At 42.2% G+C, this 129,030-nt stretch overlaps 2 protein-coding genes and 3 pseudogenes across 3 annotated transcripts; all 5 read left to right on the forward strand.

The window, feature by feature from the left end:
- Positions 1-35,976: 35,976 nt before the first annotated feature.
- yju2 (YJU2 splicing factor homolog) lies at positions 35,977-51,817 on the forward strand. The gene is made up of 8 exons (XM_047018308.1): positions 35,977-36,117; positions 36,497-36,597; positions 36,700-36,844; positions 40,735-40,869; positions 40,951-41,132; positions 41,225-41,369; positions 50,160-50,331; positions 51,194-51,817. The coding sequence occupies exons 1-8, from the start codon at positions 36,094-36,096 to the stop codon at positions 51,298-51,300; spliced, it is 1,011 nt and encodes a 336-aa protein (XP_046874264.1). The 5' UTR covers positions 35,977-36,093; the 3' UTR covers positions 51,301-51,817.
- A 25,098-nt stretch (positions 51,818-76,915) lies between these two features.
- On the forward strand, positions 76,916-88,804 carry LOC124463242 (SH2 domain-containing adapter protein F-like). Of its 2 annotated transcripts, none has more exons than XM_047015066.1 (8): positions 76,916-77,636; positions 78,152-78,392; positions 78,483-78,584; positions 78,889-79,051; positions 86,058-86,306; positions 86,412-86,577; positions 86,681-86,800; positions 87,073-88,804. In XM_047015066.1, exons 2-8 carry the CDS (start codon positions 78,156-78,158, stop codon positions 87,257-87,259), a joined length of 1,224 nt encoding a protein of 407 aa, XP_046871022.1. In that variant the 5' UTR covers positions 76,916-77,636; positions 78,152-78,155; the 3' UTR covers positions 87,260-88,804. The 2 variants fall into 2 exon arrangements, with proteins under 2 accessions (XP_046871022.1, XP_046871030.1); XM_047015074.1 differs by having other exon boundaries at positions 86,097-86,306.
- Positions 88,805-111,850: 23,046 nt separating this feature from the next.
- LOC124466570 lies at positions 111,851-111,969 on the forward strand (annotated as a pseudogene).
- A 6,311-nt stretch (positions 111,970-118,280) lies between these two features.
- LOC124466563 lies at positions 118,281-118,399 on the forward strand (annotated as a pseudogene).
- Positions 118,400-121,026: 2,627 nt separating this feature from the next.
- On the forward strand, positions 121,027-121,145 carry LOC124466552 (annotated as a pseudogene).
- The last annotated feature ends 7,885 nt before the right edge of the window (positions 121,146-129,030 follow it).

Below are 129,030 nucleotides of genomic sequence, written 5' to 3' on the forward strand. Positions count from 1 at the left end.
TCGTTTGACTGTTTTAATCGTCTGCGAGCAAAAAAAAGGTTACTTCCCAGGGTACTCAGGGCTCTGGAAGTCCGTTTGGCAATCCTATGTACATGGGAAATTGTAATTAAGGGTAGCTCCTTTAAACACCGGCTATTTAAGGTGGCCTTTACTACGCTGTGTTTACCTCAAAAGCGGCCGGCCGGAAGTAGTTACATCTGTTTTGTAGAACCCGGAAGAATGTTGCGCATAACCCCTATTGGCAGAGCGCTGAAACGTGCTAGATTTCTCTGGCTCATTAACATATTCAACAGCAGTGGAAACCACAACATAGAACTTTAGTTCCGAGAGGAACAAAAAACACAATAAATAAATCTAACTGTTACATCACATTCATTTTAACCAATACGTTTCCTATGTATTTACTGTATGAGATTTGAACATAAATTTAGCATTAATTATGCATCATAACACAGCACATATTTAAAAAGCACTTACAACTAGGTCACTCTGACCACACCATGGTCCACTTGATTCCTGCATACAGGCAGAAGCTTAAGCGCTGTAAGCAGGGCCGTTGCTAGGAATTCTGGGACTTTTCATTGTCAAAGATCAATTTTACACCACTTTTTTTCTTAGACTATATGTATTATCATTTTTTCTTTATTTTTCTGTTTCTATATGTTCTTGACAGTGCCTGACGCAATGCACCCAATTTGTTTATTTTTTTCAATTAACCACTCAAAGAGTCACTGGGTACTATTATGTAATGGAATTTTTTGACAGCGTATTATAACGTTTGGCGAATTATAACCTTACTGATCTTTTCTGTGGATGATATTTAGTGGATAATTTTGTAATGTCAGCCTTGTCAGGCAATTATTTTACACTACTGACCACACGTAACGTTAAACGTTAGTTTCAGTTAACGCAGAAATGTTAGTAGCTGGCTACGCGCTAGCTCCTAACATTAGTCACTCCAACATTGTGACGTTGGACGAGGCGAGCTATACTATTTCTCGTGAACCACAGGGTGCCTGTGCAGCTAGCTTAACACTCTCACCTTCCTTCGAAAAAAAATTGCTGATATTCTGGGCTCCTGATGTGCTCCTGGCCTCTCTTTTCTTCCTCTCCTCTCTTTTTTGGTGTCACGATTTATGTTTCTGTTTTGGCATTGTCAGTTCTCTATTGATAACCAACTGGCTGTTGCTGCAGTTCGTGACCAATAACGTTAGGGGAGTCAGATGGCTGAGCGGTGAGGGAGTCGGGCTAGTAATCAGAAGGTTGCTGGATCGATTCTCCGCCGTGCCACATGATGTTGTGTCCTTGGGCAAGGCACTTCACCCTACTTGCCTCGGGAGGAATGTCCCTGTACTTACTGTAAGTCGCTCTGGATAAGAGCATCTGCTAAATGACTAAATGTAAATGTTACGCGCACGTTTTCAAAAGAGGAGCGAACCATGGACCAAACCATTTTTTAAGAAGGGTGTTATTGCTCGCAAAATATAAAAAATGTTTGTTCAATTTTGCTTGATTTTGTGGCTTTGCTTTAACTCTGATGCATTAGTATGAGAATTAGTTAGGCCTAGGCATAATAATTTAGTCAGAGAAAGGGAAGCCTACATAATAGGCTACTGGGGTTTTTTGTGGGCCCCCCCTGAGCTGTGGGCCCCTAGAATTGTCATCATCTTTCACCCCTAAATGACGGCCCTGGCTGTAAGCCTGCTGTGAGGACATCGAAACAATGGACCAGTGAGGCTATGGAGGAAATGCAGGCGTGCTTGGACTGTACTGACTGGGACATGTTCATGACTGCTACCAAAAATCTGGATGAGCTCACAAAGGCTGTGACATCATACATCAGCTTCTGTGAGGACTGCTGTATACCAACACGCACCGGGGTGAGCTACAACAACGACAAACCCTGGTTTACAGCTAAACTCAGAAGGCTGAGGCTGGACAAAGAGGCCGCGTTTAGGAGTGGGGACAAGGACAGATTCAAGGAGTCGAAGAACAGGTTTAGCAAGGCGGTGGGAGAGACTAAAAGATCAATTCTCTGCTAACGACTCTGCTTCTGTCTGGAGAGGGCTTAAGGCCGTTATATGGTACTCCGTACTTCACGATTACGGACACATGGGAAGGGCCTACACATAGATGGAATGCCCTGGAACGCCCTCTCCGTCGTCTCCGGGGCCCTCGGAGAGCTCTCCCGTGCACCGTTGAAATTCCTGTCGATCCGTCATGCCGTGCTGTACAGCGACGGATACCCCTTGGCCGTGATTGGTCCGCTACGACATCATTTCCAAACGACATCATTTACGGAATCTCACATTAATGTACCTCGCGTTTCCTGTTTCATTAACTATATCACAATACCGCCATGTTTAAAATCCACAAAAAAACCTAAGAAGATGGAGATCACCAACACCGAAGAGCGCATTGCTGAAGAGGTACGCAAATATCCTCACTTCTTCAACACATCGATAAAAGACTATAAAGATGCGCGAATGACGGCCAATTCGTGGCGATCAATATCTGCAGCGGTAGAACTGGACCCTAAAGACTGCGCAACGCGATGGAGGAGGTTACGGGACAAGTTTGTGAGGGCCAAGAGGACTTTTAAAAGCACAAGTGGCGATGCAGGAGAGAAGATGCCTGCCTCCTAACATCACAAAAATACCAAAGAAAATAAGAACTTATTCATTTCATGGAATCGTTTTTTAATAGTTTCTATAGTGTATATAAGATAAGCATATCATTTTGTTATAGAGTGCTACTATTTTCCCCACAAATAATACCTACCATGATAGAGATAAGTTTGCTCTTTCAGGTGGTTATATAGCATTAGACACAGTCTTTAATATAATATTATGTGACTGCACCTGCTGCACTCATCGTCTGACTAGTGACAGCTGGTAGGAGGGTCACACGTGTGATGAGAGGTGGGAGATAAACAACGACGATTTCTAACTTACAAAGACGCAACAAAGCAACATGTTTTCGACAAAAAAACGCTTCTCCACCTACTGTTCTGGCGGTGAATTGTTTTCAGCACCCCCAGCCTTCGGAGAACCATAGAGGCAACAGAAATGCTAATTAATCCGTCCTATCAGGCGGCCCACCCATCCGTAACGGAGTCTGAGTACCATACTGGCACCTTTAGGCTGATCACCAACTTCAAGCCCAGAGCCCCCCACTGCACTAACGACTCCTGCCTGGCCAATGACCTGACTGAGTTCTACTGTAGATTTGAAAGACAGTTGGACAGTCCTGAACAACCCCTTTCCACCCGTGAGGCCTCCCCCCCCCTCTACAGTGACGACCTTCTCCATTCAAGAGAGAGAAGTGAACAAACTGTTCACATTTACATTTATTCATTTAGCAGACGCTTTTATCCAAAGCGTCTTCCAAGAGAAAGCTTTACAAAGTGCATAGGTCACTGATAATAACAACAAGATAGCCCCAAAGCATTGCGGGTAGCCAAAACAAGCACACATTGTGAACAACCAAAAAATAAGTGCCAAAGGCAAAAACCATAAGAGCATGTAGTTAAGCAAGTTACAATTTAAACAACATGAATCTGTAAGTGCAAGTGTACCTGTAGAAAAACAAGCAACAGTAAAATAAAAATATAAGATTAACTAAAATAGAATACAACAGTTTAAATCAGCTACCACTAACCAACAAGAGCAACAAGTCTCTAAGCAAGAGTCATTGTGATCCTTGAGGAAACTAGCATTGGGTTCAGCAAACCATTCCTAAGTACCGTTGTACTCCCTGAACAAGTGCGTCTTGAGCCTTTTCTTGAAGGTGTGGAGACAGTCTGTGTCTCTGATGGAGGTGGGGAGTCGATTCCACCACTGGGGGGCCAGGCAGGAGAAGAGCTTGTGTTGTTCAAGAGACAGAACCCCCGCAAAGCAGCTGGGCCGGACTCTGTCTCTCCAGCCACCCTCAAGAACTGCGCTGACCAGCTGTCTCCGGTGTTTACCTATATCTTCAACACCTCCCTGGAGACATGCCATGTGCCAGCCTGTCTCAAGTCCTCCACCATCATCCCTGTGCCCTAAAAGCCCAGGCCAACTGGACATAATGACTACAGACCCGTCGCCCTGACCTCTGTGGTAATGAAGTCTTTTGAGCGCCTGGTGCTGACACACCTTAAATCCATCACAGACCCTCTACTGGACCCCCTGCAGTTTGCCTACAGAGCCAACAGGTCTGTGGACGATGCAGTTAATATGGCCCTCCACTTCACCCTACAGCACCTTGACTCCCCAGCATCCTTCCAAGAAAGCACAACAGAGGATGTACTTCCTGCGGCAGCTGAAGAAATTCCATCCACCATACCTCACCAGACAACTAAATTTTCAACCACTTTAATTACAAGATGGAAAAATACTTTGAGTAGGTGGAATAACATTGTGGGCAATGTAGAACAGAAGACAGATTAGAAATATCATATTTTGATTAAAAGTTATGACCATTCTAGTGACTAGTGGAAACATGGGGGAAACCGGAAGTCCGCTCCCCAAAAATGTAGCGCTATGGCTGGATACTCCTCTCGATAATTAAAAAGCTTTCGAATTTCTTCCACAATCGACCGAATTGGCCAAACGAGGCATGTACATTTAGCTTACAGTGTACATAATCTAGCTAGTTAATGTTGTTTTTCCAAGTTTAACAGAAATCTGCTAAAATCGAGTAGCCTGACGTTGTCATTAGGGCTGCAACTAACGATTATTTTAATAATCGATTAATTTGTCGATTTTTTTTCCAATAAATCGATGAATCGGATCAAAAAACTAAAAAGCATTCATTTCCAAACCTTTATGCAAAAACAAAACTGACTGAAATTCACAGTGCAAAAAATCTTCAGAATGTGCACAAACTTGCGGCAGAAAAGAGAAGGAAAACGCAAAAGTACTGGCAGTTGGAAGATACTGCTGTGAAAGGTATTTGAAAGGACCTGGAGCAAGATGAAGGCAGAAAACGGAAGAAAAGAAGAAGAAAAATGCAAAACAAAAAGGGGAAAAATTCAGAAAGATGAGCTGCAGGACAATATGAAAATTAAGCAGAAAACCAGTTGCTGAAGTCAGGGTTGAACGAATTTGAAGGTAAAAGGACAACACTGGAGTGACTTGAACTTGCTGGAAAAAAGGCAGAATTGATTGAATGGCTGAAAAAAAGTTATAAGTCCTAGCAGAAGAAGTTGAAGGTTTAAGGTTTAAAGGAGGAGATGGGAGATAAATTCTGTTCATATTTTGAATTCTTTTTCAAACCTTATAAAATGAAGTCACCTAAAGATGCTAAATAAGTTGAATTATTTTGTGAGCTGGAAAGTACTTGTGGAAGGACAGTGAAACAGTGAAGAGCGTTGGCCAATCGGATTGGTTCCTTTTTTCTTGTAACGTAGCAACCGTTGATCAATGGCAACATTTCTAACCTAGAATCTAGGTTTCAGGTTCAAGGTGGAGGATAAACTAATCATGTGTGCCTGCACACTCAGTCCTGTTCAGACACTGAATTTAAAGATTACATAAAATAATAATCCATGCTGCAAGGTTGCCGATGTTGCCGTTGTCCATGGTGAGTTTGTTATACTTTTAAATTCAATCTCGTCACATTACGTGACTTTGTTGTGCAACTGCAAAAGCTACTCAAACTCCAATTAAAATATTGCTGAAAAAAAGCTGAACTACAGTATCGTGGGTATTAAATAAGATCATGCTACATCTAACCATCGGATCATTTCTTGCAATTGTGTCAAAGTGGTATGTATTAACACCGTAGGCTTGAATAATAACCGAAGGCATGAAACTAGAGGGAGGATGCAATGGAAGATTTCCTACATAAGCTAGATCTACTACTTCAAATTGAAAACGGAGACGATCTTTTGATTTAAAGACAACTTACTTAACATCTGTGTTGAATATCGTCAATTAAAAGTAAAAACTTTCCAGTTACGAAGCGTTTGTTCGTAGGATTAACGTAGCTGCAGCAAACACTTACGTGACCCCGGTTTGGCTGTTCGTGACGGTCAGCTATGACAAGAGTCTTGAGCCTCGATTTTTGCAGATTTCTGTGAAACTTGCTAAAATAAAAACGATCTAGCTCGATTGTGTACACTTTAAACTCCATGTATATACCTTGTTTGGCCAATTTGGTCGATTGTGGAAAAAAGTCAAACCGTTTTTAGTTATGGAGAGCCATCGCGCTAGCTCAATTATAAGAGAGAACTAGACAGGGTACAATTTCTGGGGAAATTGTAGGGTGTGCTTGCTTGCGTTGGTAGTACCATCTGCTAACTGAAAAATATGCCCTCATAAACGTAAATAAGCTTGACATTTATTTAGGGGAAAATCCCTCATTCATAAAAAGCTCAGTGGTAGCGATCATTGTCAGTAACACCGCAAAAAAGCCCTGTGTAGAGAAGCTGCCCTGGTAAATTGTATTACTACAGTACAGTACTAGACTATGTTCGTCTTGGTAGCGATTGCATCGGTTGAATTCGATGTAACGTTCCGTTGTACAGTTTTGGCTGAAATGCATAATTTTCATGAACAGATTGACAAGTTTAGACTCTGGCAATGGAGTTTAGGTTAGAAGTCAGTAGTCAGATAGTTTCACCTATTGAAAGACTTTTGATTTAAGTAAGTGTAGTGTCGATTATGTTCCGCTGTTTGACTTCCTGTAAACAGCTGTGCCTGTACTGTAGCTAGAGATGGTTTTTTTAGCTACTAGACTAGGCTACAACTTTGCAGTGAGCTACACTGATTTGAAACCCCAGGTAATGATAATTTCACCCACACATCATTTACTTGTAATCTAATGTCATAATAAATCCGACAACGAAAATGTATTTGTGAGTAATGTTTATTTTAACGATTGAAAACAGATGCATCATAGACCGCTATAGCATGTGTTGCCCGGGCAACAGGGGCTAATGTCATGATGATAATCAGTGACTTCAGTGAAATAGTAGACTACTGTTTCCGAAAGTAGATTTACTTCCTTAATAATATCAGCTTCTATTGTACATTACACATCACAATTGTGTGTCATATCACAAAGTAAAATGAGCAAATAGTTATCACCCAGGCCTCTTTGCTTGTGGCGCTTCTGCAGCTGCCTTGCAGTAAAGCAGTTAGCCTAGCTATCTCCCAGAAGTTAACGACCTGCTAAACACTAATGTTCTGCAACAGGTAGTCACGCGGGTTTTCGTGACGTTAGTGACGTTAGGACCGTCAGTGACTGTGGCTAGCAAGTTAGCCACCGTTAGCTTCACTTTTGCCACAAAAACTCAATTAAAACCTAAACCGTGCAACGGAACATAAATCCCAATAGAACCAACGCAATCGTGACCAAGACGAACCTTTTGACATCGACGTTGTCTATGTAGTCCAAATATTGACTGAGCATTAGGGGCGCAAAAATAAACAATAATAAAAATAATAATAATAAATATATATGTGAGAGAACAAAGGTTGTGCTCTCGCCGAAGGCAAGCACACCCAATAACTAGCCTGATGTTGTCATTCTCATAATTTTCTAGTCAGAATATGAGTCTGAGACCTCTCCGTTGGGCTGTGAGTATGGGGCATGTTTCACTCGAACTCGTAAAACAAATGCCTCTTCGCTCAATTGGATAGACCTACAACCAATCAGAGCAACGTAATATGTTGTTTGTTGAAAACGAATTGAGCTCAAGAGCTCTTTGGTAACGTGGTTGATTACTTTACTGTTGATCATCAGTCCATCATCGTATAAAGCCTGCCCTGACAATTTCATTGGGCCAAACAGCTCCTGTTTGGACATAGCTTTTCTCCAACCGAGCTTCCCCAGACCCAACTTCCCGACCGAATTGTTGTGTGGGCGGGGCTAAATTGGGCTGGTAGCCAGGCTAAAAATCAAGGCTAATCAGTGCTACTACCGTCATAGCTGCCTGTCACAAACGGCCAAGCCAGACACGTAATACTTTCCTCAAAAAACTCACGTCACTCCCACAAACAAATTCTTCGTAAGCAAAAAGTTTAGACTTTTCATTGACAATATTGACAACACATATTAAGAAACTTGCCTTTATTTATGATATTGTCTGCGATTGTAATTTTAAGCTGTAAATCTAACACTGTGGGCAATCTCCCATGGTATCCGCTCTGGCTCCGCCTCGGAAAACAATGGCTGCCGTTGCTGACGATACATTTATTTTCCCCTCCCAGTAACCCCTTAACCAATGGTATGTGCTTTGAGCTTAACTTGTCATGAGTATTCAGCAGTTTTCAGAAATAAAATTGGTGATTGGACGGCAAAGATACTAAGGCGGGGCTTATGGGTCTTTTTAGACCCATATTTGAATGGTTCAGCAGGAAAGGGTTAAATCACACCAATATTTCAGTGTTTCCTCCATATCTTTGTCAAAAATTACAACAGAAACGTGAGACCTGTTTCATATTCTTCTACTACTATCTGAACAAGTTGTCCAACCTTTGGCTTGATGATGAAGTTGTTTATTGATCAACCCATAGCCCAAAAATAAATAACAATACTAATAATTCAGTTTCCTCAATATCTTTGTCATAAATTAACATAGAAACTTCAAACTTGTTGCACATTATTCTAATACTATCTGAACAAGTTGTCCAACCTTAGGTTTGGTGATAAAGTTGATTATTGATTAACCCATTGTCATCGAAAAAATAGTCTACGTTTTTAACCAATATAAAAATGTAAAACAGCATGGAAAAGGCAGCAAAGTATGATGCAAAGTGTTTATTCGAATCCAACACAAAGGATTGATTCCAACAAACGTGAGTAGACCCCGTGGTCCGACTGAAACTTTCCTCCGGACATTTGCTTATATATTTTTCCTCCATTATTTTATGCTATTTTATCATTGGTACATTGCATGTAGTCACAGATTCATGTATGCATTTCACACTTGGTTGGTCCATTGTCACAGACTTTGCATAACCTGGACTTTCCCTAACTTTCCCCCATCCAGTGCCCACATGGGGCCTTGCAGCCCAGCTGCACAGGTTATACAGAGTTTAAGGACATAAATCTGTCCCCTGATGTCTGGCGCTTGTAGTTCTCAATATCTGGGCCTTGTAGTCTTTCATGGGAGAGGCCTACACACACACTTCTCTCTGTTGCTCTCAAACTCTATCTATCTGCACTTCCACATTTTGGCCTTTATATCTTCTACGTTTTAGTGGTAATACTAATCAGTCAACAGCTTTGCATCTGGTTTTCAGTAATATAGCATATAACAGTAATAAAGGTGATTAAGAGGTTCATTCTCAATCATATACTCCATAATCATTTCAACTTCATAATTACAGCAGTGTGATGTTTTTTTCCACTACAACATAGCCCAAAAAAAAAAAAAAACATTCTTCTACTACTATCTGAACAAGTTGTCCAACCTTTGGTTTGGTGATAAAGATGATTGTTTATTAACCCATAGCCAATAAATCAATAAAACACCAATATTTCTGTGTTTCCTCAATATCTTTGTCAAAAATGAATAAAGAAACTTATTTTACTACTATCTGAACAAGTTGTCCAACCTTTGGTTTGGTGATAACGTTGATTAGTGATTGACCCATGGCCAATAAATCAATGAAAAAATAATATAGAGACGAATAACTCTATTGTTTTGTAATTAGGTAAACCAGTTCAGTTCGTCTTTTATTGTCAGATCCACAGAACAACACAAGGTCAAACTGGGCACTTAAATTCTTAGGACAAGAAAACGCAAAGCAACCTGGCATAACATAACATTAAGTACTTGAGCGGTGGGGATCTCATTCTATTATGACTGTAACTGTTAGCTGCTCCTGGCTTTCTCTAATCCCTGCTCTCCTTTCTCTGTCCCCCCCACACATTCTTTGTGGTGTGGGGGGTTTGAGCTGTCAGGACCTGCTTGGTCGTCGGTCTGCCAACGCTGGACCAGGTCGTCACCCGGAATCCAGTCTCCATGACGGCCAACAGCGAGTTTCCCGGTCCCATCCAACGTCTATAAAGGCGAACAATGGGTTTTGGTGTTTCAAAACCCATTGACACTGTATGACTATGTTTAGCTTGTGTTCTGCTCCTCTCTCCTACCAACCGTCTCTGGAGGAGGGGATCCCTCTCTGAATTGCTCCTCCGAAGGTTTCTTCCATTTTTTCTCCCGTTGGGAGTTTTTCTGGGAGTTTTTCCTTGTCTTCCTTGAGGGTTTAGGTTGGTTGAGGGGCAGTTCTATGGGCGCATGTGAAGCCGTCTGTGACATGCTTGCGTGTAAAAAGGGCTATACAAATAAATTTGATTTGATTTACACGGAACATAGATTGCATCTATGCTAAGCTAAATTAAGTAAACTCCAAAATATTCAAGTAATATATTCATATTAAATACAATATACTAAATCCCTAATACACATAATAACCTATACTAACCTATAGACCTATTCTAACCTAAGTGAAGTACAGTTAAGTACAATAGTGCAACAATACTGATTGTGCAACCAGTAGCTGAAAGTGACAGTAAGGGTTTTTTTTTATTTTATTTTTAACGCACAAACATTTTCGCGATCTGACTCAATGGCTGCTGGACATTGCAGATTCAGCCGCTAATAGCCTACTAATAAAAAGACTTGTATCACCAGTCCTGTTGTAACCAAATGCCGATTTAGTATCTCTTACAATGTACTGCAAATTAAAAACATTGAAATGAAATGAAAAAAGGGGAGTCAGGTGGCTGAGCGGTGAGGGAGTCGGGTTCGTAATCCGAAGGTTGCCGGATCGATTCCTGGCCGTGCCAAAATGACGTTGTGTCCTCGGGCAAGGCACTTCACCCTACTTGCCTTGGGGGGAATGTCCCTGTATTTCATGTAAGTCGCTCTGGAAAAGGGCGCCTGCTAAATTACTAAATGTAAATGTGATTTGAACATGCAAATCATTCGAGTGCACTTATCACTGCCTGAACACTTGCAGCATGCAAACTTATGTAGAAGCTGAGTGGTTATGTACAAGCCTTTCACCCGTATGGGGACTTTGTCCGTAACCCCAGGGGGAGAGGAGAGGCTGATGACCATTCTGAGGGATACTGGTGCGGCCCAGTCTCTCTTGCTTGAAGGGGTGGTGGAGCTATCCGGTGCCGCCTCCACCCCGACTGCCCTAATTAAAGGTTTAAGGGGGCAGTATGACCATGTGCCACTGCACAGAGTGCCTTTACGTTCTGATATTGTGACTCGGGAAGTGACTGTTGGTGTGGTGCCCACGCTTTCCATTCCAGGCATTAGCCTTGTACAAGGGAATGACCTGGCGGGTTCCCAGGTGGTGTGACACCTGTTGTTGTTTCTGCTCCACTGGAGGTCCCAGAAATACAGGCAGTGGTGCGAGAACGTCCCAACGAAGTGACTCGTGTTCAGACCAGGAAAGCCGAAGCCCAGGCTGGTCCAGTACCGCCTCTGGTTGAGGTGAGGCCGGGGTTTCGCCCTCTGCTGGGGAGGAGGAACTGATTGGGTTGGCGGACACAGTGTTTGCTCAGGCTGTGGGTTGTGAGCACCTGTGTTCCATGAAGGAAGACCCTAGTTCCCCTTTGGCTTCAGTGCGGGATGCTACTTTCTCCCGGGAGTCTTTACGGGAAGAACCACGCGAGGATCCCTTGCTGCATCCCTTATGGAAGCGAGCGGTGACCGCAGAGGAGAGTACAGACATGGCAGTTGATGAGTTGGAAGGTCTTGTGATCGCAGAGGGGGTTGGTCCTCTGCCTCGAACCAAGAAAGGGCATGAGTATGTGTTGACCATTATGGATGTGGCCACGCAGTTTCCAGAGGTGGTGCCTTTGCACGACATCTGGGCGTCGACTAGCGGTGAGACACTGCTGCAGTTCGGTTCACTTGTGGGGCTGCCTAAAGAGGTTCAGTCAGATCGGGGGACCCATTGTAAATCTGGAGTTTTCCCAAAGGACATGTGTGAGCTTGGGGTCACACTGGTACGGTCCTCTAACTATCACCCCGAGTCACAGGGGGCTCTTGAGAGGGGCCATCTGACCTTGAGTTCCATGGTGCGCACTTTTGATGCGGAGTGCCCCAAGGACTGGGATGTGGCAAGGCCTTTTCTTTTGTGGGCGAGATATGATATCGTGGACTTGGGAGGTGCCTATGTTGTGAAGTTGGTAGGGGCATACCCTGCATTGTTCAGAGATCCTGTGTTGATGCACATTGATGACGGTGATTGAGGTGGAGATAGGACTCTCTTGGCCATGGTTTCTGAGATACCCAAATTCTCCTGATATGACTTTTACCCGGACTGTGACAACTGTGACACAGTTTCTAATCTCAAGTGGTTAGAGAAGAGAGGTAGACCTACTGATGATGATGATGATGATGATGATAATATTGGAAGAAAGATTTAAGTGGATTCCACTAGAGGTAGGGGAGTGGAAATGCGAAAAGTGTTATGGTATTAGTTTTGTTGTCCTTTTTTCTTGAAGGGGGGAGGACTGTTACGCACACGCTTAGTGGCAGGGTGAGAGGGAGGTTTAGATTCCTTTCTCGGGAGTAACTTTTAAATATAACACTTTAGTGGCACGGCGGCCTTGCAGATGGTGGTGATTGGAAAGGGGAGTGGAACGGGGTCCTGATTGGGGCATAGGCAATTAAGGGGAGGAGTTTGTTATTTTTGAACTCCCGGATGGCAGAAAGATGGGGGGAACATCAGAGATGTTGTGAGAGAACGTTACTATCGATGCTGACCGGTTGTCCCCATGGGTTTCTGTTTCCCCCCCTCCTGCCGATCCATATTTCTGTTGCACACGCCGTGCTTAATGTACCGAACATTTATAAACTATGAACTGTCCGCCGAACCGAACGGCGGCTTGGGCTGTCCTGGAGACCGGGGTGGGAGTCTTCATGAATGGGGTGAGTGTTCCAAGCTTTTCTTTCACTCTTCACCTGTCTGGGCCCGCCGCGGTTAGCTTTATCCTCAGTTTCAATCGACTAGCATACCCCCTAGACAACGACGACCGTAACATCACACATTTTTTGTGTTGGCAAACAGACAGCATTCCACGAACTTGTGAATGGTGAATCAACCATCCATTCCTGTGCGTGCAAATGTGTTTCTGCTCACACATCAAGCAAGGAATGTCATAGAGGACCATGGGACCAAGGCAATGGCAGTGTTGTTTGGCGGAAAGAGTACTGATTCACTTCTTTGCGCTACACCCTTTTTAGCAAGAAATCATTACCGCCAAATCGTTTGTTACCCCGGAACGTCTGCCTCCAACTGAGTCCTCAACCAAATACCACTGCCAAAAGGTTTACTTCCAGATCATGGTGTGGATTGGAAAGGTGGCAGCCCTGTTTTGACACATTTTACAGTACCACACAGTTCTAATTAATGTATTCTTTATTGGAATCAAAAGAATGGTTATAAACCACAGAAACCACCAACAATAGGCAAAACAATATGAGAAAGGAGAAATATGCAATTACTTAAAGGTCACATGACATGAAAACTTCACTTTAGGAGGTTATTTAACATTAATATGAGTTCCCCTAACCTGCATTTGGTCCCCCAGTGGCTAGAAATGTTGATAGGTGTAAACCAAGCCCTGGGTATTCTCCGCCTTTGAGAAAATGAAAGCTCAAACGTCACAAGGAGGACGGTTACCTCCTTTTCTCTGCTTTGCCCGCCCCTATAAACTGGCCGGCCTATAAGAAACTGAGCTATGACCGTGCAAGTGTTTTTATCCTCGAGAGACATCATGGCTTGCAAACGAACGAAGCATTACATTTGCACAAAGGAAAACAAGTCTTTTTACAGTTCCTTCATCCGAGCCTCTGAAGACCCAGTGTTTTAATTTTATTTTCTCTGGAAATGCGCCGACACGACATTCCACAGTTTTGTATGTCTGCACCAAACATGTTTTCAGACTGTTTCCAGACTGTTTCCTCAATTGAGCTAAAACAAAGCTTGCCTTGCTGAAATGAAATTCTGGATCAGTACTAACTCTCCTTGGTCCAGCTACAAACCTCGGACAAGTAAGTTAAAGGTCACATGAAATGCTGTTTTTGGATGCTTTTATATAGGCCTTAGTGGTCCCCTGATACTGTATCTGAAGTCTCTTTCCCGAAATTCAGCCTTGGTGCAGAATTATAGCCACTACGAGTAGTCCCACAATGATCTTTCCTCAAAACCCGCTGTTTCTGTGTCTATAGCTTTAAATGCTGAGGAGGAGAGAGGCGGCTCCATGTGCTAATGTTTACAGTGGATGTATCGCAATGGCTCGTAGACCCGTTGCTGTAAGATGCCTCGAATTTGCCCATTCTCATCTGATAACCCTGGTTTGCAGAGCTGCACACTCAGTCATTTCAATGTGGGGAAAGGCGGATATCGCGCGCGCCACAACAACAGCTGAACATTATCCACATAACAACGAAGCGTACAACACTGCGTTACAGAATGTGTATTCACACACATACTTGATGCTATCTACCTTTACATTAGCGACAGTACCTCAGCTGATAGCTGCAGAGCTAATGTTACAGCCAGATTCTAAGGGTCGCAAGCAAGGTAACCATATAGTAAGCAACAAAATGATATAGCGTTAGTTGACTTAGTTCAAGTTCAAGTCTTTTATTGTCAGCACCTGGCATAACATAACATATAAGTACACGGAACACAATTTACATCAATGCTGAGCTTAAATAAGTGAAACTTCCTACATATACAGATAGCAATAAATATCGACTATACTAACCCTAATACTAAAACTTCCTAAATTACAGATAACAATAGATAGTACACTATACTAACCCTAAATGCACGGACTTACTTGTCCGAGGTTTGAAGCTGGACCAAGGAGTACTGATCCAGAATTTAATTTGAGACGGTCAGCAAGGCCAACTTCGTATTGGCTCAAGTTAAGGAAACGGTGGCTGAAATGTTTGGCGCAGACATGCAAAACTTTGAGAGGTTGTGTCGGCGCATTTCCAGTGAAAATAAAATTAAGATAGGCTACTGGTTGTGCAGAGGCTCCTTGTGACGTCACAAGGAGCAGATTTTCAAACAGAGCGTTTGAGCTTTCATTTTCTCAAAGGCGGAGAAGAACACCCAGGGCTTGGTTTACACCTATCGAAAATTCTAGCCACTGGGGGACCAAAGGCAGGCTAGGGGAACTCATATTAATGTTAAATAACCTCCTAAAGTGAAGTTTTCATGTCATGTGACCTTTAACTAACGCTATAATATTTTGTTGCTTTACTGTATACGGTTACCGAGCTTGCTACCCTTAGAATGTGGCTGTCCAATTAGCTCTGCAGCTAACAGCTGAGTTACTGTCGCTAATGTAAAGGTAGATTACATTTAGTAATTTAGATAGCATCAGGTATGTATGTGAATACACATGCTGTAACGCGAGTGTTGCACACTTCTTTGTTATTTGGATAACCATTCTGCTGTTGTTATGGCGCGCGCGATATCCGCCTTTCCTCTCATTGAAATGACTGAGTGTGCACCTCTGCAAACCAGTGTGATCAGATAAGAATTGGGAAAATTCGAGGCATCTTACAGCAACGGGGCTACGAGCCATTGCGATACATCCATTGTAAACATTAGCGCATGATGCCGCCTCTCTCCTCCTCATTTATTCGTCTTGAGGAAAGCTCTTTGTGGGACTGCTCGTAGTGGCTGTAATTATGCACCAAGGCTGAATTTCGGGAAATACACTTCAGATACAGTATTAGGGGACCACTAAGACCTATATAAAAGCATCCAAAAACAGCATATAGAATAGAATAGAAAAGCCTTTATTGTCATTGTATTTATACAATGACATTTTGAGTGCTTCTCCTGTTGGTGTGACGAGGGACATTTACATTTACATTTATGCATTTAGCAGACGCTTTTATCCAAAGCAACTTCCAAGAGAGAGCTTTACAAAAGAGCGTAGGTCACTGATCATAACAACGAGGTAGTCCCAAACATTGCAAGCAGCCAAAACATGAAGCATACATTGTGAAAAAACTAAACAAGTGCCAAAAGGGAAGACCCATAAGAGCATGCAGTTATACAAGTTTACAAATTAAAACAACATGAACCACAAAAAGTGCAGGACTGTACCTGTGGAAGAACAATCAATAGTAAAATATTTCACAGCGAGTACAAGACTTAACTTCGTTATAACTAACCTACAAGAGCAACAAGTCACTCAATAAGAGTCATTGTGATCCTGGAGGAAACTAGCAACAGGTCTAGCCAAGCATTCCTAAGTGCCGTTGTACTCCCGGAACAAGTGTGTCTTGAGCCTTTTCTTGAAGGTGGGGAGAGGGACACCGACTGTGGGGACAGTCGGTGTCCCTGATGGAGGTGGGGAGCTGGTTCCACCATTGGGGGGCCAGGCAGGAGACAACATATAACACAACAACAACATATAACATAACAATACTACAACTATCCAAAAACAGTAGGAACAGCCCCCAGAAATATATATACATTAAGAGTAGAACAAAGTGCGGTGGCATAGACTAAAGTACTTCAATAAATACATCAGTTAATACAGCTTTATTTATGCACATGTGTAAGGTGACTGAGATGGTATGTGACTTGTAGTCAATAAAGTGCTTGGTGTTTAGTGCATGTCGGTATTTAGAGTTCTGATGGCTGTCGGGAAAAAACTGTTCTTAAGACACGTGGTCCTTGCTTTAAAGGATCTGTACCGTCGGCCTGAGGGCAGAGGAGTAAACAGGTGGTGGCCTGGGTGAGTGGAGTCTTTTAAGATGTTATTGGCCCTGCTAAGGTAGCGGGAGCGGGCAATGGATTCCAGGGAGGGCAGTGAGCAGCCAGTGATTTTTGTGCTATGTTGATGACCCTTTGGAGGGCTCTCTTGTCTGCTGCAGTGCAACCGGAATACCACACCGAGATGCAGTAGGTTAGTACACTTTCGATAGTGGTGCGGTAGAAGGCCACCATCAGTTTACACTCCAGGTTGTTTTTCCTGAGTACTCTCAGGAAGTGTAGTCGCTGCTGTGCCTTTTTTACTGTCTATGAGGTGTTGACAGACCATGAGAGGTCATCTGATAAATTGGCTACTAGGAATTTGAAGGTGTGGACCTTCTACACACAGTCCCGGTTGATGTAGAGTGGGGCCGGAACTGCCCTTCTGTAGTCCAGAATTAATTCTTTTGTTTTTGTGGTTTTCAGTAACAGATTGTTGTCTGAGCACCACACTGTCAGTTTTTGTACTTCATCCCTGTACGCTGATTTAGGGCTGGGCGATAAATCGATAAAAATAACTATCGAAGTAATGACTTCCCTCGATAAAGATATCGTAACATTAATTCATTTTCAATAATATCGATAATGTCGATAGAGAATAATTAGGAACAGCAGTCCATTTAATTTCTTTGATGCAGCAGTAAGTTGCGGAGAAATGGTAGCCTACGCTGACAAAAATATACGGAGCACGTTGAGTGGAGTAGCTAATGTTAACCGCAGAAAATTAGTCTTATTGCCGAAAACAGTGGCAGCGATAGCCATGGCGAGGGACCAACTTCCAATGAAGAAATTGTTGATAAAAAGGGTTAGTCTTGTTCAGTTATTTGGAAGTTGTTGGCTTGTTGGCTTTTTGAAATCCGACAAAGAGCAGAGCAATGTTCGGTGCAAATTGGTGTAGTAAACAAACAGGTGGTTACCAAGTCTGGTAATACGACAAACTGCAAATGTGGACTTCTTGTTGACCTCGACCTACGGTCTCGGTTAACATCTGGAGAGGTCCGCAAACAGTTTTGCGGATTTCTTATAACGTGTCTGGACATATAAGAACAGCGTTTTGGTCCAATTATAATACTAATATATATATGAAACCTTTTTTACCACCTGAAGCAAAATCACTCATTGGAACATGCAGAAAGTGTGAGTTTGCGCCTAGGTATTGATAAGTAGGCTATTGATAAAAAGCAAGGTTTTAAAAAGCTTAAGTTACTTGACCCCGTGTACGTGCTCCCTGGCCGCAAACATTTCTCTCACACTGCTCTGCCTAAACCTTATGCCAAGTGTAGGGAAAAAGTTGAGGAGGAGACTTATTTAGCTACTACAGATCTGCGGTCTATCGTTTATTATCGTTATCGAATGTAAATATAAATATTTATATTGATTATTTTTTACCCATATCGCCCAGCCCTACGCTGATTCGTCATCTTCTGATATGAGCCTGATCACGGTGGTGTCGTCAGCAAATTTAATGATGGTGTTGGTGGGATGGGTTGGAGTACAGTCATGCGTGTACAAGGAGTACAGTAGTGGGCTCAGCACACAGCCTTGTGGAGAGCCAGTGCTTAGAGTGATGGTGGAGGAAAGGTGGGGGCCGAGTTTTACAGTTTGTGGGCGGTTTGAGAGGACGTCCTTTATCCAGGTGCAGATGGAGGGGGAGAGGCCTAGTGCAGTTAGTTTGCTGACTAGTATGTCAGGGATGATAGTGTTAAAAGCTGAGCTGTAGTCAATGAAGAGCATTCTTATATAGGTTCCACGGAGTTCCAGGTGGCTCAGTGCGGTGTGGAAGGCTACGTCGATGGCATCTTCCGTGGACTTGTTTGCTCTGTAAGCAAACTGATGCGAGTCAAATGTGGGGGGAAGGGTTGATTTGATGTGCCGTAAAACCAGTTTCTCAAAGCACTTCATGATTACAGGTGTAAGTGCAATCGGTCTATAGTCATTCAAGCTGTTGATGGCTGATTTCTTAGGGACGGGGATGATGATAGCTGATTTTAGGCAGGGTGGGATGGTGGCTAGAGTGAGAGAAAGGTTAAAGATCTTAGTGAAGACCCCAGCGAGTTGGTTGGCACAGGAATTGAGTACCTTTCCAGATACTCCGTCGGGGCCAGCAGTTTTTCTTGTACTCACTGATTTGAGCACACATCTCACCTCGTGTTCTTGTAGGGTGAGAGTGTGGCTGCTGGGGGTTGGTGGAGTCAGTGCAAATGTGGTGGGCCTGTTGACCTCAAAACGGGCAAAGAAATGATTAAGTTCCTCTGCCAGTGAGGCATCAGCATGGACAGTGCTGGTGTTGCTGTTCTTGTAGTTGGTGATGTTTTGAATTCCCTGCCACACTCTCCTTGGATTATTATTAGTGAGATGGTCTTCGATTTTTTCCTTATAAGCCTTCTTGGCATCTTTGATGCCTCTCTTCATGTTGGCTCTAGCAGTACTGTAAAGGGCCTTGTCACCTGACCTGAAGGCGGAATTCCGCTCCTGGAGTAGGGTCTTGACCTTGCTTGTCATCCAGGGTTTCTGGTTAGGATACACCTGAATCCTTTTGGCTGCAGTCACAGTGTCTGTACAATGATTGATGTAAGACAGTACAGTTCCTGTATATTCCTCCAGGTCCTGTTGTTCGAATAAGTTCCACACTGTATGTTCAAAGCAGTCCTGCAGTTGAAAGAGAGCTCCCTCGGGCCAGATTTTTATGGTCTTAATGTAAGGTTTTGTCTTCCTCCTGAGCGGTGTGTATGCCGGGATGAGGAGCAGTAAAAGGTGATCTGACTGTCCTAAATGGGGGAGGGGTGTGGCTCTGTAGGCATGCTTTAAGTTGGAGTATACGTGGTCGAGTGTATTGTTCCCTCTGGTAGCACACTTGACATATTGGGTGAACTTAGGTAGCACTGTCTTCAAGCACGCTTGATTAAAGTCACCCGCTATGATGTGCACTCCGTCTGGATGAGCCTGTTGATGTTTACTAACGGTAGCGTACAGCTGAGAGAGTGCTGCGCTAACGTTTGCATCCGGTGGTATGTAAACAGCTGTTACTATGACAACCGTTAGCTCCCGTGGCAAGTAGAAGGGTCTAAACATCGTTGATAGCATTTCTAAGTCCGGTGAGCAGTGACTGTCTATTGTGTTGCTATTGTTACACCAATCATTGTGTACATAAATGCAAAGTCTATGGAAGCAAATCAATGCCTTAATGTTTTGAATTTTAAAAGGCATCGAATACTTAATATAGAAATTTAAACAACACTGAATTCTCATCTGAATATATTTCAATGTAAAATAAAATTCAGGTTGCTCAAATTCAAGCAAAAAAAATAGATCTTATGAGTTCAACCATAAAAAACTCGACCCTATCAAATTCGATCCGAAAATTTTCGAGCTGAAAAAATTTGAGCCAAAAAACTTTGACCTTAAAAAATTCTGATTTTTAACATCCGGGATATCAGAATCAGAAAGGGATTTATTCGCCATGAAAGTTTGCACAGACAAGGAATTTGCTTTGGCAGGAAGGTGCATACAATAAACATATAGGAATCTTAAATTTAGATATATGGTCTAACTATACTAAGGATACATAAACTAGCAATACTAAGTGGAATACTATTTAAAATAAAATATACAATAAAGTAGAATATAAGTTGCCATAAAATAAAATGTAAGTTGCCAATTTACAGTATAAAATACAATATAAAATACAAATATTACACAAATTGTGAGTAGTGCAAATGCAATTGTTTTAAGACATGAAGTCATTAAAGTCAGTGTGAACTCTTGGCCTTGTTGAGGAGGCCAACAGCGGAAGGGAAGAAACTGTTTGTGTGGCGTGAGGTTTTGGTCCTGATGGACCGCAGCCTTCTGCCGGAGGGGAGTGACTGAAACAGGGAGTGTCCAGGGTGGGAGGAGTCGGCCACAATCTTCTTCGCTCGCCTCAGGGTCCTCGAGGTGTGCAGGTCCTCGAGGGAAGACAGATTGCATCCAATCACTTTCTCTGCAGAGCGGATGATACACTGCAACCTGCTCTTGTCCTTGGCAGTGGCAGCAGCGTACCAGATGGTGATGGAGGAGGTGAGGATGGACTCAATGATGGCTGTGTAGAAGTGCACCATCATCGACTTTGGCAGGTTGAATTTCTTCAGCTGCCGCAGGAAGTACATCCTCTGTTGTGCTTTCTTGGTGAGGGAGCTGATGTTCAGTTCCCACTTGAGGTCCTGGGAGAGGATAGTGCCAAGGAAGCGGAAGGACTCCACAGTGTTGACTGGGGAGTCACACAGGGTGATGGGGGTGAGTGGGGCTGTGTTCTTCCTGAAGTCCACAACCATCTCCACTGTCTTGAGAGCATTGAGCTCTAGGTTGTTCTGGCTGCACCAGGTCACCGGGTTGTCCGCCTCCCACCTATAACGAGACTCGTCTCCACCAGAGATAAGCCCAATGAGGATGGTGTCGTCCGCAAACTTCAGGAGTTTGACGGACGGATGAATGGAGGTGCAGCTGTTGGTGTACAGGGAGAAGAGCAGAGGAGAAAGGACGCAGCCCTGGGGAGATCCAGTGCTGATGGACCGGGAATCAGACTTGTGTTCCCAGCTTAACGCACTGCTTCCTATCAGACAGGAAGTCTGTGATCCACCTGCAGGTGGAGTCAGGCACGTTCAGCTGGGAGAGCTTGTCCTGAAGCAGAGCGGGGATGATGGTATTAAAGGCAGAGCTGAAGTCCACAAACAGGATCCTGGCATAGGATGCTGGGGAGTCCAGGTGCTGTAGGGTGAAGTGGAGGGCCATATTAACTGCATCGTCCACAGACCTGTTGGCTCTGTAGGCAAACTGCAGGGGGTCCAGTAGAGGGTCTGTGATGGATTTTAGGTGTGCCAGCACCAGGCGCTCAAAAGACTTCATTACCACAGAGGTCAGCGCGACGGGTCTGTAGTCATTATGTCCAGTTGGCCTGGGCTTTTTGGGCACAGGGATGATGGTGGAGGACTTGAGACAGGCTGGCACATGGCATGTCTCCAGGGAGGTGTTGAAGATGTAGGTAAACACCGGAGACAGCTGGTCAGCGCAGTACTTGAGGGTGGCTGGAGAGACAGAGTCCGGCCCAGCTGCTTTGCGGGGGTTCTGTCTCTTGAACAGTTTGTTCACTTCTCTCTCCTGAATGGAGATTGTCGTCACTGTAGATGGGGGAAGGGGGGGGGGGGCCTCACAGGTGGAAAGGGGTTGTTCAGGACTGTCCAATTGTCTTTCAAATCTACAGTAGAACTCATTCAGGTCGTTGGCCAGGCGGGAGTCGTTATTGGAGTGGGGGGCTCTGGGCTTGAAGTTGGTGATCTGCCTGAGGCCTCTCCAGACAGAAGCAGAGTCGTTAGCAGAGAATTGGTGTTCCAGCCTCTGTGAGTACAGTCGTTTAGCCTCTCTCACCGCCTTGCTAAAGCTGTTCTTCGACTCCTTGAATCTGTCCTTGTCCCCACTCCTAAATGCTGCCTCTTTGTCCAGCCTCAGCCTTCTGAGTTTAGCTGTTAACCAGGGTTTGTCGTTGTTGTAACTCACCCTGGTGCGTGTTGGTATACAGCAGTCCTCACAGAAGCTGATGTATGATGTCACAGCCTCCGTGAGCTCATCCAGACTATATCGAGGACAGGTAGAGCAATCGAGCCTCAATGCAATCGAACCAACTTCTGACCTATCAGAGCACAGACCTTCAGTCAAGCACTCCGAGGAAGCGGAAACCTTCAAGCTCAAGAAGAAGGGGAAAAGAACGATGGCTACCCGTGACTAGAGCCCCACACCTCGGCTTGAAGCAACGGCCCCGGTGGAAAAAATGTATTGCAATTACGGTTTTGTTCCCGACTCGTCCGGTCGTTTTTATTCTATTCGAACTCCAGTCAACATTTACAAAACTATCTCCCCAATGTTTTTTGTTTGATTCTCGAACCAGGCTCATACTACTAGCTTTTTCATAGAATAATTTTTCCTGATTTTGGCTAAGTTTGAAACCAATCCGAAATGGGTAAACTAGCACCCCATTTATTTGCCTAAGTCAATAAAAGTTGCCTGCAAATGTGCTCGCGGATACTAACAGGGCACGAGCACAAAAGTTCACATTGGCCGATAGCCGATTTACATTGAGCTGAATGAGCCACAGACTTATATTGAACGAACACAGGGAGAAATGGCTTGAGTTGCCTGCCTTGTTGTAGCAAGTTTAGCAAATCGGTGTGACACATACATGAAATGTTGTTAATATAGTTTATTCCCGTTATTTTAAAACAGATTTGATTTTTCGTAAAAACGTTCATGATATGATGGCAAATATATTATGTTAAGCACGAGCATAGATTGTTGACATGTCTATCTGGAGCAAAGACAAAGATTAATACTTTAACTGTTAACCACAATGGAACCACAAGGAAATTATATATAGCCTATTTAAATAATAATAGTCTTGCCTTCAGAAGCTTTTGTTAAACACACCCATTTTTCTTTTTTTGATCGTGTCATCAAGCCAGACTGCTTTTTTGGGACAATAGAGGTCCTCAGTGGCTATGTTTCATCCCCACTTACATCTGCTGGAAACGTCTTTTAGCCTATATGGTTCTGTGAATATGCCCCTTTCAAAGGCAAATGTTCAATAAAGTATATTTTAGACACAGTTCTCAAGCTTTTATTTATTACATTATTACCAAGTCTTGTTAGATCACGTTATATCCATTAATAGGCGTTTGGTTTTGTAAGATGAACATATAAAACACAGGCCACATTTCTACACTGATGATAAATTGAAGGCAGTGTGAATTTCATGGCATTTCATTTGAATTTAAAGTTGACAGTAAGCTATGGTAAGTCTGCATTATGGAAGATTTTGGTTACCAAAATAACTATTAAGCTTTCTTTGCCTGGCAAGAACAACGACGGAGCTGTTCATGTTAACAGTTTATTTCATCCGATACAATGCGTTGGAAAAGTAGCTTACTCTAGTTATATTAACTCTATGGCTTGAAGGTTTCCCACTTCCTCGGAGTGCTTGACTGAAGGTCTGTGCTCTGATAGGTCAGAAGTTGGTTCGATTGCATTGAGGCTCCATTGCTCTACCTGTCCTCGGTATCCCGGATGTTAAAAATCAGAATTTTTTAAGCTAGAAATTTTTCGGATCAAATTTGATAGGCTCGAATTTTTTTTTATCAAATCTTTTCAGCTCGAACATTTTCGGATCTAATTTGATAGGGTCGAGTTTTTTATGGTTGAATTCTTAAGATGGAATGTATTAGGCTCGAATTTGAGCAACCTGAATTTTATTTTACATTGAAATGTATTCAGATGAGAATTCAGTGTTGTTTAAATTTCAATATTCCGCTGCGTCCATACGCGCCGCCATCACCAAATATCATGTGACCTTTAAGGGAAATTGTACTTACTTTCGCATGAATATGCTTGTAACCAATTGCTTTAATATATAATTGTACTCATAATCACTTATCTATCATGGAAATATGCTCATTAGAATATTACATGGCCAAAACATGTATCAGGCACCAGTATTCCTGGTCAAGGAGGAATACAAAGGAGTAATGGTCATTTTAAGGACCTGACGGCCGCCATTTTGAAAATGGTGCCTTTCTTGGAGTCAAACTTGAAATTTTAGGATGTTTTTTAAGTACATCTGATACTACTGTAAACCACTGAGAAACTTTTTGTTAGAATTTTTGTGGTTATCTTCAGACCGAAGAACACCTAGATTGGAGAGATGATGGGAGACACTAGTCATCAGCATGGCTTGTCAGGGGATATCATCTCGGCACACATTGAAGATTTTGTAGAGGAACTTGGCCGGATAAGTGCTCTACAAAACATAGACATCGATCACAACGTCTTAAATAGTTTAAGACTGATCGAGCACCGTGTTCGTGTGCAAGATGTAGCTACAGGTAGTATGCGGGTAATTAGTGCCAGGTAATGTTAGCTAACAAAGCTAGAAACCGTCGCTACGCCTAAAGAAGACAATCACTGCCACCGCTACGTCGCTACTTCTCCAAAGCAGACAATCACTGCCACCGCTACATCGCTACTTCTCCAAAGCAGACAATCACTGCCACCGCTACTATGTCGCTAGTTTGCCATTATGTTGATAGCTAGGTCGATAAGAAGCCAGTGAGACAGTCAGGGCCTTATTTACTATCATTGCGACCGCACTGCGCCTTTGCCCAACCGCAAATAGCGCAGAGTGTATTTCCGCATTTTGCGTGGTATTTATCAAACCAGATCCTCGTCGGACAATCAGCGCCTCACTCCGCCCTTTAATGTTAATTAGCGTGCCATTAAAAGACGGCACACATCTCCTCAATTCGAAATGAAATTATTGATATCCACAATTCGAATTGTTGATATCCAAAATGCAATTGTTGATATCAAAAAATGTAATTGTTGATATCAACAATCAGTGGCGACGCCAGGAATTTTGGGCCCCATGGCAAAAAAAATCTAATTGGGCCCCCTCTGCGCAGCTGTTGTCACCACAAATCTAGGACCTAACTGTCCCATCAAAAGCTTTACATAACTCTAATTAAAGGCTTGCAACTGTATTACTTCTTGTAGTTCAATACTAGTACTAGCACAATATTTACTGCTGGTGATTTGTACATGCAAGTCTGCATGTGTACATCATCATCATCTCTGCTGGCCAGTGCCCTCGCAAAAGCCTCCCTGTCAGTCAAATCTGCTGGCCACAAACCTGGGTCAACATACTTTTTATAACTTCTTCCACCATGCATCTCTCATCCTCATTATAACTGTAACTTTCTTTTCCTTCTTCCTGTGCTTCCACACTTCTTCCTCCTTCTAACTACCTGAGAGGGGCCCTGGCTCTGTAGGATGTACACAATGCACGTGATATATACAGTATATATAAAAATATGCCATATACCAATAAATGACTAACACAGAACATTGACCCAAATTACGTACAGTTCCAATTAGGGCTGGGCGGTATGACGGTATATACCGTGCGACGGTAGAAATTAGAGCTGCAACGAATAGTCGACAAAATCGACTACGTCGATTGTGAAAAATTGTCGACGTGGATTTTTATCGTTGACGTGTCATATATTATATATATATTATAAAAAGATTCAGAGCTGCCGGTAATTTTCATTCAGCATTGCACTGCCCTACCGGAAGTGCAGGGGGCAGTATCGCTTACGCTGTCGTACCAAGGCATAGACGTTCATACACCAAGGCAAAGAAGAATAACTTTTTTGAATCATGGCGGAACAAAGTGTGGGAGAGCCGAAACAAGTTAAACCGAGAGCTTCAAAAGTCTGGGAATATTTTACCAGCAAACCAAAAAAAAATTTACAATGTAACATCTGTTAAATGGAATTAGCATTTCATTCCAGCACCACGGCAATGCATGAACATTTGAAGCCTTGTTAACTTATCGTAAGATTTACGCTTACATGTTGGAAAACAGAACGTCTCATGGAGGATGCTTCCTAACGCTATTTCAGTTATTTTACGTGCAATGTAGTTAATCAGTGAATTATAAGAACGTCTCATGGAGGATGCTTGTTAACGCTATTTCAGTTATTTTACATGCAATGTAGTTAATCAGTGAATTATCAGAACGTCTCATGGAGGATGCTTGCTAACGCAAATTCAGTTATGTTACGTGCAATGTAGTTAATCAGTGAATTATCAGAGTAGCCTGTCTTTTCGTTTGTTCTGAATAGTTAACCTCTTCCACTTAGCATTCGTCAAACTAAATATTGTGGAAAAATAATAATTTCATATTAACACAATTACGAGAGATCTACTCTAGCATTATACAAAAATATGATAAGCCAACATTAATTAAAACTTTGTTTGCACTTCACTTTTAAAAGCATTTTTGCACTTTAATTTGTATTACTATTTTGAATATTTATAATGATGTTTACATGTTTACACAACTCAAATACATTTGAATTCAAATTTCAACATTTTGTCATTCTTTTAATCATTAGATTAGTCGATTAATCGAAAAAATAGTCAATAGATTAGTCGATTACCAAAATAATCGTTAGTTGCAGCCCTAGTAGAAATGTGTCTTCCGGGAGAGATTTGGCAATACCGTTTCAATCGCGGTATACTATATTTTTGTATTACACGTGTCAATTAAATGTCTGGTTGTCGTATTGTATATAAGCCATCATATAAATTGCATTCTTGCGATATTTAGAATTGTAGTTTAACTTCTATTTGATTTGCTATTTTTGTTTGACCTGAAGCACATTTGCGTTGGTCTGACGGAATTTTCGATGTGGAGTGTATTTTGTCTAAGCGGACCACATTCATGCCGATGCTAATTACTTATATATTTGATGTCCCATTCTGCAGGTAACCAATTAGACTTGTTGTTCAAGTTTTATGTCTCGCGCTGTAATTTTTTTTGTAAAATTACACTGGTGGCATTGCTAGCATTCTTGATCTAGGACAGGGGTCGGCAACCCAAAATGTTGAAAGAGCCATATTGGACCAAAAAAACTAAAACAAATTCTGTCTGGAGCCGCAAACAAATTAAAAGCCTGATATAAGCCTTATAATGAAGGCAACACATGCTCTAAGTGTCTATATTAGCTATATTAGCCTATTATCAAAATTATAAGTAGGCTACAAATACATAATGAGCATTCATTAAAAAAACTAGCTAGCTTCCGTTACCTAGCAACCTAGCATAACACTCGTAGCCTACTTCCTGCTAGTGTTACTTGTTAGCCTCCTCATTGTAAAATTTGAAGCCATATGATAAAGTTTCCATAGTCGATAAGATAGATAGGTTCTTTATTAACCCCCGAACGCAAATTATTGTGTCCAGGTAGACAGATAGCTAGACAGCTCACGCAGTCCAGAAAATCTTTAATCGATAAGTTGGATATTGTAGCTACAGTACAGTTTGAGTCTTTTGTTTTTAACTCAAGTGTTGTCTCATGTGAGGCTGTTGTTTTTGTTTGTAATAAATAAATAATAGAGTGTGATTATGTACGGTATGGTTATTTTGTACCATTTCTTAATTGAATTTACAGAACAATTACTATACCGTGATATATACCGTAACCGTGATATAAAATTACTCATACCGTGATAGAAGATTTTGGCCATATCGCCCACCCCTAGTTCCAATAGATCCAATAGATTTTTTGGTGTGTGTGCAAGCTTCTTAAATAAATTGCCCTTCATGATGGAAATAATAAAGTCTGTATCTATAGATGTCATTTAACGTCCATAATTCAATCTAAATGAATGTATCAAACTGGATTATTTTAATTTAGTCTGTAATTTACATGCAGGCTGAGGTAAGATACTCACTGTTTCCAACTGTCCATCATCCAGTACAGACAGTAGTTTATTTTGTATTTTTTCATAAAGATCATTATGTGAGAAAATAATTATTTTGAATTTCTGTCATTAATAAATATTTCTTTTTCTTTACTTTTATGGTAAAAAGAGCAAGAGAGACAGAGAAATCCCCACAGACTCCCTGGAATGATGCTAACTGGCATGTCGTTAACACAATAACGCTCACCTTCTTTACTGGGACAGGGAGGGGTACAGTTATGGGGAGACTGGGTTGCTGCTGACTCATCTGTTGTTAAGTCTCCTAAAAGGGGCAGGGAGTCGGGACAGTGATTTCATATGAATTTCTTTCTAAACGTTTCCGTGTACTGATTAAATGTGGATTAAATGTAGGCTGACAATAGTCTGTAGCTAGCTATCTTATTTCACTATGGACATTAAGCTTACAGGTTAATACCACAGACTACTATGGCATGAAAGTAGTGCCAGGAGAGCGAGCTCTGTAAAAACGATTTGTAACTCGCAAAAAAGATTTGTGTACTTGCAAAAAATATTTGTGTACTTGCAAAAACGATTTGTAACTTGCAAAAAAGATTTGTGTCTCCGTAGAAGAAGGCGGGAACACTGCTCCCAAAACCATCTGAGCCAATCAAATATAGCCATTTCGGTGTCTAGTATCATTGGACATTTTCGTCTGTTTATCGCACATGGCCTAGGTCGTGGTAAGTTTAATAGTTTTTTAATGTAAATATGTATGAGGATATTTAATTAGACAACCAGTCATTAAACCTACCATTAGTTGGACAATGTGCAGCTAAATGGCAGGGAACTGGCGCAAAATATAATGGTTTTCATTCGAAATGTATTATTTACTGCCAGTGTAACATAGTTATCTCGGTTCAGATTAAATTCCACTAAATTGGCAGAACTACGCCACCTGCTGTTCAAATGTGTACCTGCTCAGTAGCTGTAGCGCAGCATTTAATTCCTTATAGCAACGGAGGATTTTCAGTAGTGTACTACACAACATGTAGTGAATGCTTGTGGAGGACAATATAATGTAAATAACGTGAAAAGTATTTAAAGGTTGACCCAGTTGTTAGGTCAAAAATTGTGAAATTGTTCATTGGACACACAATTCTGCCTGCTGAATTTGTGAATAAAACCTTGTACAATAACAAAACGTTAAATGAAATGGAACATTTGTCTAGACAATATATAATGCAAATTGAACAAGCCTGGTGTATTCCTGGCCTTAGGGTCTGTGTACTTTGCGGCCAATGGATTTTCGTTTTAAAATGAGAAAACCAAAATCGGGAAACAAGCTGTTCCCCGATTACCATTTAGAAATAGGAAAACAAAAAACGAAAAGCGACCCATTTTCCGTTTTTTGTTTTGATAGTAGAAAATGGAAAACGAAAAAACGACCCGTTATCTGATTTTCTTTGATGTGCTTAAACATGGAAATTGGGAAGTAAAATAGTGTGTGGAAATATTCTTTCTCAATTTTGCATAGATTTTTGTGTAGTGACCCGGAAGTTGCTCCCACGAGCTTGACAGTCACTCTGGTCCACATATTCAGGATGTCAGCAGAGGGCGCGCTGCCATTTGTGTCATGCCCTCTGCCCCCTAGTGGCGGGTTGTTGTTTGTGTTTCCCGGTTGTGGGTGTGGCCATGGTCTCCAGTCCCAATTACCCACTCACTCTGCCTCAGTCTCCACACCTGTCTCCCATCAACTCATCAGCCCTGCAGTTTATCAACCCTGGTTTTCACATCATTCATCGCCGGATAATAGTTTTGTCTACCCTCGGTAGTATACTCCCGGTTCCAGTAAGACCAGTATTTTTTTGTGTGACATTCCTGTACTGACTTTTTTGCCTGTGCCTCCAGGATCACCAACCTTGCCTCCCAGCCAGACCCCGTGCAGCCTACCCAGCCGTCCGGTCTGTTTTTCATCACCATCAGTCCCCTCTGCACTTACCCCAACATTAAACCCTTCTGGACCATCCCTCCGTTTTTGCGTGTCTGTGTTGTGCACTTGGGTCCACCACCACCACCCCGTAACAGTTTGTACGAAAGCAAATCAGTGACATAATGTTTTGAATTTTAAAAGGCATTGAATACTTAATATTGAAATTTAAACAACACCAAATTCACATCTGAATATACATTTCAATGGAAAAAAAACATCTGACCCAAAAATTCAAGACTCGGAAATTCAGGTTGCTCAAATTTGAGCCCCCTAAAAATTGGACCTAAAGAATTTCAGAGCCTATCAACTTTGAGCCTAAAAATGTATATCTTAAAAAATGTGAGTCTTATGGAACAATAGGTTCATTGTAATCAATAGGAAATCATTGTTTAAATAGGCTATGATTGGTATGAATTGTGTTTAGTTATGCATTGTGTTTGTGAATGATGTTATAATTTAGATGTCTGGTAACCTTTTTGAATATAAAGCTTTCTTCAAAAAATATAATTTAAACTGTACTTATAGAGAATACAACAAGATCTGTAAAGCAATACCGATACCATTTTTACAGTTAGTTCAAAGCACATTGTTATATGTAAGAATAAGACCTTTACCAAATGTTTTTATTAATGATTGTACTTTATTTGACAGTAAATGTAATAATACATATATAAGTGATGCTTTGGAATCTAAATCTTTTTTTATAACAGAGGATTGTGTGTACAGGTTCTGAATATGGTTATATTGTCCATAAAAAAAACAATTTCAAATTCGTTAAATGGCCCATTTCCCCAAAAGTCAAAGAAACTCACTTTAAAATAATTTATAAAATATATCTGGTCGCTGACTTTCTTAGAAAAATATTCAAATTTGGTGTAGAACCACAGAATGTCTAATATAATATGTCTAATATAATATATAAATCCTTAAACAGGCTTTGGTAGAACCTTCTTTATTTTGTGAGGTGGCTGATGAGACTCTGGAAACATGCTTCAGTCCGATGTAATCAAATTTTGCATTGAGGCTCTATAGACCAATTATCACCCTACGTCACACAACTGTCAAGCAATTTCAAGTGCGCATATCGGTTGCAAAAGACGAACTTCTCCCCGGTCTATTACACTTGGAGTGTCGATCAGGTCATCATATATCTCTGGCCACTGGATTGCAGGGCTTGATATAAACCTTTTGAGGCTCTTGGCCTTTGGACAAATACATTTACGTTTCACTTGTCTATGCTAAAAAGGTCACTTGACCCCGATACCCTTAAGTAGCCGACACCAAGTGATCGGACAAAACTAGCCTGGCTAACGGAGGTCACTTTTCTCAGGCAAATGACGAATTAAACAGGCTCGGTTAAAGAAATCAGAGAGTCTGGCTATCTTCATCAGGCTCGTATCTACATTAGGCAGTCCTCCCTGACGTTTCTGGTGTAGAATGGAGTGAAATACAACAATGTGCACACTGCCAGTGAGCAAGTCTGACTGAGGCTAACGTCAAAACAGCAGTCTCACTCAGATTGCCAGTTTAAACAAATCAGAAAAACAATTGGACCAGCTGGCTAAAAGCAGAAGTCCCATATCTCTTGAAAGCTGCCCTGCTCGACTTTTTAAATGTAAAATTGACTGTAAAACTGTAAAAAAACGTTGTGACATGACAGACATGGTTGCCGCTCGACTATGCGGTCTGTACCGGGTGACATTCTCACTCAAATTTCAAGACCTTCGTGACCCAAATAAAAATTCTGATGCGACAGATTAATGGGTAATCGCTTTCTCTTTTAAAGGCTGTCCTCCTCGACCTTTTTGGTCTTTTTAAATCTAACTTTTTTTATTATCCGTGTGGTCCTTTTGCCATAAAAAATGCTATCCTTTCCCGGTTTTCTGCAGCCACATTGCGCGCGCATCCCGAATGTTTACAAACAAATAATTGGTCTATTGCTCTGCGAGCAATTTTATCGTTCATCTGCTCTCCTATGCGCCCTCTGCTGACATCCTGAATATGTGACTGTCAAGCTTGTGGGAGCAACTTCCGGGTCACAACACAAAAATCTACGCAAAATTGAGAAAGAAGATTTCCACACACTATATTACTTCCCGATTTCCATGTTTAAGAAAGTCAATTCAGATAACGGGTCGTTTTTTCGTTTTCCATTTTTGTTTTCCTATTTCTAAATGGTAATCGGGGAACAGCTCGTTTCCCAATTTTGGTTTTAAAATTTTTAAACGAAAATCAATGGGCCGCAAAATACACGGACCCCTTAGACGAGACCAAAACCTGTGTCACAAGTTTATATGCAGGACTCCAGTGACAAGCTGAACATGGCATAATTGTCATAGTTTCCAGACATCTTCAGGGACTGACACAACACGGTCTGGTTGTCTAATTAAATATCCGTATACATATTTCATAAAAAAACTATTCAACTTACTACGACCCTTATCCATTAGTTTATACAATTAAGAGTGTGTTAACTGAATCATCTTTAAATGTTGCTTTAAAGATACATGCCCATGGATATTTTGAACTACTAACTACTTGTTACCAAATGACTCGCCATTGAAATCATCAGCATTCTAGTTTTGTTCTTATTCGCTGACGTTCTTTGTGTGATAGACAGACGAAAATGTCCAATGATACTAGACACAGAAATGGCTATGGCTATATTGGTTTAGATGGTTTTGGGAGCAGTGTTCCCGCCTTCTTCTACGGAGATACAAAACTTTTTTTTACAAGTACACAAATCTTTTTTGCAAGTTACAAATCGTTTTTGCGAGTACACAAAACATTTTTGTACAAGTACACAAATCTTTTTTGTACAAGTACACAAATCTTTTTTGCAAGTTACAAATCGTTTTTGCAAGTACACAAAACTTTTTTTCACAAGTACACAAATCGTTTTTGCAAGTACACAAATCTTTTTTGCAAGTTACAAATCGTTTTTACAGAGCTCGCTCTCCTGGCACTAATTTCACGCCATAGACTCTGGCTACCCACCTTTTTTGGTGAAAAACTGGGTTATAGATTGAAAACCTCACATGTCTTTTCTCTCTGTTTTTTTCTCTGACCTTTTCAGACATCCCAAGTTTTGGGAGACTCCCGCATTTCAATAGGTGCGTTCGACATGACCCGACTTCATGCGGCGCTGCAGCGGCGTATGGCGTGAAATTAGTGCCAGGAGAGCGAGCTCTGTAAAAACGATTTGTAACTTGCAAAAAAGTTTTGTGTCTCCGTAGAAGAAAAAGATTTGTATACTTGTAAAAAAAAGTTTACGTATTTACATTAAAAAACTATTCAACTTACTACGACCCTTATCCATTAGTTTATACTATTAAGAGTGTGTTAACTGAATAATCTTTAAATGTTGCATTAAAGATATATGCCCATGGATATTTTGAACTATTAAACGTTACCAAATGACTCGCCATTGAAATCATCAGCATTCTAGTTTTGTTCTTATTCGCTGACGTTCTTTGTGTGATAGACAGACGAAAATGTCCAATGATACTACACACAGAAATGGCTATATTTGATTGGCTTAGATGGTTTTGGGAGCAGTGTTCCCGCCTTCTTCTACGGAGACACAAAACTTTTTTTACAAGTACACAAATCTTTTTCTTCTACGGAGACACAAAACATTTTTTTACAAGTACACAAATCTTTTTCTTCTACGGAGACACAACTTTTTTTTTTAAAGTAAACTAATCTTTTTTGCAAGTACACAAATCTTGCCTTCTTCTACGGAGACACCAAACTTTTTTTTGCAAGTACACGAATCATTTTCTACAGAGACACAAATCTTTTTTGCAAGTTACAAATCGTTTTTACAGAGCTCGCACTCCTGGCACTAATTTCACGCCATAGCGGCGCTGCAGGCGGCTGACTTGAAACAGTGAATTCTGGTTAGACTTCTTGTCCGACTTGAGACGGCGCCAAGGACGTCACTGGCTGTTTATCAATCCATGTTTTTTTCCGTTCTTGTGTTCTTGCAAACTCGTTTGACGTCATCTTTTATTGCCCAAGTACGGTTCCAATCCAAAGAACACAAGTCACCAAGAACGCCAAAAATACCCGGAAATGTTCCTGATCCGCTCCTTTTAACGAGAATGCATCGGATGGTGACTTGACCAGCGAGAACGCTTCTGATTTCCCAGAAGTCATTGCAAGATGTCAAGCGAGGCGGACAAACCTCAAAACTGTAATTTTTAACTTTTCATATTTCAGCTAGGTACGTGTGAATCAGCATCTGAATTAAAATGTGGCGAGAAATACGCAGTTCAGTCGCTGAAAATGTTCTCATTTTATTGATGAAACGGCTAATTTGTAAATTTGCTCCGACTTGTCGATAACCTAGATAGCATCTCAGTGCAGTGCAGACACTAGTTAACATAAGGTACTGTAAGTTAGCAAGGGCTACAGAAAATGTAAAATTACAGGTAGACGGACCATGTTTTAGCTATGTTATCTAGTTTTTGTAGTTAGTCAGTGTTATCATAATGCTGCGAGTCCAGGAAAACCCTAACCATCTCAATTCATTTTTCCGTCCTTGCAAGCCCATTCTTGCAAGGAGGCTTGCCAGAACGTTCTTCAAAAGAATGTACTTGCGTTCTTCGGATTGATAAACAGCCACTGTGATGTCGCCATCAAAGTACCGTGAGATCGATTCGAGAACTGCTGGCTGTGTAGCCGAGCGCATTTTCTCAAGAGCAACTGCACGGGTTCAAGTGACGACACAGCTATTTCATGATTGGCCAGACTCACACACTACAACTTTGACACGTGTTTTGGAATATTCGGACACCTTCAGTTTCGCCAACGCTTAAAAAAAGTTGTAATTGAATTAAAAATGTGTTGAAGAAAAGGTTTTAGTCAGCCTCTTCTCTAACGTAAAGACCAAGTTAAATTTTAAATAAAGTAAAGTAAGCAAACAGCGCTTGATCGGCCATGACTGACATCAACGCAGCAAACCACAAAGAGCTGGAATGTCCGACTTCAAAGAGCCGTTTTTAACTCCTCCCCGACTGCAAGCGGCTACTCTCGCCGGTCGTTTCATGCAGCCGCAGTCAATGTCGAACGCACCTATTGTTTACGTTTCAAAAAAGGTCTTATGCCGACCGTGGCAGCCAATTGCCAGCTGCAGAAGGCTCTGGCATTACAGGCTGGCACAGGCCTTTCTGGACATTATTTTCTTGAGCTAACAAAAAGGCAATTGTTACAAAATTATGCAATCACACAAACATCATGGACTGTAATTCATTTGAGAGTGGTTAGTGGTTACAACATCAAAATAATTGGAAAGCGCTGGATGCAGAGCCAGGGTTAGTCTGGTCATAATAAACAACGTGCAACAACCCACTAACTAACAACGTTAGCTAGCATCAAGGAGAACTCAGACGGCCTTATATATAAAGTATCTGTTTTGTTTGATGACTGCTCATGCATTTCAGACAAGGCCGTAGCCATGGAGTCAACATGGGGGGGGGGGCGAATATTTTTTTTAAATGATAATTTCGGACTGCGTGCATGGTTGCCTGTCGTAGCATAGCACATTTATATTTTTATATCAAAATACTGGGGGAGACATTTTGACCAGATTTGAATATCGGGGGGGATGTGTCCTTAAACAGGCTCTGGGAGCACTGCATTTGGACCCTTCTCCATTTGCAGGCAACTTTCATTGCCCAAGCAAATAAATGGGTTGCTAGTTTACCCATTTCAGATTGGTTTCAAATTTAGCAAAAATCGGGAAAAATTATTCTATGAAAAAGCTAGTAGTATGAGCCAGGTTCGAGAATCAAACAAAAATTATTGGGGGAAATAGTTTTGTAAATGTTGAATGGAGTTAATAGAATAAAAACGACCGGAAGAGTCGGAAACCTAACCGTACATGCAATACCACCTACATCCACCGGGGCCGTTGCTTCAAGCCGAGGGGCGAGGGGTGGGGGCTTGATCCGGTGGTGTCCCAAGAACCGGAATCACGTTATTCCTCGCAACATCAGCAAGCGAAACATAGCTACAGTAGCTAGCGATAGGTGTTACAGATCTAGTTAAGATTTTCCTTGAAGCATGTCTGAAAGAAAAGTTTTAAACGTAAGTAATGCCATAATTTACTGTTATTTTTACCTGTCTCATTTGAACTCTTAGCTTTCACTACTAATTTGTGTAAACATGGGTAACTAGCTTGCTACAGTACTGTAGTAGGTAGGCTAGCACTAGTGCTAACTAGAAAAGCAAACGCGTTAGCCAGCTAGACTAGCTTCAGCTAGATTGAAGTAGAATGAGTGAATTGCATGCAACATTTTATTTTGACGAGCTACTATATGTATACACTAGCGATTATTAGCTGTTTGTGGGCTTACCTCAACTGGCTAGATTGTACCCTATCATGTACATATGATGGCCTAATGCCATGGACTCCTTATACAGGAATATTAACATGAAACGGTTGTCTGCATTTTCCGCTTCACAGAAATACTATCCCCCAGACTTCGACCCTTCAAAAATCCCAAAGCTCAAACTTCCCAAAGATCGTCAGTATGTTGTAAGATTGATGGCTCCATTCAACATGAGGTAAGACGACACTCATTGCATATTTCTACCCATTCATGTTCGTCATATTCACTGAAGATTCGCATAGTTCTCTCCAGACAATGGTATGTTGCTTTCCTCCAGGTGTAAGACGTGCGGAGAGTACATTTACAAGGGGAAGAAGTTTAATGCTCGCAAAGAGACTGTTCAGAATGAGCTGTACATGGGACTTCCCATCTTCCGGTTCTACATTAAGTGTACTCGTTGCTTGGCAGAGATTACCTTCAAGGTGAGGCAGAATACTGTGTTAAAGTGCTTTTCCACTGCATAGTATCAACTTACTCGCCTTTTTTGGTTTCCATTGCATAAATCTGGCACCTAGTCCCTGGTGCCATGGAAACATGAACATGTCCCTTCCAAAAATTGCAGAGTGAAACTGTAGGTTTATATTACAATTCACAACAGAGCAGGGTAGGAAATTTACATATTTTTTAGTAGGCAATTTTTTCCCCCACTGACTGAATGTTGACTGACTACTATTTTGCTGTACTCAGTTGTATAAATGATAATAGTTTGCATTGGCTTTACGTGTTACCTGTAGCTGGTGCTTTTGTCAGAGCTACTAGTTTGCTAGTGAGCTGTTGCAAAGGTGGCTTGGTTGGAGCCATGACAAGACTCACTCGCCCACTGAATTGCAGAGTAAACAAACCAGTAACAAATGTATACATTGATGTTTGACGCAATTGATGCAAAAATACATTAAAACACTGCAGGCAATTGACTGGTCAGAGAGAATTGTGACACAGAATAAGGGGTGGTGCGTCCCATTGGGCAAGTCGGGTAGTTGCCCAGGGCCTCGGCCACCAGGGGGGCCTCGTTGTATTTACAATGTATTTTTTATAATTGAAACGAATCACTTGTCATTGCAAACAAATGACAATTCAAATTAAGCATGAAAACACAATTCTTTAATTCTATTCTTTACAGCTAAATTTTTATCTTAAATCCATCATGGAACATATGATTCAGGTCATGATGTTTCTGTCAGGAGTGTGGTGTAGTGTGTATGATCGCGGAAACATGAAACGATTTCAAAGTGGCAGTGAAAAAAGAAATGAGAAAAGGGAGGAGAAGTTAAGGGAGAAATTACCTAAGATAACACAGTTTTTCCAATCAAAGAATGCGTCCGTGGAAGATGAAGACATTTCTGATAAGATTTCAAGTGCTGCTGGGCCAAGTTTAGCTATTGCTAGCCGCAGCAGACAAACAGCCACTTCAACACCAACTACCATATTTTACGGAAAATAAGCTGCGGCTTGTACTGTGGCTTTTTCTTGTGCTTGTGCGGTTTATATTTCGAAGCGGCTTATAGTCCTGTTTTAGAACAAAAAAGTGGCTTCATCACCATCTCAAGATCTCTACAGACCGTACAGCTAATTTCATGCTCGACACTTGAATTGGGGCTTATTATTTGAAAGAGGAATTATTTACTGTGTCGTCTCAGTTACATTATCAGGGCTTGGAAATACAGTGACTTGCTAAATTAGGCAAATGGCTAGTAGAACGTAACATTAGGGCTGCAACTAACGATCATTTTAATAATCGATTAATTTGTCGATTCTTTTTTCGATTAATCGATGAAAAATATTCAATTAGGGAGTCTGTGTGTAAGGTGCTGGTATCACACTCCAGAGCCGAGAAACACAAGCTACACACACTCACTCGCACACTTTCTCTATTTGAGGGCAAGTTTGTTTTAGCCTATTTTCATTTTGGGGGTAAGGTTTTGGGCATTTGGTATGTTGTTGGGTGTGGAAGGTTACTAATGTGATTGCTTTGTCTGTAAATTTAATAAATGTTTTTTCAATTATTGAATTCATTGAAGTAAAAGGATTTCTTTAGAATTTCTTTGATTAGAATATTTTTTTGGCAATGTGTCGTATAGGTCTTGAATTTCAATCTTTACGGTTTTAAAAAGGTCTTAATTTGACGTACTGAAACCTGCAGAAACCCTGTATATAGAGACACAATAATTGCAACTGTTGTCTGTTATAGCAGCTGCTATTGATTTTTTTTACTCACTACTTATTTAATGTCAACCCACGAAACGCCATTGGCCGGGTTTCCCAGATTCGTTAAGAAGCTTTTAAAGGGGCAATTGACTGGGTTTTTTGGGTATTTCACACTGTTCCTTAAGGTCTCCAAATAGGGTATGTAACATTGGTTGGGTTGAAAATGGCCCGGGTGCTGTTCTATGCCCTCTGACAGATCCTCTGAAATGTTCCTGGGAAAAAACACTAGCTTTTCTCCTTTTATGGTATGCTCATTAATATTTAGATAAGCTGCGCGCTGATTGGTTGGTTATCAACGAGTGAAGCTGGGAGCAAAAACGCAACACGGCCAACAGCAGCACTCGCTGAAACACCGAAGTTGGAGACTTGAAATAAAAACGAGCAAAAAAATCTATTGTGTCTACACAACACTGTTTTCAACAGATTGACTATATATCATTTGAAATGATAACATTACTTGTTTCCACTTCTGTTGTTGAAGCAAACTGGATTGGTGGGTAGAACGTTAGGCTACAGCTTAGCAACCAAACCATATCGTGATTCTACTCGGCTTCATTTAGCTAGCTAGGCTAGCTCTAGATATCTTGCTGTAAAATAACATGACAAAGATCTGGACAAACATGCATCGTGAATTCTAGATTTTCATTACACAGGTTATTTATTTGAATGAAACACAGTCAGGAACATGAATCAACGTTAGCCCCGCCATTGCCAATAAACTAGGCTAAATTATCACACATTCTACCTATGCTCTTGCGTTAACTAGCAAGCTAAACTTGTTTACATGCCTACAGTCTAGGTGTTACTAGTAACAGTTACTAGCAATGCTAACGTATCCTGTATCTAGAACCTGCCTTTCTCCAGTTCTTTCAAATAGATTATCTAGACAGGCGTTAGCAATAAGCCAGACTGCTGTTCGTTTTGGCTATTCTGGCTATTTTTCGGAAGCTTCCCTTCTAATGCCGACTACAGCTAGTCTAGCTAGAGTCATTGGATGTGTGTAGAAACGTATTTAGCATTCTACCTGGTATGCTATATAAAGGAAACGTTAGCATTGCTAATAACTGTTAGCACAACATCATACTGTCCTTATAGCTTGCGGTTGCAATGAGCATACAGTCGGAACAGCACCTCTTTCCAGGTTCAGCTTCCTAGCAAATCCTGCTTGAAATTGTCCAAGGTTGTCAAAACTGTCTTTGGTGAAATGTTCAGAGCAAATGAATGATTGAGTGTCGAACTTCGCCGGAATCTTATAGACAACAGCAGCCACGCCTGTTGAATGTTTGGCTCCTTGGGAAGACTGTGAGTGTTAGCCTTCCCTGTACAGCCTGAAACACAGCATTAACGACCGTAGTCCATTTTCAATATCCTTGTTATAATTCAAAACGTTCTTCTTTGTAATTCCTTGTAAGTAGCCTACACAGAGCAGCGCGCAGCTAAACTAGTATTGGAGATAGATGCTACCTCGGGCTGGTCTGGATGTAAATTTTGGGGCGTGACAAAGATACAGACCAGAGCCAATAAGAGGGTGATCACCGGTCCTACGTAGGACCGGTAGCTTTGTTGAAAATCTAGCGTTTTACAGCCACATTTTTTCTTTTTGAGATTTGAATAGGAAAGAGGTGTCAATGGACTTTGATATTCACGGTATGTTCAGTTTACCCACCGAACTGTCGTTATTCAACTATGACAAGGTAAAATCGGTTTTGCAGTCAATTGCCCCTTTAACGCTAAGATCTTCTTAGGAACGTTTTAAGAGCGCTCTAGAACGCTCTTTGAATGTTCCTAAGAAGCTCTTAGCGTTAAGAGCTTCTTAACAAATCTGGGAAACCCGGCCATTGTCAATTGAGGAGGTGTTGAAGAAGGATCCAACGAGAGGTGTGTTGCGTTAAAGACATCATGGCAGTTTCATGAGGCATTGCTATATGACGACCAGCTACATTAATGGGATACTATCTGCAATGGAAAACAAACTTACTTGAGTCAAGTTGAGCCGATACCATGCAGTCGAATAGCGCCTAGAACATTCTACTGGAAGAAACTGTGCCTTTGTCATTTTTTCACAGTCCTTACTGTAAGTATCACCATTAACTTTTTCTTTCTGTAGACTGATCCTGAGAACACTGACTATGCCATGGAACACGGTGCCACAAGGAACTTCCAGGCAGAGAAACTGATTGAGGAAGAGGAGAAGAAGATACAGAGGGAGAGAGAAGAGGAGGAACTGAATAACCCCATGAAGGTACGAAGAAACAGGATCGGTGCTGATGCTCAGCCAACAGGAACCAGAACACATGGCTGATTACGTTCTGTTTTCCTTTAGGTTCTGGAGAACCGAACACGGGACTCTAAAATGGAAATGGAGGTTCTGGAAAATCTTCAGGAGCTGAAGGAACTGAACCAGAGACAGGCCCAGGTGGACTTTGAGGGAATGATTGGCCTGTACCGAGACCTGGAGCAGAGAGAAAAAGAGCGTGAGAAAGAGGAGGATGAGAGAGATACCAGGTAAATAGAAGTGAAGTGAGCATGAGAGATAAGGGACTGAATGACTAAGCTGTTTTCTCTAATATTCTACCTCATTTTTGCCTCATGTTTAGAGATATGTTGGAGCGAGCCCTGGTTAAGAGACTGAGAGACTCAGATTCTGACCCAGATGAGGAGAACAGCAGAACTAAACCAAAGAGACCCAGCACAGACAAGCCTACTGACATCCTGACCACAGACAAACCCACAGATACACAGGTACTTGGTCCAGTAGCTATGCTAATTAAGTTGTTTCATGTCCGACCGGGGGGGAGGGGTCAAAATTATTCCTTTGTTAATAATTCGCTACACAGAACTTTATTATATAAAATATTAATCCAAAATGATTCACATCTTCACAAAATCAACAACAACAATCAAATGTATTTCTTCTCACCAAAACAACGAAGGGGAACCTTTGATTAAGACATGTTCGTAGGTACCTAGGCAAAGTAGTCTATAGCCTGTTCTTCCCTGGCTGTCTCTTTGACTTCTATCTCAACAACCTGGCGTGACTAGACAGACAGAGAAAAAGGGGTGATTGTCTGGGAAATACCCCAACCAATTGCAAGATATATACCTACAATTCACAATTAAAACAAAACCGTAATAGTAAATATAGCTGCAAGCAGCGATGCGGGTTCCTCCGCAAAATGGCAAAATATTATAAACATGTACACTGTAGAAGATCGAGACTTGGACAACAAGAGAGCAAAACTACTTCATGTTTGGTCAACAACAATAGGCTGAACGGGGATTTGAACTCATGAGCATAAGGTAACAAGTCAGTGTCTCTAGCCCAGTGGTTCCCAACCCTGGTCCTCGGGACCCCCTGTCCTGCATGTTTTAGATGTTTCCCTGATTCCAACACACCTGATTCAAATCATAGGTCGTTAACAGGCTTCTGCAGAGCTGGATAACGACCCATTCATTTGAAACAAGTGTATTGGAGCAGGGAAACATCTAAAACAGGCAGGACAGGGGGTCCCGAGGACCAGGGTTGGGAACCACTGCTCTAGCCTCTCTGCTACACACCAACCGCTCATTATTGACTTTCCATAGAATATTAAAACTCTTCTTAAGTTGATTTCTTTCCAGACTCTCAGTCAATGCACAACTAATAATAGTCATGTGGGCCACTGGGCTGGGGCAGCGCTCATATTCAGCTCCTTGCAAGAATAGTCTACCTTTGTAGCAGCCGATTCTCTGCTCCGATTAAACTACACAACATACTCAATCAGGGTGACCAACAAGATTATCATAACTAACCAACAATAACATTACAAACATCCAACTGAACGAACACAACAACTGAAATCCCTCGCACGGCTTTTGTAACCAAACTAAGTCTTTGCGTTTTTTGACATGCCGCACTGCATGCTGGGTACCCAAGGGTGCCGACTGCATGATATGAGTATTAGTGTTTGGTCAGCTTTGAGACAAAGGTTAAGAAACGGTTGACATTTCAAGGTGAAATTGCATGAAATTGCGCATGGTATTTCAGAAGGATGTCTGCCTGTTTAACTAAACAATTAATCAAAATTGACAGGCCAAAAGACTGTGCCTGGATGCGAACCTGTGACCTTGCGCTTTGCAGGACAACGTTTCAACCCATTGAGCTAGCCGCAGGACTGGGAAATTCTGGTCAATTTCTTTAGAAAAAAAGAAAGCCGTTTCTCCTGTAATGTGGTTTGTTCGATTTGGCCAAAGTTTAAACAGCTGTAATTCAATAATGTTTTGACATATCAAGGTGAAATTGCGCATGGTACTTCAGAACGATGTCATCCTGTTTAACTAAACATATTTTCAAATTTAAGACAGACTCAGAGTGGCTGGATTCGAACCTACGACCTTATATTTTGCAGATCACCGTTCCAGCTCGTTGAGCTATTCTCAGTGTTAAATATTGTCACGTTCAGTTACTGTACAAAAAAGTAAGCTGTTTCTCCTGTGGTAAGCGTTGTTAGATTCAGCCAAGGTTGAAACAGCTCTAATTCAATCATATTTTTACATACCAAGGTGAAATTGTTTATGGTACTTCAGAGAGATGTCTGATGATCAATATACTTCATTTGAGCTAATTCGGTTGTAAATCTGACACTACCATACGTAGACTCCAAGTAGCTAGCTACTGTTGTAAACCTGGCTTATTTTGCAGTGGTTTACACAGTCTCGCTTAATAGATGATTGGAGTGTTGTTATGGGCTCAAATAAACACCCATTGCTATGTTTTTACAACCGGAGGATTGACCGGAACACTAGAAACCGTTCTGTCCAAAAAAAAATTAAATGTCCTCTGACTGGTTTCAAACCTACAACCTTTTGTTTATCAGCACAACATCTCAGCCAATTGAGCCATTGCCGGATCTGGAATCTGCAATGTTCAGTCATCAACTGGATAATACAATGAGATGTTTCTCCAATGGCAAGCATTGTCAGATTTGGTCCAAGCTCAAACAGCTGTAATTCAGTCATATTTTTACATATGAAGGTGAAACCTTGCAGGGTACTTCAGGATGGTGTCATCTTAAAGCCTACTGGGTTTGAAAAACCATCATTCAAAATTACATTTGATTTAGTGACACAAACTTATTGAGGCAATGTGGTCATTTACATAAATACACCCCTTTCAGACATTTTGTATTTTATTCAACTGTCTTAAGTAACATTTTTTAATATGTCAATGATACATATCTCATGTACATACAATTTCAAGTCAATTAGACCTTTTCTGTAGGAGGAGATCTATTTTGAAGATTTTCCCAAATTATCACTGTACAGGAAAATCCATCATGGCAGACCTTATGGGTCCTTGAGGCTTTTTTGTTCCTCATGAAAAATGAGGCATGCACAACAAGTTTCAGAAGAATAGGAGCAATGGGGTGGAAATGCAATCACTCTGAAAAGTGGACATTTGGGCGTGGCCTGTGGCGCCCCCTATGGTCTGATATGGGTCAGTCTGTGTTTGGGCCGTAGTTGTGGCATGTTGTATCAGTATGCCAAATTTCAAAACTTTTTACCAATGTGTTCATGAGATAAATTACAATAATAATAATAAAATAGCTGCAAGCAGCAATAAAAGGGGCCAAGCAGCATTCGATATGGAAATTCAGTAGCTAAAGCAGCAAAGCAAAACTTTTCATAAACAACATTCATGTCATTTTGAGACAAAATGCGCTGGCTACATGTAGCAGCGTTATATTTACAAAGCACAATAAATTTGCTGCTTCTTGACTATAAATCCCCTGACAATGAAACGTTATCCTTACTATTATGACTATACTGCTAGACAGCTACTGTGGCATACCTGGCTTTGCTAAACAGATAATGCAATGTCACGACATGCTTGACGACTGTGGCTGGATTCGATCCTAAGACCTTGCGTTCCAAAGCAGCCCGTCTTATCCCAGTGAGCTATTCTCGCTGCTGGAAAATGCTGTGTTCAGTTACTTTATAAAAAAAGGAAGCCGTTTCTCCGGTGGCGAGCTTTGTCAGATTTGACCCAAGTATAAACAGCTGTAATTCTGTCATATTTTGACATATCAAGGTTATTGTGGTAAGAACATGATTAGATTACATGCTCATGATGACATTTCCAAAGTTTTGACTCCATACGGTAAACCGTCACAGTCAGGCTCACGTCCGCTTTGGCTTTTTGATTTTGATAACTTTTTGTCGGCATGGTCTGAAGATGATCTGTTGCCATTTCCATGAAAATCGGAGCAACGGCCTAGGAGGAGTTCGAAAAAGTTGGCATTTCTTAAAATGCAAATGACGGAAAAACCATCAATTCAACCTTCAATTGAATCGTTTGCATCCATGGAATCCAATGATACCTCAATTAAGAAAATTGGTCTCACGGTTCAAAAGTTGTGGGCGTAAACGCACCTCCAACTTTGACGCCTTGGTAGCGCTATAGAGCTTCAGGGATCGACATGAAACTTTGCTGACGATAATCAGGAGACCGTTCCAAATCAGTGTGCCAAATTTCAAAACTTCGCACCAATCGGTTCTATGGGCTGCCATAGACTCCTAGTCCTAAGTATAATAATAATAATACAACTAACAAAAACAATAGGTGCCACAGCAGCTTCGCTGCTGCTTGGCCCCTAATAATAATAATAATAATAAAACTAACAAAAACAATAGGTGCCACAGCAGCTTCGCTGCTGCTTGGCCCCAAAAATACCAATAATTACAATAGGGTCCTCCTGACAGAGGAACCCTTAATAAGCAGCAATGGGGTGGCCAAGCAGGTCACATGACCCAGAAGAAACTTTCGACATCCTCAGAAGAGGGTTCCGAGTACACGCATCAAGTTTGGTGGTTTCAAAAATCTGAAATCATTTTTATAGTTTGTGTGAGGATTGCAATGACTATATACAGCTTGACTACAGGTAGCTAGCGTCTGCGGTGTACCTGGCTTCCTTTGCAGTGGCTTACAGTCTTGCTAAACAGAGAATCCGTGTCATGACAAGCTCGTATTGGCGAATTTGATATTCACCAAAAATGTTTTATTAATTTATTCAAAATTCAGTCCTATTTTGAAATTTCAAGGTGATAAGGTCTGAAGATAAACGTGACGTCGTTTGTGAGGCTTGGTCTGAAGATGATCTCTGCCAAATTTGGTGAAGATTGGACAACTTTATAGGAGAGGTAGCGAAAAAACGTTATTTTCATTCAAAATGGCGGCCACATAAATTCAGCTGGAATCACAAGTTAACATGTGTCAGACACGGGATCTACTAAGATATCACGAGACAAAGGATCACTTAAATAAGACAAACAAATCAACAGTTATTGGTCAACACACAATCCTGCTTATTGTAGTGCCCTCTTGAGGTCAAATGACACTACCTGTCTCAGACCTCTTAAGAGGGTCCTGAGTCCATACACCAAGTTTGGAGTCAATGCATCATCAAGAGTATCTAAGATATGACCTCACTTCCCCTTTTCCGGATCAGTGGCTTAATGGGGGGGGGGGGGGGGGGGGGGGCGGGGTACAATTTCCCATAAACGGGAGTTTCAAAAACCTACTGCGGTCGTCTTCACAATAAAGCATCTTTGGTGATACGTCAGGCGAGTCAACTACAGCGTCTTCTTTGAAAAGGCTACAGTAGTCAGCTTGTCGACTAGTCAGCTTGTCAGCTAACGTAAGATCAGCGAAATATGTTGCATTAGCCTACCTACAATGTTGGAGCTAAATACGTTCGTAATTTCATTACAAACATGTAATGAAACAAGACCAATTGGTGTCTGGTTTAATGAGTGATCGAATCACCTGCTCTGGCGGATCATTTAACGTTGATTTAATGCAGTCGGAGTTAGCCTTAACAAACGTTTATGATCATGAAAAAGTAGCCCTGGTCCAGCACATAAAATGTTGACAATTGTTTTCCAGAATGAGCGAGCTTAAAGAGAAGGATTAAATGTATATAGCACAACTGGATTCAGGGCTAAGGTGTAAATGGAGCTGGGCCTGGCTAAAGTTCGAGGTCAAGACCCATGTGACAGGGATTTTGGCAACAAAAAAATGGGCTGCTACCCACACGGTAAGCTGTGTTGCTCATTCCACAAATGCACAATCCTTAGAAGTTGTTGTTGTAAAGGTGACAAATCAGGCTTTCCAACGATATAAAACACAATACCAATTGGTATTATTGAAGTGGAGGAATAATCGTCCAAAATAACGTTTCCGAACTTTTTTGGGGGGGGGGCTGGGCTGTATAAAATGTGTCACCTTTTTCAGCCCTTCAGAGTTTGCAGGTATGTTTTATGATGTGAATAAATATATGATTATTTAAGGCAAATCATATTTTATCAAGGTGATTTCAGGCAGCCATTTTTTACAAAAACTTCTCCATCCACCATACCTCATCAGACAACTTAGTTTTTAACCACTTTAATTACAAGATGGAGGAAAACTTTGAGTGGGTGGAATATCCACAAATCTGTGGGCAATGTAGAACAGAAAACAGATTAGAAATATCTTATTTTGATTAAAAGTTATGACCATTCTAGTGACTAGTGGAAACATTGGGGAAACCGGAATTCTCCTCCCCCAAAAGCAGCTAGCGCTATGGCTGGATACTCCTCTCAACAACTAAAAAAAAGTTTGACTTTCTTCCACAAGCGACCAAATTGGCCAAACAAGGCATTTACATTTAGCTTAAAGTGTACATAATCTAGCCAGTTCAGTGTTTCCCACACATAGACTAATTTGTGGCGGTGCGCCACAGAATCAACACCGGCCGCCACACATTGAGTTTCGTAAAACATTTTTTTTATCGCTATTTAGGTTAAAACACGCAGCGTATTCGTTCAGCTGCATTTCCTTTCCCCTGCTCTCTGTCACTCATGCGTCTTTCTCACATATGCACAGTCACAACGTCAGCACACGTTAGCAACAATGCATACATATGCCGTTCTAGTAAGACCGACAGCTATATCAGCGAGCCTTCAGCATTAGTGCCGTAGCTAAAAGTCGAGGAAAGTTGAGGCTACTTTTCGCTAGGTACCTTACTCACATTAACATTTAGTCATTTAGCAGACGCTCTTATCCAGAGCGACTTACAGTACTCGAAGTTTCCCCTTCGTTCTTTTGGTGAGAAGTGTCAAGAGCTAGCTACTTACCCGGCGTCATGGAGCCAACCAGTTAAATAGTTGTTTAGCAGTAGCGTTGCTACCTCCTTAACGAAGGAATTATTACGACCCCCCCCCCCCCCCCCCCCCCCCCCCCCCCCCCCGGTCTGACAACCCCCACCCCAATTAGATTTCTAATCTGTGGGAAACACTGCAGTTAATGTTGTTTTTCCAAGTTTCACAAAAATCTGCTAAAATCGAAGCTGAACAGTGCTACTACCGTCATAGCTGCCTGTGTCACAAACGGCCAAACCGGTCACGTAATTCTTTCCTGAAAAACTCACGTCACTCCCATAAACCAATTCTTTGTAAGTAAAAGGTTTAGACTTTTAATTGACAATATTGACAACACATATTAAGAAACTTGTCTTTAATCATAATATCGTCTCCGATTTCAATTCAAAGCTGTAAATCTAACTCTCTAGGCAATCTCCCATGGTCTTCGCTCTGGCTCCGCCTCGGAAAAAAATGGCTGCCATAGCTGACGAAACATTTATTTTTGACTGGCAACCCCTTAACCAATTAGATGTGCTTTGAGCTTAAGTTGTCATGAGTATCTGGCAGTTTTCAGAAATAAAATCGGTGATGGGATGGCAAAGTTAAGGCGGGATCCATGGGTCTTTTTCGACCCATATTTGAATGGTCCGGCAGGAAAGGGTTAAGGTATAACTTGTTTCTGTAAGTTAAACTATATGAATGTAGAGGAATTTGTTTGACAATTTAGTTAAATATCAGAAAAATAGCAGCCAGCAGTGTGACACTCTGCCCGGCTGCTCATTCATAAAAATCAAGAAGGAGCAAACATTTTCATGTATTTAAAACAGTCATAATTTAAAATTGGCTGAATATGTGTTTCAAAGTATGCTGAAGTAGTTAAGTTTGAAAGAGGAGGAAGCTTTTTTAATGATTTGAACGGATTTACCATTACTTTTAATGGGAGAATAATTTGCACAAACCTTTTAAATATAAAAGTGAGAAATTAGAAAAGTAATTGCACACATCTCCTGAAGGAGAACGTTTTGATACCAAAAATGTAGGAACCGGTTAAAGTATGCAGGATTAGTTAAAGGGCAAAAAAACGACGGAAGAACAATAGTGAGAATGCCTAACCGCATTCTCACAAATATATATCTGAAATAGCAATGGTTGGGCCCTTGCCGAAGGCAAAGCACACCCAACAAGAAAAGGTAGAAACACTTGCAAACAGTTGTTTACTTCATAGAGTTTTTTCATGGTATATTATGTTAATACTAACTTCTTATATTCAATACCATACAGTAAAAGGCTCTAGAGTGCGACCAATTTGGTTGCATATGCGACCAAAATGTGTACGGGTGCGATAAAAAAAATTCCTAGGTCGCACCGGTGCACCTAACCTCCTCGCATCTGCTGCCTCTCCACGAACGAAGCGTTTGTTCTCCTCACACTCATGGTTGAATCATATTGTGGTCTAAAACAATCGTAGACAGAAATGGGGCGGGGCTTTGCCTCTGATTGGCTGTGGTCCAGATATGCGATTGAAATTACGACCTGAGCACCAGAGAATCAGTTACGGCAGACCTGGGCATTGTACGGCCCGCGGTCCCCAATCCGGCCCGCGTGAAGTACATTTCTTTTAGGACCTGTACCACATTGGTACAGGTCCTATCCCCTGACCAATTGGCTTTGTAAATTCAGGGCCGGGAGTAAGGAAGGGGGTTCCTGGATTTGATTGGGCAAGGCCAGTGCCAATAAAGAAAATTAACTAATGGGCCGCTGTCAATTCTTTATGGGCCAGTGCAGCAAAAAACTCAAAAAGGCCTATAAATTATATCGGCGATTCGGCCAAAAAGTGTGTCAGCCTACTGGGAAAATGCCCTATAGGCCAGATGGCCAGTCCAGCCCTGTTTCCAATGTATGGCTCAAGTGACTCCAGTGTTTCCCATACATTGATTTATTTGTGGTGGCCTACCACAAAAAAAAATTGTCCGATTTTCTTTTTCTCCTTTCAACATGGCAAAAAAGTATTTCATTGTATAGCTGCACGCAGCGTATTGATGTGCTCGGCCCCTTCTTGCCCTGCTTGCGTTCTGTCTCACTACAATGAACCCGTCACTAGAAAGTCCCCCTCTCTCCGTGTATGCTCTGAATCAATGTGCGGGACAAACTGCTTTTTCCCTCAGAGAAGACCGCCGGATATCCGATCTTTGTATCGGATCGGCGCACCCCTAAAGTATACATGATGTAATAGCTTTTAATTTCATCTCTTTTCGGGAGGAGCGAAGCATTATTTCAATCTGTGAATTTATTTTTGGTTCTCTCCCTCCTTCCCCCCTCCCTCCGGCCCTCGCTCTCACTTTCGCTCTCGCTCTTTCTTTCTTTCTTTAGGGGCCCTCTGGAGGGGTGAAGAAGCCTAAGGTGGAGAGCTGGGAGCGGAGTGTGGGAACCCTGGGGGGTGGAGGGGCTTTGGGATTACTGGTGGTGAGGAGGAAACCAGTAGGGGATGTTGTTAGCAAAGCTGGGTCAACTGGCCCTCCAGCAGCCACTTACTCCCACCCAGGTAAGACATGCCCACACTAAAAAGAAACATCACCAGGGTGATCCAGACAATCTGGGAGCAGGGACTAGGGAAGGGATTAAATGTTGTTTGTAACAAAGTGATTTAACTGAAGTTTTTGAATAAATACTTCTCCCTAGCAGTTTGAGACGTCAGTGTTTCCCACACAGACTAATTTGTGGCGGTGCGCCACAGAATCAACACCGGCCGCCACATATTGCGTTTCGTTATTATTTTTTACATTTAGTTTACGCTACTTAAAACATGCAGCATATTTGTTCAGCTGCATTTCCTTTCCCTGCTCTGCCTCCGTCTCTCGGTCACTCACGCGTCTCTCTCACATACACACAGCCACAACATCAGCACACTTTAGCAACAACGCATAGATACGCCGTTCTAGACAGTCAGCGATATCAGCGAGCCCTCAGCATTATTAGTACCATAGCTTAAAGTCTTGGAAAATTGAGGTTACTTTTTGCTAGGTAGCTCTACCTATGAACATGTTTTACTCTGCTAGACAAGTGGGTTCCTCAAGAGGAATAATTATTTAGCACTAGCGTTGCTACCTGCATATACCTACAGCTGCCAACTGCGTTTTTTTCCTAGATTCAGACCTAGCCCCGGTAAATTGTAGAGCTAGCTAACCACTACACTTCTGTAGTAGGGCAGTAACTACTACACCCAATCATTTCCCCAGAAATATTTTCAGGCTTCACCAAGTGCTGCTCAAGCAGACACGGGGCGACCCCCCCCCCCCCCCCACCATAAATTGCTTTCTAATCTGTGGGAAACATTGGACGTGGATATCATTGCTTCCTGCTGTTATCTTTTGTCATTCTGACCAAGTACACTTCCTGTTTTACAGTCTCAACAACTGTTCCACCTGCTGCTCCAGCTAAAATGTTCGCCACAAAGAATGGGTCATCGCTCAGCCTTGTAGGGGCATATTCTGACAGTGATGACAGCGAATGAGAACAAAGGAAAAACTGATAAGGGCCTAGTGAAACATGTTTATCCCTGGACTTCCAAAACAGTATATATATTGTGTTTTTCTGTTGTTATGAAAGTCAACTGTTTAGTGTCCGTGTAATCAAGTTTTTTTGGGCCCTAAACTGTTTAGATTAAATCTTGGAAATGCAATATGGGTGGGGCAGGTGCCTGCGGTTACATACATGGTGTGCACTTGTCTGCATCTTGTTTGAATCAGACCAGAGTTTGGGGTTTGGTGTTTTTTTACTTTGGTTTGTGGAGATGTGTCAACAAGAGATGCTTCTGTACATCAAACACTAAAGAAACCTGATATCAGCCCTTTTGGTTTTAACACACATAGTCCTTACCCAAACCTGTAAACCTGGCATGCATTTGTTGGGATAACATTTTTTTGTAATTAAATCTGTGGTTCTCAAATCCTCACTATCCATATACAATGTTAAGGCTTTGTTAAGCAGAAAAGTGTTTTTAATGTCAATAAAAAAAAATATTGCCGTAATTTTAAACTGCAAGGGTTGACTTGTATACAGAAACTATCAACAACCACTCAATTAGACTATAGATTGGGCACAGTGCCCGTGATGATGTCAGTGACACAGATTTCTGGAATTATAGATGGATAGTGCAGTGTCTGTGATGCAGCTGGTGATGACAGTCCTTATCAGTGGTTTTGGTACCCAGTAGCGGAGGGGGGGTGGAGGCGGGGGCGCCTAAAACCCCGGGCCACGCACCCGAGGGGGCCCACAATCTATATATTTTTTTTTCTTTTCATAATTTCTCTTTGGCAACAAAACATTGATTGTATCCATGGTAGACAATTTTACTAAAAACACCTATATAGGCCAAAAAAAAATTGTCACCCCGATGCTGCTCAGAAAGTTGGAGCGCTTGGGGAATTATATACGGAGGATCTGTCTAAGGACGATGATATGGTTGACAAATTTGTTACATTTCGTAGGCTACTACCGTGAGCTGAGCAAGGAAAAACATGGACTAAACACACAGCATCCTACCATTTCTCGTTGACAACAACATGGACCGTGCTTTCCCCAACCTTGCCATTCTTTATCGTATTTACTTTACAATTCCGATAAGCAGTGCTAAGGCAGAGAGGACTTTCAGCCATCTGAAATTATTAGTTTCTTGCGATCAAGCATGGGAGAGGAGCGGCTGTCCAATTTAGATGCTGTGCATCGAGAGGGACATCGAGATTGACATTTACAAAGTAATCGCCAGATTTGCTAACAATAAGAACAGACAGATGGTGTTTTAAATAGGCCACAACAAATGTCATTGCCTATGTTTCATGTCTGCATAGCCTATATATTCTGCATTTGTAAAAATAAAGTTAAATAAAAAGTTTGCACAGACAAGGAATTTACTTTGGCAGGAAGATGCATACAATAAACGTATAGGAACCTAAAATTTAAATATGTGGACTATCTGTAAATTCCTTGTCTGTGAAAACTTTCTTGGCGAATAAATCCCTTTCTGATTTTGATTCTGATCATGTGTTTTGACCTGTGTGTACGCTATGAGTTTGCTGGTTTTGAATATCCCAATACATGTCAGTTCGCAAAAGAAAATGATTAGTCTAATGGAATTTTAGTTCAATTGTAGCATGCCGGTTGTAGGTAGCCTACTGCAGTGCGCGTCACGCGTGTTGCGCACTTTTTTTTTCCATTTTTTCATGGGAACTTGATTCTCGCATGTAGCTCGACCCAAATTGTTGCTGAAAGAATTGTTATATAGGCCTATGTTTGTTTATTATAAGTTGTCACTGTTAGTATGACTATAGGCTAAGTAGTAGACAGTAAGTCTTTAACGTCATTTTGGAGGGGCTTATGACCTCTGTTGAATTTGAATATAATGTATTTGGTAAATGGACAGATCATTAAACCCATTTTATGCATGGATTTGTGTAGGCCTACATTATACTGTGTGTGAGAGATTCTAATGAATGCTGAATGCGAGCCTACTGGCCTACATTTTGTTTGCACATTATGGGCTGTGATGACTGAACACATTTATTATTGGTTACTTTTTATGATTATATTTTATTGCACTGCAAAATATTAATAACGGGGCCCCCCAATCAGTTTCCGCGACACAAGATTTGCTCCGCCCCTGTTGGTACCTATATTTCTCAGATCACAATTGAAAGTTTCTGTCATCTCTGAAGTTCTCCACATCTATTCTCGTCAAATTGCCAATGCTGTGGTAGCCTACATTCATGCGAATGATTATGTAGCCTTCGTCTGCTGTTTCCCATGTTATGAATTGCTGATATGTTCATTAAAATGTACTATATTGGTACATGATGCAAACTCAATCAAAATCAATGCCATCACTGTATACTTTAGTATGCCATCAGAATCAGAATGGGATTTATTCGCCATGAAAGTTTGCACAGACAAGGAATTTGCTTTGGCAGGAAGGTGCATACAGTAAACATATAGGAATCTTAAATTTAAATATGTGGTCTAACTATACTAAGGTTACATAAACTAGCAATACTAAGTGGAATACAATTAAAATAAAATATACAATAAGTAAAATATAAGTTACCAATTTACAATATAAAATACAATATAAAATACAAATATTACAGGAATTGAGTGTAGTTCAAAATGTAAATAGTTTTTAAAGACATTCAGTCAGTGTGAGCTTTGGCCTTGTTGATTAGGCCAACAGCGGAAGGGAAGAAACTGTTTGTATGGCGTGAGGTTTTGGTCCTGATGGACCGCAGCCTTCTGCCAGAGGGGAGTGACTGAAACAGGGAATGTCCAGGGTAGGAGGAGTCAGCCACAATCTTCTTCGCCCGTCTCAGGGTCCTCGAGGTGTGCAGGTCCTCGAGGGAAGGCAGATTGCAGCCAATCACCTTCTCTGTAGTGCGGATGATACGCTGCAGTCTGCTCTTGCCCTTTGCAGTGGCAGCAGGTACCAGGTGGTGATGGAGGAGGTGAGGATGGACTCAATGATGGCTGTGTAGAAGTGCACCATCATTGTCTTTGGCAGGTTGAATTTCTTCAGCTGCCGCAGGAAGTACATCCTCTGTTGTGCTTTCTTGGTGAGGGAGCTAATGTTCAGTTCCCACTTGAGGTCCTGGGAGAGGATAGTGCCCAGGAAGCGGAAGGACTCCACAGTGTTGACTGGGGAGTCACACAGGGTGATGGGGGTGAGTGGGGCTGTGTTCTTCCTGAAGTCCACAACCATCTCCACTGTCTTGAGAGCATTGAGCTCTAGGTTGTTCTGGCTGCACCAGGTCACCAGGTTGTCTGCTTCCCACCTATAATCAGACTCGTCTCCACCAGAGATGAGCCCAATGAGGGTGGTGTCGTCTGCAAACTTCAGGAGTTTCACGGACGGATGACTGGAGGTGCAGCTGTTGGTGTACAGGGAGAAGAGCAGAGGAGAAAGGACGCAGCCCTGGGGAGATCCAGTTCTGATGGACCGGGAATCAGAGACTTGTGTTCCCAGTTTAACGCACTGCTTCCTGTCAGACAGGAAGTCTGTGATCCACCTGCAGGTGGAATCAGGCACGTTCAGCTGGGAGAGCTTGTCCTGAAGCAGAGCGGGGATGATGGTATTAAAGGCAGAGCTGAAGTCCACAAACAGGATCCTGGCGTAGGATGCTGGGGAGTCCAGGTGCTGTAGGGTGAAGTGGAGGGCCATATTAACTGCATCGTCCACAGACCTGTTGGCTCTGTAGGCAAACTGCAGGGGGTCCAGTAGAGGGTCTGTGATGGCTTTAAGGTGTGCCAGCACCAGGCGCTCAAAAGACTTCATTATCACAGAGGTCAGGGCGAATGGGGATTTGAACTCATGAGCATAAGGTTACAAGTCAGTCTCTATCCTCTGTGCTACACACCAACTGTTGAGATTGAATGAATAGAAAGGGCAGAGTTTTAGCTTTGGTCAGCTTTGCGACAAAGGTTAGGAATTTCAAGGTGAAATTGCATGAATTTGTGCAGGGTATTTCAGAATGATGTCGTCCTGTTTAACTAAACAGATAAAAATTATGACAGGCCAAAATATAATGGCTGGATTCCAACCTAATACTTTATACATTCACAGGTCACCATCCCAGCCCATTGAGCTATTATCAGTGTTGAGTAGTGTCATGTTCAGTAACTGTATAAAAAAGTAAGCTGTTTCTCCTGTGGTAAGCGTTGTTAGATTCAGCCAACGTTGAAACTGCTCTAATTCAATCATATTTTGACATACCAAGGTGAAATTGTTTGTGGTACTTCAGAATGATGTCATCCCATTGAACTAAACAGATAATCAAAATTATGAAAGGCCATAAGATTATGGCTGGATTCCAACCTACGACCTTATACTTTACAGGTCACCATCCAAGCCCATTGAGCTATTCTCAGTGTTGAATATTGTCATGTTCAGTTACTGTATTAAAAAGTAAGCTGTTTCTCCTGTGGTAGGCGTTGTTAGATTCAGCCAAAGTTGAAACTGCTCATACATTTCCTATAAAAATGGGACACCAGGATGACTGGGTTGCTGCTGTAAAGAATAACTTACTTATAGTTTTTTTAAAGGTTGTTTCAAGTGCCATAACTTGTCATGGAAGGGAATTTCAAATCATGTCTAGCATCAGTGGGGATGTGTCCTGGCTTAGGTTACTGAAATGAATTTGTGCAACAGACAAGGGATCCACCTGAACAATCAATTTACTTCATTAGAGATAACCATTAGCGTTATATCTACCATGCGTAGACTAGAAGTAGCTAGCTACTGTGGTGAACCTGGCTTGTTTTGCAGTGGTTTACACAGTCTCGCTAAACAGATGATTGGAGTGTTGTTATGGGCTCAAATAAACACGCATTGCTATGTTTTACAACCAGAGGTTTTATCGGAAGACTAGAAACCGTTTTGTCGAAAAAAAAAAGAGGAAACTATGCCTCTGACTGGTTTTGAACCTACAACCCTTTGCTTACCAGCACAACATCTCAGCCAATTGAGCAATTCCCAGGCATGGAATACAAAGTTCAATAACTGGATAATAAAAAAAGTTGTTTCTCCAATGGCGAGCATTGTCAGATTTGGTCCAAGTTCAAACAGCTTTAATTAAGTCATATTTTGACATATCAAGGTAACACTTTGCATGGTACTTCAGAGGCATGTCACCTTAAAGCCTATTAGGTTTGAACCATCCTTCAAAAATACATTTGATTTAGTGACACAAACATATTGACGCAATGTGGACATTTACATAAATACACCCCTTTCAGCCATTTTGTACTTGATTCAATTGCCTTAAGTAACATTTCTCAATACGTCAATGATACATATCTGTACCAAATTTCAAGTCAATTAGACCTTTGGTTCAAGAGAAGAGGAATTTTGAAGGTTTTCCAAAATGATCACTGTACAGGAAAATCCATCATGGCATACCTTATGGGTCTTTAAGGCTTTTTTGTTTCTCATGAAAAATGAGGCTTGCACACCAAGTTTCAGAAGAATTGGAGCAATGGGGTCGAAATGCCATCCTTTTGAAAATTGGACTTTTGGGCGTGGCCTGTGGCGCCCCCTATGGTCCGATGTGGCCCATATTTGGTGTGGGGGTACCCACTTGGATGTTATATCAATGTGCCAAATTAGAAAATTTATGACAAGGGACTTTTTGAGATATTGGGGCACAAGTAGAAAAAAATAATAAGAATAAGAATACCAACAATTATAATAGGGTCCTCCTGACGGAGGAACCCTAACTAGAGAGGGTACAATTTCTGGGGAAATTGTAGGGTGTGCTTGCTTGCGTTGGTTGCAGGGGTCTGTATTAAAATTTTACAACTGATATTTCTGTATATTTTATATAAAAATGCATAGCCTACTTATTATTTATAAAGATTACATACATTTAAAAGCATAATTTTTTCTGCTCTTTTACAACTCAAAATACTAAGAGTGAAGAGTAGACTGAAATAGCGTTCTTCTCATTTCCCCTGCATGATCAGCCACCTCGAGTTGAATCAAAACGGATACATTTGGCAGACCGGTGTAAAAATTGACCTAATCTCTATTACTTAAACGTTATTGTAAGTTTTTCCCTTCTCGTATTATTTTCAGGAATTTAGCCTACTCATATTGCATTCATTCATAATAAAGAACACCCTTTGAAGCTTAATAAAGAACCCCCTTTGAAGCTTATTTTAACAACCACGTTACCAGCAGTAGCTATCTCCGATGGAATCTAGATTCAAATAGTACCATCTGCTAACTGAAAATATGAAAATAAGCTTGACATTTATTTAGGGGAAAATCCCTCATTCATAAAAATGTCAGTGGTAGCGATCATTGCCAGTAACAAGGCAGAATGCAATAAGCCCTGTGTGGAGAAGCTGCCCCAGTAAATTGTACGACTACTACTAGACTGTCAGTCTTGGTAGCGATTGAGTTGGGTGAATTCGATTTAATGTTACTTCCGTTGTACGGTCTAGGCTGAAATGAATTATTTTCATGAACAGATTGACAAAGTTTAGGCTGTGGCAATGGAGTTCAGGTTTGTAGTCACTAGTCAGATAGTTTCACCTATTGAAAGACTTTTGATTTAAGTAAGGGTATAGTGCCGAACATGTGCCGCCGTTTGACTTCCTACTAGTACTGTAAACAGCTGTGGAGATGTTTTTGTTAGCTAACGTCACTGTGTCCAATCCCGACCGTTTTTTTGCTAACATTCTGATAAAATGCCACTTCAAATATTGATAAAAATGATTGTATCACGTTTTCAGCTGATTTACTGATGTCACGTTAAGCTTTAGCTTCTTACCTTTCGAGCTAAATATTGTAAAAAACAAATTTGAGTCAGCTTATCCTTTACTAGAGCCGGTAAAAAGACGCTGGCGCCGGTAAATTAGCCGTGCGCTACCCTTGTCCAAACCTGACCGCATTTATCCTTGTAGTAAACACTCGCCGCTGCTCTTTTTCCGGGGATATTAACTTGATCCAGGGCCACCAAACTGACCATAATGCTGTCAATATATCCGGGGACAATAAAATATCACGCTTCAACATCTCCAAACTATGCGATAAAATCTCAATTTGACTGTTTACCACCACCTGCTGGATGTTTTGTTGAACTCTTCTCATGTCAGAGTAAAAAGCATCGCCCGAGTGGTCTTTCGGCTTTCTCTCATCAATGTAACTTTCCTAAATAATACAGACATGTAAACAACCATTTTTGTTTATGAAATTTGATACGTAGATTGTTTGGTATGCCTAAAATAATATTACTTACACTTTGCTAGCGATTGCTAAAGAAAATGGTGGCAAAAAGACCAGAAACTGGACTGGGTGTCCCGTTCGGGTTTGGACAATAGTAGTTTACAGCGGTCGGGATTGGACACAGTGACGCTACTACAGTGCACTTGGCTACAGCGTTGCAGTGAGCTACACTGGTTTGAAACCACAGGTAATGATAATTTCACCCACAAATCGTTTACTTGTAATCTAATGTCATAATAAATCCTACAACAAAAATGTATTTGTGAGGAATGTTTATTTTAATGATTGAAAATAGATGCATCATAGACCGCTGTAGTATGTGTTGCCCGGGCAACAGAGGCTAATGTCATGATGCTAATGCTTCAGTGAAATAGTAGACTACTGTTTCCGAAAGTAGATGTACTTCCTTAATAATATCACCTTATATTGTACATTACACATCACAATTGTGTGTCATATCACAAGAGATATAGAATATCTATATCTCATTCTATCATAGAATGAGCAAATATTTATCACCCAGGCCTCTTTGCTTGTGGCGTTTCTGCAGCTGCTTTGCAGTAAAGCAGTTAGCCTAGCCATCTCCCAGAAGGTAACGAGCTGCTAAACTAATGTTCTGCTAGATATAGTCACGCGAGTGACTATCGTCAGTGACTGTGGCTAGCAAGTTAGCCACCGTTAGCTTCACTTTTCACCAGAAAAACTTAATTTCTACTTAAACCGTGCTACGGAACGTAAATCCCAATACAAGCAACTCAATTACTACCAAGACGAAACATTTGACACCTCGGTTGTCTATGTAGTCCAAATATTAACAACGTTTTAGGGGGGCAAAAAGAAACAATACTAGAAAAGGCTGTTCCTGCAAAACAGCAGTGAGAATGCTGAAACAATGCATAACAATTTGAACATTTAGCAGAAAATTATTTGCTTGAGTTTTAAAAGGCCTGAAATGTATGTTATAAAGGACCTGCAGCAAGATGAAGGCAGAAAAGTACAGAAAAGAGAAGAAAAATGCAAAAGTACTGGCAGTTGGAGGATACTGCTGTGAAAGGTATTTTTGAAAGGACCTGGAGCAAAATGAAGGCAGAAAACAGAAAAAAAGAAGAAGAAAAAAGCTAAACAAAAAGGGGAACATTTCAGAATGATGAGCTGCAGGAAAATGTGAAAATTCTGCAGAAAAACAGTTGCTTAAGTCTTGGTTGAACGAATTTGAAGGTAAAAGGACAACACTGGAATGACTTGAACTTGCTGGAAAAACGTAGCAACCGTTGGTCATTGGCAACAGACTGGAGACATTTCTAACCTACAATCTAGGTATCAGGTTCAAGACGGAGGAGAAACTAATCATGCGTGCCTGCACACACAGTCCTGTTCAGACACTTCAGTTAAGACAACATCAAAATAATAATTCTTAGTGCAGGGTTGCCGATGTTGTCGTTGTCGTTGGTGAGTTTTTTATACGTAAATAACAAGATCATGCTACATCTAACCAACGGATCATTTCTTGCAAGTGTGTCAAAGTGGTATGTATTAACACCGTAGGCTTGAATAATAACCGAAGGCGTGAAGCTAGAGAGAGGATGCAATGGGAGATTGCCTACATAAGCTAGATCTACTACTTCAAATTGAAAACGTAGAAGTAAAGACAAGTTACTTTACATCTGTGTTCAATATCGTCAATTAAAAGTAAAAACGTTCCAGTTACAAAGCGTTTGTTCGTAGGATTAACGCCAGCTGCAGCAAACACTTACCCCAGCCCTGGTTTGGCTGTTCGTGACTGTCAGCTATGACAGTCGAGCCTCGGTTTTTGCAGATTTCTGTAAAACTTGCTAAAATAAAAACGATCTAGCTAGATTATGTACACTTTAAGCTCAATGTACATACCTTGTTTGGCCAATTTGGTCGATTGTGGAAAAAAAATCGAACGTTTTTTAGTTATGGAGAGCCATCACGCTAGCTCGATTATGAGAAATGTAGCTAGAATCCACACCTCAAACAAGTTAACCTAGATGCAAAACTGTACGTCCAATCCCCAAAATACGGATAGTTTACGAGACCCAAGACTCTGCCGAAACCAGAGATGTCCTTTATATGTCTGTGCGGTCAGAAATACGACTCTACCGGCACTCTATCGTCTTCCTTTCGGCCTTCTCTGACAAATTTTACCCACCTCTCCATTGAAGTTAGTGAGAGAATTTGAAAGGCTGCTCTTGCTTCAAGGCTCATAGCTGAAAATATGTAAATGTGAGCTCTTTAGTAGTTACATAAGCTGAAAGAGAATACGTTTTCATACATTTTAAGGTTGCAGCTCAATCATAAAAATCAAGAAGGAGCTAAGTTTTTCATGTATTTGGAACTGTCACAATTCCAAATTGGCTGAATATTTGAAAAAGCTGAATCACTTGGGAATAGCTGAATGTCTTGTGAACATTTTAAAGGTTGAATGGTGTATCTAGCTGAAAGTATGCTGAAGAAGTTAAGTTTGAAAGAGGAGGAATCTTTTTAATGATTTGACAGGATTTACCATTACTTTTAATGGGAGAATAATTTGCACAAAAACCTTAATTCTTTAAAAAGTATAAACGTGAGAAATACCAAAAGTCATAGCAACATCTCCTGAAGGAGCTGAACGTTTTGATTCCAAAATTGTGGGAATCGGTGAAAGGATGCAGGACTAGTTAAAGGCCAAAAAACGGCGGAAGAACCAAGAATATGGAATAATAATAATAAGAAAGAGAAACAGGAAAACAATAGTGAGAATGCTTAACAGCATTTACAATATGACTAGTATAGTACTATTGTGTAACCTCTGACATCTTGCCATTAAGTAGCGTTACTAAATATATACAAATATATACAAATCTCACGTCCACTCACTCCATTTCATTCCCTGTCCTTTGACCTCAAATGGGATTGGCTCATCATCAACATTAAAGTAATGAAATAAACACAACATTTTTATCTTATGTAGCAGATACGAGATATCCTCTTTATCTTTAAAATGACTATTCTATATGTGTAGTCACTAGCCAATCAGCAGGTTGGAATACAGGTGAGGCAGAACAGGAAGTAGTCAGAGTAGTCTGGAAACCGAACCCGAAAATAACGGTAATTCAGCTACCTGCCTCGGCAGAGTGAAGAGAGTGAACAATAAAGTTCAATACTAAACCTAGTTTTAAGTTAGCGACACGAATTGTTTTCCTTTTTGCCATTGGAGTGTGTATCTGTGAGGACGTTAGCGAGGCATAGTACACCGGCCAGAGGAAAAAGTTTTGAATTGCGTTGGCTTGCGCCAGCTAGTTTTTATTTGATCCTCGCCGCCGCTGAGGTCGACAGTTCCCTGCCATCCAGAGACTGCGCCAGAGCTCCAGTGACCGAGGGCGAACTAAAGAGAAGATTTGAGGTTAAGTAACCTGAGTTTGTGTTATTTATCGTCAAGCTAAGTGAAGAAGAGTTGTGATATCCGCGAATGCGACGGAGAGATAGACTAAAATGTGGGTTAATTGTTTTGCCGCCTCGTTACATGCTAGCACCAATTACATTTTTGGCTATCCTCTTTGATTTGAAACTTTGCCATTTTTCCTGCGGACTAACTAAGCCTGGACGATACTTGAGTCTTTTACTCGGAACTGAATCGTTGGACTGTTAAAGAACATTTCCACTTGGATCATAGTACTTTTCTGACGGTATGGACCAAAACTATTTTTTTTTTGTTTAAGACAATTACTGGGTGAGAGGACACTGGCCAGAGACAGTCATTGTCTATTGTCGGTGGTGTCCGCTGTTAATTGATTGTTAAATTACACTGTTAAGAATCTAAGTATTGAGAACATGTCTGAGTTACAACTGTGAAGGGTGATATATTTCTGTACACTTAATATTTGTTTTATTACTACAAATTGTTCCAGTACAAGAAATCAGCACTAGTTTCAACATTAACAGTATCTGCTTATACTGCCAAGTTCCTCATCCTCTCTGAAGTAGGGGCGTCTCACCCTCTGCCAGGGGAGTATGGTGGTTAGGGGAAATACTCAAGTTAGTTGCGCATACGGCCACCTATACTTGTATTCTGTAATTTAGGTCATCACCGTAACAGGTACAAAACCTAAAGCCCCAACTATCGTATTCTTTCCAGTTAGGGCAGGTGGGGATTGGGACTAGTAGGCCTGGGGTTTAGGGACTCAGATCCTGTATTCTCCAGCCTTTCAGGGAGGAGTTATTCACCCCTACTAAGCGGACATAGGTCTCGTTCGCTACATTACTCTCCATATTTTGTACAGGTACATTTTAAGCATTATAACACATACCTTACAAACCAATAAACATTTTAATATATAATGAACTTATTTATTCTAACTTATAGTTGTATAATAATGAATACTGGTTACACCCTCCCCCTTTTAAACGTCTAATGTCCTCAACAGACTTAAACTGAACTATTAACTCAACATAAAGGGTGTAGTGTGAGTAAGTATACTCTAGCTCTTCCCAATTTTAAAAACAACACCTCTGTGAACAATGGTAAGAGGTTGATCTCTTGCTTTACCGGGCTCATCATATGGAAGTTGTATTATTGGTTTAACTGATCTTTTTGGTCTAGTTTGTTTAGGAGTCACTTCTGTTTTAAGACTACTAGCCTTACTATCGTCATCACTGGAAACTGGCCCAGGCTCTATGTCAGTCTCTTCTGCAGTTTCAGGGTTCTGGTCATTCTGCACCGAGTGTTCTGTCTCCGAAGGGCTGTCACTTTCTTCAGAATGCACTTCACTCTGATTTGGGATTATTGAAATGGACTTTTTCCCCCGTGACAACATATTTTCTAGGTAAGTTTTGTATGGTCTATGGGTCACACTCCAGATCTGAAGAATCTGAGGATTCACTTTCTTCTGGTACCTGATAATTAGTTACCACTGTCTTTCCCTTACTACCAGTACCTGCTCGAGTCCTAGGTCTTGACGGAACATGGTCATTGTGTCCAACACAGGAATCCTCACAGACTCTCCTATGGGCAAGAGTTTATCTCTGTGTAGGGTTTTCAACTTCCCTTTCCCACTTTCAGGCTTCAGCTTGTAAACAGGTAGGTTTGATATCTTCTGTTCGACAACATAGGGAATGTCACACCAACGGTTCTGAAGCTTGTGTTTCCCTTTGAAAGCTAGGTTTTTAAGCAACACTCTGTTGTCAGGCTCTAGGTTTTGAATTGTCACTGTTTTGTCATATGCTTTTTTATTACGCAAATGTGTTTTGTCTGAGGCTTCTGTAGCCATCTGATAAGCCTTTTGCAGATCTTGTTTTAGCTTTGCTACATAGGACGAGTGCTGTGGTTCTCCTTTGTCTTTGGACTGCGTCCCGAAGCACACATCCACTGGGAGTTGGGCTTCTCTCCCAAACATAAGAAAGTAGGGAGAGTATCCCTTAGAGTCGCATGTGCTGTTGTAAGCAAGCACCAAATGTTCAACATGTTGGCTCCACTGTCGTTTCTTTCCTTGATTTAGTGTGCCCAGCATGGACAATAGCGTTCGATTAAATCTTTTCGGCTCGGGGTCACCCTGCGGATGATAAGGGGTTGTTCGTGATTTTCTTATGCCCATCATCTTCAGCAGTTCCTTGATCAATTTGGACTCAAAATCCCGTCCCTGATCGGAATGGATTCGTGTTGGCAGTCCATAATGTATAAAGTACTTCTCAACCAGAATCTTAGCAACGGTGAGAGCTATTTGATTTTTTGAAGGGAATGCCTGGGCATATCTTGTAAAATGGTCAGTAATGACCAACACATTACTTATTCCTTTTGAATCCGGTTCCATAGAAAGGAAATCTATGCAGACAAGGTCCATTGGCCCATAACTCACTATCTGGTGTAAAGGAGCAGCTTTTTGGCCTGGGCTTTTCCTTAAAATGCACTCTCCACAGTTTTTGTGTATTGCTTCACATCAGCAGACATCTTGGGCCAGTAAAAACAGCTTCTAATCATGTTGGTGGTCGTTTCCGCTCCCAAATGACCTTGGTCATCGTGCATGGACTTCCGCACCACTGGCCTAAACTCAGCCGATAGGACAAGCTGACAAATCTTCTCTTTTGAATGGCTTTGGCTCAAGCGGTGAAGTAGTCCATTCTCCATGACTAACTTCTTACTTTCTCTCTTCATTGACAGGATCTCCTGATTCGGGACTACATCATCGGGACATTTGCCGTGCTTTACAGCGTGACTCGTTGGTCCTAAGCTCTCGTCTGGACAACTGTCGCAGTGTGTTCAACTGAACACTGGTAGGAAAAGCATATATGTCAGGCACGCACTCAGGGGAAGCTCCAAGTTGCTCCACATACCTTGGAGAGGCTTGCGAGGATCCCCTAACGCCAATCTGCTGACAGATAGACTTGACACTAGACTGAGAGATACTTTGCCAGTGTGGATCCTCTTCTGTCGGCTCCATCCTTGATAGTAGATCTGCGTCGTTGTTGTTCCTGCCAGGTCTGTAGATGATGTCAAAGTTATAGACTGACAAATCAGACAGCCAACGATGCCCAGTAGCGTTGAGTTTTGCAGACGTAAGAACATACGTGAGAGGATTGTTATCCGTATGAACTGTAAAACGGGTTCCATATAGGTAATCGGGGAACTTTTCAACAACTGCCCACTTGAGAGACAATAACTCTAACTGGTGGATGGGAAAGATCTTTTCCGAAGAACTCAGCTTTCGGCTGGCGAAAGCTACCGGTCTCAAGCCTTCTAGGAACTCCTGATAAAGAACTGCGCCGAGTCCAGAAAGACTGGCATCCACATGTAAGGTATACGGTTTGCTAGGATCAGTAAAAGCCAGAACTGGGGCATTGGTGAGACAGTGCTTGATATTCTCAAAAGCATCTGTGCATGACTGATCCCACCTCTCTCCAAATGGTGCTCGTTCATCCCAATAAACATCACTTTTCCCTTTTTTGTTTCTTTCCATGCTGTGTTGGGGCGTACCCCTTCGTTAGCTCAGTTAGAGGGCGGACAATGGATGAGTAGTTGTTAACAAATCTGCAATAGTATCCACAGAAGCCTAAAAACGACTGCAAGGTCTTCAGGGTTGTAGGCCTGGGCCAGGTGGTAACAGCCTCAATCTTTCCAGGATTCTGCGGCAACACCATCAGCAGACACGATGTGGCCCACATATTTGACTTTTGTCTGACAGAAGTGGCATTTGTCAAGCGAAATCTTGAGTCCAACTTCTCGCAGTCGGTCTAGGACTTTCATGAGCCTCTCCTCATGCTCTTCCAGTGACTTTCCAAAGATGATCAGGTCATCGAGATAGACCAGTACTTGGAGGAGGTTCATGTCTCCAACCGCTCTCTCCATCAATCTTTGGAAAGTTGCAGGCGCTCCTGTCAGGCCTTGAGGCATTCTTTCGAATTGGTAAAATCCTAAATGACAAATGAACGCAGGTTTTTCCTTGTCCTCTTCGTTCATGGCTATTTGGTAATGCCGCTGCGCAAATCCAAGACGGAGAACCACTTACTCCCTGATAAGCAGTCTAAAGCCTCGTCAATCCGGGGAGTGGTGTACTGGTCCGGGACAGTGCGTCTGTTGAGCATACGGTAGTCTATACACATCCGTAACCCTCCATTCTTCTTCTGAACAATCACTATCGGCATATGGGCCTCTGGATTCTTTGATGATGCCGGCAGCCAATAGTTTCTGGATATGACGCCTAACATCGTCAATATCTGCAGGTGCGATGTGTCTAGAGCGTTCGCAAAATGGTCGCATATCCGACAGCCGAATGTTATGCTCCACTCCTTTCGCCTGTCCCACATCCAGTTCATGTAGAGAAAATACATCTTCTCTTTCAGACAATTTTTCTCAAAGCCTTGCTTTCCACTCTTTAGGAACAGGGAGTTCCCAAATTTCAGGAGACTGGGGTCGAAACCAGAGGTTGACTGTTTTGGCATTGTTGTGACCACATCAGTGGGACACAGACGGCCAGGCGCTCATTAATGCACAGGCCCCGGATTGGCCGGATTGTTTTTTAATATATTAAATGTTCTTCAGCGGGAACAACATAAAGACCCTAATTGTTCCATAAATAACGTTTTCTTTTTTAATAAGCAAGTGATTGGGTAGATGTGACTTGGATCACATCTGTCCAATCAGCTGCTGCTGATCAAATCATGTCAATCATATTCATTACTCACTGCTATTGCTAGATGGCATAGTGGCAGAATGACCGAAAGAAATATTAAAGTGGAGCACAAAAACACAAAATACAAAGGTTAAAGAACAAAGTGACCAAGATATCCTGAAACACATCCCGAAATTGAATGAATACTTCAAGGCTGCTGAATTTTCATCCAGTCGAAGACAAGATCCACAGCAGGAGGACTGCCAGCTAGCATCGGCGATCGGTAATATTTCAGCTAATTTGGGAGAGTTAGTGGTATTGGTACTAGTGTGTGGTATTAGTACTTTTAAGTACTAACTTTTCTGAATACTTCTTCCACCACTGATGTTGTGAGTTTGCCTCAGTAAAACATGGTGTTCTGCACTGATGCAGATGCTGTACCTTTTGGTTAATAAAGCTAAAAGCCATTACCAGCTTGCAGTTGAACTGTGAATGCAGGGTATTCTGTTGCTTTGCTGTTCATAGTTACATTCCGTTCATAGTAATTGTTTTGAGGCTGTGGAGGCAAAGGTTTATATCTGGTATTCTTTCCACTTACATCTCTTATCTAAGTGTATTGAATATATACGTTCTTTGCTAAAGATAGCTAACTTCCGTTTTGCAAAATAACTCACTCTGGTTGAAGCGTCGGAAATATTTAGAACTCACGCGTTAGGGCTGATTCTAGCACTGTAGGAATGTAAAGAAAACACTGTAGAGTTGGCTGTCTCAATGTGTGTTTGTCTGAGATCGAGGACGGGCCCCCTTTCGCCACGGGTCCTAGTGCAGCTGCACTCCCTGCACTCCCTATAGTTACGCCACTGAACAGAATCCTTTGACTGGCAGGTCATTTTGGGTCTGCTCGTAGTGGTTGTAATTCTGCACCAAGGCTGAATTTCGGGAAAGAGACTTAAGATACAGTATTAGCAGACATCCCAACTTGCAGAGACTCATTTCCGGGAGATGCCCCCCCCCCCAGCTAACAAGGGACGTCCTGGGGACGTTCGGTGACGTTCCTATTTGGTCCCCTATAGGTCATACCGTGACGTTATCCTTAGGACGTCCCTAGGACATCCTTAGGACGTTATTAAAGTTCCTAAAAGGTCACAATTTAGACATTTTCTTTTTTAACTTTCAGGGGACGTTCCAGGAACGTCCCTGGTTGGTTATGATATGACATTATGTTTAAAACTTTTGGGGGGTTCCAGAACGTCATTCGTTGGTCATAACGTAACCATCTAAATTCCGAACTGATATTTTCGTTTGTGTGTCATTCTGTGATGTGAAATTGCTCGAGCTATAGCCTACTGTCACTCTGGAAACTGTACAATATTAAATCAATTGTTTATGTATGGTACCAATTAGGGGTGTCACGATACCAAAAATTCAGTAGTCGGTGTCAATACCATTAAAATAACACGATTCTCGATGCCAATTTCGATACCATGGTAAAAAAAAGAGGATTGTCTAAGATTCCATGTAGGCTACTTGAACCATGAACTTCTTTAAAATATTTGAAAAATAGCTAAATGTCCTACAAAGACATACAAAACATGTGCAATAGAGCATAGCACAACATAATAAAGTGCAATTAAGCCATTCAACTAACAAGATGAACATGACATGAGTTTACCTTCTAAGCTATGGGCTAACGTTAAAACTACAGCTAACCTAAACTATGTACATAAGCCATTGTAACACACGTGCCCACCATCTCAAACATCATGTAACGTGTATTTTAGTAGGCTATGACAGATTAAACAAACAGAAAAAGAGCATTCTTTGGATGTATTCAGAATTTCGCCGCGACTTCAACGAACATTGATTTATTTTGTATGATGCCAGATGTAAGCATCGGTGCGGCGCCTCTTCTGGAACTGAATCAGAACTTGCCTTGAATTCTTTAAACAAATCCAGATGACGATCTTTCAGGTGCTTAGCTAAATTGGAAGTATTCCCCCTTGGTCTGAAGACTGCGGTAGCATTTTTTGCATAATGGCTTCTGCGGATTAATTATAACGCCACGGTCATCTGCCTCAAACGCAAACTACTTTTTTTGCCTTTCTTGTCAACAAGTCGAAGCGGGGCGATCGCTAAAGCAGCAGTTGTTATCTTGTTTTTCTTAATGTAAACGTCGACTGGAACACTACTGAAGGCGCAGCACCGATGCTAACATCTGGCATCTGCGCTCACGGTACTTACGGTGCTTCAAAAAAATGGGCATCGTTGGTGTTTTGTTATTTTAGCATCGGAAGGTACCGTAAGTATCGGTTCTCGTGACATCCCTAGTACCAATTAGGGATGGGCATAATTAATCGACGATCGATTATCGATCGTTAAGAATTTAGTCGATAACATTATTTGTTCATCAATAAAACTAATGCGTGTTCTGTTGCGTAGTGTGAGTCTTGAAGGATTGCAATGGATTTCGCTATGTGGCAGCAATTAAACATTTTACCAAATGAAGCCAATGTTTGGGAAAAAACGGCACAGGCCTACTCAATTACCGGCGAGTTTCCATGTAGCTATTTCAAAAGTAAATATGAAGAGGTCACGGCGAAGTGTAGCGTGAGACCATATTGACTAAAAAATTACTTTGTTCACTGCCAACACTGCAAAGCTGAGTATAAATACAACTCCTCCACGACTCAAATGATGTACCACTTGAAGAAAGTACATCCGACCCTGGTTAGTAGCGGTGCATCCTGCTCTTGGTGCTAGCACGGAGGAGCTGCGATGCACAACGAGCAGAGAAAATTACCCAACGGATCTGTAAGTCCATCGAGATGGATATGCTACCCTTAAGTATTGTTGAGGGCGAAGGTTTTTATGAAGCTTTGTTAATTAGCCGGAAAAAAACGTGGGTCAGTTGAGTTTGAACAGAGGCTTCTAGCTGTCGGCTCCGCTCCTAGGAGTTACAGAAATAGTTGTTTTTGTTGTAATACCTAGTAAGGGGTCCCATTATCGTCCACCTAGTTCTCGACGCTCGTTAGCAATGTTACCAAAATGTCGTTATAATACAAATTAAAAACGTTAGGCCTATGTCACAGCATTAAACTTTAATATATAGATACACACCTATATTATAACATTCCGGTATTGAAATCCAATCCGGATATGCCTAGAAATGTTACTTTCCTGATTTTAGCAGTTAGCCAGGGGATCCCATTATCGTCCACCCAACCACTTTCAATGGAGAATTGTCAGTTTGACGCTGCGGAAGGCAGATGCTACACATACGGTTTGAGAGCGTATTTACATACTCAAATCTCGAAGTAAGAAGCTGTAATTCGGTGTGCAGCAATATAAGATGTGTACATATCGATGAGTTACTTTCTTTCGTTGCTGCTGCATATCTTCTTTAAGAAATTAACGGAAGAAACGGTTGTGGACGATAATGGGGCCCCGAACGTTGGAGATTTAGAGCGGACGATAATGGGGCCCTTTACACTACAGATCTCAATGCGGAAACTCACTGTTTTTTCTATTTTCACTGCATTTTAATATAGCCTATAAATTGTGAATTTTAATATAAAAATGTTAATGATTAATCGAAAATCTATCGTTAATTCTCCCGACGATCGATTAAGACAATTTAGTCGAATGCCCATCCTTAGTACCAATAACTTGCATTTGAGCGAAGTAATACATTATAGTCATAAATAATTTGGGGATGTACTGAAACAAAACATCTAAGCTGTATCCAGCCTATCCAAGCACCAGCTGTGTCTCTAGAAATGTTCCTTGCGGATGTCACCGCTCGTGACGTGAACCCTGTTGAGTGAAGTCGAAGTCGTTGAGAGACAGCAAAACTTTTTGATCCCGCATCCTTCATTTATAGCTATAATACCGTTTGATAATCAATTTGTGTAGATATATCTTCAAGTTTTAGTGTTGATAGTTTAGCTCTTTGTTTTTGTGTTTTTAATGGGCGGAGCTAGTTCAGGCATGGAACTCGGGCAGCGCGCGCCATATCACCCATCGCCGTGTTCTCAGCCCATAGGCTCAGCTTGATAGGCGGCGCTATAAAGTCGCACACATGCACGCACACCCGTCCTCGATTACCCTTGTGTTCTGCGCTGCTGCCACTGCTGGTCGCTCCCCGTTCTCTGTGTTGTGTTGGCCTTCTCTGTCGTTCGCGTTTCCCCGTCTGTGTCTTCAGTCCCGGACGCCGTGTGCGTGTTTTGGGGATCTGACCGAAGGTTCGAGCTGCTTCCCGATGATTCTCCATCCGCGAAGCCCTGCACCGATGGGGTCGGTGGAATTCGGGGCGCCGAGTCAGGCGCAGTTCCCGTTTGACCTTGTCGACCTACAAGGACTGTCCGTTGTACAACATGGGGTTCGGCCACTTGGAGCTGTTTGTTCCTCGAGTGGCGAGGCCGTTCCTTCCGCCTCCCTGCATGCAGCCCCGGGAAGGCTCCGGCGAAGGGCGGCTCCGTTTCCCGTGCTGCTGTTGTGCTGTCCAAAGGGGGGCTCGCGTTCAGGAGCCGACCACGAGCAGTAGCGGCATATCTGGCATATCCGAGGAGCGACATTTGCAGGTACCATCGTGAATCACGTTCAGGTTTTCTCGGTGCACTGACCTGGGTCAGTTAGACAGGCGTCTGATCGAGTGCGGGGGTGTAGGGTTGGAAATATCGTCCAAGGACAATGCTATGTGCATGCTTCTCGGTCTACAATAATAGGGGCATTAAGGCTTTGCTGCACAAACCCGCATTTGAAGAAGCAGCCAGAGTTCGCTAGGTAGCTGCTAGCCATTAGTAGTGTAACTGTTACTAAGCCGCTCTGTTTGTCACTGCTTGACCGAGCCGAACAGAAGTGCTTGCTGTATTCGCGCCGTTTAAATTGATTGGATCTGCTCCACGATTCTAACAATCTGCTCGCGTTTGATGTCTTTCAATTCCGTGCAGCGGTATTATGAATACGGCGGAAGCACTGGAGTACATCGTCCTAGTGAGATTTAGCCTAACAATGGAGACGGCAAACGTTGTCGGTTAATAGCAGTAATAGTCCACACTAACTACCTTTTGTCCCCTCTCCTTCATGCGCTAGTACCTGCTGTACCGCCCCGGGCGACACCTGATGAGCCCCTGTTTACCAGTGACGCAGCCGGCAAGGCCACAACCAGATCGTGGCTCACGCAACTCCACTAAGTTCTGTGCGAGTGCTATGGCCTGTCCCCGGAGCCGTATACGGCGAATTCCTTCCGGATCAGGGCGGCTGCTTCTGGTGTCCACGTCCGCGCTGGACGTCGTGGAAGCGCAGAACTCATGAGCGCTTGAGAACAGAGACCGGGACCGTGTCGGGCGATGCTTGCAGCCGGTACACAATAGAGGCTTGCATTGGATAACGCTCTGCAACTATCTACTCTAGAACGAGCAGCCGAGCAGGCGCTCAAGAAGAAGCCGAGCAGGCGCTCAAGAAGAAGCCGAGCAGGCGCTCAAGAAGAAGCCGAGCAGGCGCTCAAGAAGAAGCCGAGCAGGCGCTCAAGAAGAAGCCGAGCAGGCGCTCAAGAAGAAGCCGAGCAGGCGCTCAAGAAGAAGCCGAGCAGGCGCTCAAGAAGAAGCCGAGCAGGCGCTCAGGAAACCGAGCAGGCGCTCGAGAAGGCCTCCAAGAAGACGCCGAGCAGGGGCTGAAGAAGAAGCCGAGCAGGCGCTCAAGAAGAAGCCGAGCAGGCGCTCAAGAAGAAGCCGAGCAGGCGCTCGGGAGAAGCCGAGCAGGCGCTCGGGAGAAGCCGAGCAGGCGCTCGGGAGAAGCCGAGCAGGCGCTCGGGGGAAGCCGAGCAGGCGCTCAGGAAGCCGAGCAGGCGCTCGGGGGAAGCCGAGCAGGCGCTCAGGAAGCCGAGCAGGAAGCCGAGCAGGCGCTCAGGAAGCCGAGCAGGAAGCCAAGCAGGCGCTCAGGAAACCGAGCAAGCGCTCAGGAAAGGCGCTCAAGCTGAGCAGGCGCTCGAGAAGGCGCTCGAGCTGGCGCTCGAGAAGGCGCTCAATCTGAGCAGGCGCTCAAGAAGCTGAGCGGCCTCCAATCTGAGCAGGCGCTCAAGAAGCTGAGCAGGCCTCCAAGCTGAGCAGGCGCTCAGGAAACCGAGCAGGCGCTCGAGAAAGCGCTCAAGCTGAGCAGGCGCTCAAGAAGCTGAGCAGGCGCTCAAGAAGCTGAGCAGGCGCTCAGGAAACCGAGCAGGCGCTCGAAGGCGCTCAAGCTGAGCAGGCGCTCAAGAAGCTGAGCAGGCGCTCAAGAAGCTGAGCAGGCGCTCAAGAAGCTGAGCAGGCGCTCAAGAAGCTGAGCAGGCGCTCAGGAAGCTGAGCAGACGCTCAGGAAACCGAGCAGGCGCTCGAGAAAGCACTCAAGCTGAGCAGGCGCTCGAAGGCCCCCAAGCTGAGCAGGCCTCCAAGCTGAGCAGGCCTCCAAACTGAGCAGGCGCTCAAGAAGCTGAGCAGGCCTCCAAGCTGAGCAGGCGCTCAAGAAGCTGAGCAGGCCTCCAAGGTGAGCAGGCGCTCAAGAAGCTGAGCAGGCGCTCAAGAAGCTGAGCAGGCGCTCAGGAAGCTGAGCAGGCCCTTAGGAAACAGGCGCTCAGGAAACCGAGAAGGCGCTCGAGCTGAGCAGGCCTCCAAGCTGAGCAGGCGCTCGAGCAGGAGCCCGAGAAGAAGCCGAGCAGGAGCTCGAGAAGAAGCCGAGCAGGAGCTCGAGAAGCAGCCGAGCAGGAGCTCGAGAAGCAGCCGAGCAGGAGCTCGAGAAGCAGCCGAGCAGGAGCTCGAGAAGATCAGATCACTCAAGCTGAGCAGGTCGCTCAAGCTGAGCGGGTCTGAGACCTCCGGTGACCAATGTGGTCCGCATGTATCCTGTGTTGGGTGGCTTCATACATTGCAAAGGTAGTATGTCTTCGGATCTCCATGCAGCCATGGTGATCCACAGACTACCTCTGATGCGCTACGTCGCTGTCAGAATCCAGTGTCTACACGGGGACGTTCGCTTAGATGCCCTGGGAACAGCGGATGCACCGCTGATTTATCTCACACATAGTTTTGTTGCTAGTAACAGTGGGATGTCATGTGGTCCTCCTGAGGCTCAGGAGGCGCGATGCTCCGCTCTACACATAGTATAGATTGGCGGAGTGTCGGTGTTTTGGGGATTTAACTTGTGGCTCCCTGCCTCATGTCATGCATGCTGCAGTGAAGGCAGGGAGCGCTTCCCCATGTACATCCATTCCGCCAATTTTAAACCATTTGTCATGTGTATGAATAAATGGTGAAATCAATCACGTGAGTGTCTTGACTGAAATTGTGTTTTTTGTGTAGTTGGCTAGTTTAGAGTAATGTAGCGCACTCCTGTGAACGTGGGCCACCCGAAGGACAGAATTTGAGGTAAATATGTTTAAATACAAACTTTAGCTCTACTATCTATGTATTTGTATGTTTATCCAACGTGAAATAGCCATATCGAAAATTAATGTGTATTAATTTCTAGCCAATTTGAGTTGGCACTAGTTTTCTAAGTCGGCTAAATTGAGACGTCGTACAGTATCATCTTAATTTGTACAGTAGTTAACAATGTTCTCGATAGCACTAACTAGCTAGCTTTAAATCGGATGCCTACACACTAGTAGTGTCGTCTCTTTAAGGATACAGAAAATACAAAATAGCTGAAGCTACTTTTGGACAGGTGAAGGCTACAGCTCTAGCTAGTCAAGTAGCGTTAGCTCTACTGTACTATAGAGTAGCAAGCTACTTTTGGACAGTTAGACTAGAGCTACAATAAACCAAGACGTTTTGCAAGAAAAGTAGCATAATGATATGCTACGTCGGACAAATGTTCACGATGAGTAGATGAAGGAAAGTTGACTAGCACTAGCTAGATGGTTGTAAATATCTGGATACTGAAGGTCAGGGAAGCTTTCCGTTTCATTTGTTACGGTCCTAAAAATAACTCCAGGAGCATATGGATAAAATACACTTCCACTTAATGTTCTTTGCATTTGATCTGCTGTCTAACTGTAGCTAATTGGGATGTGCTTGCCTCGGCGAGCACAACCCATTGTTATCTCACATATATATTTATTATTATTGTTTATTTTTGCGCCCCTAAGGCTCAGTCAATATTTGGATTACATAGACAACGTCGATGTCAAAAGGTTCGTCTTGGTCGCGATTGCGTTGGTTCTATTGGGATTTATGTTCCGTTGCACGGTTTAGGTTGTAATTAAGTTTTTGTGGCAAAACTGAAGCTAACGGTGGCTAACTTGCTAGCCACAGTCACTGACGCTACTGACGTCACTAACGTCACGAAATATCGCGTGACTACCTCTAGCAGAACATTAGTTTAGCAGCTTGTTAACTTCTGGGATATAGCTAGGCTAACTGCTTTACTGCAAGGGAGCTGCAGAAACGCCACAAGCAAATAGGCCAGGGTGATAACTATTTACTCATTTTCCTTTGAGATACTTTTACTTTGTGATATGAAACACAATTGTGAAGTGTAATGCTCAATATAAGCTGATATAAGGAAGTAGTTATGTCTACTTTCGGAAACAGTAGTCTACTATTTCACTGAAGCATTAGCATCATGACATTAGCCTCTGTTGCCCGGGCAACACATACTACAGCGATCTATGATGCATCTGTTTTCAATCGTTAAAATAAACATTCTTCTCAAATACATTTTCGTTGTAGGATTTATTATGACATTATATTACAAGTAAACTATTTTGGGGTGAAATTATCATTTCCTGTGGTAGCTCACTGCAACACTGTACAGTAGCCTATATGCTACTTTAGTAGGCTACTGTAGCTAACAAAAACATCTCCACAGCTGTTTACAGTACTGTAGAAAGTCAAACGGCGGCACATGTTTTTGGTGAAACTATCTGACTAGTGACTACTAACCTGAACTCCATTGCCACAGCCTAAACTTTGTCAATCTGTTCATGAAAATAATTCATTTCAGCCTAGACCGTACAATGGAAGTAACGTGAAATCGAATTCAACCAATGCAATCGCTACCAAGACAGTCTAGCAGTAGTTGTAGCCTACAATCTACCGGGGCAGCTTCTCCACACAGCAGGGCTATATCGCATTTTGCCTTGTTACTGACAATGATTGCTACCACAGACATTCTTATGAATGAGTGATTTTCCCCTAAATAAATGTCAAATTTATTTACGTTTTTAGGGGCATATTTTCAGTTAGCAGATGATACTATTTGAATCGCGATTCCATCTGAGATAGCTAGCAACTGCCGTTTAAGTCATAGAGATTAGGTCAATGTTTACACCGGTCTGCCAAATGTATTCGTTTTGATTCAACTATGAGGTTGCTGATCACCATTCCCTCTTGCAGGGGAAATGAGAAGACAACTATTTAATTCTACTCTTCACTCTTAGTATTTTGAGTTGTAAATGAGCAGAAAAAAATATGCTTTTAAATCTATGTAATCTTTATAAATAATAAGTAGGCTATGCTTTTAATATAAAATATACAGAAATGTAATTTAAATACGGACCCCTGCAACCAACACAAGTAAGCACACCCTACAATTTCCCCAGAAATTGTACCATCTCTAGTTCATGTTGCAGGTGTTGATTCCGGACGAACTGGTGGAGGACGATTAGGAGGAGTAGGGAGGGAATGAGGAGGGGTTGACACAATTACAATATAAGAAAATTGATTCAGGCTTTTAAAATGCATTTGAATAAAGTGTTTGTTTATACTATAAATCAGTTTTTTTCTTCTACAAGCATACACATAATAAGTTACAATACACAATACTTAGCAGCAGCCTGTTATACTTAAAGTTGATAAAAAAAATAAATAAAGATGTCAAATTACCTTGTTGAGTTTAAGTGAACACATTCAGTTTAGTTTTGCACTATAGGCTAATATGCATTTTATACTTTGTATACAACAAATATCCATTAAATGCATAAATGTGACTATAAATTAAGGTTGAGAAATTGATTCTGCATTTGGTATGCAAAAGTTATCAGGACGTCGCAAGGGAACTTCCCCATGACGTCGCAGACAAACGTCTCCTGAACGTCCCCTAAATGTTATGAGGACGTTACATGGACGTCCCGGGGACGTTTGTCTGCGACGTCCCCGGGACTTTCAGGGGACCCTACAAAAAAACGTCATGGGGACGTTCCCTTGCGACGTCCTGATAACATTCGGGGACGTTCAGGGGACGTCCTGGGGACGTCATTTTGATTGTATAGCATTTGCGGGTGTCCGGGAGCCGCTATTGAAATGCGGGAGACTACCTGAACTTCCGGGAGACTTGGGAAGTCTGTATTAGGGACCACGAAGGCCTATATAAAAACATCCAAAAACCGCATGTCATGGGACCTTTAATTATTTTTGTTACTTTTTTTAATGATTTTTTTACAATTCAAATTTGGCTGGGTGGTTAGGAACACATGTTTCTGTTGTGGAACAAACTCAGAACACATATTTTCTAGTCACTTGCAGGGACTTTAAGCCGAGGAGTGAGGGTTGGGGGCTTGTGTTACACTAAATTCCAAAACTTTGTTTGGAATGGTCTTCCGTTCTTGCACTGCCTCTCCGGCATTTAGTGATGTTAGCCATATGAAGCGCGATTATAAACATTAGTCAGATATTTTACTGTACTTGGGGGCACACCAAAGGGAACGGAAAACGAATCATAGTACGGACGGGGCCATTTTTTTTTTACATTGACAGCTAGGCTACATTGTGCGATAAACTAGCTTAGTGCTACAACTAGCCAGCAGTACAACCTAGCTAGCTGAGCGACACTGTTATGCCTCCATTGTTGTCTTGCAGACGATATCGAAATTCATTAATTAGATCGCCATAATGTTCTAAGGTTGACACAAAACAACTAATTGTGGCCTGACATGATTTGAAGATTGAAAAGTGACGACTCGTGGTGTGCAGTTAGAGTTGGCACAACATTGTAGCTAACGTAAGTATTGCTATATAATGTTCTTACCGGCTAGCTAGGTACAGTTCGAAACGCATGGTATCCATTATCTAGTCAAGTTCAACGTGTAAGATATTGTTATGGACATAGTGACTGTGGAAATTACTTTTTTGTTTGCTTCCTCGAGACGAGCTTTATTGTCTAGGGACGAACTTGCTCGAATACTGTAGTCAGTAATCCCATCTATTCGGCTAGCCTGCGCCCAGCTAACGAAACGAATAGATTATAGGAACCTACTTATGGGCTAAGTCCTTGCCACCTATTAAGGCGGTGTGCCATTGCTTTAATTAACGTCTATCTTAAAGCCTTTTCTTTAGTCGAAGTTAATGTAAAATACTTGAAAGATAATGCAATGTTGCACCGTTACCATATGTATATGATATTTTACCCCACAACTGAATGCACACTTGATTTAAACCCTGGTCAACAGGGTTGACAAAATACAATTATTGGTAGTAGTTAATAACTTCAATTTTACCCATGGTTGTTCTCTGCAGACCCATGGCCAAGTGGCTGAAGGACTACCTAAACTTTGGTAGCAGGCGTGACCCCCCTCTGCCCCCCAGGCCAGACTACACGGAAAGTGAGATCCAGCGGGCCTACAGAGCCCAGAAAGACCTAGACTTCGAAGACCCTTACCAGACCTCTGAGAAGGAGCCCCTTAATGGCACCTGCAGTGGGACATTGAGCCTGCCGGCTTTCCCAGCATTTGGTTCCATCTTGTCCAACGGCGTGGCGGTAATGAACGTGAAGTGACACGATTGTTACATTGCAGTGTCAGTTTTCAAAGTGGCTTGATTCAACGCAATTCCATGATTGTGTTTCAAGGTGAAGGTGGTGTCACCCAAACATAGACTCATCAAAGTGGACTCCCAGGAGTTTGGGCGCTGTAAAATCCCCCTGAGCACTGTCACCATCGAGGTGGAACCGGTATGTAATGTTGGAGGAAGTAGGAGGAACTTCTAGGTACTTACTCTCTACATTCTCAACCCATGTTCTCTCCCTCAAGTTCTACTTCTGTCCAAAGTAGTTACGACCAAAGCTTACATATGTGTAATACAGTAGATATGCTTTGTGCCACCTACACGTAAAAGTGCACGGACACAAGGTTCTCAGTACATTTATGGTTTCACTCATTTCAGTTTAAGTTTTTTGATGAAGTAATTGATTTTCATTGTTGTATGTCTATCTTGGGCCTCATAGTATGGCCTCTCTGCCAACCTTTCCCTCGCAGGTCATCCCTTCTGCCCCTGCGGTAGGAGACTCAGACACAGACTACTCTAACCCGTTTGACGCCCGTCCTGACCCGAGGGTGAGAGGAGACTGGGAGCCCAGACCCACTCAAGCAGACTGCAGCAGCTACATGGAGCCTTTTGAAGCGCAGAGGGTCATCACAGGTAGTGATGGGTATCGTTATCGATACCATTTTCGAGACTGCTTAACGATTCGAGTCTTTATCGATACCACTATCGATACTTTTCTATTTTTTAAGTAAAACATAGAACAAGGGGAATGTGTTGCTCTCAGGAGGAGGTTGGCTAAAAGGAGCATATACAGACACAATGGATCCTGACTCTGGCTAAATCCAAATCTGTCCACTACAGATGTACTATCCACAACCTGGATGAGTAACTAGACTGTGATTGGTTGGTTGACAAAAAGTGACATTGTCAAGTTCGTCGACTTTATGAAAAGTTGAACATGTTTCAACAAAAGGCAGCTGATATAGCTATATAACCAGCTAACCAAACCCAAACCTTCCTTATCTTATCCCTATTTTCTTCTGTCTCTGTTTTTGTTTAACACGATGCTTAAGCATCCCACAGCGCCATGCTCGCGGTGAATATGTTTTGAATGATCAGCAGTGAGGGGGAGGCTTGTCTTTCCTCACACACTGTGCTTGTTCAGTGTGTTTGCAGTTCACGCACACATCAAATTTTAGGGGCATATGCGAGTGAAATAGTTGCACTGTTGAGCCCTGAATTGGCTTATTATCAACGATGGAGACTCGCTACGAAGTTGGGGTGCGCTCACCAGAGGATTGTCCTGCAAAGGCAGCTGGAGTTGGCACCGTTGCGACTTTTTTTTTGCGACTTTTGTTTTCCCCCCTTTACAAGAAATTACTTTAGAACATTTTGCTTTTGCTTCGTCTTTATTTTTGGCTTTAATAAAATGTAGCAACAAAATGATAAATGAAGCGAAGTAGCGTCTGAGGCAATTAAATTCTTCTTTGTTTAGTTTAAAGGTGGTTGACAGGCCATTCAATTGAATTTAGTCATTTTATTAGTCAAACGTATGTTTGTGCAACAGTGATCTGATTTAAATAACATTACTTATTTCACGAGACATAAGTCAACGTTACACTATATTACTTAGTCTCGATAGCGGTATCGATAAGCTTGGACCTTTATTGATATTCGGGTTTTGAGAAATTTGGAACCGGGTCCTTACAGAACTGGTTCTCGATACCCATCCGTAATCACAGGTCAATTTGCCTAGCCATACGTCCTTATTCCACATCTTCGGCTTATTTACTTTCCGGTTCATTGTTTAATGTTACAGTAAAGGTAATTCTCAATGGTACAACACAGCTTCCACAAAACTGCTAAATTATATAACGGTCAAAAGCCGACTTGACTCGCCAACTCTAAGTCAATGTGGGTGGGGCCCTGTACTCTGATAGGATAGATACTGTTCTGTGACACCACAGGGTAGACATGAGCATTGGAAACGTGTCTGATGGTTTCAAACAAAAGTTTGACCATGCTTTTACCCATGTAATTAAGCAACATTTCTCAATAAAGGAACCTCGATTACATTAAAAAAAAATACTATTAGACAATTACTAAAGTGTTACTGTAAAGTGTTACCCATCATACCTATCAACATTTGGGTACCCAGGGCTTACATTTGCGACCATTTTTGTCGTATATGCTCCCAAAATTAAATCTGCAACCTCAAAATATATTCAGAAACATTTGTGCGAGTGCAAATAATTGTTAGATTAGACCTGTTTTAATTTCTTTACAAAATGCTTGCTACTGTACAGTAGGCCCAGGGGAGGGGGGGGGGTGGGGGGCTAGTTTGTGCCATAGAATAATTTGTTCTGCAGAGAAGGGAGACTGGCGTTTAGGAATGGAAGGGAAAAAACAGGACAGAGTAACACGGCAGATATTGCTATTAAAAAATATAAATAAATCAAAAACGACGTAGTTAAGGCAGCAGGCATGTGTTGCTTAGGCAGCCGCCTTAACTGAAAAGTGCTGCGGAAAACAATGGTATATATATCTTTCAAATATAATAATACAACTAATGATCTCTTTGTTTTTACTTGTGTTTGGCAATAAAAGTTAAATATCCCCATTGACCAAAAAGTAAACATCCATATTGATCCCCCTGTATCGGCATGAAATGGTTTGTTCCGGCCTTAGCTTATCACTGACAGTGTTTAGTTGCAGTCAGTAGACGCGCTAGTCGCCAGAAATAGTGAGTGATCACAATGTCGCCTAGTAAACATAAATCAGGTTTTCAAAAAAGGTCAGCGAAAAGAGAGAGGAAACACGAAGGAGAGGTTTTCAATCTGTAACGCAGTTTTTCACCCAAAAAGGAGGGGAACCAGTAGTCTGTGGTATTAACCTGTTGGCTTAATGTCCATAGTGAAATAAACTAGCTAGCTAGCAAGTGTTAACCTACATTTAATCAACATTTAATCAGTACAGGGAAACGTTAAGCAATAAATTCATTTTAAATCATTGTCACGACTCCCTGCCCCTTTTAGCAGAATTAACAACGGATGAGTCAGCAGTATGGAGCTAGAAAGCGGACAAAAGTATCTGAATTTGAATGTGAAAGATCTGAAATATTTGTATGTCGAATTTCATAAAACTGAAATATTTTACTGTTGAATATATAATATCTGAATTATTTGTATGCCGAATTTAACAAAACTGAATTATTTTGATCCAGAAATACACATTTCTAAAATTCAGATTGCGTGAATTCAGATTCTTGAAATTCAGATTGCGTGAATTCAGATTGCGTGAATTCAGATTTTGTCTGAACTAGGCCAAAGGTGAAACAGCTTGCTTTCACAGGGAAAAGTAGACGATTTCAGAACGACCGAATCTAGACATTCTCTGACCGAATTTTACCTCAGAACAAAAGTTAAGAGTTGCTCGTTGGAGGAAGAGTATGGAGCAAGTGCTTATGAAACTTGTAAAAACTTGTGTCTTCTCTTCTGCCAAAATCGGCAGTTACTGTTACAAAGTGGGTCGAGACAGAGTCGGAGGGCGGCGGAGACCGACCGAAGACGCGGACCAACTGGCAAAGCTATAGCCTATATATTTATGTTCCGTTCTCTTTTCTGTGTTGGAGTTATTTTAAGAGCTTGATGGCATCAACATCCAGCCTGATATAAAATGCAACCTATAGTGAAATATTTGCTGTCGGACATAGTATTTAACAGCATAGATATAAGGAGCTATCTATGGTTAACAGGATATATCTGTAGTGCGGCCGGGTGCGATTTGATTCATCGTCCACACATCGTCTGGAAGTCAGTTTCGATCAAATGCCAACAATCTCCATAATAGATCTTGCCGACGTATCTTCTACACATCGGGACGTATGTGTGCTATCCCAGATACGTACAGTGCCCTCCAAAAGTATTGGAACAGTGAGGCCAATTCCTTTATTTTTGCTGTAGACTGAAAACATTTGGGCTTGACATCAAATAATGAACGTGAGACCAGAGATCAACGTTTCAGCTTTTATTTCCAGGTATTTACATCAGGATCTGATGCACAACTAAGAAAATATCACATTTTGTTTGAATCCACCCATTTGTCATGTGAGCAAAAGTATTGGAACAGATATACTTAAAACATATTTAAGTGAATAAGACTTAATATTTAGTTGCAAATCCTTTGCTTTCAATAACTGCAGCAAGTCTGTGACCCATTGACGTCACCAAACCTTTGCATTCTTCCTTTTTGATGCTTTCCCAGGCTTTTACTGCAGCCTCTTTCAGTTGTTGTTTGTTTTGTGGGGTTCCTCCCTTCAGTCTCCTCTTAAGCAGGTAAAATGCATGCTCTATAGGGTTTAAGTCTGGAGATTGACTTGGCCAGTCTAATACCTTCCATTTCTTGCCCCTGATGAACTCCTTTGTTGTTTTGGCAGTGTGTTTTGGGTCGTTATCTTGCTGCATGATGAAGGCTCTGCCAATCAGTTTGGTTGCATCTTTCCTTAAATTGGCAGACAAAATGTTTCTGTAGACTTCCGAGTTCATTTTGCTGCTGCCATCATGTGTTACATCCTCAATGAAGATTAATGAGCCCGTCCTAGAAGAAGCCATGCAAGCCCAAGCCATGACATTACCTCCACCGTGTTTCACAGATGAGCTTGTGTGTTTGGGATCATGAGCAGTTCCTTTCTTTCTCCAAACTTTAGCCTTTCCATCACTTTGGTAAAAGTTAATCTTTGTCTCATCAGTCCATAAAACTTTGTCCCAGAATTTTTGAGGTTCATCTCTGTACTTTTTGGCAAATTCCAGCCTGGCCTTCCTATTCTTCTTGCTAATGAGTGGTTTGCATCTTCTGGTGTAGCCCTTGTACTTTTGTTCATGAAGTCTTCTGCGAACAGTAGATAGTGATACCTTCACTCCTGCCATCTGGAGGTTGTTGCTGATCTCACTAACAGTTGTTTTAGGGTCTTTCTTTACAGCTCTCACAATGTTTCTGTCATCAACTGCTGATGTTTTCCTTGGTCTACCTGTTCGACGTCTGTTACTTAGTACACCAGTAGTTTTCTTCTTCTTCAGGACATTCCAAATGGTTGTACTGGCTATGGCCAATGTTTCTGCAATGGCTCTGATTGATTTTCCATCTTCTCTAAGACTCACAATTGCTTGTTTCTCACCCAAAGACAGCGCTCCGGTTTTCATGTTGTTTTCACCTCTGAATACAGTCTGCATAGACAAAACCTATCTTACCCAATCTGAACCTGAGTGTAGACATTCAGTGGTATTTATTGATTGAATAATGTATGTAATAGGACACACCTGGGCAACAAAACACACCTGTCAGTCATATGTTCCAATACTTTTGCTCACGTGACAAATGGGTGGGTTCGAACAAAAAGGTGATATTTTCTAATTTGTGCATCAGATCCTGATGTAAATACCTGGAAATAAAAGCTGAAACGTTGATCTCTGGTTTCACATTCATCGTTTGATGTCAAGCCCAAATGTTTTCAGTCTACAGCAAAAATAAAGGAATTGGCCTCACTGTTCCAATACTTTTGGAGGGCACTGTATGTGTGATCTGGGTCTTCCTCCAACTACCAACTCCGTTTGTTCTGAGTTAAAGTTTGGTCGTTCTGAAATCGTCTACTTTTTCCTGTGAAAGCAAGCTGTTTCACCTTTGGCCTAGTTCAGACAAAATCTGAATTTCCGCAATCTGAATTTCAGCAATCTGAATTTCAAGAATCTGAATTCCTGCAATCTGAATTTCAAGAATCTGATTTCCTGCAATCTAAATGATAGAAATTTGTATTTTTGGATCAAAATAATTCAGTTTGATTAAATTTGGCATACAAATAATTCAGATATTGTATATTCAACAGCAAAATATTTCAGTTTTATGAAAATCGACACACAAATATTTCAGATCTTTCATATTCAAATTCAGATACTTTTGTCAGCTTTTTGGGTCCATACAGAAGCACCCCACTCCCCTCATAACTGTACCCCTCCCTGTCCCAGTGAAGAAGGTGTGCAACATTGTGTTAACGCCATGCCACAAAATCAACAACAACAAACTAATTATTTCTGCATATGCAGGTAGCAACGCTAGTGCTAAATAACTATTTAACTGGTCTGCTCCGGGTAAGTAGCTAGCTCCTGAGTAAGAGGAAGAAGTGTGGAAGCACAGGAAGAAGGTAAATAAAGTTACAGTGTTGATGAGGATTAGAGATGCATGGTGGAAGAAGACAGAAGTCATAAAAAGGATGTTGACCCAGGTTTGTGGCCAGCAGATATGACTGACAGGGACAGGGAGGCTTTTGTGAGGGCACTGGCAAAGATGATGATGATGTACACATGCAGACTTGCATGTATAAATCACCAGCAGTAAATATTATATATATGTTAGTACTAGTATTGAACTACAACAAGCAAGACAGTTGCAAGCTTTTAATTAGACGTATGTAAAGCTTTTGATGGGACAGTTAAGTCCTAGATTTGTGGTGACAACAGCTGCGCAGAGGGGGCCCAATTAGATTTTTTTTGTCATGGGGCCCAAAATTCCTGGCGGCGCCCCTGAGTAGACCTATGTGGTTGCTGTGAGCTGGTCCAGTGACTGGTCTACCATTCTATCCAAAATTACACAACCAGTTAAACCTAATCTTTACGTTCTTAATTTAATGCAGATTTTAGATTGGTTAGAATGAGCCGTCAATCACTCTGTCACTGCGCTCCTTGGTCATGTGACAGGGAGCTAACTCGTGCCAAAGACCTGAAAAGACAATATGAAGATTTTCGGTGGGTGCTCAAAATTTGTTGTTGCTGCTCCTAACTTTTTTTTAATTTGCAGCACCAGTGCTACCAAGTAAAAAAGTTCATTTCAAGCCCTGGCACCAAAATCCAGAAGACCTCTGAGCCGGGGGGTTCTTTGTATTTATTTGTATTATACACATTTTTATTACATAAACTGAAATACTGCAAAGCAGTTAAACACTGCGTCCGCTGCGCAATTGTGCTGTTGTGATTTAATGTGCTGAATAACAAAATTTTCCTGATATTAAAATATGTGCTTTTGCACTTTGCAAAAGCCGTGGGCATTGTCAATATGGCTTCGAGATAGGACATTTTATTATTCAATCCAGCTCTTGTTAAATTTACAGTAATATTTAGTTTTTTTGCTGGAGTCTTCTCCTCCCATTTCTACCAGTGATGCTTGATTCAACTTGTGTCCACTACCTGCGCAAATTTCAACAGCGCAGGTGGGTTGTAGGTTGCCAGGTTGAGGTCACAAATGGGTTGAAATTTGTATGATGTGTCGATTGTGTGAGTAGGATGTGTTTTTTTACAAGATCTGGCAACTGGACATCCTTGAAATAATATATTGATGTGATTATTCATATAACGAGATTTGGGCCATACAAATTACGGGAATTTACCGGAAGAAATAACAAAACAAGAGGGGGGCGGGAGATGGGTGTGAAATACGGTAGACTCCCAGGGAAAATGGGAGTGTTAAAAGGTATGACACCCATGGTTTCAGTAAGGTGACCCACTAACCTGCAAATATTGATAACTATCAACAGTTACAATTGATAATAAGGGGAATGATCAGGTTCTGTGTTCGTGGTATGCTGTGTGTGTGTGTGTACTATATTTATCTATAGACCTCCAGCATGACCCTATGAGCACCATGCCCATGATAGGGAATGGGGATCAGCTGTATGACAACCCCTATGAGGAAAGGACCTGCTACTACCACCAGGGAGCACCGCTGCCCCAGCAAGGGTCGGAGGGGCGGCTAGCCCCTGGTGATGAACGGGAGAGCAGGCTGCCTCAGGATGATGAAAGGCCTGCAGATGAGTATGACCTGCCCTGGGAGTGGAAGAAGGACAACATCTCTAAAGCCCTTGCAGGTAGGGTTGGAGACGTAAACGTAAGTCAGAGATATTTGAGTGTGTGAGTTTGGTCACTGTTATTCACAGTATTATCACTCACTCTTCATCTCTTTGTCTCTCCAGTGCAGTTTGAAGGGTCTGACCGATCACGTGGCCAGCCAGAGCAGGCTTGGCACTTCAGGACTAGCCCCACTGACACAGCGGGCACCTCCAGCCTTCGTAAACCAGGAGATTCCCTCCCTATCCTGGGAGAGAGAGTGGACCCATCCTTGTCCCTGGAAAGACAAGTGTATGTACTTATGCCTCTGACCTATCCAGACAGACACTGGTCATTTTGATTTACTACAGGAGCCAAGGGTTAGGTGTCACTTGTGTGTTGTCCTTGTGTCCAGGTGGTACCATGGGGCTGTGAGTCGTTCAGAAGCAGAGATGCTGCTCACACTGTGTAAGGAGAGCTCCTACCTCGTCAGGAACAGCCAGACTTGCCGCAGCAACTACTCTCTTTCCCTCAGGTAGGACCCCTAAATGATTGATTGAATTTGTTCGATTAGATCACCTCCTGCTACACTCTCCGAAATGCTATCTGATGTCAGTGTATCTTCCGTTTGTTAAGTCAGTGTCGATCTTCCATCTTTGCATGAGGGTTACTTCCGGTCTTACCTATTTTTCAAACCCTTTTTGAGAAAAGACTGGGATTAAGTGCTCCCCAGGGCCCCGCCACTACTCTTCCGCCAGAAAAAAAGCTCTACGTGGACACAGGCTAAGTTATTTTATTTCCTTACAGGAGCTGTAAGGGCTTCATGCATATGAAGTTCACTCAGTTTGCAGATGGCCGTTTTGTCCTTGGGGAGAATAGCCCACCATTCTCTACAATACCAGAGGTCATTCACTACTACACCACCCACAAACTGCCCATTAGAGGCGCAGAACACCTGTCTCTGCTCTACCCTGTCATAGTTCAAACTCTCTGACACAGGCACACATACACTTCTTCTACTAAATAACACAATGGCTCTCATTTATGAAACAACGTACGACAGAAAACAGATCGTTCGGTCATTCCATCAAGGCAAAGCTCGGCATTTATCGATTTGGATGTGAGAGAAGGCTACGCAAACCTCACGTCAAGTTTCAACTCCTGCATGCAAGTTTTCAGCATATATTTGTGGTGCAGCATAGTAATCAGGCTGAGTTGGAGGATTATTTGACCAAATATTCTGACTAGCATCTAAGCATAGGCAGCAATCTCTCGGACCTTTTTGCCATAACCTACATATTTGTATTTAATAAAGGCCTGCGTCACCTAACGTTAATAGGAATGTACTCATTTGTTTGCAATTAATTATTTATCTTTTTACTGAGAGTGATTGGTTCAATGGACTTTAGAAGAGTTTCCATTTTGAAGTCTGAGAAATTTCTCTTCATGGATGCATTCTAGATCTCCATATCGTAAACCCTGGAGGTTAGGTCTCTAAACCGAACGAATAAAGGGGTGTGATATTTAAATTAAGATTGTTTTCAGCCGCCACAATGCTCCTATCATTCTTATTTACGCCGAGATACGAACGTTTCATGAGTCATATGTGAACCCTGCCGTGGGATGATTTATATTCACAAATCTACACTGGTTTCTACATTAGAATTACATGAGGACCAATGAATCCCTGACTGTTGCCCTTGCTGTCCTGGCAGACACTCTATGCCAGTCTGTTTGAGAACAGCCCACCTTGATCAATCCCAACCGTATCTATCCATGTTTATGGACTAACATTGTTACTTTTTGACGTATGTTTTTATTTCAATGGACCCTAAGGATAATGGACACTATAAGCTCCAGCACTCAGTGCCACAAAACTAGCAACACTAACCCAAGATCATACAGTTTGAATGTGACTGATTTACCTGATGGTATTATTGTATACTGTTGTTTGGAAATAGTGCCCCACCCCATGTTAACCTGTTTACTTGTTGTCCATTGACTTCTTCCTTACCCCACAGTGGAGGTCTGTGAATGTCTGTGCCATAAATACAGTGTGTAGTGTTCTCTACCAAGGAAGTCACAGGTTCCCCCCTTGCACCAAAGTGAACCGGAAGCTAGTTCGGAGCTGGTGCTAGAACAGAGCTTTCTAAGAACCGGTTTGCTTTTCCACGGGCTATAGAGCCACCACAGAGCCACGTCATTACGTCACTGTATACGTCTCATCTTTCCCAGTAACGTTAGCGCGGCAGTGCCAAACACAAAGTAGAGCCCGTTTAAGGGTGTTTATCAATCCGAAGAACGCTAAGAACGCGAGGTTGAGATGCGTGTTTTCCTGGGTTTTGCGCAATACCCTGGACTCGCTATGATAACGCAGGCATTATCAGCGCAACATATTATAAATGTTTGCTGTATAGTGCGTGTGTATTACATTTGTGTTGAATATAGGCTCAATAGCTCGTAACATTTGTTTGTCATTTCACTCATTTGATAGGATTATGATAAAACGCAGCAACTAGTGTCTGCACTGCACTGCGATGCTAGCTAGGTTATTCTAAAAGTCAAAGCAAATTTACAAATTAGAAGTTTCATCAATAAAATAAGAACATTTTCAGCAACTACGCTGCCCACTTCTCGTTACATTTTAATTCAGATGCTGATTTACAAGTACCGTTTAGCTGAAATATGAATTGTTAAAACTAAAAGCAATGGCGGTCAAACAATTCTGTTCATTGGTCATGGTAATTCCGCCCCAAGCGGTTCTTACTTGGTTCCCAATCTAGCCCAGCTCCGAAGTGGTGCTATTTGCGAACCTCGTACGAACCACTTACGACTCACTTTTCTGGTTCTCAGACTGTCGAAAGAGAACGAATTATATCACGATGATATCATATCGACCAGAAAATCGACTAGTTGACTAAGTGGGGACAGCCCTAACAAACAGAGACTATTCACCTATCGAGCCTCACAGTTGTTCAGTTATACAAAACATCCCAACAAAAATTGTCTGGTTACATTCTCAAAGGTCCAAACGATCCAATAAAGTAAAACATTTAGTCCAAAATACTGTATTACATCCATAAATACTAGTGCTGTCAGTTTAATGCGTTATTAACGGCGTTAACGCGAACCCATTTTAACGGCGTCAATTTTTTATCTCGCGATTAACGGTCTTTTTTGCCAGGCAAACTTTTTCGTTTTTTTTCACATGCTGTTGCAGCAACTACTGACGTTAGAAAAACTACAACACCACACCGGATCTAGCTAGACCGGAAACACAACAACAGGCACGCCGCACACACTTGTTTGGGCTTGCGAACCGGCTTAAGTCTGGTTCTCAGACTGTCGAAAGAGAACTAACTGGTTCACGATTAAGCACCAGCTCCAAACCGGCAACCAAAATACTTTGGTGGAAAAACGGTAAGAGTGTACTAAATTTCAAAGCCACACCAAAAAGGTACCTTGTCCAGCAGGAAAGCTTTCTTATAGTGCAGCCCAGAGAACAGTGAGACGTATTGCAGTGTTGTTGAAAAGCCCATTGCTTTGCTTTATGCTCAATGATATATGAAAAAGCAGAGGTAGATTATTTACTGTGCTGTTTTTATAAAATGCTGTTTTTGTAATATGCAAATAAAATGTGATTGTTTTGTTTAATAAAACCATCTGTGTTTGAATTCCATATTGCTCGGACTTCAAGTTGCTTTCTTAGTACCAAAGGGCAAATTTGTTGCACAGATACAGCTATCCAATAGTGTTCCAAGGGAGGATTGTTAAACTAAACTGGGACGCACCAAATATTAATTGGAAAATATATAGTTGGAAAACTAAGATTCTTGTGATTCTATTAATGTAAACTATTTCAAGATTGAGTCACAACAGCAGGTACAATCAAATGTTTTTGTCTGACCACAAACATGACAATAAACAGTAGGGCCCGATTAAGATTTTCTTTGGTCAACCAAGACTCGACTAAAACGTCTGAAAATCGACTAATCGAACTTTGAAACGCAAAAAAACTGCAAAAAAACGTACAAACATTTTCGCGATCGGACTCAATGGCTGCTGGACATTGCAGATTCAGCCGCTAATAGCCTACTAATAATAAGATTCGTATCACCAGTCCTGTTGTAACTAAATGCCGATGGTATTTAGTATCTCATACAATGTACTACAAATTAAAAATATTGTTTGTTTAACATGAAAATCATCAGAGCGCGCTTATCACTGCCTGAAAACTTGCAGCATGCAAACTTACGTAGAAGCTGAGTGGGGAACATTGCAATAGAGAAAAATTGTGTTGTCTTGGCTTGAGAAGATAATGTCATTTGATTTGGATGTGATTTGTATAATAGGCATGTTCATTTTTCAACCCAGCACGTTAGCATGAGGGAAGTAGGGCTAGACCAACTTAAGTTTTTCACTTGGTAGGCTACATCATATTCAACGTCAAACTATGAAAAATAAACCGTTGTTGGCAGAGTTTGCATTCAACGTTTTTCGAGTCACCCGGTACTTTGTAAATGTACTTTAATGAAATGCTGCCATACCACAGATTTCTTTGCCATTTTGACTAATAACACCGACAAAGTAAACTATGGCAGAGTTTGTAGTTCTGCAGCCAATTGTGCTCATGCCGACCAAAACAAAGCGCAGATTAACGAAAGGGAAAACAGTTACACTTTTTCTTTTAAATTCTATATTTTTAGAGTTGGTTTATTTGTCTTAGATAATATAATCTACAATTTATGTTGAACATTTCGTTATTTCAGCAATGATGACAGAAGCGTAAATCAGATCTCACACTGCCATATGGCAGCTCGACTAAAAAAATCTTACTCGACCAAGAGCATATCGACCAGAAAATCGACGAGTTGACTAAGTGGGGACAGCCCTAACAAACAGAGACTATTCACCTATCGAGCCTCACAGTTGTTCAGTTATACCAAACCTCCCAACAAAAAATTGTCTGGTTACATTCTCAAAGGTCCAAACAATCCAATAAAGTAAAATATTTAGTCCAAAATACTGTATTACATCCATAAATACTAGTGCTGTCAGTTTAATGCGTTATTAACGGCGTTAACGCGAACCCATTTTAACGGCGTCAATTTTTTATCTCGCGCTTAACGGTCTTTTTGGCCAGGCAAACTTTTTAGTTTTTTTTCACATGCTGTTGCAGCAACTACTGACGTTTGAAAAACTACAACACCACACCGGATCTAGCTAGACCGGAAACACGACAACAGGCACGCCGCACACACTTGTTTGGGCTTGCGAGCCGGCTAAAGAGTAGTAGGCTAACGTTACGTTTGAGTGGATGGCGAGCGCGAAATGGATGCCAAAAAAATTCTGAATGGAACATTTACTTTAAAAAAGTTGCCAAATGGTTTCATTGACAAGACCAAAGTGATCTTTGTGTTTTGTCATTGTGAACTGAGCCATCATCGCAGCACGTCCAGTCTGAAATACCACTTGATGGCCAAGCACACAGCTGATGCAAATTCTCTGCCCCCTCGTCAAAGCCAGGCGTTTGTAATGTTGTTTTCAATTTTAAAAAAAGAACATTTGCACTTAGCAATCCGATCTCTTGTGTGGGGCTACAACATGCACCTTCTAAAGAAGACGTTTGGTTCTGTTCAGTTGCACTATTTTTATTGTCAATATGACTTCTTGCCCTATTGTTATTGTCAATATGACATATTGCACTATTGTTATTGTCAATATGACTTCTTGCACTATTGTTATTGTCAATATGACTTCTTGCACTATTGTTATTGTCAAAATATGACTTTTAATAAACTTTAAGGATTAAGACTTACCCATGTGTTTGTTTCCATTCTTAATTTAGCTGTCAAAGTAAATAAGAAGAAAACCACACATTTCAGATTTTTTTTTTCTCCATACATGCTTTATTGGGTGTGCTTGCCTTTGGCAAAAGCCGAACCTTTGTTATCTCACATATTTATTATTATTGTGAGAATGCTGTTAAGCATTATCACTATTGTTTTCCTGTTTCTCTTTCTTATTGTGAGAATGCTGTTCAGCATTCTCACTATTGTTTTTCAACTTCTGAGTTCTTCCGCCGTTTTTTGGCCTTTAACTACTCCTGCATACTTTCACCGATTTCTAAAATTTTTGTATCAAAACGTTCAGCTCCTTCAGGAGATGTTGGCTATGACTTTTGGTATTTCTCACTTTTATACTTTTTAAAGAATTAAGGTTTTTCTGCAAATTATTCTCCCATTAAATCCTTTCAAATCATTAAAAAGATTCCTCCTCTTTCAAACTTAACTACTTCAGCATACTTTCAGCTAGGTACACCATTCAACATTTAAAATGTTCACAAGACATTCAGCTATTCCCAAATGATTCAGCTTTTTAAAATATTCAGCCAATTTAGAATCGTGAGAGTTTTAAATACATTAAACATTTTGCTCCTCCTTGATTTTTATGATTGAGCAGCCAGAAGAGTGGCACACATTTACAGATTTTCAGCTTTGAGCCTTGAAGCGAGAGCAGCCTTTCAAATTCTCTTACTAACTTCAATGGAGAGGTGAGTAAAATTTGTCAGAGAATTTCCAAAGTAGACGTGTTTTTAAACTGCCGGTAGAGCCGTATTTCTGACCGCACAGAGATAGGAAGGACATCTCTGGTTTCGGCAGAGTCTTGGGTCTCGGAAAATATATATAATATATATAAAACATTTTTGGGATTGGACGTATAGTTTTGCGTCTAGGTTAATTTGTTTGAGGTGTGGATTCCAGCAAAATTTGTTATTCTCTCTGCCCAGCTCATTAGCGATCACAGATGCGCCATCACCGTGGCAAACAAACAGACACGCACCATGAAAGCCGAATTGGGTAAACGTTTTGGATACTGCCAAAATAGTTGTTTTTAGTTTTTAGTTGTTTGTTTTTAGTTGTTTTAGTCGCACAGACACATAAAGGATATCTATGGTTTGGGCAGTCTTGGGTCTCGGAAAATATCCTTATTTTTGGGATTGGACGTACAACTCTGCGTCTAGGTTAACTTGTTTGAGGTATGGATGCTAGGTAAATGTTTGTTATTCTCTTATCGAGCTAGCGCGATATGGCTCTCCATAAAACGGTTCGACTTTTTCTTCCACTACAGTATCGACCAAATTGGCCAAACAAGGTATGTACATTGAGCTTAAAGTGTACATAATCTAGCTAGATCGTTTTTATTTTAGCAAGTTTCACAGAAATCTGCAAAAATCGAGGCTCAAGACAGTCATAGCTGACCGTCACGAACAGCCAAACCAGGGCTGGGGTAAGTGTTTGCTGCAGCTGGCGTTAATCCTACGAACAAACGCTTCGTAACTGGAAAGCTTTTACTTTTAATTGACGATATTGAACACAGATGTTCAGTAACTTGTCTTTACTATAAATATCTTTTCCGTTTTCAATTTGAAGTAGTATATCTATCTTATGTAGGCAATCTCCCATTGCATCCTCTCTCTAGCTTCACGCCTTTGGTTATTATTCAAGCCTACAGTGTTAATACATACCACTTTGACACACTTGCAAGAAATGATCCGCTCGGTTAGATGTATTATGATCTTATTATTTACGTATAAAAAACTCACCAGGGACAACGACAACATCGGCAACCCTGCACTATGGATTATTATTTTGATGTCATCTGAAATTAAGTGTCTGAACAGGACTGTGTGTGCAGGCAGGCACGCATGATTAGTTTCTCCTCCGTCTTGAACCTGATACCTAGATTGTAGGTTAGAAATGTTGCCAGTCTGTTGCCAATGACCAACGGTTGCTACGTTTTTCCAGAAAATTCAAGTCATTCCAGTGTTGTCCTTTTACCTTCAAATTCGTTCAACCCAGACTTAAGCAACTGGTTTTCTGCTAAATTTTTACATTTTCCTGCAGCTCATCTTTTTGAAATTTCCCCCTTTTTGTTCTGCATTTTTCTTCTTTTCTTCTGTTTTCTGCCTTCAGCTGGCTCCAGGTCCTTTCAAAAATACCTTTCCGAGGTGTCAAATGTTTTGTCTTGGTAGTAATTGAGTTGCTTGTATTGGGATGTACGTTCCGTAGCACGGTTTAAGTAGAAATTAAGTTTTTGTGGCGAAAAAATAGTCCTTTTAAATAGTGTCCTCTAGTGGGTTTTAGGAAATTAGAAGAAATGAACACATTTAGATTTAAATATGATTTTTTTGTTGTTGTTTTTTTACAAGTTTATTTTTTAATTTTTAAATATAAAACATTTGGGGGGGCTAATGAAAGTTTTGGGGGGGCTCAAGCCCATGTTGAGTTGTAAATGAGCAGAAAAAAATATGCTTTAAATCTATGTAATCTTTATAAATAATATGTAGGCTATGCATTATTTTGATAAAATATACAGAAATATCAGTTGTCAATTAAAATACGGACCCCTGCAACCAACGCAAGCAAGCACACCCTACAATTTCCCCAGAAATTGTACCCTCTCTAGTTGTTTATGCAAGGCTGGTCCAGCAGGATAAAGCATCATCACAATATTAATTCTTACAATAGTTTAAAGTAGTAGAAACAAAATTGCATAAATTGAAATCGAGTTTCACTTTGTACGTACACATGTGCATTTTGTTCAGTTTATGGAGCTCTCTACACTACGCTCTCTCTTTTCTACACTACAGTTGGACATTGGTTTGTCAGCACGCAACAGACAGTGACAATCTTATCTAAAAATGTGATATCCTCACCTTCACATGGGAGGACCATGCGTAAGGGTATTCTATGCCACATTCGTCCAAAACGACACATGGATGTAACGTTGCATCGGGGCTCTCACGTAGCAAACAAATAAACGATTTTACAGCAACCTTCATTAAAATCTCACCACCAGGCTCTCTTCACAATAGTCATATCGTCATAACATTTCCCTCTTTCAGTTTTTTCATGTAAAATTGAACTATAAAATTACGAAATTACAACTATGACGCTTTCTAGCATGGCTTCCGCCTTAAAGACTAGGCGGTCTCACGGGCAACCCACACTCGCTCAAATTACAAAGACTTTCACAACCTAAATGAAAAAACCGAGATGGCAGTTCCACTCGAAATCGCTTCCTCAACAAAGTCCAATGGTTAGAAATTTTAGGGGGTGGTGTTTTTCACTCATAATCCAAGCTCCAACTTGCCTGCTAGAACGTCTATCACGTTGTAGCCATGCGTCGTTGCTAACGTGTGTTGACGTTAGTGATGTGTCATTCGTGAACGATTCGTTCATTTTGACTCGGGAGTGCTCGGGAGTAACGAGTCTCTCAAAGAGTGATTCGTTCATTTTCTCGTGGTCGCGCATCGGCACTGTTGCATAGGCTCGTCGAAGTAAACAGAAATGATTCGTTTATTTCCCGACTTGGTCTTTCTACGAGTCTTTGGATCATTTTTCACGTGACCTGCATAGGCTCTGTACTGGTAGCTAGAGGAAACGAACGATTCGTTCATTCCCCGACTCGGTCTTCCTACGAGTCTTTGGATAATTTTTCACGTGATCTGCATAGGCTCTGTACTGGTGGCTAGAGGAAACGAACGATTCGTTCATTTCCCGACTCGGTCTTTCTACGAGTCTTTGGATAATTTTTCACGTGACCTGCATAGGCTCTGTACTGGTGGCTAGAGGAAACGAACGATTCATTCATTTCCCGACTAGGTCTTCCTACGAGTCTTTGGATCATTTTTTCACGTGACCCACATTGTATTTATTAGTAGAGGAAACAGTTTCCTTATTCCCTTTCGCGTAAGTAAGTAAAACGTGAATGATATTCGCTCAAGTCATCATACTGGCTGGTTTTGTTACTTTCAGTTTACATTTACACTTACAGTTTAGTGCAGTGTAATTGTTTGCCGTGATAATTAAATGCTAGTGTGTTAATATGCATATGCGACCAAAATTTGTACGGGTGCAACTAAAAATGTTCCTAGGTCGCAGCAGTCCACCTAACCTCCTCGTATCCGCTGCCTCTCCACGAACTAAGCGTTTCTTCTCCTCACACTCATGGTTGGATCATATCGTGGTCTAAACCAATCAGAGACAGAGATGGGGCGAGCCTTTGTCTCTGATTGGCTGTGGTCCAGATATGCGATTGAAATTACGACCTGAACACCAGAGAATCAGTTACGGCAGACCTGGGCATTGTACAGCCCGTGGGCCACAATCCGGCCCACGTGAGGTAAATGTTTAAGAAATAAATGTGTTGAACGGTAGTAAATATGTAGTCCTGAAAGACTACAGTGATCAGGTGATTTACATATGTGCGCTTGCACAACCTCACCGACAGAAGAGTTTGCTGTTTAGCTGTTGGTTAGCCCTCGAAAATGAAAAACGGAAGGTTGATACAGAATGTAGAGTTTTTAACAAGACGTGGACTTCTAAGTATATGTTTACTGAGGTCAAAGTCAAAGCTGTGTGTTTAGTTTGTGGAGAACAGGTCGCTGTGTTGAATGATTATAATTTGAATCGGCACTAAAGGGACTAAAGAAAACATTTTACGCGGACATAATAAGAACTTGACTGATTCAGTGGGCACGGGCCGCTGATGGTTTGCAAGTTAAACTGCTGACCTTGATCATCACCTGTCTGCTGTCCTTCGCATATTCACCTCAGACATTCAGCCAGATTTCATGCACTTAATTGTTCAAGCCCACTGGATTTTTCTCACAGAACAAAATGAACTGAAGAAAAGTATTGCTTTTTGTATCAAGTTGATCAAGTGCATATCTTTAACATACTGCAAAACAACTTTTCAGTGTTTGTGAAGATTAACTAGTTACAAATAAAATGAAACTGATGTAATGATTGTTTTTGTTTTTACTGTTACTTCTATAGTCTTTTCCTATTTGACCTACACCAAAATTTAAAATATTTATATAAATATTTACAGAATATCCTTATACTTCTGATAACCAGTATCAAAATGTATACTTTACTGCATTTTTCAATGGGAGAAAATGAATAGTGAGCAGAATTAAGTTCAAGTTATCATTGATGCAGCTCTCCAACGCATTTCAGGTTTCTTATGTGGCCTCTTGTAAAAATGTATTGCCCACCCCTGAGTTACAGAGCTGGACCATGGAGCTAGCCCATGGAGCTGGGATTTTTATGCTAGGGAGAGTGTGGCAAGCTGGTTTAGCCAAGGTCAAAGGGCAAGAAGGCCAAAATACAGGTGTTGGCCATCTGAAGGGCATACGACAACAAGGGGAGACCCGCTATAAGACTTTGAGCCATTAAATGTTAGGTCTCAGTTCAGGGAAGCACTTTTAAACAGTAGCAATTTCTATTTTGAAAGGTTTTATTTTGCTTGAAATGTTTTAGTTTGCATATTTTTATATACAGTATAATTGCATGCATACATTGGATTGTGTGAAGGAATGATAACCTACTGCTAATCAATGCTGCTATACCAATCACTACCTCGTATATGTATGTATACACATGTCACATAATGCTTCATACTAAAACATGTATCCAATTTTGATCAATTAAATTAATAAAGAACTTATGAGATCATGCAACAGGATGCCTTCTGTGCAAGTAAGGTCGTGCTGAGATGTATCTGTGCAGCAAGTTTGTGCGTCAATGTTACTCTGGTGTGTGGGCAAACATGCCAAGGTCAGACAGGATGCAAGCTGGTGGCGCTCAGAGACTGGTGCGAGCACAAAACTCATGGGAGTACAGTGTCAACTTGAGAGATAAGGTGATGTTGAGACTGTAACCGTTTTCTGTCTCTGGATGAGTTAGACCGGCTGGTCTGGCTATATACAATGCCTGTACTAAGACCCAATTTCTCTGGAGACACGACCCCCCCCCCCCCTTCCTTGGAGACCCAGCTCCCATCTCCCTGCACGCCATCAGGACCTTGGGGCGATCTACTCCCTTCCCTGGAGCCCCCCTCCCTTGGATTACCTCAGACCTGTGGGTCTTGTCTGCCCCCATCCCTGAGTAGACCTGTGGGTCTTCTCTGCCCCCCGTCTCCGAACATCATGAGATCTTTGGACTGCCCGCCTTGTGCCACCCCAACACCCTGGACATTTAATTGGACAACCGCATTCCCACCCCATGGTCTTCTGACCAATCACCCATCAAAGGCACTCCCTTTCTGGGGGGTACAAGACCTGTGTCCCGAGGACAGGGAGACAGAACTTGGTGTGGGCAGAACTTTCTCTGATCTCTGTCACGACCACTTTCTCAACAAAGGCCTTTGTTTGTTCTATTCTGAGACTCTGTTTCTGTGAGACTGCATCATCGACTGATTCATTGTACTTAGAAAATCTTGTGTTTTTTTTCATTGTGTATTTGTGATTGCATCATTACTTACATTAAACTACAAATAACTTGGTCCGATATTTAACCTTTTGTTATTCTCCACTATCCAGTTACACTATCCTTAACAATTGCTAATATTAGCTGGAGTCTACCGGTCAAACGGAGAAGCAACGGCCAGCCTGTGGATGAAGAGAATGGAAGGCCAATATTTCGGGTAACAAACCTTTTTCCCAGGCCTCCAGGGAAATCTGTTCCCCTGTGTTCTCAGTGTAAAAGACTGATGTACAGTGCCCTCCAAAAGTATTGGAACAGTGAGGCCAATTCCTTTATTTTTGCTGTAGACTGAAAACATTTGGGCTTGACATCAAACGATGAATGTGAAACCAGAGATCAACGTTTCAGCTTTTATTTCCAGGTATTTACATCAGGATCTGATGCACAAATTAGAAAATATCACCTTTTTGTTCGAACCCACCCATTTGTCACGTGAGCAAAAGTATTGGAACATGTGACTGACAGGTGTGTTTTGTTGCCCAGGTGTGTCCTATTACATACATTATTCAATCAATAAATGCCACTGAATGTCTACACTCAGGTTCAGATTGGGTAAGATAGGTTTTGTCTATGCAGACTGTATTCAGAGGTGAAAACAACATGAAAACCAGAGCGCTGTCTTTGGGTGAAAAACAAGCAATTGTGAGTCTTAGAGAAGATGGAAAATCAATCAGAGCCATTGCCGAAACATTGGCCATAGCCAGTACAACCATTTGGAATGTCCTGAAGAAGAAGAAAACTACTGGTGTACTAAGTAACAGACGTCGAACAGGTAGACCAAGGAAAACATCAGCAGTTGATGACAGAAACATTGTGAGAGCTGTAAAGAAAGACCCTAAAACAACTGTTAGTGAGATCAGCAACAACCTCCAGATGGCAGGAGTGAAGGTATCACTATCTACTGTTCGCAGAAGACTTCATGAACAAAAGTACAAGGGCTACACCAGAAGATGCAAACCACTCATTAGCAAGAAGAATAGGAAGGCCAGGCTGGAATTTGCCAAAAAGTACAGAGATGAACCTCAAAAATTCTGGGACAAAGTTTTATGGACTGATGAGACAAAGATTAACTTTTACCAAAGTGATGGAAAGGCTAAAGTTTGGAGAAAGAAAGGAACTGCTCATGATCCCAAACACACAAGCTCATCTGTGAAACACGGTGGAGGTAATGTCATGGCTTGGGCTTGCATGGCTTCTTCTGGGACGGGCTCATTAATCTTCATTGAGGATGTAACACATGATGGCAGCAGCAAAATGAACTCGGAAGTCTACAGAAACATTTTGTCTGCCAATTTAAGGAAAGATGCAACCAAACTGATTGGCAGAGCCTTCATCATGCAGCAAGATAACGACCCAAAACACACTGCCAAAACAACAAAGGAGTTCATCAGGGGCAAGAAATGGAAGGTATTAGACTGGCCAAGTCAATCTCCAGACTTAAACCCTACAGAGCATGCATTTTACCTGCTTAAGAGGAGACTGAAGGGAGGAACCCCACAAAACAAACAACAACTGAAAGAGGCTGCAGTGAAAGCCTGGGAAAGCATCAAAAAGGAAGAATGCAAAAGTTTGGTGACGTCAATGGGTCACAGACTTGCTGCAGTTATTGAAAGCAAAGGATTTGCAACTAAATATTAAGTCTTATTCACTTAAATATGTTTTAAGTATATCTGTTCCAATACTTTTGATCACATGACAAATGGGTGGATTCAAACAAAATGTGATATTTTCTTAGTTGTGCATCAGATCCTGATGTAAATACCTGGAAATAAAAGCTGAAACGTTGATCTCTGGTCTCACGTTCATTATTTGATGTCAAGCCCAAATGTTTTCAGTCTACAGCAAAAATAAAGGAATTCGCCTCACTGTTCCAATACTTTTGGAGGGCACTGTATAGATGAAACTTGCTATACATAATTATACATCACCAGCATCACTGTATTGCTTTATAAATGGCCTCCCTGATATACAGGGGGGAACCACTGTCCTCAGGCCTCCAATGAAGGCTGTTCCCCTTGTGTTCTCAGTGTAAAAGACTAATGTAAAATATTTGGAAAATAAATTCTTCAGAAATGTTTAAAATAAATAAATAACCTGTGTTATGTGTAAAAGACTGATGTATAGATGAAACTTGCTATATATACTTAACATCAATGTACGTAAAATGCATCACTAGCATCACTGTATTGCTTTTTAAATGGTCAGACTGTAATATACAGGAGGGGGGAGGGGGGGGCCACTTTCCTCAGATGTCCAGGGAAATCTATTCCCCCAGGGAAATGTGGCTGGTTTATACACGGTAAAGGTGTTTTATAATAGATATTCTGTGTTCCTAGTCAGTAAGAAAATGTGCATTGAATGAGTTCACATGACATGACAGTACTTCGATTTCAGCCTAAAACAGGCCACACTGACTCAAATCAACAGTATATTATCTAATCCACATAACTACGCCTGCTGGGAGGGATGGAATACAGGGACGCATTCTTCAGCGACCATGATGCTCTGTCTTTCAGGTTGGGGAAGATACAGGAGGGGAAGGGGGGAGGATTGTGGTGCTTTAATACTGGTCTGTTGAAGGATGAGGGGTTTAGAGTAGCAATGAAAGAGTGTGCGTGATGCCATGTCTGAACGTATGTATGAATATGGTGTGTGAGTGGTGGGAGCGGTTGAAGGTAAAGTTTAAGCATATAGCAATGAGTTTTGCGAGGCAAGCTGGTCAGAGGAGGAGGCGGGATGAGAAAGCCCTCAAGTCACAGATGGCCTTTGAGTTGGAAATGATAGAGGCTGATGCTGGATATGACATGGCAGAGTATTTGAGGGTGAGGGAGGAGATGAGGGCTGGGGGGAGGAGTAGAGCAAGGTACGTGGTGGAAGCACGGCATTTTTCCTTGGGCTAGAAAAGAGGAGGCAGAAGACGAGTTATTTTACTGAGCTGATAGAGGACCAAGGGGAGAGAGTTACAGATCTGTATTTTAAGCACGGTACAATCTTTCTGTGAGGGTTTATATACTTCGGGTGGGGTGAAGGAGGAGTGTATGGAGAGTGTGCTGGAAGCTGTGAAGACAAGGGTGGCGGTGGAGGATGTGGGGATGTGTGATGCTGATATCACGAGGGATGAGGTCACAGGTGCAATATCTGGGCTGAATTTGAATAAAAATCCAGGTTCAGATGGCCTTACTGCTTAATTCTATAGAGCATTTAGTGGGATCCTGGCCCCTCTGTTGATGCGGATGTTTGAGTGTATGGAGGAGAGGAGGGTGGTGCCTCAGTCAATGGCCCTAGGAGTTTTAACAGTGCTTTACAAAGGGAGGGGGAGTCCTTTAAAACTTGAAAATCATAGGCCTATTTCTTTACTGAACATTGATCATAAGGTGTTGTCTAAGATACTAGCCAACAGACTTAAAAAGGTGATGGGAAGTATCATTGCACCTACTCAGGCTTATGGGATTCCGGGGAGGGATATTGCAGACATCATTTGCACTATCAGGGATGTTGTGAGGAATATGCAGGATTTAGGAGGGGTAGTGCTCTGCCTGGATCTGAACAAGGCTTTTGATAGACTGGAGCACCAGTTCTTACTGGAGACCATGGAAAGGTTTGGGCCTAGATCAAGAGGATGGGTGGAGCTGTTATATGGGGCAGCACGAAGTGCTGTGAAGTGTAACGGGGTGCTGACTGACTCCTTTCCACTGGGCAGGTCTATAAGGCAAGGATGCCCACTGTCTGCAATGTTTACAGCATTTCAGTGGAGCCCTTGGCAGCATTTGTTAAGAGTGATTGTGGTGTCCGTGATGTGAGAATGCCAGGGGGAGGAGTGAGGGTCCTGCATCACTATGCTGATGAAACAACATGCACTGTAATGGATGTGGACAGTGTGAAATGTTTAATGAAATGTTTTGATATATATGGGAAGGCATCTGGGGCAAGGGGGAATATTGAAAAAAGTGAAATGTTGTGTGCAAAAGAAATGGACATATCCACATGTAACGTTCCTTTTAGAACTGTCAAGGACTATGTAAAGGTTTTGGGTGTGAATATTTGGGTGAATGAATGTGAGGCCAGAGACATTACATGGACTGGGGGGATTAACAAGATCAAGAACACTTTGAACTTCTGGAAACAAAGGAAATAGAAACTAAGGGGCAAAGTGATGGTGGTGAATGCTTTGCTGATGTCTAAATGTGTCTATGTATTAGGTGTTTTGGATGTGCCTGTGTGGGTATTGAAGGAAATCAAGGAAATGGTATCTGGCTTCTTGTGGGGTGGGGGTGGGGGAGCGGTTAAGATTTCTCATGATGTTTTGATTGCAGATCATGTTAAGGGAGGGTTGAGATTAATGGACATTGAAGTTAAACTGAAAGCCATGCAGGTCAAGACAGTGAAGAAATGTTTGTATGGGGAGCAGGGTCATGGGTGGATGGAGTTTTTTCGTCATTGGTTACATAAGGTTAGTGGTTGTGGGGATTATGGCCTGTTAATGTGTCTGAAGCCAGGGATGTATGTAAGGGCACCTGAGTTTAATAAGGAGGTGTTTAGGGCTTGGGGGAGTTTTTGCCACTAATTAACTATTCATGTTTTATCAGCAGGGCTGATTTTGAAAATGCCGGTGTTTTTAAATCCTGTGTTGAAATCAAGGGGGAGGCTTTTGGAGAGTAAGGTGTTCATGAAGGCAGGTATGGTGAGGGTTTGGAATTTTAGGTATGAGGTGATCCCAGGGTTCCTGACGGATCAGGCAATCCTGGACACTATCTGGGCAGTGGAGTGGGATATTGGCAGAAGGACAGTGTTAGGGGTCTTTGAGAGGTTAAAGAAGTGCTTCCCTAGGGAGTGGGTTGAGATTCTGGATGGTTCTGTGTGTGGGGGGGATGTGGGAACATTGCCTGAGTCACAGGTGGGGACGGGGAGTCTAGCCGGGCACTGTACTCTGCCAGGGTAAAAGATATCTACTGGGCTCTGCTAGCTGGGAAGGTAAGGGTACCTGCCTCAGAGAAAGTGTGGAGGTGTGTTTTTCCGGGGTTGGATATGGAATGTTTGTGGGGTAATTTAATGGTGAAACTTAAAAGTCTTGAATGTACGCATTTTGATTTCATGCTTAGGCACAACAAGATTTATGTCTCGGGTCATAAAGGATAAATGTAATCATTGGTTGAGGGAGTGTTGGGTTGGATAATTGCCAACAGGTGCTGACTCCGGAGGGGGCGTGGTCGCTCGGCGCACAAGCCGAGAAAAGAGGGACGCCGCATGAAGATAGAGAGCCGGTAGACGAAGGACGGACACACTTGTTACAACGAGAACCGCCGGACGAAGGGACATTTCCATCGAGCGAAGCTGGTGAAAGCACATTAGTAAATTGGCCTGTATTAACCAAGCTCTGCTTGTATTTTGTTAGTTCCAAAGAGCGGCGTGCAGCAGACCCAACAGCGTCGGAGGTTCCAGCTGTCGGTTTGGATTATAGTGGACTGATCCACAAACTGGTGTGGGAGTACCGATCGAGCGCGGGACTACACGGAAGGAAAGGGCTTCACTACTGGAGAGGGGCAGGGATTTGGGGTCGAAATTAATTCTAACTGTGGCCTGACAGACCCCGGTGCATGGCCTGCGGCCTACCCTGCGCGGAGAGCGTGAAGTGTGACTTGGGTTTTAACGTGTGCGCATGACAGCGGTGCCGTGATATGTTCTAGTCTTTAAATTGAGTGCAGTGAGCTCCTTAGTCTATTCCTTGGGTGGGTGTGGCAGCTTGCAGTGCGATTTTGAGAGTTTAAATGTGGACGCGCACTTTGTGGGCAGCAGGTGGCTAAGGGGTGCTCGGCTTCTTTGGGCTGTTTCCATCTCAAACCCCGGTCCTTATGCCACATTTGTCTATCCCAGTTTTGTATGCCGCCTGAAGTTTACTGTGTCTATCAATGCTTTTTATTATAAATTTTTGTACCCAATAAAGTGTAGTGATTTTTGCTACTCCTGTGTTCATTGTTGGGAATTACACCGAGGGCTCAGTGTTGTGTCAGAGAAGGTTGTTGAAATTTACATCTCGAAACCTTACCTCTCTGCGCGACATTGGGTTTTTCTGGCGTAGTCGGCAGGATCCCCAACGGTCAGAGGACATGACGGAGGAGCAAAATCCAGGCCCAAGCCAACGAGCTGTGTCAGGGGCCCCAGGGATCAGTAATGAGCAGCCACCCCCTGGCCCTTTAACAATGAGTCACGTTATGTTACCTTGGTTTGTTGGCAAGGAGGCAATGGCCGTGGAGCGGGAAGCCGGCCGTGAAGACGAGGCGTTAGCCTGTCAGACCCGCACAGAACCCTCAGAACGGGCCACCTCACAACAACTGGCCCCGGCTAGGGATCTACAGCACCTCCGTGAGTCCTTACGGGCAGAGTTAAAACAAGAAGTACAAGAACAAATGGCCATTCTAAGTAAGACCCTGGTGGAGGAACTGAGAGGTCAATGCCGGCCAACGGAACCCAGCCAAGACCCCCCTTTGCAGAGGTATCCGCAGGGTGGTGGCCGCCCAACCAACCCCGGACGACCTCAAAACCCAGAACATTTTCAGTGGGATGCTGAAGGACGACCAATTTGCAGAGACTGTGGAATGGTAGGTCACATCCAACGCTACTGCCCTCGTCGGCCTGCTGCCGCGGGTTTTCATCTGCCTCGGCCACTGCAGGGCGAGTGACTGAGGCAGGGCCCTGTATGGCGGTCCCTAAGAGGGCTGCGGTAGTGGGTCGGTGCCCTGAAGTAGAAGTTACCATCCGAGGGAAGAAGATCCCCTGCCTTTTAGACACAGGTTCCCAGGTAACCCTTTTTAGCCACACTCTGTTTCAGAAATATTTTGGGGAAGAGGTACTATGTGATGCAAGAGACCTTCCCTGGCTAACACTCAAGGCTGCAAATGGCCTAAAGATTCCATATGTAGGTTATGCAGTGTTGGATTTCATAGTAGGGGGATTAGAGATACCAGCCAGGAGTGTCGTCATAGTCCAGGATGCTTGCTTGAATACAGAATATGGATTATTGGGCATGAATGTAATCTCAGAATGTTGGGAGGCTTTGTTTCAGAAGGGCCATCCGGGCGAGGTGGCTTTCAAGTCCATGGTTCCCCCATCAGCCGAGAAAGCATGGGATAAAGCCTTAACCCTCTGCAGACGAGTGCAAGTTGAGCCCGGTGACGAACAGGTGTGGGGAGCGGCCAAACTCCAGCGACAAGCCCCCGTCTCCGTGCCGGCAGAGTCCGAGATCGTGATCTGGGCCAATATCCCCCAAAGACTCGACCGGAGTGATTGCCCAGTGCTCATCGAAGACCTCGGGGGTGATGCGGGGGAACAGGAGTGGCGTGTGGCCCGGATGCTAAGTTGGACTCGGGGAGGTAAAGTGATCCTGCGCATTTGTAATCCCCATGCTCACCCTGTGACACTCCCACAGAGACGGGCACTAGCCAGTGTGACCCAAATCAGCTCCAAGGATGTGCGGGCATGTCACTGTCTGGTGCTTAGGGTCACGGCACCACATGAAGTGGAGATGGACATACAACTGGTACCAGAGACCCCACCGGTGCCCGAGAGTCAACGGGCTGACCACCCAGCACTCGATCTTCGGGGCGAAGGGCTGACGACACCCCAGCAGCGGCAGCTGGCGGCACTCCTACACAAATGGACAGGGATCTCTGCGGCTAACGAAGATGACTTTGGCCACACTGCGGTAGTACAGCACCAAATCCCAACTGGCGCTGCACCCCCGATAAGAGAGAGGTATCGGCCCAACCCACACAATTTGTATTTTGAACTGCAAACCCTACTTCAAGGTATGTTGGATAGTGGGGTGGTTACTGAAAGCTCCAGTCCCTGGGCAGCCCCGGTGGTCTTGGTACGTAAGAAAGATGGGTCGTGGCGGTTTTGTGTAGATTACCGCAAACTTAATGCAGTCACCCGTAAAGACGCGTTCCCCCTGCCCAGGATCGAGGAGACCTTGACTGGGTTGAAACAGGCAGAGTGGTATTCAACGCTGGATATGGCAAGTGGCTACTGGCAGGTCGAGGTTGCCCCTGCAGACCAGGAAAAAACTGCATTTGCTACACCAGTGGGACTTTACCAGTTTTCACGGATGCCGTTTGGGTTATGTAATGCCCCAGCCACATTCCAGCGTTTAATGCAGCGCTGCCTAGGGGCGCATGTACACGACCACCTCCTAATCTATATGGACGACGTGATTGTGTATTCACCCGATTTCGAAAGTCACCTGCGACATCTGGAGATGGTGTTCACCCGTCTAAGAGACCACGGCCTTAAACTTCAGCCACGGAAATGCAGGCTGTTTCAACGGGAGGTGAAGTACCTCGGACATGTGGTCAGTGGTCAGGGGGTCTCGACGGATCCAGACAAGACTGCCGCTGTGCAAGACTGGCCCACGCCTACTACGGTGAAACAGGTTTGCTCCTTTTTGGGGTTTGCCGGCTACTACATACACTTTGTCCCAGCCTTCGCCAGTGTGGCGAGCCCTTTACACCGCTTACTACAGGGTAAAACAGGGCGTGGGGCGGCGCCTGTGGCTTGGACACAGGAATGCCAGGAGGCCTTTGACAAGCTAAAACAAGCATTACTTTCTACCCCAATACTCGCCTTCGCAGATTTTGCCCAGCCGTTTAAGGTATACAGAGATGCCAGCCTGGAGGGCCTAGGGGCCGTTCTAGCCCAAACCCAAGGGGGTAGCGAGAGGGTCATTGCCTACGCCAGCCGCAGCCTTCTCCCATCCGAGCATAATGATCAGAATTACAGCTCCTTCAAACTGGAGCTATTGGCCCTTAAGTGGGCTGTGACTGAGAAATGTAAAGATTATTTGTGGGGGGCCCAGTTCACAGTGATTACAGACAATAATCCATTGGTGCACCTGGATACTGCTCGCCTGGGGGCAGTTGAACAGAGGTGGGCAGCACAACTGGCTAATTACTCATTCAATATAAATTACAGGCCTGGGTCTTCAAATCAGAATGCAGACTTGTTGTCCAGACTCCCGGGCACACAGACCGCAGATGCCCTGGCTGTTCAGGAGTTACAAGAGGAAGGTGTGAGTCTGGAACTAGAGGAGCGTAAGGTATGGGACCTTCGAAGGACTCATGGCGGGTGCGTCAAATGCAGGACCCTGACCTCTGCCTACTGCGGAACTGGCTACGAGAGGGTGAGTTACCCACTAAAAAGTTAAGGCGGAACTCACCTGTACTTTGCCGGTTATTGCAGGAATGGGACCGTCTGAAGGAATGAGACGGCCTCCTGGTAAGATGCATTGAGGAACCTGACACCCAGACACAAGCTGATCAACTCCTGGTCCCTAAAGCCTATACTCGTGGGCTGTGGAAGGATTACCATCAGATGACTGGGCATTCCAGTGCCGAAAAGGTCCTATCTGTCCTGCGCCACCGGGCTGGTATGGGTAAGGAGGTGCAAATTTTGACCCGGGGTTGCACTATATGTGCGGCCAGTAAGCTGGGAAGGGAGCCTCATGCTCCTCTCAAATCCATCAAGACCAGTTACCCGTTTGAAGTAGTGGGCTTAGACTATTTGGCTTTAGGTCGACCAACCGATCAGTATCCCTATGTGCTGGTCATCACTGATCTCTTTTCCAGATATGCCCTGGCCATACCAACCAAGGACCAGACTGCAATAACGACCGAGAAAGCCCTTTGGACTTCCTTGATCCAGTCCTTTGGATGCCCGGAACGTTTCCTGACCGATCAAGGGGCAGCATTTGAGTCGGGATTGTTACTTCAGTTGTGCAACTTGTATGGCTGTGTGAAAGCCCGTACAACCCCCTATCACCGTCAGGGAAATGGTGCCTGCGAACGGTTCAATAAGACGCTGTTGGGGATTCTAAGCTCGTTGGAGCCGGAGATGCATTCGCAATGGCACACAAGGGTACCTTTTCTCGTCCAGGCATACAATAACACCACACATTCCAGTACGGGGATGACCCCGCATTATGTGCTATTTGGGCGTTACGCCCGCCTGCCTTTGGACATGTTACACGAAGTCCCTCCCCCGCAACAAAAGGAGACCCTGGAAGGGTGGGTTCACCACCATCACCGGTCCCTATGTGATGCTTATACAAAGGTTAAAGAACAGGCATCCCGCCGGCAGGCTTGGGATCAATCTCGCTACAACAAAGGCCCCCAAGCCCTCCCCTTGCTTCCAGGCGAACGCGTGTTGACCCGAAACTTTAGACGAAGAGCCCAAGGGAAGCTTGCACCCCGATGGTTTCCCAAGCCATTTGTAGTTGTCTCCCAGGTACATCCAGATCAACCAGTATACATAATCCGGCCCGAAGGCAGGGAGGGCCCCACCTGTACCCTTCACCGAAACAATCTCAGGCCTTGTCCGGCCGATATGTTTCCGTCCCCAGGCCCCTCGGAGACCGAGACTTTTCCGTCATTGTTTCCCCCAGAGCGAGTGGGTTTCCCGCTGGACTTCTTGCTGTTGTCTCCTAATCGGTCTCCATCCATTCCCCAGTCAAAAGAAATCCGGCAGATTGATCCAGATTCCCCCTTCCTTCAGCGGCAAGAAGCTGATGTGGTTAACCCTGTTTCTGACAGCGAGACTCACCACACTAGTCCTGAGCCCCGGCCAGTATCAACCTCTGGCCTCGGTGCACCTGCCTCCTTGCTATTACCTGAGCCTCCGACCCTAGACCTAGATCCTTTCATCCTCGAGCAGCAGGAAGCTGACATTGTTACCCCTGACCTCGACAGTGAGTTTCAACACACTAGTCCGGAGCCCCGGCCAGTATCAACCTCGGCCCTCGGTGCACCTGCAACTGCTTCCTTGTATTACCCTAGACACTGATGGGGGCGGCCTAGGGGAAGGAACTCAACCAGTAGTTCCTACTACCGCTAACTTGCGGCATTCCAACCGTAGTAACTTTGGGAGGCGGCCTATCCGCTTTAGGCAAATGTAGTGGTCGGGACGACCACTGGTAAAGTGGGGGGGTAATGTCGCGGGTCATAAAGGATAAATGTAATCATTGGTGGAGGGAGTGTTGGGTTGGATAATTGCCAACAGGTGCTGACTCCGGAGGGGGAGTGGTCGCTCGGCGCACAAGCCCAGAAAAGAGGGACGCCGCATGAAGATAGAGAGCCGGTGACGAAGGACGGACACACTTGTTACAACGAGAACCGCCGGACGAAGGGACGTTTCCATCGAGCGAAGCTGGTGAAAGCACATTAGTAAATTGGCCTGTATTAACCAAGCTCTGCTTGTATTTTGTTAGTTCCGAAGAGCGGCGCGCAGCAGACCGAACCGCGTCGGAGGTTCTAGCTGTCGGTTTGGATTATAGTGGGCTGATCCACGAACTGGTGTGGGAGTACCGATTGGGCGCGGGACTACACGGACGCATTATTGGTGGCCGACTGCCGGTGCTGGGACAAGGACGCTGGGCCTAAACTCTTGAGGTTGGAGGTTGCAATCGCAATCGAACTATCAGCGCCATTAACTACCGAGGGGGGGGGGGGGGGGGGGGGGGGAGTACTTTCACGGAAAGCGGACTTCAATTCTATTTGTATTTTAGACAAATATCCATTGTAATTTCTTGTGTGGGGTTGGGATGTTCTGAACTCAGGAAAGGGCTTCATTACTGGAGAGGGAAATTGAGTGCAGTGAGCTCCTTAGTCTAGTCCTTGGGTGGGTGTGGCAGCTTGCAGTGCGATTTTGAGAGTTTAAATGTGGACGCGCACTTTGTGGGCAGCAGGTGGCTAAGGGGTGCTCGGCTTCTTTGGGCTGTTTCCATGTCAAACCCCGGTCCTTATGCCACATTTGTCTATCCCAGTGTTGTATGCCGCCTGAAGTTTACTGTGTCTATCAATGCTTTTTATTATGAATTTTTGTACCCAATAAAGTGTAGTGATTTTTGCTACTCCTGTGTTCATCTGAATTGTTGGGGATTACACTGAGGGCTCAGTGTTGTGTCAGAGAAGGTTGTTGAAATTTACATCTCGAAACCTTACCGCTCTGCGCGACATTTACACTAAGGTGGTGATTCATCAGATTGACAGGTCAGTGTCACGGACGTGTGATGTGTGTGAAGAGGAGGATGAAAGATGATGCACATGATGTTTGAATACAACTCTGTGTCTGGGTTTTATGTAAGGCTTAAGCTATTGTTGGCGTCATACTGGGGGGTGGAATGGATAGGAAGGTTTCATTGGAGGTGTTTAGTATTGTTTGGAGTGTGGGAGAGAGTGAGGGGTTTAAATATAGAGTTATTGAACTATGTGTAGTCCCATGCAAGATATGCTGTGTACTCAAGGCGGGACTTGGCACGTTTTGAGGCTAAGAGGGTAAAAGTGTGGGACATATTTGTGGTGATGTTAAAAAAGGATGTGGGATTGATGTACAAGTATGGACATGGGGACTTTGAAAATTATTCTCCACTGCCCAGTTACACATTCCTTATGTGTAACATTATGCAAATCACTATGCAAATCTGCATAAACAAAAAGCAGATGAGAAAGAGCTCTTTCTCATCTGCTTTTTGTTTATGCTGATTTGCAAGGAATGCAAAAACAGCTAGATAGCGAAACCACCTACCCACTGTAGCTATGTAAACTAGTTTAGCTTGCTAACGCAAGAGCACCTGCTTCTCTCTCCAGTTCTTTCAATAGATAATCTAGACAGGCGTTAGCAATAGGCTAGACTGCTTTTCGTGTTCTGGCATTTTTTTTCGTAAGCTTCCCTTCTAATGTCTATTCCCTTCTAGCTAGAGTCATTTGCTAAGTAAGGTAGCTATATTTAGATCTTTGAAACGCATAGCTAGCAGTGGACCCCAAGTGCAACACAACAGAATGTTTATTAAATGACATGCTGCTACTAGGTAGTTATTTCAGGGCATGCTGCTCCTACCGTATTTCTGGGTCGGCGTTTATTACACAATGTTCATTTTTGTTTGCGGCGTTTAATCGAGGGCAGCGTTTAATCGAAGAAACAGGGTACATTAAACTGTAATTTAATGTGCACTTGGGGCCCTAAGCAGCCGCTTAGTTCGCTTATGCCTTGGGCCGGCCCTGGGTGGGAGAGTGCCTGGGAATACTAGGTGCTGTATGCTCTTTTGCTCACTCACGTAGAAACATAAATCTAGCAATATGCACAAGTATTCCTTCATGAAAGGGGCTGGAAGCTGTTTTAATTTTGCCGAGAAAGAGAGAGACCACCTTGGATTGTCAAATACCAAATCTGGATATGAATAAGTAGCCTATGGTTGTCAAGGTATTTCCTATGGCCAAACCAGCCTGGCAATGCCCGATGTCATCCGATCTCGGAAGCTAAGCAGAGTCGAGCCTGGTTAGTACTTGGATGGGAGACCGCCTGGGAATACTAGGTGCTGTATGCTCTTTTGCTTACTCACCTAGAAACAGAAATCTAGCAATATGCAAAAGTAGTCCTTCATGAAATGGGCTGGAAGCTGTTTTCATATTGCCCGGAGAAAGAGAGAGAGAGACCACCTTGGATGTCAAATACCAAATCTGGATATGAATAAGTAGCCTATGGTTGTCAACGTATTTCCTACAGTCAAACCAGCCTGACCATGTCCTTTCCAGGAAGTGATTCAGGAAGTTTGTCCAGAGAGCAGGAGGAGATTTGTGTTTGTACTGAGTTTTTTGTGTTGGATTATCGTCGGTTATTGTTGTTTTGCAGAGTTTTGATTGGTATTACATCCCCCAGCAGCTGTTGGGCTATTTGGGGGAAAAGCTTTTTTTTGTTTGTTTTGATTTGAATGTCCTGGACCGACTGCACAGTTTTGACCATGGAAATGGCAGACGAGATGGCACTGAAAGACAACGGTAACCGGAGTGATGGCTTGCAGAAACAGAATGTGGCAAAGGAAAGATTGAGGGCGGAGGAGGAGGGGACGAATCAACAAAAGGTGCATGCAGAGGCAACAGAGAGGAGGACACGAGAAGGCTACTCGTCGAGGACAGGATCACTATGATGGAACTATTGAGAGCCGCAAAGGATATATGTGGCCTGGTTGTGGGTTGCATTGGAATAAACAAATATGAAATTACGATGAATCATGAAAATGGGAAAAGGAGATTGCTGGACGGATTTAAAATCAAACGCACAAGGGTGATGGTCAAAGAACTAACAAATGACGAGTTGGTGGTTTTATTCCTAGGGTGGCCTGTGTACATCACGGATGGGGAAATATTGAAAAAACTGTTGGACTGGGGAGTGAGGGCAATTTCGCCCATTACAAGGAGGTGTGGCCTGGGACGAGGATTGTGGAAGGCACACGATTTGTGAAGGTGAAATTTACAGACACTGTTAAATCACTGCCTTACGCTACACGTTTTGACACTGACATGGGAACACTATATTTTAGGGTCATTCATGATCGCCAAGTGAAGGTTTGCGGAATGTGCATACAGCCGGGACATATTGTTTGTGAATGCCCAGAGTTTCTGTGCAGGAATTGTGGGAAGCAGGGACACTATGCCAGGGAGTGTGACCAGTTTGAGCCAAAGTGCAAAGAATGTGTAAATAAGGAAGGAAATTGTGTGTGTAGGGACGGGAATGGTGAAGAGGAGGGGAGTGCCCTCGCAACTGATGAGGACAGTGAGTCAGAGGATGTTGGGGGTGAAGAAGTTGAGGGAGATGGGGAGGAGGGAAGGATGGAGGAGGGGTTTGTAGGGGAACAGCTAATGGGGGTGGTGGTGGGACTGACTGGTGAAAGTGTGGGGGGGGGGGCTTTGGGTCTAGCCTCAACTCAAATATGGTTGCACTGACGGACCCTGCAAACGGGAGTTTGGGGAACAGAACGGCTAAAGTGGATGCATGGGCGACAGGTTCTGATCAGGGGCCTTTGCCTTCTAGAGTTTTGCGCACAAACACTGATAGGAGTGCAGCTATGGAGTTTGAGAGGCAGCAGGCTGTGACTGCTGAGAGTGTATCCAGCCGGCAGGGAGAAGTACCTGCAAGTGACCCCCCCGCAATGTCTGAAGGTTATGAGTCCGAGAAAGATTGTTAGGGTGTAGCAGAAGGGAGGAAGAGGGCACTCCTGAACAGACCCGGCAAATTGGCTGGTATAAGGAAACAAAATCTAAAGAAGAAAGGGAAGGAAAAATTATGTTTACTGTAGAACACATTCTTTTCTGTCTGGTTTCAATGGTTACACTCACTTCAATAAATGTAAACGGGTTAAATAAGATGACAAACTTAGAGGAAGTGTTGGTCAATTTTACATCTGACATTTTGTTATTGCAGGAAACAAAATGGGCACAAGCTAAAATACCAGAAATCTAAAAAAGATGGAGGGGGATGTTGTTTGTGAACTGTGGAACAGACAGATCATGTGGGGTGGCCATACTTATAAAAGAAAATGTGTTGGAAAATGTGAAGGAAATATTTCATGATGGGAAAGGAAGGGTAATAGCTATAGAGTTTGATATAAATAATGTAACATTTTGATTAATTAATGTCTATGCACCTAATAGAGGAAGTGAAAAAACAGTTGTCTTTGTTTCCTTGGGGCTGCTCTGCTCAGGTAATTGTATTCTGGTGGGAGATTTCAATGTGTTCTGTACCAAGTTGGATGTCTATAGGGTTGATAAGTTTCGACAAGATCCAGCACGGACCAGTTTTTTTAAGATGATGAGAGACAATGAGTTGATTGATGTATGGATGATGGGTAATGCAAACAAAAGATAATTTTCTAGGAGGTTGATAGTGGAGGGAGTTTTAAAACAAAGCAGGATAGATTTATCTTTGGCGTTTCAAGATATAGCAAATAAAGTACACAACATACAGTATAAATTTACTGGATATAGTGATCATGCAGCAATCACATTTAATTTAGGGGACGGACAAAGAGGGAAAGGGGGTGGAGTTTGGTGTTTGAATGCAAGTGTGTCTGAGACAGAATATAAGGAGAAGGTAAAGGCGTGTGTTAGTGAGCAAATTAGGTGTGAGATGTTCGAAGTGGATGTGTGTGGTTGGTGGGAAGGTGTCAAAAGATTGGTGAAAAACCTAAGTATAAGTTATTGTCAAAACAGGAACCGAGTGAGAAAGAGACAGGAATGGTGGAGGAATTAACACTAATGGATGAAAATCCAAACAGAGGTATTGGGGCATACATCAAAATCAAAGGGGCATTAGAAGCTTATGAGAAAGAAATATGTCAAGGGGCAATAATTAGGAGCAGGGCTCAATATGTGGTGGAAGGGGAAACTTTTACATCTTTTTTCCTGGGCCTGGAAAAGTAGAAACAGTGCAATACTTATATAAGGGAAAAAGAAAATGAAGAAGGGAAGATAGTGAATGATTATGTAGGGGTGTTGGAAACGGTACAGGGTTTTATAGCAATTTATTTAGGAAAGGTGGTGTAGATCAGGGTAGTATGGGAGAGGTATTAGAGACCGTTGAGGCTAGGTTAACAGACAGTGATAGGGAGGTATGTGAAATGGATTTGTCTGAGTTTGAAGTCAAAGCGGCCATCAAGAGTCTGTCGACTTGGAAAAGTCCCGGCTCGGATGGCTTAACAAGTGAGTTTTATAAATGTTTCAGTGTGGTGTTAAGTCCCATTTTGTTGAAAGTATACAGAGAAATAGGAGAGAGCAGGTCAGTGAAGATATGTCCACAGGCTTAATCACTATCTTATACAAGAAAAAGGGGAATCAAATGCATTTAGGGAATTACAAAGGGATTAGTTTATTGAATACGTATTATAAGATTTTAGCAAAGGTATTAACAAATATAATTAAATCATTAGTAGGGTCCATTGTTTCAGCAACACAGAGGCATGGTATTCCAGGGAGAGACATAGCAGACACAATAGGGTCAGTCAGAGATGTGGTACGGTATATGACAGAGGAGGGGGGTATAGTTTTGAGTGTTGATTTTAATAAGGCTTTTGATCGTTTAGAACATTAGAGACATTTGGTTTTGGAGATAGATTTGTGAAGTGGATTAGGTTGTTGTACAGTAGTGCAAAGAGAAGGGTTAAGTGCAATGGAGTAGTGACAGACAGTTTCAGTTTAGTAAGATCAGTGAGGCAGGCTTGTCAATTATCTGCTTTATTGTACAGTATAACAACAGAACCTTTGGCTACAATGTTAAAAAAAGATCAGTACATACAGGGTATCATCATACCTGGAGGAGAAAGGAGTTTAATTCATCAATATGCAGACGACACGAACATAACAGTAAAAAACTTGGACAGTGTGAGGAGTGTGATCAAATTATTAGAAGTGTATGGAAAGGCATCAGGAGCAAAAATATACATAGAAAAGTCTGAAATTCTCTGTGTTGGAAATGTGATATGCAGGGCTGTGAGATACCGTTAACAGTGGCAAAAGAGATGATTAAGGTGTTAGGGGTGAATGTAGGTGTAAATGACAACGAGGCGAGAGATGTTACATGGACCGGGGTTCTGAACAAGGTGAAGCAGAGTTTAAATTTGTGGAAAAGGAGGAGTTTGTGGTTGAGGAGAAGGGTTATTGTCGTTAATTGTTTGATCTTATCGCAGGTGAACCATGTGTTGGCTACACTGGATTTACCATTGTGGGTGGTGAAGGATTTGAACAGGGCTATTGATAATTTCTTGTGGGATGGTAAGCAGGCTAAAATTAAGCATAGAGTGTTAATGAATTAATATAAGAATGGGGGTTTAAAATTGATAGATGTAGAATTGAAGAAAAGGGCATTAAGGGTCAAGCTTGTAAAAAAATATCTGTATAATTGTGATCAGTATTGTTGGATGTTTTTTTTTTAGGAGTATTTGCAGGAGCATGGTGGATGTGGTGTGAATGGTCTTTTAATGATTTTCAACAAAAGAAGGTGTGAGGGGCTGTCAAGATTTTATAGGGAGGTATTTGAAGCATGGGGGACCTATTTGAAGTATGTGAAATATGAGTGTGGAAATAAGGCTGAGGTTGCTAATCAGCCCATCTCCTATAACCCCAAATTGACTCACAACAACAGAGTGTTGATCAGCCAGTGTTTTGAGGAAACAGGAATGAAGCAGGTTAAACACTTACTAACTGACAGTGGCAACAGGTTCAAATCAGAAGAGGAAATCATAGAGATCATCCATAGAGTAAATATGGATGTGGGAAAGTACATAATAAAAGGAATGTATCAGAAGGTTATGGATGCTTTAGGGCAAATGAGTCAAATTTAAAGAGGTACAAACTAAATGTGTTTATATGGATTTTCTGGGGGATGGTATGGAGAGACCAACTTCAGAGAAAGTATGGACAAAGGTTTTTGTGGATTTTGATGTGACTAAAGTGTGGGGTAATTTGAATGTAAAATACAATTGTATGGAGTGTGAGAATAATGATTTCAAAATAAGGCACAATAGAATATTCACAAATGTTGTTTTGCATCAAATTGACAATAACATCAGTAGATTGTGTGATGTATGTAAAGGAACGGATGAGAACTTTAACCATTACTTTGTTGAATGTCCAATGTTGGTTGGGTTGTTTGCCAAGATTAAGGAGTTGTTAAGTAAACACTGTGGGGTCAAAGTGAAAAATACTGTAGTATGGAAGAAACTTTAGTTATTGTTTTTACTCATCCGGTGCGCCTAAGAGATGGCCGCACTGACGAGAGCTCCACAAAAACCTAGTCAGCTACTGGTTGCTCTATCAGTAACTTGCACTACTGTACCAACAGGCTCCTGTATGGTCATTGACATTGCACTATTGTACTGTACTCCACTTAGGTTAGAATAGGTTATAGGGTTGGAACAGGTTCTTGTGCATTTAGGGTTAGTATAGTGTATTATCTATTGTTATCTGTAATTTAGGAAGTTTTAGTATTAGGGTTAGTAGAGTCGATATTTATTGCTATCTGTGTGTGTAGGAAGTTCACTTATATTCTATTGTGCTCAGCATTGATGTAAATTGTGTTCCGTGTACTTATATGTTATGTTATGCCAGGTGCTTGCGTTGTCTTGTCTTAAGAATTTCAGTGCCCAGTCTAACCTTGTGTTGTTCTGTGTACCTGACAATAAAAGACTTGAACTTGAACTTGAATTTGGAGTGCTGGGGAAAGTACAAGGGGTTAATGTTAATTTGGTAAACGCAGTTTTGAGTCATGTACGGTATGCTATTGTGTATCGAAGAAATATGGCACGTTATGAAGGAAGGGTAATTCAAGTTTGGGAATGGTTTGTATCAGTGTAAAAAAAAAATGTTAGGCTAGTGTACATGCTGAAGAGAGAAGATTTTCATGACTGCTTTGTGAAAAACAGCTCTTTAGTCATGGTGACAGGAGCTGGGAGTTTAAGTTTCAATTTGTGATGTGGCTTTGTTTTTCCATGTAAGCATTCATGTGGTCTGTATCCATTGTGTCTTCTGTAAATAATTGAAAAAAGTGTAAAAAGTATTTTTTATAATAAAAAGAAAAAAAAGAAAAAACAGCCTGGCAATGCCCGATCTCGTCCGATATCGGAAGCTAACCAGGGTCGGGCCTGGTTAGTACTTGGATGGGAGAGCGCCTGGGAATACTAGGTGCTGTATGGTCTTTTGCTCACTCACTTAGAAAGAGAAATCTAGCAATATGCAAAAGTAGTTCTTCATGAAAGGGGCTGGAATCTGTTTTATTTTTGCCGAGAAAGAGAGAGAGAGAGACCACCTTGGATTGTCAAATACCAAATCTGGATATGAAAAAGTAACCTATGGTTGTCGATGTATTTACTGCGGCCAAACCAGCCTGGCAACGCCCGATCTTGTACGATCTCGGAAACTAAGCAGGTTCGGGCCTGGTTAGTACTTGGATGGGAGACTGCCTGGGAATACCAGGTGCTGTATGCTCTTTTGCTCACTCACTTAGAAACAGAAATCTAGCAATATGCAAAAGTAGTCCTTCATGAAAGGGTCTGGAAGCTGTTTTCATATTGCCCTCAGAAAGAGAGAGAGAGACGACCATGGATTGTCAAATACCCCATCTGGATATGAATAAGTAGCCTATGGTTGTCAATGTATTTCCTACGGCCAAACCAGCCTGGCAACGCCCCCTTTTGGTGACAAACCAGGAAGTGAGTGGGCAGACAGCAGAGGGCGAGTGTTTGTTCATAGTACGTATTTGTCGTTATACGGTGTCATTTAGTTTCTTTCTTTCATTTTTTGTCCGTAAATAGTTTTGTGTTTGTGTTAGGGTGCTTTCACAACTATTAGTCCGTTTGCTTGGTTCGAATCAGTGGATGAGTTGCTACTTTGTTGCATTTTTCATTAGGTCCGGTTAGTGTTCACACGGTCCTGTTTTAAGCAAACCAACGTTTGTAAAAAACAATGACACGCGGTCACACAGGTTGTTAATCTATTGGACAGAAAAGGATTAAGGGAAAATCACTTCCGAAAAAACAATGGAGCAACAGCAGCTTATTGAGATTGCAATACTATCTTTAATTGTTATAATCACGTTTTTTGGGTTGCTCGTTGGTCTTTTACTCAGGATTATATCCAGGTCATCAAACCATGGGAAAAATTTTTTTTTCGTCCGACAAGCTACCACTTCCATAGAATATCACACACTTTTATGTATTGCTGCCTACGTTTTTTTACTTTCAAATGACATTGGTACATTGTGCAATAATAACCCTTTATTTCAGTAGGCCTGTATCACTAAATAATTGAAATACCTCGCTATTCTTATGTGTCTCCACAAGTATCTCTGAAATATGATCATCAGCCCATATTTGCAGAAGAGCTTTCACTTAATCAGTTCCCCACGTTTTCCCTCAACTAATTTTGCTGCTAATGAGTGGCACGGCTGCCTCTGTCAAATGTCAACATCCTTTTTCAACCCACAATGCACTACATTTTGGTTTGCTTCCTGGAATAGGTCAATAATATGTCCGATTACGTTCACACCTAAAGCGAACCGAACCATGGTTCACTTGGAACCGGACCGAGTCCTGTCTTTTTAGGGGGACCATGGTTCGGTTGTTTGGTCCGTACCAGAGTTCGAATGCGTGTTCTCACCTGAAAGTCCGGTTCTCCAAACTAACCGGACTTTCAGAGAAAACGGACCATGGTCCGATTAAAATGGATCAAACATGTCAGGTGTGAAAGCACCCTTTTCCCCCAGCAGCTGTTGCTGTTTGGGGGACTTTTTGTGGTTCTGTATTTTATGTCGCGGACGGCTAGCATGGCAACGAACAATGGACTGGATCTGACAATGGCACAGCCTGTGGACAAACAGTGTGAAGGAGGATTGGACGGACAACCTAAAGTCAAACAAACAACAAAACTGGAGGAATGGGGAGTACAGGCCATCTCGACCATTAAGCGTCGAGTGTGGCCCGGAACGGAGATTGTGGATGGGATGCGCTTTTTAAAGGTGCGTTTTACAGAGCAGGTCCATTCGCTCCCATATTCCACCAGGTTTGAGACATTGAGAGGCACCGAATACTTTTGGGTGATCCATGACCGGCAGGTGAGAGTCTGTAGGCTGTGCATAAAGCCGGGGCATATTTTTAAAGACTGTCCGGATTTCAAGTGTTTTAAATGTGGCAAAACCGGACATTATCCCAGGGAGTGTGCGCAACAGAGCGGGAAGGATGCAGATGGAGAAGGGAGCGAACGGAGAGAGGACGTCCAGACAAAGGAGCTGAACGAGGAAGAAGGAGAGGACTTGGCTGGCAAGGAGGAGGAGGGAGACGGCGAGCTCATGACAGGACAGAGCTCGGGAGCAGAGGACGCGAGCGTGGTTGGAGGGGACAACGGGGACCAGGAAGACACCAAGAACGAGCTGGACGACGAGATGGAGCACGAGGAAGGGACAGAGGAGAGCATGGAGCAAGGAGCTGGCAGGAACCAGGAGAGGGCCGGAGCGACAGCTAAGGCGGAAAAGCGACAATTTTAATATGATTGGTTTCATTTATTTCTTTTTTGGTTTAGCTCTCATGACCACTGTCACGTCTATAAATGTTAATGGCCTAAGAGCCAGAAGGAAAATGAAGGAACTGGTGTATGTATATAGGAGTGATATTCTGTTTATACAAGAAACAATCTGGGATGAGGACAAGGTGAAGGAGATGAGGGAGGAATGGGAAGGTGACATGTTTTACAATAATGGGGCTAGAAACACACGGGGGGTGGCGATTTTAATTAAGAAGGATAAAGTGGAAGAGGCCAGGGAGGTGTACAGGGATGAGACAGGGCGCATTTTTGTCATAGAGTTCAGATATAGGGAGGTAGAATTTAGATTAATAAATGTCTATGTGCCAAACATAGAGTTAGATAAGAGAGGGGTACTGCAGGAGTTAGAGGGGTTGGTGACTGAGAGGTGCATACTAGTGGGGGATTTCAATACTAAATGCATTAGATTAGATGTAGGGAAGAGGGTAGAATTGAGATGGGAAATTTCAAGAGGTATTTTCCTTAATATGATAAGGGACAAAGGACATGAATAAGTAGCTTATGGTTGTAATCGTATTTCCTACAGCCAAACCAGCCTGGCAACGCCCGATCTCGTCCGATCTCGGAAGCTAAGCAGGGTCGGGCCTGGTTAGTACTTGGATGGGAGAGCGCCTGAGAATACCAGGTGCTGTATGCTTTTTTGCTCACTCACTTGGAAACCAAAACCTTGCAAAATGCACAAGTAGTCCTTCAAGAAAGGGGCTGGAAGCTGTTTTAATTTTGCAGAGAAAGAGAGAGACCACCTTGGATTGTCAAATACCAAATTTGGATATGAATAAGTAGCCTATGGTTGTCGATGTATTTCCTGCGGCCAAACCAGCCTTGCCATGCCCGATCTCATGCGATCTCGGAAGCTAAGCAGGGTCGGGCCTGGTTAGTACCTAGAAGTTTAACATTAAAACAATGCCAAATGCATTGAAAACGCTACTCAGGAGCTGAAAAGCACGATAAAGCGATACAAATCTCAGTCTCCAAAACGGATTCTGAAGCCAACATTTTCTTTAGTTGTATGTGGATACAATGAAATACAGTTGTTTTCAGTCAGTTTGGCCTGTTTTTGGCATTCACCCGAAAGTTTTAAACAAAACCATGAACATGCGTTGAAAATCCTATTCGGGAGCTGAAAAGAACTTTAAGGCAATAAAAAAAACAAAGTCTCAAAAACGGGATCTGATGGCTAAACATCTTCACAAAACACCTTTTCCATGTAGTTACACCCACATAAACACGTTAGAGCAGTGAAAACATCAAGAAAACCCTTCAGCCAGAAGTTAAATGCCAAACATTGTAAATGCATGGAAAACGCTATTCAGGAGCTGAAAAGCACTTTAAGGCAATAAAAAAACCAACGTCTCAAAAACGGGATCTGATGGCCAAACATCTTCACAAAACACCTTTTCCATGTAGTAACACCCACATAAACACGTTAGAGCAGTGAAAACATAAAGAAAACCCCTCAGCCAGAAGTTACATGCCAAACATTGTAAATGCAGGGAAAACGCTATTCAGGAGCTGAAAAGCACTTCAAAGCAAAAAAAAATGAAAGTCTCAAAACGGCATCTGATGAATAAACATCTTCACAAAACACCTTTTCCATGTAGTTACACCCACATAAACAAGTTAGAGCACTGAAAACATCAAGAAATCCCTTCAGCCAGAAGTTACATGCCAAACATTGTAAATACAGGGAAAACGCTATTCAGGAGCTGAAAAGCACTTCAAAGCAATAAAAAAATGAAAGTCTCAAAACGGCATCTGATGAATAAACATCTTCACAAAACACCTTTTCCATGTAATAACACCCACATAAACAAGTTAGAGCACTGAAAACATCCAGAAATCCCTTCAGCAAGAAGTTACATGCCAAACATTGTAAATGCAGGGAAAACGCTATTCAGGAGCTGAAAAGCACTTCAAAGCAATAAAAAAATCTAAGTCTCAAAAACGGCATCTGATGGCTAAACATCTTCACAAAACACCTTTTCCATGTAGTTACACCCACATAAACAAGTTAGAGCACTGAAAACATCCAGAAATCCCTTCAGCCAGAAGTTACATGCCAAACATTGTAAATGCAGGGAAAACGCTATTCAGGAGCTGAAAAGCACTTCAAAGCAATAAAAAATGAAAGTCTCAAAACGGCATCTGATGAATAAACATCTTCACAAAACACCTTTTCCATTTAGTTACACCCACATAAACAAGTTAGAGCACTGAAAACATCAAGAAATCCCTTCAGCCAGAAGTTACATGCCAAACATTGTAAATACAGGGAAAACGCTATTCAGGAGCTGAAAAGCACTTCAAAGCAATAAAAAAATGAAAGTCTCAAAACGGCATCTGATGAATAAACATCTTCACAAAACACCTTTTCCATGTAATAACACCCACATAAACAAGTTAGAGCACTGAAAACATCCAGAAATCCCTTCAGCAAGAAGTTACATGCCAAACATTGTAAATGCAGGGAAAACGCTATTCAGGAGCTGAAAAGCACTTCAAAGCAATAAAAAAATCTAAGTCTCAAAAACGGCATCTGATGGCTAAACATCTTCACAAAACACCTTTTCCATGTAGTTACACCCACATAAACAAGTTAGAGCACTGAAAACATCCAGAAATCCCTTCAGCCAGAAGTTACATGCCAAACATTGTAAATGCAGGGAAAACGCTATTCAGGAGCTGAAAAGCACTTCAAAGCAATAAAAAAATCTAAGTCTCAAAAACGGCATCTGATGGCTAAACATCTTCACAAAACACCTTTTCCATGTAGTTACACCCACATAAACAAGTTAGAGCACTGAAAACATCCAGAAATCCCTTCAGCCAGAAGTTACATGCCAAACATTGTAAATGCATGTAAAACGCTATTCAGGAGCTGAAAAGCACTTCAAAGCAATAAAAAAATCTAAGTCTCAAAAACGGCATCTGATGGCTAAACATCTTCACAAAACACCTTTTCCATGTAGTTACACCCACATAAACAAGTTAGAGCACTGAAAACATCCAGAAATCCCTTCAGCCAGAAGTTACATGCCAAACATTGTAAATGCAGGGAAAACGCTATTCAGGAGCTGAAAAGCACTTCAAAGCAATAAAAAAATCAGAGTCTCAAAAACGGGATATGATGGCCAAACATCTTCACAAAACACCTTTTCCATGTAGTAACACCCACATAAACACGTTAGAGCAGTGAAAACATCAAGAAAACCCCTCAGCCAGAAGTTACATGCCAAACATTGTAAATGCAGGGAAAATGCTATTCAGGAGCTGAAAAGCACTTCAAAGCAATAAAAAAATCTAAGTCTCAAAAACGGCATCTGATGAATAAACATCTTCACAAAACATATTTTCCATTTAGTTACACCCACATAAACAAGTTAGAGCACTGAAAACATCCAGAAATCCCTTCAGCCAGAAGTTACATGCCAAACATTGTAAATGCAGGGAAAACGCTATTCAGGAGCTGAAAAGCACTTCAAAGCAATAAAAAAATCTAAGTCTCAAAAACGGCATCTGATGGCTAAACATCTTCACAAAACACCTTTTCCATGTAGTTACACCCACATAAACAAGTTAGAGCACTGAAAACATCCAGAAATCCCTTCAGCCAGAAGTTACATGCCAAACATTGTAAATGCAGGGAAAACGCTATTCAGGAGCTGAAAAGCACTTCAAAGCAATAAAAAAATCTAAGTCTCAAAAACGGCATCTGATGGCTAAACATCTTCACAAAACACCTTTTCCATGTAGTTACACCCACATAAACAAGTTAGAGCACTGAAAACATCCAGAAATCCCTTCAGCCAGAAGTTACATGCCAAACATTGTAAATGCATGTAAAACGCTATTCAGGAGCTGAAAAGCACTTCAAAGCAATAAAAAAATCTAAGTCTCAAAAACGGCATCTGATGGCTAAACATCTTCACAAAACACCTTTTCCATGTAGTTACACCCACATAAACAAGTTAGAGCACTGAAAACATCCAGAAATCCCTTCAGCCAGAAGTTACATGCCAAACATTGTAAATGCAGGGAAAACGCTATTCAGGAGCTGAAAAGCACTTCAAAGCAATAAAAAAATCAGAGTCTCAAAAACGGGATATGATGGCCAAACATCTTCACAAAACACCTTTTCCATGTAGTAACACCCACATAAACACGTTAGAGCAGTGAAAACATCAAGAAAACCCCTCAGCCAGAAGTTACATGCCAAACATTGTAAATGCAGGGAAAATGCTATTCAGGAGCTGAAAAGCACTTCAAAGCAATAAAAAAATCTAAGTCTCAAAAACGGCATCTGATGAATAAACATCTTCATAAAACATATTTTCCATTTAGTTACACCCACATAAACAAGTTAGAGCACTGAAAACATCCAGAAATCCATTCAGCCAGAAGTTACATGCCAAACATTGTAAATGCAGGGAAAACGCTATTCAGGAGCTGAAAAGCACTTCTAAGCAATAAAAAAATCTAAGTCTCAAAAACGGCATCTGATGGCTAAACATCTTCACAAAACACCTTTTCCATGTAGTTACACCCACATAAACAATTTAGAGCACTGAAAACATCCAGAAATCCCTTCAGCCAGAAGTAACATGCCAAACATTGTAAATGCATGTAAAATGCTATTCAGGAGCTGAAAAGCACTTCAAAGCAATAAAAAAATATAAGTCTCAAAAACAGCATCTAATGGCTAAACATCTTCACAAAACACCTTTTCCATGTAGTTACACCCACATAAACAAGTTAGAGCAATGAAAACATCCAGAAATCCCTTCAGCCAGAAGTTACATGCCAAACATTGTAAATGCAGGGAAAACGCTATTCAGGAGCTGAAAAGCACTTCAAAGCAATAAAAAAATCAGAGTCTCAAAAACGGGATATGATGGCCAAACATCTTCACAAAACACCTTTTCCATGTAGTAACACCCACATAAACACGTTAGAGCAGTGAAAACATCAAGAAAACCCCTCAGCCAGAAGTTACATGCCAAACATTGTAAATGCAGGGAAAACGCTATTCAGGAGCTGAAAAGCACTTCAAAGCAATAAAAAAATCAGAGTCTCAAAAACGGGATATGATGGCCAAACATCTTCACAAAACACCTTTTCCATGTAGTAACACCCACATAAACACGTTAGAGCAGTGAAAACATCAAGAAAACCCCTCAGCCAGAAGTTACATGCCAAACATTGTAAATGCAGGGAAAATGCTATTCAGGAGCTGAAAAGCACTTCAAAGCAATAAAAAAATGTAAGTCTCAAAAACGGCATCTGATGAATAAACATCTTCACAAAACACCTTTTCCATGTAGTTACACCCACATAAACAAGTTAGAGCACTGAAAACATCCAGAAATCCCTTCATCCAGAAGTTACATGCCAAACATTGTAAATGCAGGGAAAACGCTATTCAGGAGCTGAAAAGCACTTCTAAGCAATAAAAAAATTTAAGTCTCAAAAACGGCATCTGATGGCTAAACATCTTCACAAAACACCTTTTCCATGTAGTTACACCCACATAAACAATTTAGAGCACTGAAAACATCCAGAAATCCCTTCAGCCAGAAGTTACATGCCAAACATTGTAAATGCATGTAAAACGCTATTCAGGAGCTGAAAAGCACTTCAAAGCAATAAAAAAATTAAAGTCTCAAAAACAGCATCTAATGGCTAAACATCTTCACAAAACACCTTTTCCATGTAGTTACACCCACATAAACAAGTTAGAGCAATGAAAACATCCAGAAATCCCTTCAGCCAGAAGTTACATGCCAAACATTGTAAATGCAGGGAAAACGCTATTCAGGAGCTGAAAAGCACTTCAAAGCAATAAAAAAATGAAAGTCTCAAAACGGCATCTGATGAATAAACATCTTCACAAAACACCTTTTCCATGTAGTAACACCCACATAAACACGTTAGAGCAGTGAAAACATCAAGAAAACCCCTCAGCCAGAAGTTACATGCCAAACATTGTAAATGCAGGGAAAATGCTATTCAGGAGCTGAAAAGCACTTCAAAGCAATAAAAAAATCTAAGTCTCAAAAACGGCATCTGATGAATAAACATCTTCACAAAACATATTTTCCATTTAGTTACACCCACATAAACAAGTTAGAGCACTGAAAACATCCAGAAATCCCTTCAGCCAGAAGTTACATGCCAAACATTGTAAATGCAGGGAAAACGCTATTCAGGAGCTGAAAAGCACATCAAAGCAATAAAAAAATGAAAGTCTCAAAACGGCATCTGATGAATAAACATCTTCACAAAACACCTTTTCCATGTAGTAACAACACCCACATAAACAAGTTAGAGCACTGAAAACATCCAGAAATCCCTTCGGCCAGAAGTTACATGCCAAACATTGTAAATGCAGGGAAAACGCTATTCAGGAGCTGAAAAGCACTTCTAAGCAATAAAAAAATGAAAGTCTCAAAACGGCATCTGATGAATAAACATCTTCACAAAACACCTTTTCCATGTAGTAACACCCACATAAACAAGTTAGAGCACTGAAAACATCCAGAAATCCCTTCAGCCAGAAGTTACATGCCAAACATTGTAAATGCAGGGAAAACGCTATTCAGGAGCTGAAAAGCACTTCAAAGCAATAAAAAAATATAAGTCTCAAAAACAGCATCTAATGGCTAAACATCTTCACAAAACACCTTTTCCATGTAGTTACACCCACATAAACAAGTTAGAGCAATGAAAACATCCAGAAATCCCTTCAGCCAGAAGTTACATGCCAAACATTGTAAATGCAGGGAAAACGCTATTCAGGAGCTGAAAAGCACTTCAAAGCAATAAAAAAATCAGAGTCTCAAAAACGGGATATGATGGCCAAACATCTTCACAAAACACCTTTTCCATGTAGTAACACCCACATAAACACGTTAGAGCAGTGAAAACATCAAGAAAACCCCTCAGCCAGAAGTTACATGCCAAACATTGTAAATGCAGGGAAAATGCTATTCAGGAGCTGAAAAGCACTTCAAAGCAATAAAAAAATCTAAGTCTCAAAAACGGCATCTGATGAATAAACATCTTCACAAAACATATTTTCCATTTAGTTACACCCACATAAACAAGTTAGAGCACTGAAAACATCCAGAAATCCCTTCAGCCAGAAGTTACATGCCAAACATTGTAAATGCATGTAAAACGCTATTCAGGAGCTGAAAAGCACTTCAAAGCAATAAAAAAATATAAGTCTCAAAAACAGCATCTAATGGCTAAACATCTTCACAAAACACCTTTTCCATGTAGTTACACCCACATAAACAAGTTAGAGCAATGAAAACATCCAGAAATCCCTTCAGCCAGAAGTTACATGCCAAACATTGTAAATGCAGGGAAAACGCTATTCAGGAGCTGAAAAGCACTTCAAAGCAATAAAAAAATTAAAGTCTCAAAACGGCATCTGATGAATAAACATCTTCACAAAACACCTTTTCCATGTAGTAACACCCACATAAACATGTTAGAGCAGTGAAAACATCAAGAAAACCCCTCAGCCAGAAGTTACATGCCAAACATTGTAAATGCAGGGAAAATGCTATTCAGGAGCTGAAAAGCACTTCAAAGCAATAAAAAAATCTAAGTCTCAAAAACGGCATCTGATGAATAAACATCTTCACAAAACATATTTTCCATTTAGTTACACCCACATAAACAAGTTAGAGCACTGAAAACATCCAGAAATCCCTTCAGCCAGAAGTTACATGCCAAACATTGTAAATGCAGGGAAAACGCTATTCAGGAGCTGAAAAGCACATCAAAGTAATAAAAAAATGAAAGTCTCAAAACGGCATCTGATGAATAAACATCTTCACAAAACACCTTTTCCATGTAGTAACAACACCCACATAAACAAGTTAGAGCACTGAAAACATCAAGAAAACCCCTCAGCCAGAAGTTACATGCCAAACATTGTAAATGCAGGGAAAATGCTATTCAGGAGCTGAAAAGCACTTCAAAGCAATAAAAAAATCTAAGTCTCAAAAACGGCATCTGATGAATAAACATCTTCACAAAACATATTTTCCATTTAGTTACACCCACATAAACAAGTTAGAGCACTGAAAACATCCAGAAATCCCTTCAGCCAGAAGTTACATGCCAAACATTGTAAATGCAGGGAAAACGCTATTCAGGAGCTGAAAAGCACTTCAAAGCAATAAAAAAATCTAAGTCTCAAAAACGGCATCTGATGGCTAAACATCTTCACAAAACACCTTTTCCATGTAGTTACACCCACATAAACAATTTAGAGCACTGAAAACATCCAGAAATCCCTTCAGCCAGAAGTAACATGCCAAACATTGTAAATGCATGTAAAACGCTATTCAGGAGCTGAAAAGCACTTCAAAGCAATAAAAAAATCAGAGTCTCAAAAACAGCATCTAATGGCTAAACATCTTCACAAAACACCTTTTCCATGTAGTTACACCCACATAAACAAGTTAGAGCAATGAAAACATCCAGAAATCCCTTCAGCCAGAAGTTAC

The sequence above is a fragment of the Hypomesus transpacificus genome, chromosome 3 (assembly GCF_021917145.1).
Source record: "Hypomesus transpacificus isolate Combined female chromosome 3, fHypTra1, whole genome shotgun sequence".
Classification (NCBI taxonomy): domain Eukaryota; kingdom Metazoa; phylum Chordata; class Actinopteri; order Osmeriformes; family Osmeridae; genus Hypomesus; species Hypomesus transpacificus.

Excerpts from the sequence above, each read along its gene's own strand:
- LOC124463242 (XM_047015066.1), top strand. The coding sequence starts at position 78,156 with ATGGCCAAGTGGCTGAAGGACTACCTAAACTTTGGTAGCAGGCGTGAC. Across the intron at positions 78,393-78,482 it reads TCTTGTCCAACGGCGTGGCG|GTGAAGGTGGTGTCACCCAA; the intron begins GTAATGAACGTG and ends TTGTGTTTCAAG. Across the intron at positions 86,578-86,680 it reads TTGTCCCTGGAAAGACAAGT|GTGGTACCATGGGGCTGTGA; the intron begins GTATGTACTTAT and ends CCTTGTGTCCAG.
- yju2 (XM_047018308.1), top strand. The coding sequence starts at position 36,094 with ATGTCTGAAAGAAAAGTTTTAAAC. Across the intron at positions 36,598-36,699 it reads ATGGCTCCATTCAACATGAG|GTGTAAGACGTGCGGAGAGT; the intron begins GTAAGACGACAC and ends GCTTTCCTCCAG. Across the intron at positions 50,332-51,193 it reads AGCCACTTACTCCCACCCAG|TCTCAACAACTGTTCCACCT; the intron begins GTAAGACATGCC and ends CCTGTTTTACAG.